Consider the following 144,179-nt stretch of genomic DNA (forward strand, 5'->3'; position numbering starts at 1 on the left):
AGCTATTAGATGGAATATCAAAAACCTTCTTGTCTATGGAGACTCACAATTGGTCATTAAACAAGTCACGGATGAATACCACACCAAGGATGAGAAATTTTTTCCCTACCGCAGAATAGTTGAGGATCTTAAGCAGCATTTTACAAAGATTGTTTTTCAGCAGCTTCCAAGGGCTAATAATAAAGCAACAAATGCCATGGCTACTATTGCCTCTATGATTTTCATGCCAAAATATAGTCCTAAATGTGAGTTTCTTGTTGAGAATATTTTTACTCCTACTTATGAGCAAACTAATTCAGAGTTAGTGTGTGAGATTGTTGGTCCTGAGTCTCCATGTACCTACAACACCCCAAGATGAACAAAGTGGTTCCTTTGAGTTTGAAAAACCTAACACAAGTACCTTTCATTCTTCAAACCCACAAATGAAACCTTCAAACATTTTACAAGCCACGACAAACATATATGATGACTCTACTAATGATGAGTTTGGAAAACTTATTGAACAAATGGACCAAGCATTTCAAGACAAATCTTCTTGAAAGAACATCAAACACATTATGGCTCAAGAAGTATTAAAATTTAATCCTACATTAGAAGAGCATAAGTCTAAGAATCAAGACAATCTAATCTTGGAAGAACTTCCACCTATGATCAACTTAGACTTAGACAAAGGGAAACAACTTTTGGACCCATCAAATACAAAGGTAACATCTAAAAGACCTCAAAAAGAATTAACCATTGAGGTTCCACCAAGAAATAACTTTGGACAAATCAATAACAATCCCCTTTTTGATGCACCTCCCACACTTCAAAAAGAAATTAATCTCAAAAATGTCCCACAAAGGTATCCTAGTAGAACATTAAAGGTTGACCTTAATCAAATGATTCATCAACAAGAGATACCTAAGAATACTTATACAACGGAAATTCCTAGCATACCTTTTGTAGATGCTTAAAATCATCCCTAAAGACAATACTAATTTATTAATATTTCCCATGACATTGTAATTAATTATTAATTAATTATATTGCTCACATTCTTCTACTTATTTGATTAAATCATTTTAATTAAATGAGTCCATTCTCCTAAGTATTTAAATTTAATTTAAATACTCCTAGCCTTAATCTGTTAAATTAATTTAACACATGATCCTCCATCATCTCCTTTTTAAATAAATTTTGTTTATTTAATCCTCACATCCTATTAATTTCTCTAAACCCATGATTAATTTAAATTTCATTTAATTTAATCTTAAGCCTAGTCTACACCCATCATTTTCATCCTCTTAAGCCTACTTCTTCTCTAATCCCACTTAATCATTCCTAATCCCCCTTATTAGCCTAAGTGTGTGCTCACACATGTGTGAGATGGCATGCCTACACACTCCCCTTTGCACTCTTGTCTACCACTCTTCTTCTCAAGTTTGCAAACTTTGAATTCTTGACTACTTGCATGGCTTGCATGTCACCTTATATGGCACCTACATGGATGCCACCTCATCAAGCCCTCCCTTAAGCCTATAAATAGAGGCCTTGTCTCAAGCATTTGCATCTATCATTATTGCATTGTTACCATGCCATTTTGAGTCTTGAGTTTTCATGCTAGAGTTTTCATTGTAGTTTGAGTTTTCATAGGGATTTCTAGGTGAATTCTAACCATTTGGTAGATGGTTTAGCTTTGCATTCGCATTATTGGTCTAGTTTACATTCCATTCCATTTACATCTTAGTTTAGCTTGCATATCTAGTTAGTTTCTTTGTTGAATTTCATATTTTCACCATTGAATGCTTTCAAGTATGGCTTTCTCCATAGCCATTTATTGAAGTATTCTTCATTTCATGTAGTTTAGGATCATATTGCATACTCACTCACATTTGCACATTCACTCAAGAGATTCATCATTTTGTTGTGTTTGGGAGAGCACACTAAACATACCCCCCATCTTAACACACCAACAAGGCCTCTCATGGGTGCCCTTGTTGAGTTGTAGAGGTGGTTGGAGGATTTGGTTTGTTGGCTACTTAGAGTTGCAAAACTCAAGCAAGCATTAGTTAGTTAATGTTCCTCATTTTGTTGTGTCTTTGATGCATATTTGAGCTTTTTTTAACTAATTTTTGTTTGTTGATTCATGCTCCCAATAGGTCACATTTTCTAGAACACACCTTTTTTGGAAGATATTCAACAAAATACACCTTTGCTTTTAATGTTACCAACTATGACAATGTCAACTAATATGGGGTTGACTATCAATGTATCCCATGTAACCACAACTATTGTTGCAAGTGCACATGTTGAATTGAAACAGAAGAGTCTCATTAACATTACACCAGTTCCACCAAAGAAATGCAACCTAAAAAGAATCAACAATTGAAACAAAACCAAGTGAATATGATGTCCCAAGGAAACACCTCAGAACCTCAAAAGTATAAGGTTCAAGATCTTAAGATGCTATTTGCACCTTCAAGACATAGTCCTCAATGAAAGCAACAAGAGAGAAAACAACACCAATATGTGAGTCAAGCATCTAATCCTCCAATTACACAACACAATAAAAACCCACATGACATACATGCCATGTACCAACAAAAAATGTGATAACAAAAAGAAATTCATGACCAACAATTGTGAACACACAATGAACAGTTACAAAGATACATGGCATGGCAACAACAATTAAAAAAGTAACAAGAATACCAACAATAGTTGCTATAACAACAACAATATGTGCCACAATAGTTCCAACAAATACCTCTAGAACAACAATATCATAGGTTTCCAGAGACCCAACAACAAGTGGAGGTACCTCAACAACATGTACAACAAATGACACAACCACAACAACAACCATTTCATATCCATGGTGCTAACATACCACCACCACCTAGTGATGCATCCCCATATGCTTCAAATTAAAATGCATCAAATCATAGCTGACATGACTCTCATCAAAGTAAAGGTCAACCCAAAAGAAAAAAGGGAAAACAACTACTTTTGATTCCATGCATAATGAAGAGATGGTCCAAAAGCTTAAACAATTGACTAAGCAAGTTGAGGCATTGGAATTTCAACATAAGAAAGTTTTATACACTAAACAAAATTTGTGTCCTAATCCATTTGATAAAAGTCTATACATGCCTCCTTTTCCAAAACACTTTGAGACACCAAGATTTGATAAATACCGAGGCAAGGGAAATCCACTTGACCACATTAGAGAGTTTTATGCCTCTTGTATGGAAATAGGTCAAGAAAAAACGTATCTTATGAGATTATTTCCTTGAAGCCTTGGTGGACCAGCACTCCAATGGTACTTTAAACTATCTAGCAACATCAAATCTTGGAATGAATTGGCAAAAAAATTTATATTCAATTTTTCATTTAACATAACAAATGAAGTGACATTATCTGATCTATGTGCAACAAAGAAAAATACTGGAGAACTATTTATGACATTCTTATTACGTTGGAGAAAACTTTCCAATCAAATCCCAATAGATATCCCAGAAGAACAACAAGTGAACTTATGCATTGAGAACCTAATTCCTAAGTTGATGTATGAACTTAAGATCAAGAGTCAATACACCATTGCCAAGTTAATGAAAAAAGGAGTTAGCATTGAAGATGCCCTTATTCACAAGGGAATCCTAAAGATCAATAAGGATACAAACAACATGAGCACATACACTGACAAACCAAAGTTCTTTTCTAAAAACAAGAATGTCACAAATGATGGTATTGTTGATGCTCAAATGATTAGCACTACACAACCCAAGTTCACTATCAAGGGTCCTAGTACAACAAACACACAAACTACATCTCATACAACACCTCAAACACAAACCTTTCATACCTCAACTCAAAATTGATTCAGACAACCTCCTAGAAATAAGGGTCAAAAATTTACACCCTTGGGGTTACCACTTGATGTTGTCTTACAATAATTGATCCAATATAACTTTCTACAACTAGCAACAGTTAAAGATGAACCAGAAGTAAAACCTTCTTGGTGGGATGACAAGAAATGTTGTGATTACCATCGAACAAAAGGACATAAGACAACTTCTTATTTTCAACTCAAACATGTCATTCAAGACTTGATAGACCAAGGATTGGTTGAGGTAGATCCATCACCATTATTATCCTCCAATATAGATCACACCATTTTCAAAAATCCTTTGGTGGACCATGATAAAGAAAAAGCCTCTAGTTCAAATTCAAATGCTAAATCCAGTGTTAACTACACTAGCATTGAATATGACTATACTATCAATTTATTTGAGGAGATTGAAACACATGTGTCCACATTTATCATCAAAAACCAAGATCCTTAATGTGTTATTACTACCCATCGTACAAAACTTACCTTACCAGGACCCCCTTCCAGACCTTTAGCTCCTCTTAGACCTACAACTTCATCTAGACCTCTAGCTACTTTTGATTATAACCTTTTTTACTAGCTTGGCACTACCCTTGCACAAATATCTATTCTTGATTTGCTACGCTCATCCCCTCAACACTAGAAAATCCTTGACCAAGCACTGAAAGAGTCTATAGTTCCCAAAAAGATTGATGTTGCCCAATTTCAGGCCATGATAGGGCACTTGTCAGCATCACAACATGTCACTTTTTCACCTTGCAATGTTCCCCAAAATGGACTTAACCACAATATTCGCCTTCATCTCAAAGTCTTTGTCCATAATGCTAAGGTCAGACGAGTCTTAATAGATAGTGGAGTAGGACTTAATATTTGTACCATACAAGTTATCAAATGTCTTGGTTACTCTGAAGATGACATTGATGCCTCTCATAGGATCACAATAAAGGAATATGATGATGGTGAACGTTTCTCTAAGGGGGTCATAATATTACCTATTAGAGTTGGTCATGTTATGGAGAATACATTATTCCAAGTTTTAGATATTGAAAGGAACTATAATATGATATTGGGATGCCCTTGGATCAATGCTATGAAAGTAGTTCCATCCACATATCACCAATGTCTCAAGTTTTCCTATAATGACATGGAAATTACTATCCCTAGTGATCTAGATCCTTTTCAATTTTGTGTTAATCTGAGAGATGCTACTAAATACCAAGTCCCAGCAAACAATGAAGCACAACCCACAGATTCCTCTAAGTATGTGGATGCTGATATACTCCTCAATAAGGTCAAGGAAATGTTGAATATTGAAGACAATGGTTGTGGAGAGTACTTTATGTCTCAAGTATTCCACATTAGGGAGTCACCATCTTCTCCCCAATATTATGGTAAATCACACCTATTACAAGAACAACATTCTCAGATCAGTACAGAAAATGCCACTTGTATCAATTTCATTGGTGGAAGTGGTCTACCTAAAGAACATGTTTATGAGAATACATCTATCTATATTGAGAAAGAAAAAGAAGAACAAGAACCCACTTTGATATCTCCTAGCAAGTATGGACCTGGGTTTATTATCATGCAGAAATAGGGCTATGATGGATGTAATGGTGTTGAATATCAGAAACAATGAATAATTGAACCTATCACTATGAAAGGATGACCTCCTAGCTTGGGGCTTGGATTGAAACCATTACGAATAGCTCCTCCTAGAACTACGATACCTACATGTAAGATAGTGGATGCTTTGAACGATGAAAAGGCATCTAAGGATACCCAACCTAAACCCAATAGTCCTCTAGCTTCTGAGCATGACCTCAATTATGCCATTAAATCAAATATCCATATGTATACCTTCAACCAAATCCCATTCAACACTGATGATGACATCCCCTTAAATTTTCCTGAGCTATTGGATTGGAACAAGCGTAGACCATTGATTTTTTATTGATTCAACAATGATGATGCTCTCACAATAGACTTTGAAATCTATGAAGGCATTAACACTGGTGATCATAAAGAGGCAATTTCTCCTAAAGTGAACACATTGGCATATTTTGGGGATCCAAATCCACCTTCTAGTTGTAAATCAAAAAGAGAAAAAACTGACAAATGTAGGCCTCTTGATGAAAATCGAAAGGTGCCATTAGACCATCAAAATTCAAAAGCTAAGTAGCTCCCAAGGATACAACATGAAAAAGATGATGCCATGAATATCATTGTTCCAGTGTTCAACATGCCATGAAGTCTTTTGGAGTGCTCTTGATCAACCTTCATGTTGGAAGATGTTGGTCTCAATCCTCCCAATCCTTCCTTATATATAGTTGCTTACCCCCAAATCCAACTACCTAACTTTTCCAACACCCACAATCATACCCCCATCTAATGAGCCTTTGAGTGCATCATCATCAATGATATCCCATACAACATATCCTTTGACCCAATTATCCTCAGATGCCCTGATTTGCAAGAAGCGGACACTATCTTACATACAGTATAGCATGATATATCTTGAGGCCTTTCCAATGGTTTGATTTTAGCTACAGACTCAAAACAAATCCTGCATAGTGATGGTCAATCATGGATCTAAAGATTATCAGCTAGCAACACTTACAACATATTTCTTCTTAGCATTTGTCAATGACATTCATGATTCTGTCTAAAAGTCCTGAAAATATATCAAAAAAATGGCAAAAAGTCCTTTAAAATATCCAAAAAAAATTAAAAAGTTTTTAAAAAAATGGTCTTGAAAAAATGAATGCCTTGATCAAAACCAAGCAAACAAGCATCTTGGCATGAAAATGTGAAAGAAGAGAAAAATTTTGTCCAAAAGTGAAAACCTGGAAAATGGGCACTTTGGGCAAGTACCATGGTGAAAACCTAGCAAATAGGCACCATGTGTAGCAATTCATTGCTCCTCCATATATTGGCATTCTATGTGGTCTTCCCCCTCATTCCCTAATCACATCTTTTACATTGTGAGATATTCTTAGCCCCCGATCGTGGCTTGTGAACTAGTTGATATCAAATGTTATTTTCTCATGCATCACTAGTCTATACATACCTTGTCCTTGGCCTCTGTATATAATTTTTCTTATAGGGGACATTTACCTATGAATCCCATGACTTTGAATTTGAACTGGGGAAAACTTCCTGACAATGGTTAGTCCAATGGACTCATCATTCTTATTATATTGGAGCTGACATCCTATACATACCTTAAAGACTTGAAAAAATCACATATGATCTTGAAAAAACATTAAAAAAACCAAATATGATCCTAAAAAAAATACACAAAAAAAATCATACATTGTCCTAAAAAACCAAAAAAAAAATCATAAAATGTCTTGAAAAAATCCCTAAAAATTATAAAATGTCCTAAAAAAACACTAAAAATTAAATATGAACGTGAAAAAAAAACTAAAAATTGCAACACAAAAAAACCCAATATTTTTAGAAATTTTTTTTTTTTTTTTAAATCCTAAAAATTTGCAATAAATCTCATACATAATCAATGTAAATAATTACTTCTTTTGGTAAAAACTTGCACATGCAGACTCTGACTTCAATTTTGCACTTCAATGAAATCATGCTTTGACAAGGTCTACACATAACTGCTAGAACTAATATTCAACAATCAACCTGTGAAACATCAATCTTTGAAATCCCAACCAACACTTAATAAAGCAAGTAATAACAAATCAGAATGCTTGTTGGCTCATGCTATTTAGTGAGTGTTTTTTTCTTTTCTTTTCTTTTCTTTTGATCATGTTCCTATGCCACTCGATGATATAAATTGATTTATGAGAGTGGCCAAGATGGTTCATGATCATTTTTTCTTTGTTTTTCAAATGTTCTTTGATAGTCTGGGGCGCGACTCTATGCCTTAGGATGGATAAGGTCATTTTTTGTCTGCATTGTGTTTGTTTATGCAAAAGGCTTGCACTTTCACTTTGGCTCTCTATGTCACGATGTGTTGCATTCTATTTGCTACAAAAAAAATTGAGCTCTTATGACATAAAGTGCACCTATGAAAGCAAGCTTCATCACTCTTCTTACTCTCATTTCCTTCTTCTACTCATGTTTCTTTCAGTAATCTCTTTCTCTCATCATCTTTTCATTTCAAAAAAAATTGTCCTCGAGTCAATTTCTTGCCCATTTTTTTTCAAGGGGGCACCCTACATCCTTCTTTTAATTTCACTAGGGCATTCATCTTTTTCATAATTATTCTTTGACACAATGCTCATAATCACATTGTATCAAACTGGACCAAAATGTAGATGATCAAAAATGGTTTGTGCCAACTTGTTTATCACCTTTGCATCATAACTTGTCTCATTTTATCATTTCACTAACTTTGATCTTTTGGCCAACTTGATCATCATTCAATCAAAATGCAAATCATCTCAGAATCAATTTAAAAACTGTTTCAATATCATCTCATCATCATCAATCCTTTACGCATTGTTGCATCCTTCAGTGCCTTGTCAACATTCATTAATATATGTCATGTGTCCTTGGGCATATCATCATTATTCATCAATTTGATCCTCGACATTGTTGAGTCCTTCAATGTCTAATCATTTCTTTATTCAATTAATTAGATAGCATTGATTGTGTATGATGATGTTATTGTGATTAATCCCTATCAATCAATTTCAATCAATCTTGTGGTGTTTACAATGTTCATTAAATGTCATATTTCATCAACCCTTGTCATGTGTCCTTGACAAGTCACCATTTCCTATCATTTGTCTAGCATCAGTCATTTCATTCGATCATTTTTTTTTATCATCACATTTGATTTGTATTTTCATCATGATCCTTCACTAGGATTATCTTGCATTTATTTCATCATCTTGGCCAATCAATTTGTTAATTTCTCCTATAGGATTAGATAACCCATAGTCTATTCCTATGTCTTGATCATTTAATTTCATCCCATCTTATTAATTATTCCTCTTTACTAACCATTATCAATTAATTAATCTTTATTAATTGATTGATGTGATTTTCATGAATTATGGGATTTCCTAATTTCCTAAATTCTAATTCTAATTTCTCATTTCTCATTTTCCATTTTCTATTTCTAATTCTATAATTTATAATTTCCACTTTAGAGGGAATTATGAGTTTTTAAAATTCAAAATTTTCCACTCTTACACATTCCTAATTTTTAGCTTATACATCTTACATCTTTCTATGCATTTTTCTTACACTTTCTTCTTCCATTTTGTCTTTCACATTTCTATGCATAATTCTTTCACATTGTCATAATTTATCATATTATGTCATAATTTTCCAATTTCACCTCTTTTTCATAGCAATTTCTAAAATTCACACACAATTATGACATCTTTCTCTTTTCCATTCTTTCTTTCCATTTCTTGCATTTGGATTCAAATCCCTATAAATTGAGCCATTATGCACTTGTTTTGGCTAACCACAATCCAAGTATTCTCACCATCATATCATCTTGCTATCATATCATTATCTTGCTTTCAATTGTAGTTGTATCTTGTCAATTGGAGCTACATCAACATCAACTCTATGGAGAAGAAAGGATAACATTGGAGCATCATGTGAAGGGAGTGTCTTTTATGAGTTTTTCATGTTTATTTATGCACTTTCATTTCAATGGCTTCAATGGTAGATTAGATTGGTTTGCATTTCTTTGAAATTTTGTGGTTGCTTTCATTATGCAAATTTACTTGTTTTAGTCTTACACATAAATACACACAAAATAGTAGAGTCACCAACTTTTCTTCAAGAAATATTCTATACTCCAGTAAAGTCTGGAAATATTCTAATTAGCTTTGAAAAGCATTGTTTGTCGGGTCTTCTAAATCCTCCCTCTAGCAAAATCACACTTCAAACAGGATGATTCTACCTCTTTGTTTCTGGTCTATGAAACTAAAAGCTCTAGGTAACTTCACAATATAAATTGTGAGCAACTCTCCGCGGTAGAGTCACTAATCTGTTGGTTGACTTCCTACGAGTTTGCCTATTTGATGTTGGGAAACTCAACATAATTTTGGTCAACGAAGAAGGCTGAAACCTTATTTGTTCAACCTCCACACTTCAAGCTCTGTAAGACCTAGGTGGTTGTACCTTTAACTAATGGTGGATAATGTGTAGACTTAAGAATGCTCTTGAGCTGGCAAAAATTCTCAAGGAGAAATTGATTATGATAACGAATGTTCATAAAGTATAAAAAGGGGTGATTTCAAAAAAAATGTGTAACTATGGAATACATCACATGAAAGTGGGTTGATATTGATTGTTTACTTTCAAAAAAGTTGTTCTCAAATTTTAAACTATAAGAGGACCAGTGCCTTCCAAATTGGAGAAGAGAGTCAACTTTAATAATTAGTTATTAGATCTTATATCTTGGAGACAGGTGAGCCACCATCAACTAATAAGTAGACAAACTGAGAGTCTCACAAACCCTAGATAATTGAATTTAACTTCGGGATAAATACCAATTATGCAAAACATACATAAGCATATGAGTTTTGTTTTCAAACACTTGCCCCAATTTCACTTTGTAAATAGTGTTAATCCAATAAAGACTTAAATCTAGTGAAATCAATGACCAATTCCCTATCTTTAGAGAAGAACAAAATATATTTTATTAATTCAAAAAATGGAGTACAACTGGGTTGTAACAAGTTGCAGTATCTAACACCACTATTTATGCATATGTCTGCAATATTTATTTTTGTGTCTTTTGTATCTATTTCTATCCTCCCTATACAAGGCCTTGGTACCCTTTCTTATAGAACACAAAACAGTGCAAGAAGCTTTAGGTCTTTTCATCCTAACTAACTAAAAAATAAGTGCAACTTATTACAAATTAATTATAATCAGAAAGAGAAAAAAAAAATCATAATTATTGCATCATGTCAAGAATTTCCTCCAAGTGCTCGACAAACTCTTCATCTAGCACTCCTATCAGCATGTTGAAGGCTTCTCATGTTTCTTCCTCCATCACAATTTCATGGAAATCACTCTAATACATTTTTTGCAAATCCCATGCGAGTGCATACATGTTGTTAATAATTTCAAATTGATCCTCATGGGCTAGTGTCAATCTCAGTTGCAAGACTGGGCATAGCACTTCATTTTCATCATGTGATTGTATTAGTAAACCCATAGCTTCTGTCCTACAAAACAAACATAGAAAATTGCACAAGAATATTTTTTGAAAATAGAAAACCCACCACATTTCCTTATATCCATGAGTGAGGCAGAGCACATTAAATGTGTTGCAAGGATGGAAAATTAATCACTAGGGCCAAGGGCACACCCAGCTATCCCAACCACCTTGTAGAGTAAATAGAAAGGAATCAATCCATAGAGAACAACACCATAGAGACACACACACACACACACAGAGAGAGAGAGAGAGAGAGAGAGAGAGAGAGAGAGAGAGAGAGAGAGAGAGAGAGAGAGAGAGAGAAATATTTTATTGATTCATCAAGTAATCAATATACATGCCCAGTTGTAAGGCCTTTTGGGTTATGGCTAGATACAAAATACAACTTTCAGATCCATGATCTAGCTTGAAATTTGCATTTCCAGGCACATATGCATTCTCCTTATAAAACCCTCTAAGTTTTTCCCCTTAACCTGAGCCTAAGCACTCTATTTATACTTGCCAAGAAGGCTTGAAACATAAGATTCTAGAATATTACATAACATAAAGGCCGACCTCAAAATGGTCAAAACTCATCCCTAAACAAGATCATATCATTAAATTCATGATCAAAATTAAATACGCAAGTCAGCTCCTTCTAAGAACTGAAACACAAACAACTTGGCTAAAGAAGGAACCTAGCGTCAACAAATAATAGGCTCACTTAGCACACTCACTAGATAAATTGGCACAGACTGGATAACTGGCACTTGAAAGCAACTAGAAACTGGCACTTGACAATAACTAGAAATTGGCACTTAGTAGTAACTAAAAACTGGCACTCAGAATAACTGAAACTTGGCAACAACTCACAAAATGAACCAAAGTGAAAGATTAAAAAGGAAACTCAAGATGCTCCTACATCAAACAACTAGGGTTAGAGAAATGATTCTCCTGAATCATGAAAGTGTCGCAACCTAAGCTAAATCCAACTCAGATTGAGAAATCCATGTAGCATCTTCAACTGGTATATTCTTCCACTTCACCAAATACTCATAGTAATCTGTTCCTCTCGTGCTCATACCAATTCTTTGATCCAATACTGTTTCAACTTATTCAATCTAGTTCTTAGGATAATCATCTAATACAACAACTCCATCATCTGAATCATGATACTTATATAAATCAGCAACATTGAATATAGGAGATATATACATGTCATCTAGTAACTCAACTTCATAAGCATTGCATTTTCAAACTTCTTCAAGATCTTACAAGGTCTAAACTTCTTCATCTTTAGCTTACTATATGTTCCAACAAAAAATCTTCCTTTCTTCAAATGAACCATTACCTCATCACCAACTTGAAAAATATGATGTCTTCTAGACTTATCAACATTCTCTTTATACTTCTGATTACTTTGTTCCAACATCAATTTATTTCCTTATGCAAAGACTCCATAAAATCAAAAAATTCTTCTCCTACAACACTTCTCTTCTCTTCACCAACAACATCCCTCAAATTTGATACTCCTCTAAGATGCATTCCTATAACAATATCAAAAGGTGTCTTTCTTGTACTCCAATTCATAGAATTATTATATGCAAACTCAACTTGTGCCAATATCACCTCCCAATTACTTGGCTTATCTCCAACTAGACATCTCAACAAATTACCCAAGCTTCCATTCACAACCTCTGTCTGTCCATCTGTATGTGGATGGAATGTAGAATTAAACTTCAACTCAATACCCATCTTCCACAAAGTCTTCCAAAAATAACCAACAAACTTATTGTCTCTGTCACAAATAATACATCTTGGTAATCCATGCACTTTTACAATTTCTTTGAAGAAAAGTTTAGCAACATGCTCAGCATCTGATGTCTTCTTACATGGTATGAAATGAGTCATTTTAGAAAATCTATCCACAACAACAAATATAGAATCATACCCTTTCACTATTTTAGATAATCCAAGAACAAAATCCATACACTCCAAAGTTTCTCAAGAACAGTAATAGGTGTATACAAACCAGTATTTTGACTCACTCCTTTTGCAACTTGACAAACTCCACAATTCTTCACAAATTCTAAACATCCTTATACATTTGTGGCCAATAATACTTATCCTTTAGCAAACTCAATGTCTTATCAATTTCAAAATGTCCAACCAATCCACCACTATGTTTTTCCTCAACCAAATTTACTCTCATAGAACTTCTAGGGATACACAACTAAATTCCTTTAAAGAACATACCTTCTTGAATGAAATATTCATCATACTTACTTATGTGATCTATTAGATTTGGTGCTCTACAATCTCTCCATGCCTCAGAAAAATCAAGGTCGGTATCATACAACTCTTTTATTTTATCAAAACCAAGAACTTCAACCTTCATCTTAGTCAACAAGGAACATCTTCTACTCAATGCATCAACAACTCTATTAGTAACTCCACTCTTATGTTTGATAAAAAATGTAAAATTTTGCAAGTACTCAACCCACTTCATATATCTCTAATTCAATTTATGTTGACTTCTCAAGTACTGTAAAGCTTTATGATTAGTATACAACACAAGCTCCTTAGGAATTAAACAATGTCTTCACTTCTTCAAGGCTTGAACAATAGCATAAAATTCTTGATCATACACAGAATACTTCCTTTTAGCATCATTCAACTTCTCACTAGAGAAAGAAATAGGTTTTCCTTCTTGACTCAATACAACTCCTATTGCACTACCACTAGCATCACACTCAACTTGAAATACCTTATTGAAATTAGGTAAAGCCAATATAGGCAACTCAGCAACATTTTTTTTGAAAGTCTCAAAACTATTATCAGCTCCATGTGTCCACTTGAATTCATTTTTATCTCCTCTCATTGTCTCAGTCATAGCATTACAAATAGAACTGAAATTCCTTATAAACTTCCTATAAAAACTAGCCAAACCATGAAATTATCTTACCTCACCCACATTCACAGGTGTACGCCACTCCAAAATTACTTTAACCTTCTAAAGATCCATCTTCAAACCATTAGCTAAAATCAAAAATCTCAAATATAAAATCTCTTCTTGCATAAAAGAACACTTTTTCAAATTAATCATCAACTTCTCCTCTTTCTATCTCTACAATACTTGTCTAACATGCTCAAGATGTTCTTCCTTAGTCTTACTAAATATCAAAATTTCATCTAAATAAATAATCACAAACTTACCCAGGAATCTTTTCAGAACTTCATTCATTAACCTCATGAAACTACTAGGTGCATTAGTCAGACCAAAAGGCATAACCAACCATTCATTCAAACAATCTTTTGTCTTGAAAGAAGTCTTTCATTCATCACCTTTTCTAATTTTGATCTAATGATAGCCACTCTTTAAATTAATCTTGGTAAAATACTTTGCTCCACTTAAACAATCCATTATGTCATCCATCCTCGACTTAGGAAACCTATATTTCACTGTGATCATGTTAATAGCTCTAGAATTAGTACACATTCTCCATTCTCCATTTTTCTTAGGTGTTAATGTGGTAGGTACAACACATGGACTCAAACTTTCTCTGATCAAACCTTCTGCAATAACTCATGCATTTGTCTATTAAGTTCTTAATTCTCTGTAGGTGTCAGTTTATATAGTTTTTTATTCAAAAAACTAGCTCTAGGAATTAGATCCATATAATGACTTATACTCCTTACTGGTGGTAAACCATCAATATCTTCTGCAACAATATCCTTGTATTCATTCAATAAAGTTTCAATTTCTGCTAGTACTCGGCTTCTACCAGCTTCTACTATCACTTGGTCATCACCACCAAAACTCGGTCTTCTAGGAATTATAGCAAAACAAACTTGGTTCCTTTTGATTTCTTTTTCAAAGTGTTTCTCATTGACCATGCAAATTTTCACAGCAATACAATTAACCTCATTTGGACTTTCAATCAAAGGCAGCAATATTTGCTTTTACCCATTCACCCAAAGAGTATATTGATTCAATTTTCCATCATGTATAGCATATCTATCATATTGCCAAGGTCCACTCAACAAAATATGACAACAATCCATAGGCATAATATCACATAGAACTTCATCAAAGTAATGCCCAATCTTGAACTTCACAATACATTGTTCACTTACCAATCTCTTATGCTCATTTTTTATCCATGAAACATGGCAGGGTTTAGGATGCTTTGGCCTCTACAACCACAACTTTCTAACTAGCTCTTCTAATGCCAAATTTGTAGAACTTCCACTATCAATGATTACCTTGCAACATTTTTTAGCCATCTTACATCTTGTTTTGAAAAGACTTCTCCTTAAGACAGGTTCCTTGTCACTTCCCTTATTACATAAGATTCTCCTCACCATCATATTTTCTCCAACCTTAGGCCTACTTGGTGAACCCTTTGTGTCTCCTTGATCACAACATTTTTGCTATCTTGCCTACTTTTCAAAAGATCTACATTCAAAGGATCTATGTCCTTTACCACATCTGAAACAATTACCACGAAATCCACCTCTAGAATAAGAATTAGCTCTTCCTCAATAAGAATCAGTACCTCCTCGATAAGAATCACCACCTTTCCACTCAGTCTTTCCTTTTTCATCATTCTTCCATTCAAATTTTCCCTTACCTTGCACATAATTGTCAGATCTACCACCTTGTCCATAAGATCTACCTCTGCCTCTTTGGAATCTACCACCTTTGCCTCTTTGTCTTCGTTCATGCTTCTTTGTCAAGATCTCCTCAGATTTCAAGGCATATTGGTATGCTTCTTCCACACTTTCCAATTTCACAAGACTTATTTCATCTTGAATTCCAAATCTCTATCCATTTATGTACCTTGCAATTTTCTCAACATCATCATCCACGTGTCTAGATCTGATATCCAATCTATAGAATTCCTCAATATACTCCTTCACATTCATGTCTCTTTGTCTCAAATTTTGCATCTTTCTCAACAAGATAAGTTTTTAATCAACAGGAAGGAATTCGTTCTTCACTTTGTTCACCATCTTCACCCAAGTTCTAATCTTCTCCTTTCCTCTCCTTTGTCTATCAGTTTGCAAATGTTCCCACCATAGTGAGGCAAGTCCTTTCAACCTAGTAATTGCAATCTTCACCTTCCTATTATTAGGAGTGTTTCCATACTCAAAGAACTTCTCCATTTCAAAGATCCAATCTAACATAGCATTGGTATCCAATTTTTCATCATAAGGAACAACTTCTACAGTAGGATTTGAATTAGCTCTAGACAATACTCTCAACAACCTTGCTTCATCTTGATTTTCTTCAAGTTCTAGATTAGGGTTTGGTGTTATTGCTTCATCATCACTCACATCATTGAGATGTGCTCCTCTCCTTTGGGTTGTCTCTACAGCATCTAATCTAGCTGCAATCTCAATGTATCTAATATTGCATTATCAACATTTCTTCTACCTTGAACCACCTTTACAAATTAGGTTCCTCCAAAATTGCAACCCTCTGCAAGTTGTAGGTCAAATCCTTAGATTTTCTACCCCACAACCAAATTCACTTAGGGTTATACACAATCCAATCTCCACAAGGATGAACCTTGAGCTTTGATACCACCCGATGCAAGGAGGGAAAAGTAATAACTAGGGCCAAGGGCACACCTAGTTATCCCACCTACCTTGTAGAGTAAAAAATATAGAAGCAATCCACAAAGAACAACACCAAAGAGAGAGAGAAAGAAAAATATTTTATTGATTCATCAAGTAATCAGTATACATGCCCAATCGTAAGGCCTTTTGGGTTATGGCTAGATACAAAATACAACTTCTAGATCCACGATCCAACTTTAAATTAGCATTTCCAGGCACATATGCATTCTCCTTATAAAACTCTCTAAGTTCTGCCCTTAACCTAATCCTAAGCACTCTATTTATACTTGCCAAAATGGCTTACATAAGATTCTAGAACATTACATAACAGAAAGGTTGACCTCAAAATGGTCAACACTCATCCCTAAACAAGTTCCTATCATTAAATTCATGATCAAAATTAAATACGCAAGTCAGCTCTCACTAAGAACCAAAACATAGACAACTCGACTAAAGAAGGAACCCAGTATCAGCAAATAACAGGCTCACTCGTCACACACACTGGATAACTCGGCACATACTGGATAACTAGCACTAGACAACAACTGGAAACTGGAACTCGACAGTAACTAAAAATTGACACTCAACAATAACTGAAACTTGGTGGCAACTAGAAACTAGCACTCGGTAGTAACTAAAAACTGGTACTCAACAATAACTAAAACTTGGCAGCAACTGGTAGAATGAACCAAAGTGTAGGATTATAAGGAAACCCAAAATGCTCCTGCATCAATATGATCATATTTTCCTCAAGTCCTTAGCACAAGCCATCCTAGATCAATGTCATATTGAATGAAACCTGGACGAATAGGAAAATTTCTTGACATGACCTCTTCTGTCGATCAATTAATGAAATCAATGCTTCTTTATGATTCTTGGAATTACAAATTTTCAGAGAAGTGGTAGCATCAAAATCACAAATTAGAGATGTCTCCCTTCCTAAAATCACAAAATCGGAATGCCATTGTGAACTCAATCCTAAAATCATGAAATTGGAAGCTAAGAATCTCTTATATCCAATAATTGCAAAATTGGAATGTTGCTTAAAACTGTGTTTCAAATTTCTGAAATTCAACAAAAAAACACTCAAATTTTGAGGTTCCATTAGGACAAAAGTGGATCATCTAGTAAAAATAGTGGAATGCTTAGATGATAGTGGAAACCTTGTGGTTATTCAAGGAATACCATAAGAAGTTAAAACTTGTCAAATATGAGCCATGCAACTTAAGAGATGTACAAGAAAAGGGTATGAGATTTATGGAGTAAAAATAGAAAATATACATGAGGTTCAAGAAAATATTTATCAAGATGATCACACTTTAGAGGATGGGGAAATCAGAGAGGGACGGAAGGAATCTTTTGCATAAAGGTATCATTACCTTAAGAACTATCAAGATTTGTTCCCAAAGGAGTTACTTGGATTACCTCCTCCTAGGGTATTTGATTTTACCATAGATTTGGTACATGGAGTAGAACCCATATTAGAATGACTACCATAGAATTGATTGAATTAAAAGTTCAATTGCAGGAGCTATTGGATAATAAATTCATCTGCCCTAGTGTCTCTCCTTGCAAGGGAGCACCAATATTATTTGTTAGAAAGAAGGATGGAACCATGAGGTTGTGTATAGATTATAGAATGTTTAACAAGTTCACTATTAAGAATAGATATCCACTTCCCTTGGTTTATTATCTATTTGATCAAATGAGAGGAGCATTGATATTTTCTAGGATTGGCCTTAGATCAGGTTATCACCAACTCTGGATTAAAGATGAAGATATTCATTAAAAAACTTTTAGAACCCATTATAGGTATTATGAATCCACAGTCCTGCCCTTCTAATTAACCAATGCCCTTGCGACATTTATAAATCTTATGAATAGTGTATTCTGGGATTGTTAAGGAAAATTTGTATTAGCTTTCATTGATGATATCATTATTTATTCTTGAAATGAGAAAGAGCATGAAGAGTATCTAGAAATAGTTCTTCAAAGGTTGCATGAGCATAAGTTGTTTGGGAAATTAGTGTAATGCTCATTCTATCAAAAGGGAATTTAGTATTTAGGGAATATTATCTCTGCGAAAGGAATTGCAATAGACTCTAATAAGATTAAAATAATCAAATGATGGCCTATGCCTAAAAATGTGTCAAAAGTTAGAAGTTTTATTGAACTAGCTAGGTTGTACAGGAAATTTGATTATGACTTCTCTCGGATAGCCCACCCCATAACTACCTTGCAACAAAAAGGAAAAAAAAATTGTTTGGTCAAAAAAATATCAATCAACATTTAGTATTTAAAGGAAAAGTTAACTACCACACCAATACTCAAAGTACCAAATTCTTCAGGGTCAGTTTATAGTTATCACCGATGCATCAAGGGAAGGATTGGGGGATGCATTGATGCAAGAAGGTCAGGTTATTGTCAAGGAATCCCAAAAAAAAAAAAAAAAATTGAGTAAAACTATGCACTAGATGATTTAGAATTGACATTCATTATTCTTGCTCTACATATGTGGAGACATTATTTGATAGGGAGTTCGAGCTAAGATCAAATCATGGATTAAAGTGTGATAATAGAACCACTCAGAGTAACTCATAAGGTGCATAAGCTAAGCTTACAAAATCAGGATATAACTCAAAGTAAGATCCAGTACGACCAATATGCTGAGGAAAATGCTACTTGGGAAGATTATGATGAAATCTTCTAAAAATAGTCCTCGTCTTTTATGAAAATATGAACTTTGAATGATACTATTATATTGTGTTCTAAATTGAGAATTCTCAGACATTATGGCAACTTTTATATGATTTGTTATGATTGTTATTTTTATATACTTTTTTGTAACTGTTCATTAAGGATGATGAAACACAAAGGGAGGGTATGTTACATCCCATATTCTAACTTAAAAATGTTTTGAATATAAATTATAGCAGATGAGATTTCATGTGAATTGGAAGTGGTTGATTAAAGTGGTTATTTGTTATGATTTCATGTGAATTAGAAATGGTTGGTTAAGTTGGTTATTTATTATGATTATATTAATTCCATTGGATTTTTTTGGGAATGTACTTTTAGTATGTTATTTTCTTTTGCAGGTGTACGACGAAGGGGGAAAGCATTGACAGAGGGAATAGAGCACAAACACCAATATACCATCGTGTTTGTCAGGTATTCGTCCAAACCACTTTGGCTAGGGAAAAACAAACTATGACATACTAAATAATATTGAGTTTCCACTCTGAGCTGACTAGGTCATCAATATATATATATATATATATATATATATATATATATATATATTATTAACTTTAAATTGGAATCTAGATGTTTTTGCATTATGTAATGTCAGATGTATTATATATATGCATATTTGTATGTATGAAAATAAAATAATATATATACACTTATATTTTTAATATAACGTGTGTGTGTGTGTAGAGAGAGAGAGAGAGAGAGAGAGAGAGAGAGAGAGAGAGAGAGAGAGAGAGAGAGAGAGAGAGAATAATTAGTAGAAGTATATGCAAATAGTATTAAGTATTATTTGTATAATAGTACAGGCAAAAAATTAATTCCCATCATTTTAACTCATGAAAAGTTAGTTGGCCTCTTATAAATCTTTTGTTATTAAGGTCTTTCATATTTCTTCCAACATTGCATGTTCCTTCGGCCAAGATTGTAACTTGTAGCTATATGCCTTTGCGACCCTTTTCTTTCATGCAAATTGTAACTCCAATTTTGCTTGTTTATTTCCATGTTGGCCGAACGAAAAGGGGGATCATTTCCTAAAGTCAAAAAACTTCCTTCCTTTGCAAGAGCATCCTTCTTTATTGCCAGTTATATATCAGCCAAAGCTATCTACCATAATAATTATCAGTTATAGTTGTTCATTGTCCAGACCATAGCTCACTCATATCAATTGTATTCACAATTGAGAATAGCAATATCTTGTTCAAATTTTATGTCATACTTAGTGAAAATGGAAGATTGTCCATGGCTAAAAAAAATTGGCCACATAGAAATCATAATTTTATGTCTTCCTTTTAGACTTATGGGTGTAGAAAGAAATTACTTTACATAATTGAATATTCTATAATGTCAGATGAAAAATCACACCAGAAATCATCAATGATAGCCAAGAATGGCTGAGAAGATGTAATGTCCTCGTTTTGGAGGAGTTAATTATTTATAAAGTTATCGATAAAAATATATATTACAAGGTAACTTTATATTTAATTAAGTGATATATCTTATAAAGTCATTAATTAAAATAATGTTCTAGAGGTTGTTGGAAGGAGCAAAGAAATAATTAAAAAAAGAGGCCGACCTATCGAGGAAAAAAGAATAAATAGGCATTGAGGGCTCATTGCCTATCATCGAGATTTATTATTGATATTTGCTGATGTGCGTTGTGGAGCCTAGGGTTTTTGCAAGTAGTCACAGTTGGCCATTGAGAACGAAAACTCTTAATTGGTATGCAATTTTGAGGATGTGAAAGATCACCTGAATTATTGCAGTTGTGGGAAGGATATTGCAGTCCTTTCACTTGTGTTTAATTGCTAGTTTGGAGTTTCAAGTGGAGTTGCACTTTCACCATATCATCTTCAGCAGTTAGTCTCCAATATCTGATCAATCCAAGTTCTTCATTTCAGTTTGTAGTTGTAACAAGTTCTCAATTGTATACAGCCAGTTAGGGTTTGTTTGTAATGTGTCATGTCATAATGTTTTGGTGTTAAAAATTGCCATATCATTTGTAAAAACATTTGGTTTTCATTGCATGAATACATTGGCACTATTATTTCCTTATTTCAGCAATATACTTTAGCAGTGTATTAAATTTAGGGTTTTGTTTAGTGGCCTATTGGAAAGGGTCATTATAGTGGTATCAAAGCAAGTTTCCTGCCAGCCTGATAGGGTTTATCTAACCAATTTACACAGGGAACTAGCATAACTAAGAATATGGCTAAGAGACGTTCTCAAGGCCCATCCAGAAGTGTGCGAGATGATGAGACTTTACAGCATCAGGAGAGGCTTCTACAGTCAATAGAGGCAAGTACACAGGCAATGATGGTTATGATGCAACATTTGATTGGGGAATACAGGGGAAATAATCATGATACTGACCAAGATGACAGGAGCATAGCAGGATCACAACATAGGACACAGTCTGGAACAACTGACAGACCCACACATCCTACATTCAGGGAAGAAACTCTAGCACGCACACCTGATGCTATGGTAACAGATATTGTAGATGAGCTTCAACAAGCAAGGAATGAGTGGGATTCGTTACCAACATATGTATAGGATGGGTGGACATTTGACAGGTACCTAAACTACAGAGCTGCCAGGCAGAAGCAGGCAGATAAACATAGTGAGTTGGAACAGGTCACCAACAAGTTGGTATTACCCACATTTGATGGCAGTGGAAAAATGGTTGCTCGTGCTTGGATTCATAAGGTGGATACTTTCCTATCTCTAAAGACTATGACAGAATTTGAAGCGCTCAAGTATGCCACTTTACACTTAGATGGGGCAGCACATGATTGGTGGACACATGGCATGATCACATTGCAACACAATCAGATAACCATTTATCAGGAATTCATGGATAGATTGATAGAAAATTTTGATAAAAAAAAATCCTTAAGTTTATTTCCGGGAGTTAGCCCAATTAAGACAGTTAGGAAGCTTAGAACAATTTATCAATGACTTCCAGAATCTTGCAGTGATGGTGCCTGACATTTCAGAATGGAGGCTAGTCATTTTATTCATAGAGGGATTAATTGAACCACTCAAGGGGTGGGTAAAGGCTTTTGATCCTTCTACATTACAGGAAGCCATGAAGAAAGCCCGCAGTATGGAACTTGCCGCTCCAACAAATTGGTTTAGTTTGAAGGGTTCTTCATCATTTAGAGATAACAAAAGGGAATTCAACAAGGGTAAAGAGAAGGTTAGTGACTCAAAGGGCAAGTCAGATGTACCCTTGGATAAGGAAACACTTAATGACCTACGTAGGAAGAAGTTATGCTTCTTATGCAAAGGTCCCCATGAGTTTGGTCATGATTTTCCTATGAGGCCTAAGGGGAAGGCTAATCGGGCGATGTGGGCTTATTACGAGGGTTCAGATTCAGACAACTCAGAGCACCATGATGAGGATCCTAATGGGGTAGAGGGTGAACAGGAGATAGATAGTGTTGAGAAAAAAGAGGCTCCAAAGCTACATTTACAGGAGGCACGTATGTCTAGTATTCAAAGAGAGGGATCTTTCAAACTCTAGGGAGTCTTGGTAGGGCAAAAGGTTATTACTCTATTAGATACAGGTGCCACACATAATTTCATTGATGCACAATTTGTGGAGACGCGTGGACTCATTACTGAGGAGTTCGAAGGATTAAGAGTCAAGGTAGCTGATGGATATACTCTTCGCTGTGACAGGATGGTGTGAGATCTACCTTTGTGCCTAAACAACTATGAGTTCAAGGCGAACTATCATGTGGTCAACATGGGTGACATAGACATAGTACTTGGGATGCAGTGGGTTCATTCTTTGAAGGAGGTTACTCTAAGACTAGAGGATATGGAGATACGGTTCGAGGTGGATGGCAGGACTCATGTGCTGAAAGCTATTCGTAATGGTGATGTTAGGACTATCTCACTTAGACGAATGGAAAGATTAGCCAGGCATAATAATATAGAGTGGGTGACAATATGTGCCTTGATGCCTACCCAGGAAGAGCAGCATAAGACTGAATATCATCCAAATATTCAGAAATTGAGAATCAAGTATGAGAAGGTTTTTAGCGAGATTCCACCAGGTAGGCCACCAGACAGAGGCATTGAGCACATTATCGAGCTGGAGGAAGGCACTAAGCCTGTCATCATCACACCATACCAACACCCAAAATGACTCAAAGATGAGATCGAGAGGACCATCAAGGAGTTGCTAGCAATGGGACACATCAGACCAAGTAAGTCACCTTTTGCATCTTTTGTTGTTTTGGTAAAAAAGAAGGATGGTACTCTACGAATGTGTATTGATTACAGGGTGTTGAATAAGAGAACTATAAAGAATAGGTATCCCATCCCACACATCAATGAGTTGATAGACGAATTGCATGGGGCTTGTTATTTCACAAAAAATGATTTGAGATCAAGCTATCACCAAATTAGAGTTTGAGAGCAGGATATTGAGAAAATTGCTTTCAGGTGTCATTGTGGGCACTTTGAGTTTGTAGTCGTGCCTTTTGGTTTGACTAATGCACCTGCCACTTTTCAGTCCACTATGAACAAGGTCTTCCACCATCAGTTGAGGAAATTTGTGTTGGTGTTCTTTGATGATATTTTGATCTATAGTAGGACATGGCAGGAACATTTAGAGCACTTGGAGACAGTATTGAGCATTTTACAGAGGGAGTCCTTGTATGCCAAGGAGTCCAAATGTGATTTGGGGATGACAAAATTGTTGTATCTTGGACAAATCATTAGTGCGGAAGGAGTGTGAATGGATCCTGAAAAGATCTGTGCTATTGTTGATTGGCCACCACCAGAGAACCTTACACAGTTAAGAGGGTTCCTTGGTCTATGTGGATTCTATCGCAGGTTTGTTAGGGGCTACTCACAACATGCAGTGCCCTTGACAGATTTTCTGAAGAAAGGGGTATTTGTGTGGACTCGGGAGGCATAGGAGTGTTTTATGCAGTTCAAGGAAATAATGACTACATGCCCAGTATTAGCATTGCCTAATTTCATGAAGCCATTTGAGCTTCAATGTGATGGTTCTGGAGAGGGAGTTGGTGTTGTACTCATGCATGACAAGCATCTTATAGCTTATGAGAGTAGGAAACTCAGAGGGCCTGAGAGATCATTCAACATATATGATAAGGAGATGTTGGCCATCATGCATGCCTTGCCAAATTCAGACAGTATCTTGTGGGCAGCAAATTTTGTATTAAAACTTATCATAATAGTTTGAGGCACTTTTTGGGACAGCGGGCCCTGAATGATCGTTAGCAGAAGTGGGTGAGTAAGTTACAGGCATATGATTTTGATATCACATATGTTAAGGGGACACAGAATATTGTTGCAAGTGTTTTATCCCATAGGCCACACCTCACTTCTATGATTTAGATATCAGAGGATTGGCGACACTTGATTGTAGCAGAATATACCAAAGACGCATGGACCTCTACTATAATGGAGGGAACAACAATCGACACCAGATACACTTATAGATAATTTGATCATTTACAAGAACAGGATTTACTTAGTCCCAGGATCGAAAGTGAAGCAGTTAATTTTGAGAGCATTCCATAATTCATCTACAACAGGCCATCCTAGGTATTTCAAGACTTACAGGTTAGTATGGGAACGGTTCACTTGGAATGGACTTAAGGCTGAGGTTTTGCAGTATGTGCATGAGTTTCATGTTTGCCAGCAGAACAAACAAGAGCACTCTTATCAAGCAGGGCTCCTACAGCTACTTCCTATTCCTGACAAGAAGTGGCAGTGCATCTCTATGGATTTTATTACAGGCTTGCCTAGGGCCTTGGGCCCAGGGGCGCGATTGTATCTATGTGGTGGTGGATAGGCTAAAAATATATGCTCACTTCTTCCCTATCACTACTACATACTCGGTAGCTCAGGTGGCAGAGCTCTTCATTAGGGAGGTTTTCAGATTACATGGTTTGCCTCAGAGCATTGTGAGTGACAGGGACAGTCGCTTCATGAGTCACTTTTGGCAGGAGGTATTTCGGTTGTGTGGTACTGAGCTTACACCTAGCACTAGTTATCACCCATAGACTGATGGTCAAATAGAGATTGTAAACAAATGTGTGGAAGGGTATTTGAGGAATTATGTGGCAGATCAACAGTGAGCTTGGGTCCGATGGATATATCTCTATGAGTATTGTTATAATACTACATACCATATGACTATACAAATGACACCCTTCGTGGCACTTTACAATTATGAGGTACCTAGTTTCTTAGATTTGTTGCTGGGAGACAGTCGGGTACCCCATGCAGGTGAACTATTACAAGAAAGTAAGGATATAGTTGCTACTCTCAGAGACAACATTGCTAGAGCTCAGAACCAGCAAAAGCAGTATGCAGACAAAAAGAGGACTGAGCGTAGCTTTGAGGTAAATGATATGGTTTACCTCATGTTGCAGCCATATAAGCAATCCACTCTCAAGAAGAGTGGTGTAGAGAAACTCAAGCCACGCTATTATGGGCCATTCAGGATCGTCAGGCAAGTTGGAGAGGTGGCTTATGAGTTGGAGCTTTCTGCAGATAGTAGAGTGCACAATGTGTTTCATGTATCACGCCTCAAAAAGGCGTTGGGTCAGAATGTGATGCCTTCTGCAGTATTACTCCCTTGGATGATGAGGGAAAATTGATCTTAGTGCCAAAATCCATTCTGGATAGTAGAGAGAAGCAACTTCGTAGGAGAGTAATCAGAGAGTATCTGATTAAGTGGAAAGATTTACCTGTTGAAGATGCTACTTGGGAGGGAGAAGTGATTTTGCAGCATCCAACATTAAGATTGCTTGAGGCCAAGCAATTTTAGGAGGGGCGGACTTGTAATGTCCCTATTTTGGAGGAGTTAATTATTTATAAAGTTGCCGATAAAAAAACACATTACAAGGTAACTTTATATTTAATTAAGTGATATATCTTATAAAGTCATTAAATAAAATAATGTTCTAGAGGTTGCTGAAAGGAGCAAAGAAATAATTTTAAAAAGAGGCCGACCTATCGAGGAAAAAAGAATAAATAGGCATTGAGGGCTCATTGCCTATCATCGAGATTTATTATTGATATTTGCTGATGTGCGTTGTGGAGCCTAAAGTTTCTGCAAGTAGTCACAATTGGCCATTGAGAACGAAAACTCTCAATTGGTACGCAATTTTGAGGGTGTGAAAGATCACCTAAATTATTGCAGCTGTAGGAAGGATATTTTAGTCCTTTCACTTGTGCTTAATTGTTGATTTGGAGTTTCAAGTGGAATTACACTTTCACCATATCATCTTTAGCAGTCAGTCTCCAATATCTGATCAATCCAAGTTCTTCATTTCAGTTTGTAGTTGTAACAAGTTCTCAATCGTATACAGCCAGTTAGGGTTTGTTTGTAATGTGCCATGTCATAATGTTTTGGTGCTGAAAATTGTCATATCATTTGTAAAAACATTTGGTTTTCATTGAATGAATACATTGGCACTATTATTTCCTTATTTCAACAATATACCTTAGCAATGCATTAAATTTAGGGTTTTGTTTAGTGGCCTATTGGAAAGGGTCATTACAGAAGAGTGGTGTAATCCATATGAATTGGACAGATTGATAAACTTGAAATATCATAGCTATGAAAATTTATATAAATGATTGGAAAATAATTAATCTAGTCAGCTAATTGTGGGAATTGGATATTAATTATGTCTGTCAAGTCAAGCAGTGGGTAATCGGGCATGTAGTGTCCTTTGGAATTCCCTGGCCAGGGTAGGTTTAGTGACGAGTAATGTTGCAATGATCACCAAAGGTCAGGATAACTCGTAGTCGGATGTATAGTTTGTTGGGAGGTACCCGCAATCTAGCTGGCTATGTAGTTGACAACTCTAACACCAAGTTGTTTAGGTGGCAAAACGAGATGTTGTAAACATGTCTTATCGTGTGCAAGGTAGGGTTATTCTCAATTGAGAATGAGAGGATTACAGTGGGTCCATGGTTGGAAGGTTGAGCCTTTGTCAATCCTTTTCCTCACCTCCAAATGCCTAGACTTGCACAAAACACACCATTTCCTACTTCTCTTGATGTGGTGCAATCTAAACCTTGTTAGTATTCCATTGCTTCTCCCAGTGGCTTCAATGTCAACTTTATTTTCTATGTAGTTACTTTTATGTTCATATGAAATGGTAGTTAAGATTTTGTAGTTAAATATTATTTTACATTTCATGTGTAATATAGATAGTTAGTCGATCGATTCTCTTGAAATCATTCTTTCTAGTTCATCAAAAAGATAGTTTATATCCTTTCATGAGAATGCACTTATGTTTTAACAGTTAATCAGTTATTTGTCATTATTTCCTTCTCATGTGAAAGGTAGTTTGTTTCCTTCTATTTGGTAATTTAATTTTTAAGTTGTTGCAATAAGATGCAGCGCTTTCTATTCTCAAGCATTTGACACAAAAGCTAAGTCAAATCTGAACCCAATGACGGTTGGAAAAATGTCGAAGGACAAACCTTCGCCTGAGTGCGAACTGGAAAAAATCCTAACACAACTTTTCCTCTTATAAATTGTCACAATTGTTAATAAAAACTAGGCGCAATTTTTGTTAAGAAACTCAAATTTCTCTAAAGTGGTGGCAAGATTCACAAACGAAAGGCTACATGAACTTTTCCAGAACATTGTACATGCAATATGCAGTTACAAACTTGAATTTCATGCAAAATCAGTTGTGATTTTCACAAATAATGAAACCCATAATTTGCTAAAAGAAAATCTGCAATTTCTCTTGTGGTTGCCAGACACAATGTTTGGAATAAAAAAATTGCACAAGTAAAAAATAGTATCCTGAATTTACCAAGAACCATCCTTTTTGCTGCAACTTGTAAATTAAGTTCTATTAGTCCAATTATAATACTAATAAAACATCTAGCAAACTAATCATATTCTTCTAAAAACTACACACAGTTTCAATAGGGATGAAAAGAAGTATCTTAAACACAGGTTTGCAGTTATTTAGAAAAAAAAAATATGAGCATTCAAACAGCAAAATCAAACAGTCTGTTCTATGGTGATGAGAGATTATTTGACCAGGCTCCCCAACAGGTGATTTTTTTCCTTCATATAATAAGTTCATAACCCATGACAAATTATGCTGGAATGGCTCTGTATCATTAATGTGAAATACAATTCTGCAGAATATGTTAGGCATATGAAAAACCCAGCAAAGCCAGGGCAGTAATTCAATGTTTCAAACCCAGTCATCTCTGAGTTTTGATATATTGTCTCAACCAATGGGAGGACTCATCCGATGGTTACACATTTTCCAGGATCGTCAGTACTAATATAAATTTCAATATAACAGTATCAACAGTCTTCAAAAAATGAAAAGCATAGAAATTATGCTATAAGGTCTATAAGAAATCATTTGTTCATATATCCATCAAAGGATTTTCACTCCTGTACCTGGACTAGAATAGGAATCATCTCTTTAGCAAGATACTCTGGAACATGGAAAATGGCAATCAAAACCAATGGAAGGTTATTGGTAACTTTTCAAAAGTGGTCACCTCATCTTATAACCTTTTAGCCCAAGAAAAAAAGGATTAAAATTGAACAAGCTATATTTCTATGATGCATTATACAAGAGGAAAAAAAAATACATGCAATTGTACTGGTCATCTGATTAAATGTTGTAGTCATGTTTCCTCGTATCAAGCTTGAAAACTATACTGAAAGCACAAGAATCAATATTTTCAAAGTCCACATTACAGACATGATACTAAATGTCATTGTCATACTTCTTTGAATCAAGCTCAAAAATGAGAATATGAACAATTCATGCTGTGGAAATCAGATAGTAACCCTACACAGGATAGTTTAGCATTATGTCCTATTAGAATTAAAAAAGAGACAGCAATACTACATTGTTAGCAACAAGGCTTGAAGATTAACCCACAAACCACTACCGTTTTTGCTATAGGTCCAAAAAATACAGATCATATGGTAATCCATATAGCATAATAAAAAGAACAATTCCCACTTCAGGAATCATCATTGCCATCTTCAACGCTCACCCAATTTATAAATGCAAAAAGGAATTCTTTGAGTGAAGCCGCTCCGTCCTTGTTCCAATCCATTTCTTCTGCAAGGATAAAGCATACATTGAGAAAACATATTCAATAATCATCCATATAAAAAGTTAGTGCTGTCCTCTCAGTAGCAACAAGATTTACAGCCATAAAGACAACAAATAGACATCAGCAGAGTAAGAAGTCATACCAAATCTTTTAAAGCCAGTGTCACTGCTAGAAGTCCTTTGTCCTGGACCAATGTCATTAATAGCCTGGTCTATCTCGTTTCTTGTCACATAGCCATCGCCATCCTTGTCAAAGAACATGAAAGTATCTAGTATAGTTTTGAAACTTGCCTCTAGCTCAGGCAAAAGATGTGATTTCTGAAAGTTATCTCGTTAAGAGAAACTATGGGAGAGAAGAAATTCTATGGAATTGTTTGAATTTAAGTCACCAGGTTCATGTCCACGTTTGGAAAGGATAAAAATCAGAAAAAGTTTGTCAACCAATAAAATTTGGGAAAAAATCATGCTTAAATTTTAATTAATTAATACAAATTCTAACATACATTTGAAAAATAAATAGAATTTGAATTGACAGACTTCATTTTATCAATATAATAAAAAGAATATTACTCTCCTTGATACTGAAAATGGCTACCAAAGTTTTTGACTGTGGCAACGTTGACACTAGGGCATCTTTCTGTCTTTTCAATGAAAGCAATGATTCCTGTATGACAAATTTTTGGAAGGCTGTTGACAGCACCAAACTGAGAATGAACAATGTGAATACATCTAAATGTTCCACAACGATTCTAGGACAATATGATATGGCAACATCTAAGAGGAGCTTGGCAATGGTAAGCTCCATGTCTTCTTCTGCTGCATGAAAAGATTCAGGCTGGCAGACTCTTTTGAATCCCTCAACAAATGCTGGTAGGATAACTCACATTCACCTTGGCTGCTCCATGCAAAAAGGGCTTTTCTCTTCTACACAGTGGGAAGATTTCAACAAGTGTCAGTCGGATTGTGCATGTGCATCCACGTGTGGCATGTTACAATGATGACTCTGCTCTATCAAAGGGCTCTAAATCCATGCCTGCCAAGGTCTCTTTGAATATTGAAGTGGATTTGACTATCTAAATTAGAGTCCTTTGTTAATCCTTTTGAAACAATTCCAACATTAGTGTTCAGGGAGGAAGTGGCTCAGCAAGCAGAATGCTTTACACAGATTATCTTAATCTGTAAATTTAAAATCTTCTGGTGAAGTCTAGTTGAACAGCTCAGATGGATTTCTCTCTATTGAAAAGCAGCCTGCAAAACTTAAGGTGAAGAGGAAGCTTCTTAAGGAAGGCCCATGGTTTTGGGATAAATCTCTACTGGGTTTGAGATACTGGACCCCTGATTATCTCCTGACACAATTCTTCTTGTCATCTTCAATTTCAATGAAGCTTCCAAACCTTTCTCTGAAGTTCTGGAGTGAGGATTGTCTATCCTTCCATTGCTAATTCTTTGGATCATCTTAAGATTTATTTATGTTCCTAATGTATGTTAGATGGTTATTCATTTTACTATACAAACATATTGGTCGAGCTGGATTTATCCAAGAATTTCCTAAAAGAAACGTGTTAGGAAGTTGGCAACTTGGTATACAAATGACTTAATTATCGAAGGATTTCCTTCAGATGTCATTTATGTTATAATGCTAGGCACTTGGCTTCAAGTTTTCCAAAGTACTCTCACTTATGCTTTCATCCAACTTCCTCAAGACAAGCTACATGTTGGAAGGGAGCTCAGTCATGGCATTTTGTTTTTGAATCCGTGAGTGAGGATGTTTCAAAAGTCTCTTTTGAGGGTGTCTGCCCTGCTATTCTTGATTTTATGCCAACTTTCGCTTCCATCACCATTGAGTCCCTGCTTGCAGAGATTGTAAATACTTCTGTGGCAGCTGGATCTTCTGTCAAAGTGCCTCACCTTTTCTGATTCTCTAAAGCATGAGCTTCACCTTCTTAATGACCACCCTAGGTCTTCTAATGCTTGGATCACAGTGAAAAACAAGAGAAAAGACACCCCATTCTAAGTTATCGAAGTCAATTGCAAAATGATGATGCAAGACAGAAAAAAACTCTCCCCAGCTACAAAAAAAAATTCTAACACAAACAAGCACAGAGACTCTATTTCTAAATTAATCTTAGATTGCAACTCTGAAACAATTTTATCCTCATAAAATTTGCAAAACCATTATTTGCATTGATGCTCTCTCTCTCTCTCTCTCTCTCTCTCTCTCTCTCTCTCTCTCTCTCTCTCTCCAAAAATCTAGACTACTCCATACTAAATTTCCTTGAACTAACTTCCTCTACCACTAGTGCTGGTGTTTGCCTGAATTAAATTTGCACCCTACCCTTTCTGCTCCAAAGACCTCTTTCTTTCACATCTGCAAACATATTAAACTCTGTTATCTTTTCTTCTTCTTGCCCTGACTTGGCAAGCCTTCTTGCTTCACTCTCCACACGCCCATATTATTTTGTATCACACCCCTTTATTGTTTCTCATTTTATAATTCAACTTTTGCAGCCTCATTATATCCATCCTACCTCCCTTGGGCAGATGCATCTTGCATTGCACCTGTCATTTAGATTTCAGATCCCTCCATGAGGATTCTCAGATAACTTTTCGAAAAATGAACTCCTATTTCCACCACTTCATTGTCTTTCCCTCTGTCCATGCATGTGCAGTTTCCTATTATACATTTGCTATTTTGCTTTTGTAGGAGTTTCATAGGAACCTTTCAACAGTAACAAGGGATTCAATTGAATGCATGTCCTATTACTGGCAATAGAAAAGTGTGATAGTCATGTATTAAGGGAATTATTACAGCACTGCACAATGCACCACTATTAAAGGGCAGATTCACAGAGGAGTGCAAAGTACCTATGACAAGTTAAAGAAATCAAATTTCCACAATCCATTGTATTGTATTGATATGTTTCTGGATTCGATTTGTTAAGATTTTACCATCAACGTTTCGAATCACACTACGTGATCCATCATCAGGATGAAGAGCACTTTGTTTTCCATCTCTTGCTCTTCATCCTGATGATGGATCATGTAGTGTGATTCGAAATGTTGATGGTAAAGATCTTAACACAATCGAATCCAGAAACATATCAATACCTATGACAAGTGTTGCACTATCAACACAGGCAGCCATCACCCCTCCACTTATTCCAACCACTAGGAAAACATGAACAAAAGACCCTCAAACAATGAAGCCATGTTGCTCAAACCTGTGGCAATTTTGAATTACATTTAGGGTTTTATAAAAGGTTTACCAGGTTCCAAAAATTTTGAATATAATTTGGCAAATCTGGTGACTTAAGAATTGAATTGTTATTGTTAAAAGGTGTGGATAACTATAATGCATTTTGAAACTTCGCAGATAAAAATAATTATACCCGAAATTTTCTTAAGTTAGCAAATAACAACCAAATTCACAGAAGTCAAAAACTGAATGGATACTGCAAAACTATCTTCCAAAAGATAAATCAATGCTAACAATACAATGAATTCTTTGAAATCAATTCCTTTGCTTTCATCCATATCACACTCCTGGTACAATTCTTTTATTTCTTGGTTCGTCAATGAAACACGCAGTTCCTGGAAGCCATGCTTCAATTCATCCAAATTGATTTTTCCATCACAATCTTTGTCTGCAAGATTACAAAAAACAAATAATACTAAGATCATATTGACAAAAAACTGCAAAAATAAGTTGTGAAATACTCAAAAATTATATAACATATTTATTTGGAAAGTTAGTTTATCATGAATGCTCAGACTTCTTCTGAAAGGATAATTGAGATGAAATTTCAAAAGTTGAGAATGAGCATTAAAACCCAGTTATACTAATGCACCCATTCCATCTAAATTAGTTGATCATGCTAATTCAGAATTATAAACTGGGAAGATGACACACAATCTTATGGTGTTCTTAAAATGCCATTTCATTCATTAGCCCATTAAGAAATATAAAACCCATAGGTTGGCATATATATTAAGCAAAAAATACTGTTTCATCCATTCATCATGCCCAACTGTGTATACCAGCACCATGCTGTGCATACAAAAGCTGCACAAATTGTACTTTGCATTGGTTAGAAAAGCCAAAGAATAAGAGTTGTCTTACAAATTCCAGAAAAAAATCAATAATAAACTTTTAAAAAAATAGATATAGTATATAGATTTTACAAAATAGAGTAGTAATTTATTTTCCATAAAAAAACCACTTCATTGACAACAGGAGAGATAAGATCAGGTAAAGTTAAATGCTAAATAATCAGTAGTACATTAAGAAAGAATGTGTATTTTAATAGCTTATAGCACAAAAGCTTAAAAATTTAAATATAAATATCTCTACAATAGATGAACCCTGTCTCAAACCTGTTTCTCAAGAATCAACTTTGATGCAATATCACCGAAGGAATTGTTCTTGCATAAAGTTGAATCTTATGTTACATAGAATACTCTAAGAAGCCCTTTAAGCAATGACTTTTTAATAAGGGTTCAAGGCATCCCCAAAAAATCGCACTTTCCACAAAGATTGCTATGATTGTGAAAACCTATATTCAACAAACTCATTAGGACACACAGCAACTTCTTCAATTCCCATACCTTGTGGAGGAAAAAGAGAGAGACGCACCTAGAAATAAAGACCAACCTCGAGTTCGAGCAAGATTGCAAGGAAGGGAGGATCCATATTTGAATCTAGATATCCATTAAACGCCATATGAGGTCCTGTCATAGACAATACACTAAAGTAGACACAAAATAATCCTTAAATTGTAGACAAATTAGGTGCATATACTTTTAGATGATGCATTTAGACCCCAATTTAGTGGGAGCATGAGACAATCTCATGCTCACGGTAAAGGAAGAAAGAGAGGAGGAAAGAGAGAGATACTACTGTTGGCAAATTGCAAAGAGGTAAGACATTACTAGGTTTGAGGATGCAAGCCCCCAATCAAAGGTTCTCAACTCAAACATCCATGCACAAGGGCGCAAAAACAAAACAAAACAAAATACAAAGACAAAAGACACAAAACACAGAGGGGATAGTACTAAAACAAAACTCCAAATCGACTAGTAGAAGAGTCCTCAATCAAAAACATCCCAACCACTAATATCATATGTGGAAAGCTACTGCAAGAGCATAATTGATTACATAGAAAGGGCAAGAGCATCACCAAAGACAATACAAAACTCAATGGTCTAACCAACTATCATAGATATGAGAGGATGGAAAGACCAGAGAAACCATGAATCAATTAGGCTAGCAAGTTGTTTTATGCTAGGTGATCCATGGGAGAAGAAGAGGAGAAGAAGAGTAGAAAGGCTAGCAAGTTGTGTTATGCTAGTTGCATTAATCCCAAAGAGAAAGGAAGGAGAGCTGAAGATCCAGCCAGCTGCCTTAAGCTAGTTCATTTGTAATGGCCCGAATTTATTTAAGTGCCAATTGATTCAATTAATTTTTATTAAGTTGACGAAAAATAAATGAAATATCTAAATGATGACTTAATATTAATTAATTTAAAGAAAAATTAATAAAATATTATTAGATGTCACTTTATAAATATTTCCCTCAAATTTCAATTTAGAATTAGAAGAGTGAAAATGTAAAGACGAATAAAGGGAATTTCAAGAGCTTTTAGGATCTTCAGCAAACGATTTTTAAAAGGTGTTTGGGCTCCATTTTGGGGATGCTTGGTCTAATTCAGTTTTTCTTGAAACTTTGGGAGCTATATGCTTTCATTTATACAAAATTCTCAGAATGGAAACCCTTGGAATTTCTTTGGGATTGGACAAAAACTAGGTTCTAGTTGGATGTACCATACATGTATCTCACTTGCATTACAGACTCTCAAAGACAAATTCTAAAAATTTAAAATATTTGCAGCATTGTGGTATTTTAGAGAAATGTTTATTTAAAATAGAAGTGTTCTTATATTCTGAACATTATAAGTTCAGTGAAAGACTGAATATAAATGGAGAATTGCATTGTGAGTATTTATATTTTTTGAGTTTTACTCAGCTGCTTCAGAAGGGAGGCCACATGTATGCCCCCCTGCTTATGATGGCAACAAAGGTGGCATCATAAGGAAAATAGAACAAGGATACCTACTTCCAACAAGGAGATATCCTTAAAACAACAATCTATGCCATAACCGCAGCAAAGAGTGAAAGACTCTTGTTAGGTGAGGAAATAGATAATTGTGAAAGGATATCCATGAGTGGAAAGAGACCCTTGAAAGGAAGAGATCGCAGTTGCAAGACATCTACCTTCAAGAGGAGTTTTTTGACCAAAGACAGCATCTTTGAGACAAAGAGGAGAAGAGAACAAGAATGCATCATTTTGGCCCCTATTGATAGGTGAAAAGGGGATTATTGATGAAGAATGACACACTTTAAGACCCAAAGTAAGGGTAATTGTTTAGGGTGAACATAGTTTACAAATAAAGAAGTTGTGATCAAGGATGCACACCTTTAGTATAAAAGAGAATCCCAAATCAAACAAAAAAATTGCTTACACGAAAGAATTTCACATGATAAACAAAACCAGCTATACTAAGGATAGTAGATCCTCATAATGAAAAAGGAAGAGGAAGTTGAGCACATGAAACCTTGCCCCCCAAGTGTGTCGGAAAGGGAAAATATAATACATTGTATATCCTAAATGATAGTTTTCGTATAATAGACACACTTTCAAACAAGAAGTATAAATCTGCTAAAAAAAAAGAAGGATTCTAAGGTAAAAAAACACATCGATGCAAGAAAGGACATCATACTATAAGATAAACAAGTCAACAAAGGAGAAGAAATAATAACAATAACACGCCCCTAAATGAGTGATTATTTTAGGATAGACATGCCCTTTGAGGCATGAACAAGATTGTTAAGCGAATATGTATGTATCTTACATGAAACATAGAATCTCATACCAAAAAGAATGTACCATTATGAAATAATACATAGCCATAAAAAGGCAATGAAATCAAAGAAGAAAGGATGCCACATTATGCAAACTTGGTAGATAAATCAATTATACCAAATATATACATTCACGCAAGGAAGAGATTGTAAAGAAGGATATCAAAGGAAAAATCTTAAACAAAAAAGTACATGCATGTAAGGACATCATAGTGTAACAGAAACAACCAACAAAGAAATAATGGATCCTTCACAAGTGAGAAATATGAGATAAAGATACCTTGCCTTCCAGATATGGAGTAACAAGGAAGACTTCCTACTATGATGCCCACAATGCACATTATGCAAAGAAAAGAGACCCCGATAATGTAATCTACTAAATTTACATAATGGAGAGCAACATAATAGGAGAAAATAGATGCTAAGATATGTTTTTATTATCAAGAAAAAGTGTAAGGTCTGTTGTTAAACAAAGAAGAGATTTGTCTACCAAATTTTGAACAAACAATCTAAATTCAATACAAACATCAAGAGAGTGCTTATTGCTATGATACAATTGACATAGAAATTTTCCATTGATAATTCTTTGATTCTTTGGAAAATTTTGATAAGGATGGTGAGTTCTAGGTTCATATTTAATTCTCTAAAAGATTCTTTTAGTTAAAGCCAATCAGTCATCAAAAGGAGATAGCACAATGAATGGTGGTGTATAAGAATGTGACCTAGAGGTTTAGGTTGAGATAAAGAAGGAAAAGTAGTATCTTGAGGCACAAAGCCTAGACTACACCTAGTGATTTCTGCAGAAGGCTCTATAGGAAGCTTAACACCTTGTTCATTAATGCCAAGCCCTAATCCATTGTAACCTTGTTGAGTTGTAATATCATATCCCACATTGTAATTGTCTTTTAATGTAGAGGGTAAAGGAGATTCATGTTGAGCTTTTTGGAAAACTATGGAATAAAGAGGAATAGGAGGAATATTCTCTTTAGGGATATTCTTATCACTATTCTTATATTCTGTTAATGATAGTAGCTTCGATCAGATGATTCCAATCAATGAAATCAAATGTTTGAATGGCCTATCGGCGTTAAACATTTGATATATGTCCTTCACTATTATTATCATGGAGCATTATTATTATTATTAATAAATTATTAAGTGTGTGTGTATATATATATATATGAGATATATTATACATATATTTTTTCTATAGATATATATGTATATTATATATATGAGATATACTTTACACGGACACATATATTTTCTATATATAAAATATTATCATATATCGTAATCGTGATAATACCTTGAGAAAATATCATTTGTTATAACCAATGTGAGTTATGATATTAACAAGAGATGTGTCTCTACGGGAGACATGGCTCTTAATATCATATACATATTCATTGAGAGAGTAGCTTGAAATAGACAGAAATCAATAAGTGAAAAGTAAAGTTACAGTAGCGAAATATAGCATATCTCAGCAACATTAAAATCTGAAAATATATAAATCTGCTCAATCTTAACATGGTATCAAAGCTAGGCTATTTGTTGGGAATAATTAGAATGCAACGCTTTTTTTTAGTGTTTGATAAATGTTACCTGCACAAAAGGGATAGTGATGTGGCTCAATGCTTAAGGCAGGTGTCAAAAATACATTCCAAAGATTATATTCCACAAGAAAAATGGGATTACAAAGTCATGCGATAACATTACGGAACATTGGCAATTAATGCTCAGGTTACAGACTATACAGTTAATGACATGACTATATATATATATATATATATATATATATCAGGCAACATTTATCCACATACTAAGTATCATAGAGACTACTAAATTATGTAAGTCCAATGGTATTGATTATAAGGCTCGTGATTGGAGGGATAAGAGATAAATCTGCACAAATATATCAATTACTATTTGTTGATATTCATTACAAACTGGGTGTTATTGAGAGGAATCATCCCTAGAGCTTCATATGTTCTAGTGCGTTGAATCTCAAGCCTATCTTGTTTTGGAGGCAAATCATGTGTTATAAAATTGTCGTGAGAAGTTCAGTTCTGACTCAGCTATATATAATTTATATTAAATCATCAACATTTACGAGACCACTAATTGTTGACAAAATACCTATATCATTGTGGACACAATATTTAAAAACGTCAGCATTTATCAAGAACTTTAGCAGGTTTGAGATCAAATGAATGGTTGTCAACATCATTGTCTATGACAAGACTTTACACAACAAATTATGACAAAGTCTATTGAGGTTGCAATAAATATGATCAAGATACTCCTTGAGGTGCAGTAGTATCGAATGAAGCCAAGAGTATCCAAGACAATCATTACTTTGAACCACCTATAGAATGGTAGGGCCAAAGAATGGCACTAATGCATTTTGTAGGTGCAAATATTCCATAGAACACCACCTATCCTTGGAAATTCAAAAATTTGTAATTCCTATTGGCATACAGTAATAGAAAAATCATGTGGCACATATCAAATATTCCCTCGGATAGAAGACTATAAGCAGTAATTTGGAAGTCATCAAGTCATTCAATCATTGGAAATATTAAATTCTCTGCATCGGGCTAAAGCCTAGGAGGCGGAAATAAATGAGTGGATCTGTTTCTACAATGAATACAGTTCCAAGGAGGCTTACTGATGACATTCCAATGCCAACAAACACTACCGTTGAGCCTCCAAAGTTATATAGTGTTAAAAGTTGTTTTGGCACAATCTTAATCTGGAGCAGATAGATAGAATGGGCCAGAAACAACACTAGTGATTTTATTTTCATATGAATAAAGTGTAGGCAAAAGACTATTAAAATGAAGAATGAACGATGATATTTCTTTGTGTGACATTCCTATGATGAATCACATAATCTCTTATGAACATCGGGACTTATCCATATGCAAGTCTCCCTCTATGGTAATGGTGTTATGATCGGGCCAATGAACATCGACGCAGTAACTACAAAATCATTCATGTATTTCTAGTAACAGACCCATTTGTTGAGCATAAACAAAAATATTTGAAGAACAATCAAGAGATGCAATATAATATTTCATGTTTGTTACTGGATTTTTTATGAAAATGGCATTTGTGATATAATCAAGTTCATTGTATTCTGGGTTCACTCCTGCTATCAGGAAGGTTCATGGGGATATGGCTATAGTTGAATGTATTCTGAAGTATATAATGAATTTGGATCTTTAGAGTGTTTGAATAAAGTGTCTTTAGATGTGGATTCTGTATATAATTCTTTGGAGAGGTTTAGGAGAAACCATGAAGTGTGTTGTGTGTTGTCCTTGCACACCAAGACATTATTGTTTCAAATTCTAACGATAAAAGTATTTGAGTGTGTTTGTCACCCAAATGAAGGCTATTATGGTTAGAAATGTCTTGTCCAATATGGCATGTAAGTATGAATGCAAAATAGCAGAATATGAATGCATATACAATAAACATGAGTTATCAACAAATTACCTCGATGAAATGTGTTCTCAGAAAACACCATGATATAATTGGGATTCTGCCATATAAGATGTCCTCTGTTAGATATGTGTACAAGATAGGAGGCATGTATATTGTATGTAGGTTGTTCGGCAAAGTGCATGATGCAAGATGGGGTATAGAGAAGACATCAAAAGGCATCTCTTGGTATGCTTGCAAAATGTGGAAACATGTAATGCAATGAATTATTTGACAGAAGACCTTAGGATATTTTAAGGAACAAAGTAAAATAATTTCAGAAAATGTGCTAAATGTGGAACAATATGAGCCTACTATTTATGAATTTCCTTAAAAAAAAGGGTTATAATGTAAGAAATGAGGAATCACTAGCAATACACATGGACTATGTAGATGCCATTGCAAGAATGCATGATATGAAGAAGATGTTAAGATAATGGATTGAGAAACATACTTAACTACATATGATTGAGATTAAAGAACATTAATGCTTGGTTGTTACTGAGATCAAAGAAATTCCTATTATCAAGACTCTTCTATTAAACTTTGCATATCAGGATGTTTTCCAAAGAAAAGAGTGATTCAAAATTAAATATATGCAAAATGTTGAGCAACAAAAAAGAAAATGCATGGATTGTACCTGTGAACCATTTGACAAAATGTTGTGATCTCATGGAATGTGATGGTTGTAAGAGAATGGGCTCTTGGAGAAGTTTAAATTTTTTTATGCTTTCCTTGATATTCTAATGTCTTCACATTCTTTTCAATATGTTTTTTTGCATAAGTGGGAATTTTACATTGTGGAGGGCAATAATAACCAATGTCCCATTCCCATTTTGTGCAAAGCAAATAAAAAAGAAATCAAAGAAGAGATGCCTCTCAAACAATCTAAGAGTGTGCTTACTTCACAAATAAAGTTTTTAAAAACCTTCATAATGACAGATGAGAGCACAGACAATGTGCTCAAATTGTTTGGCAAATATTTATATGGAGGTGTTTTTTTATTTGATGTATATGGACCTTCGTTGGAGCAACTTGTATCAAATTTCAAGGATATTGATCTGCAGTTACTCCATAATAATTAGATAAGTATTTATTATTTTTGGTATTACATTTATTTGCTCATTATAGTCTGTCTCTTATATGAATGAACAATAAGAGCTATTTGCCTTGATCTTTTTTTTTGTCTCTAGGGATGTTCTTGCAAGAAAATACAAATGGTACATTAGACGTGCCACCAAGATATTGTACAAGACTCAGTCTTATGACAGTAGCTCCAAAGTGGTCTGGAATCTAGCACCTTCAGCCACATATGAGTCATGTTGGACAATAAGACACTATTTTAGCAAGATATCTTTGATGATTGAGATTATGAGTATCCTTCTATAGCAAGAGGGATCCTAACATTTCATTAAAGGAAACCTTGGACAAAGAGGTCAGGAGGTCGATGCGTGTACTTCAAGCTTTAGAAGGGAAACACATTCTCTTAATATCTAGTGTTGCCAAGCCTAAGGATAAATCCACAATTCAGTACATCCACTTATGTTACTATGAATTAGGGTATGCTTTCATTACAGAGGGAGCAAATAGAGGATACGCTTCAATTGACTTTTGAGCATCTTGGTCATATTGATTTAGAGGGAGTAGACCATGTCGAGATGGATTCTCTAGTGATCAAGAAAATGTAGCAGTCAGAGGACTATGATTCATGAGATGAAGTTCCATATGTGTAGACTGAAAGGCCTTTATGTGAATGCCTAAACCATAGATGAATATCTGGAATGCTATTCATTCAGAGTACATTATCATTATAGATCTTACCACCGATATTTTCTCCAAAGCCTTCAGCCAAAGTGAAGTTTGTACATTATTGAAGACAAGCTTGGAGTTATGGATCAAAGCCCTTACTGAGAGGGAGACTCAATGTCAGTAATTTCCTGAGATGTACCTTAATGTATCCTTCATTGTGAGAGAAATTTGAGGTGAAAACCCTTGTTCCATCCCTTGGGAATATTCATGGTGGACCCAACCTTTGATATGGTGCATGGTGGATGTCATGCAATTCATTAAATGATCTTGTAAAAACTTCTTGAGAGGTGGCGATCTTTCAATAAAGTTTACTTGTGGTTACTAGTATAAGATGATGATCTTAAGAATAGTTTAACTTGCTATCATGATGGATGTCATATGTATGATGTCTATGGAGATCATGATAGTGCATATCACTTATATAACTAAGTAGTGTTCATACTACTATAAGTTATATTATTGAGATATGGCAGGTTAGATACTATGAGACGTAATATTAGTGGAGACACCATGAGCAAATATCTCCTCTAGTAGACATGATGAGACATGATGTTAGTGAACATACCAAGAAAATATATAAGTATGGTAAATCTCACATGGTTGATATTCTTGGGCATACCATACTCCTTATGTTACCATGAGGTAACACTTGTACATTGTGTCTTTTATTTGATATAAATCATCCTCCCTAACTAAGAGGTAGTGTTAATGATAGTAGCTTTGATCAAATAATTCCAATCAATGAAATCAAATGTTTGAACTGCCTATCAGCCTAAAACATTTGATATCTATCCTTTACTATTATTACCATGAAGCATTATTATTATTGATAATAAGTTATCAAGTATATATATATATATATATATAATTATCATATATTATAATCATGATAATACCTTGAGAAAATATCATTTGTGATAACTAATGTGAGTTAAGATATTAACAAGAGACATGTCTCTTCGGGAGACATGCCTCTTAATTTTATATACATATTCATTGAGAGGGTCACTTGATATACACAGAAATCAATAATTGAAAAGTAAATTTACAGCAATGAGATATAACATATCTCAGCAACTTTAAAATTTAAAAATACATAAATCTACTCAAACTTAACATTTCAATGTCTCCCTACCCTACCCTATAGTGAGTGGGCCTAGAATTTTATGGGGCCCCCTACCCTAAAATTTATAGGATAGGCTAGGCCCTATAAAATTGTGGGGGAATCTGCCTGCCCCCAATAATAGAATAATAGGGCAAACAGGCATACTTTACTTCCCTACCCAACCTACCTACCCAACCCGGGGCAGGTGGCTATAGTGGTGCATGCAGAAGTGCCCTAATATGGGAAACTCCATCTAAAAACTATCTGCCACTAGAATGAACCTACCTACCCAACCGCCACCTAGCCGCCTACTATTATACACAGGGCAAGTGGCTATAGTGGTGCATGCAGAAGTGCCCTAATACAGTTTCCTACAATGGAGAATGCGGAGATGCCCTACCCCCCCCCTTTAGAATAGTAGGGCTTATCATAGAAGGGGGTAAGGGGGCAGGGAATTGGTTCTATGGGCCCCTCATCAATATTGGGAACTACAAAGGGGTGGTGTGTCCCTCCCGTAGTTGTTGGGTGGGCCCCTAACCCCTATCCCCTACAATAATATAGAAGGGGTCTTTTCAAGATCCTAGGAGAGAAGTCATAAAGAAAATTCTTGACATCAGGATTACAAATAATGATATAGTAAAAAAAAAGATTGCTTAAGAACATCCAAGGAATTGTATAAACTAGCCTCCCTAAGAGAGTAGGTTAGGGAAGAGGAGAAATAGGTCTCACTAAGGATCATTAGGAGCTAAATCTCTATCATCATGATTATTAGGCATTGTCAGAGTAGGATTAGGAGGATTCACATTAGTGTCATCTTTAGGTTCATTGACAAAAGCCATTATATTATCAACATATACCATGCATTAAATTTTGTATGAGAAAGCACATGAAATATTGATAGAGGTTTTCAAATATGCTTTATAAGGAAGAAAGATATTTGTTACCCTCGTAATGCCATATGCAAGAATACCATGAAGGAATACGAACATCATAAAATGCAAGACATTTTAATTCACTCGATGTGATTGTTAAAGAGAAAAAAGGAGAAATGTAACAACATAACTTATCACACACCAATCTATTAGTAAAATCCATGTTCATGAAATTTAACAAGCACACAACGAGATCTAACACCAAAAATCAAAAGTGGAAATGTTATGGGTCAGGTTCATGTACTGTGGGAAAAGGAAAGCGACAGAAATACGGAAAATCACCTCCCTTTTTATGATTGCATGTTCGGAAGGAAGATGCACACAATAGGCTCAAGAGGAGATTGGGGCAGCAAATGGGAACAATGATCCTTCACTAAATGTAGTTGAATGTAGATAGAAAATTATAAATTAAAGGATGACCTAATGTAAAATGATTGATCAAATAAGCTATTGAGAAATTGGTGAAAAAGGTCTGTAACAGACAAAAGTGAGTGAAAATTCATAGAAACAGACATTAGAAGATAGAACCAACCTATGCCTGAAATCTAAGCTCAAAATAATAGGAACATAATGGCAATAACAATATATTCCTGAGACATGTCAATAGTGGCAACGTGTTCCTAGTATTTTTGTTTGAATTTTTCACAAATCATTTAACTGTTCCTAATATTGCCAAATCTGATCATACGGCTTTGTAGTCTGTACTTGCACACAAGAAATTGGGGGGAAGGTTGGCTAAAGGAAATGCCTTGGTCAAACCCTTGTTTAGGAATCAACCTTGAAATGAAATGAAATAAAGGAAAGTGTTTTGTCATGTAACATAGGCTAGATCTAGAAAATGAAGCATATCGTACCCTATAGATGCAAATACTTCATTAAATATGATCAAATATGTTGATGCAAAGCTTTGACTAAACATGAAAACCCAAAAGGAAATCGTGAATCACAAAACCTCATGGAATAGATGTTGTAATTCATCACAATGCTTGATTGAGGAGAAGAGGGAGAAGGCTTGAAATGGATATCCTTCCATTATAGAAAGTTCCTTTGTTAGGCCTCCAATGGGGTGAAGAAGCTAGGCCTTTGGAAGAAAACACCTTGATTTCTTAATAAAATTGAATTCTTGAACTTGATGGCTCTTAATTTATTAACTTTCCTCCTTGCACTTGATAGCTTGGTTGCGATAGCAGATGTATTTAACAATAGATCATGATTACAAAATGAAGAGAGGTAGAGGGTTTATATACATCTCACATCATTCAAGGGTTAAGAATTAAGCAGGTTGACAGTGGGACCATATCTCCCCCTACGACCCTGGCATGGGCCCTCAGGCCAAATTTGGGCCCTATGTTGTTGCCAGTACCTGGGAGAATGAGCCCGAATTTGATGATCTGGGTGCCAGCGACACAAGGTATGTGCATAATTTTTTATTAGGTTGGGATAGATCATGGAGGCCAAAAATTAAGTATATAGGACCTAAGTAGGAGATTAATTATTTGATTGGAGTAAAACGAGAGGAGCATACCTAGAAATAAGAGCAAACCTTGAGTCTAAGAAAGATTACAAGGGAGGACCCATATTTGAATTTAGATATCCATTAAGTGCCACATGAGGACCCATATTTAGTTTGTATTTGCATTCACACATTAAGAGGAGTTTAAAGAAGCATTTGGAGGAGGCCTCTACAAATTTGCAGAGGTAGTAGCAATGACAAAGGAGGAGGCTAAAGTGCAAGGATACCCATTGGAGGACCTTGAGACTAAGAGTGAAGATGATAAGGATGAGGATGAGGATGTCATTGAGGCTGACCCTCAAACACAAGAAGAGATCAAGGATGCAAAATCTTCGAGGACTTATCTTAGGTGTACACATAGGAAGGTTGTGGGGTCAACCGATAATTGATATAGACTACTCTAAGCCTTAGTCTTCTAGGCTCTTCCTTTTATTTTGATATATGTGTTTGTTGGTAGTGTAATTTAATATTCACCAATTACACTTTGCTTAAGCTTAGTTAGGATAGTGTATTGCATGGTAGTTTTTCATTGAGACACCTAGGACTTTGAACCTCTATTAAGCACATGGTGTAGGATAATTACACATTAGGCGGTGATAGTTATTATCTCATTCCACTTTAAGTGTGAGGTCCATCTTTACTACACATTTCAAATTATCATCCTCATCATATGGCACAAAATTCATTGCATAATGGACAGTGGTTCCACCTTCTATAGGTGATAGCTTATTCACTCCTCATCATTCTCTCTTATTGCCTTGCCTATATATGTAGGCCTATAAGGTACATTTGATGTCCACTAATGTCCATTATCAATAATATCATTCTTGCATCTTAATGCAATTGTCTTGCCATTCTCTTGGTGAAGTTATCTAGGTCTTTCATTTGATCTTGAGGGTGTTGTAGTGTTGCCTAGAACTCTAACGTGGTATTAGAACTCTCAACGTGTGAAGACTTCTTCTCAAGAATATCAATCTTAGCTTGATTCAATTGTGGGTGTAGAATTTGACAATTCGGACATCGACATTACATCGTCTATTTGGAGAAAATGTGGGGTTTTTTATTTTGTGGCTTTCTATTACAGGTCAAAATTGGAGCTCTCTAATGCAAATTAGAGGTTGTCATCATATTAAGGAGGTCCAAAAACTTACTGAATATTGTTTCATCCAAATCAGACATTTGAGGCCAAATCTAGAGCCATTTGAATTTTGAAGGTGCAACAACAAAGATTCGAAACAATAATTTTAATTTTCAAATAGCGATATCTAACTCATTCAAAATCTTTTTTTTGAGCATTTTTTTGTGTGGGGTATAATTTCGTGCTCTACACAACAATGCAAGTTGTTACATCTCAATCTTTGGCCCAATTTTATATGCTCCTTAATAATGTTCGTTAAAATTTCATATTCATCGAGGATGATGAAACACAAGGGGAAGGGTATGTTACATCCCAATTTTTGACTCAATTTTAAAATGTCCATGTAGCCATTGAGCTTTCATGTGAAGTCAGTTGACACGTAAAATTAGTTATGATCATGTGAAATGGGAAGTTGGTTCATCGTTATAATTTCATATGAGGATGACATGTTAGTTAATCGTTATTATTGTTATCTTGAAATCTTGGAAAGATGAAGTAATATGGTGGTTAGGCGTTATGATAATTTATGAATAATAATTTGTTATAGAAATTGTGATTATATTGAAAAATATGATACTCTCGTGGACAATTTCTTTTTTGCAAGAACACATTAAAGTGGAGAGGCATTGCCAGAAAGGAATCGGACATGGGGAGCACCACCATCATCGGGCAAATAGGTACGAGTCGTGAACCACTATGGCTAAAGGAAAATGGTTAGACAAGCAAGAGTGTACGTTGGACAACCATGAGCTAACTTGTTAGATTATATATATCATTTAATAGTAAAAGAAATCACTTAGCATGAATTGAAATTTGAGCAAGTTTGTACCTTTGTAATTGTGTTGGAGCCTCTGGTGCATAAACATGTCTTATCATATCGACATCATGATACCTAAATATCTATACATGTATATGTGTACATACATAAACCAATTTTATATATATAAGGACGTATATGCATACTTGATAGTGGGTGTATACATAAGAAATATATGGTTGGGATTTACACATGTACAAGTATATATATACATACATATATAGGTATCTATAGATACCATGGTGTTATATACTAAGACAATATTATTATTTCTTTCACCTTTGACTAGGGTCTTGATTATTACTTTTGCCATGAGCAGCCCTCTATATTTCTTTCTTCTTCCATCAGACTTTATTAATTTTGGAGGTGGCCTTTAAAATATGATAGCCATGTGAACCGATGGTTTTGTTGTAAACCCTTGCCACCTCAACTTTTCTTGTGTAACCGAACATGCATAGTTGTGAGCCTTTTATCTACACTCATGATGGGATTCTTATTTTACTCCCCCATCTCTAGCTTGCTGCTCTTCGACACTCTTGCTTGCAGTGAAGTTTCATATTTACAAAGCTACTGTTTCAATCCAAATCAAAATGTATTTCTCTGATGCATTGAGTGTGTACAATTTATTGCTCATACTACTAGCATCCATTCCCAAGACGAAGTTATTTTTCCATTGATGCACAAGATAACAAACTCCCATCTCCAACATTGATAGACCACGAGATTGAGCTTGAGTCGAGCTAGATACTCTCAGGTCATGTTTATATTTGATCTTCTTGTGCTACTCTGAATTCAAGCCATAGATTAAACAGTTTGGTTTGCTAAATGAAGGAAACAATATCAATACTAAGTCCAAGAAATGGAATGAATTACAGTCCCGTAGATTTCCTCCTTTACTTTTGTTTATTTGTGTAATATAAGAAAAACGCTAACTGCGAGTATGTGCAAGTATTCGTTGATCTCTATTTAAGAGAGCCGACTTGTACAGGGGTATCGTCAATATACCTCTGAGATAAGTACACCTTCCATGTGTTAATGAATCAAATTATAAAGAACCATAATTTCTCATCTATAATGCATTGACTGTGAATAAAGAATGTTTTCAGTACTCTTATGAAAGACAAGTAATATGAATCTTTTGTTGAAGCCATTGACCTAGGTTGGACAGCATGCATTGCTATGAATGTACATATACATAATGTTAAGGAAAACTTCCCAAGCATTCATCTAGGAAGACCAATATGGTCGAGATGAGGGTGTGTGTTTATACTCATTAAACCTCAAGTACATCCCTGCATAATAAGAGAAATAAAAACCAGTAATCAATAAGCAAGTAAATCAAAAGAGTTTAAACAGAGTCAACTCATGGTAGTCCAATGTTTAGTTCTTGATGCTTAATCGAGTGGTGGGTTGACACTCCAGTACCAGGATGCTCAACGGCTGGACAAGGTGTTCCATGTCTATTTCCAAGGAGGGAGGGCCTTTCTCGGATGAGATTGTGTGGGGATAATTAAGGGTCCACGGTTGGGAGGTTAAGCCCCTAACAATGCTTCCCCTCTCCACCAAATGCCAAGACATGCACAAGACAAAGATTTGTTATGCATTCAAACATCTGTTTGTAACAGGTATTTCACTTTTATGATATTTGAAATTACAAGTTGAAGATACGTTGATTGATTTATATCGTTGAATCAATTATTCCCTTCAATGAAATCCACTTTTCTCGTCAATGTAATGGGTAACCAATTAGATCAATTGATCCTCCAATTGAACATGAAATATATCTGTATACTTGAGATAGGCCTACTTGATGGATGTTATAATTGTTCTTCTTTTATGTGAATAATGAAAATGAACATATCTTTTAACTTTATGTTGTTGCCATAATTAGAAATAAGAAAGAAAAGGATGATACAATGGTATTTGATGCCCTAGATGGTATTTGTCATTATGATGCAGTGGTATTTGATGCCCTGAATGGTAATGGTCATTTCAATAGTGATATAACTATTTGTGCCCTAAGTGGTATATGTGGACTAACCTGGGTTTTGCAGAGGCTGCTTTAGGCTAGTTCCGATGTTGGAATTTAGAGTATGGAAAACTATAATCCTCTATTCAAATTATTTGATGATGCCTTCAATTGTTAGTTTTGAGATTTCAGTTAAACTGATTAAAAATGTTATTCTCTATCGCACAAACATATAACTGTTTTAACTACCTTCTTATGCTCATGAATATGGAAAAGTAATTGTGCTCATTGATATGATAGTTGTTAGCTAAGCCCTGGGAAAAGTGGTTGTTACACAAGTGGCTTTGGATCCATGTTCCTATTTTTCTAAAAATCACAAATCACATTTTTTACAACTTCCAAGGCCTCATTTGTACTCATACAAACTCTTTTTCAAGTGTAATTTTTTTTTTTTTGTAAGTACATAATTTTTTTTTGTATTTTCTAGATCTAGTGTCAATTTTTAGTGACTGTGATTGGAATTTGTACTTTCATATTTTGGCTTAATTTTGCAATTATAATGCATAGGCCTCAATTTGGTCTTTTGCATAGTGATCTAAGTCTATTATAGCCTAATTATGGGGTGTAATAATTTGTGATCTCAATTTGTAATATTACAAGTGTATCACTGATGTGATCATGAGTTATGAAACACATCTTGCAGTAATATTTTTGACTATGGATAATTATGATTCATGGGCAAAATGAATAATCACACATTGCATTTGGCCCATGAATCATAATTATCACCTTATTTGGAGATTGACATGCTTGATTCTTCTCCTTCACTTGGTATGTCACATTTCATGGTTCAATTTGATGATGTGATGAAATCTTTGTGTTTGGAGAGACCTATTTAGTCTTTAGAGATGCACACATGGAGACTTCCTTCCCATTCTTCCATTTTAACACAAATAGGCCTCTTCATCATTTGATGTATTTATTTCTTCCTAAGGGAAGACATGTTGCTTGTAGGCATTGTAATCTCTTTTTATTGCAGGTAAACTTTATCAACATTGAAATTTCTTCATTATGGGGGGGATATCATGTGTCCTGACTTCCTTTCTACGGTGGGATAATTGCTTGTATATACATGATGTATGAAGTTCTTGGGGGTTTTGAGTACTCTATCCATCCATGCAGCTTGTGTGTTTTCATCTCTCTTTTTGGAGGAGATTTTTCCCATGAGGCTTTACCTCTTTCTCCACTTTATGAGAGATTTCATTTCATGCAATGCATTGTATGTATTGTACATGGGCACCTAAAATGGCCTAGTAGCCGGGACCCATCTTGCATTGTGAGTTTAAGTGCATTCCCCTAAGTTGCACTTAAGCGGGGAGGATGTTAGTGTAATTAAATATTTACTAATTACACTTTACTTCAGCTTACTTAGGAAAATGCATTGCATAAAAGTTTCTCATTGAGACAATTAGAAGTTTTTACATCTATTAAGCACATGATGTAGGATATTTTCATATTAGGTGGTGGTAATTGTTATCTCATTGCACTTTATGTGTGAGATCCTCCTTTAGGGGACATATCACATTATCATCCTCATCATATGGCACGTAGTTATTGCATAATGGAGGATAATCCACCTTTAGTGGACATGTGATTCCACCTTGTGTAGGTGATAGCTTATTCACTCCTTATCATGTTTTTCTTATTTCCTTTCCTATATATATAGGCCTATTATGTACATTTGATATCCAATAATGTTCATTATCAATAATAGCAATCTTGCATCTTAATGCAATTGTCTTTCCATTCTCTTGTAGAAGTTATTGTGGTCTTTCATTGGATCCTAGGGGTGTTGCAGAGTTACCTAAAACTCTAAGAGTTTTAAACTTTTGATTGCATGGATTTCATATTCTATAAATATTGGAGACATTTGACAGTGACACCATTTATATTTCTAATGCATTATTTAGTTTAACTTATTTTCTTCAAAAATTCCCATTTATAATTATATAATCATTGTAAACTTGTGTATGTGTGCAAAGTAGCTTCTATTTATCTCAATTATTGTGTCTTTAATGTTTTTTTATAGATAATTGGTCAAAGCCTAGATTAATTATTATTATTTATTGAAACTAATTATTATTATTATGTGTTAAGCTCGAGTTGACTTGACCCCAAGATCTCCCACATGAGAATCCCAAAAGTTACCATTGTCTTGTAGGCTCTTGCTTGTCTTTAATGTTAATTTATTAAATGATGCATGAAACGAGTTTTAAATCCTTAAAATATTTTAATTTCTTAGGTTTTTCAAAATTCCAAGTCCTTGCCGAGTTGTTGCTGAGTCTAAGTCTTGAATCAAAAATTAGCTTGCCAAGTCTGAGCTGAGTTTGAATCTTGTAATACTAGGCATAATAGATGTTTCTATGTATGTTGATAGTATAGATGCTTTTCCCATAAAATATAATGAAAATAACTTGCATTGAGCATGATATTACATATGGTAAATGGACAAAATGTACATGAGATTCCTAACATATTGTTAATGTTAGTGTAGTTTCAGTTGAATAAAATGCACTGAAGATATTTGTATATATATTAAATACTTTGTATATATATATGAGATATATACTTAATTCATTTAATGTATACATATATTTGATATATACATGAAAGTTATTATCATACTCTTCATCATGACAATTCGATAACTAATGCGAGTTAAAGAGACATGCCTCTAACATAAAATCTACAAGTGCTAATACAAGTTACAGCATATCCAAAATCCTAGAATACTTAACATGGTAACAGAGCAGGTCATTTGCTGGGAATAATCAAAATACAAGTTGTGGTGCAAAAGATTCATGCAGATCTGTGTCTGGGCGTGCTGATAGCAAAGTAAAGGTCTGAGACTCCAAGATGTGTTGATGTGTTGATACCTTCGTAGGGCACAAGGATATAATTCACGCAGTTAAATTCCATGTCTTTTTAGTGCAAGTGATGATAAGGATCCGGATTAGTAAATTTAGAAATTATGCGTCTATCCTTTATGGTTGCATGCAGTAATTAGTTATCTGTCTCTTATCATGTTGAGGGTGATCAAAAAAAATAAAAAAATCAGAGAGATGGACGTTGAAGAACAACAATACTCTCAGGAGAATCGACCAGGTTAAGGAAAGTGCATTCTTTTTCATCTCATTCACAAATAACAGGCTTGTCTTATAATTCATTCTATGTCTGGGCAAGAGGGTCATGCCAAACTTTGGAAAGGGTGATAAACAATGGATAGAGAGGACACCTGACAGTGAGAATGAGAGTATGCAATGCTGGACTGCAATTTTCTTGATGCTCACATGACGGTTTGAATATCATGTAGCTTTCTGCAATCTCAAATGCTCGGATCTGACTCAGACCGAATCTTTCTTTGGATATTTGGCTTGATTCGGAGAATATTGTTTGGGGGTTTCCAGCTTGGCTCAATCTCAGATATGGGCTTAGCGTGAGAAATTCTCTGCAGTAAATTTGTAGTGATGATTAACACTCTAAAACAATTTATATTTTCGCATCTCCATCAACAATCCCAGATGACAGATTGAAATAATAATAGTGCTGAATTTGTCATCTGAAAATTACAATACCGGGAAGACATCACATGGAGAACTGACGAATCATTAAAAGGAGATCATCATTGGCATCAGTCGGAATCATAGAGAAATTGGTTGAATACTTACCTTGAAGGTTAATGGCGCAAGTATCACGATAGAGTTCAGCAAGATCATCCAAGCCTTATCATGTCTAGATACATTGAGCAAATTCACCTTGTTCAATGATGAGATTTGGTACTGTGTCACAACAGTTGCAGGGAATCACAAGGGACATTGCAAGGCCAAATATTATCTCAGTATATGAGTGGCAAATATGAATATAATGTCCAACATTAAACCCATACTACGTCAAGTATCTGTAACACATGGCAATGAAATCAGTAACAATGGTAATAGCATATACCGAACCCACGTAATCATGGGATTAGAAGAATTCATAAATGACATTTAGACTTACTTAGTCAATTATTGATTATATCGAGATATGTATTATTGTGGGAGCCTTCAGAGAATTAAGAAGATTGATTGTCATCATTCACTGAGATTTATTCACAGCTAGCTCCTCAATATTGTCAGAAAACAGAACTAGATTTAATGGAGTCAGTTCAGATTGTCAGACAATGGATAAACCGCAGTGACCAAGTCCTTGTATTCATCTCAGGAGAATCATCGAACAAGAGTTTGAGAGGTTCAAATTTCATCTGAATGTTGCCATCCTGAATGCATGTAAAGTGTACGTTTGATGCCTACAGATAGAATTGTCATTCATAATCAGGACAACAAGTTGAAACCACTGCAGAGTACATGGCCTTGACAGAAGACCTCAAGAGTCAAGACTACCTACTCTTTGGGGCATGATTGTATCTCAGAAGCAGTTGACAAGTGTTCTAAATGGGAAGTTGAGCTTTTCTTGTAGTTTTTGTGGGGATGTTATATATGTAAACATCTCTGTGAAGAGACAGGAGGAATCCATAATGTCACATTAGATGAGCAGTTTCCGACCTTGTTAATTGTTTTAGAGATGTAGAAGGGGTTATTTCTTGTCATAGAGAAGTGAAGATAGGTGGAGGTAATAGAAGTTCTAGATGCAAAGCATGGATTTGTGAATGTCCAAATGTGAAGATAGACATTTTGTGAAGACTGGGATCTCTTAATCAAGCATGGACTAAGATGTTTCCAAACATACAAAGGAAACTGTGTAAAGTTTCAAAGTATTATCTTTGCGGGAAACTATGAGATGGCTCACACACCATTGATAGTTGATTGATCCAAAATTATTCTCGAAAGAGGAGACCCAATATCATAATATTGGGAGATGATGGGTAGAGTGCTTTAGAGATATGCATTTCATCAAAAGATACTTCATTGCAAAGGCATTCAGAGTGTTATAATGGATTTAAGAAGCAACCCTTGTGGAATATCACGATAATGTAGGAGGTTCCAAGTTTGAGATGTCTTTCAAATTTGTCTATGTTCAAACTATAAAAGTGTGTTATATGTGAACCACCAAATGTTACATGTTATAAAAGGATAGAGTTCAAATTCCTCCCATTTATCAAGGGTTATGAGAGATTAGAAGTGTTTCATCCAATCTACAATAATGGTTTTGAAGGGCTTCAATGGATGGAGGGCTGCTCTCTATTACAAGAATTCAAACCAAGTTGGCCATTGAGGAAGCAGTAATGGATTCTACATGGAATTTATTGGACGATGGTTAGCAGTTGCTCCTAAATAATGGGATAAGATAATTCCTTGCAATGAAGGAAGAAAAAAATAGAACATACAGAAGTTTTACCACAATTGATGTGATGCAAAATTATTCAACGATATAAGACTGAGAATTTCCATTGTGGAGGGAATAATAACAATGTTCTATTCCCATTTAGACTATCCTTAGAGGGGATGTGCAGGGATGTTCTTGCAAGAAAAGAAGATTGGTACATTGGGCATGCTACCAAATATTGTGTAGGGCTCAATCTTATCACAATAGCTCGAAAGAAGTTTTGACCTAGGGTTCATTAGTCATTTGATGATCATGCCAGATAAAGTGCGGCTCTTGAAGCAAATATCTTGATGACTGAGATCGTGAGTATCCTTTTATATCAAGAGGGAGTCTTACATTTCATTAGAGGCAATCTTGGACAAAGAAAGGGAGTAGATAGAAGATATGCTTCAATCAAACTTTTGATGATCTTGGTTGTATTGATTCAGAGGGTGTAGACCGTGTCGAGATGGATTTTCCAGTGATCAAAAACTATAGCAGTCAAAGGACTATGATTCATGGGATAAAGCTCCATGGATGTAGGTTGGAAGGCCTTATGCTATCAAGATATATATTGAACTACGGAAGCACGACAGGACTTGCTGCTAGGAGGTTAGAAGGATGATAACAAATTCAAAGGGAGTCTGACACTTCATCGGAGACAACCTTGTACTAAGAGATCAGAAAAGTCAATATCAGACTTAGAGGGAGTTTTGACACTTTATTAGTAACCATGACAAGGAGGTCAAAAGGTTAGTGTTTCTTCATGAAGAAGAATGTCCAAGTGTAATCTCTTGTAATACACTCTTGTCTATAAGAGATAAGTCTACACCACATGACACTATCTGTGGTGACTTCATGTGAACTTTTGATGTCATGTGAGTATGGGCGTGCCCCCTGTGTACACCATGAGGAAGTGACGACTTCCAAATGATTATTGCTTGTATTTGCAGAAGTTATTGGAAGGTGACAATCTTACAATAACTTAAATCATGATATACATTTTATGTGAATGTTGAAATAGATCATGAAAGATTATATCTTGTAAATCAACCACTAAGTGTTAGATGTCATTCACTTGATGGTCTATGAGTTGTTTGTATAGATATATGATAGGTATTTGGTGAATATCATGTGTTGATATTCTTATAGGTCACTACCTTATTGAGAACTTGGTGAAAATCATATGTTGATATTTTGATAGGCCAATACTCATGATATCAAATGTGATACCAAAATGGTGGAAATCTTCTGATCAAAGATTTTCTTATGTGTCATTTCTAATATTACCAATGGTGTAATATTTACCCATATGTTTATCCTCCCTAACTAAGAGGGAGTGTTAATGTTAGTGTAGTTTTAGTCTGATAAAATGCACCGAAGATATTTTTATATATATTAAATACTTTGTACATATAAATGAGGTATAAACTTAGTTCACTTACTGTATATATATATATGTATATATATACATATGTATATGTATACATACATATACATATGTGTATGTATACATACACATATACATATGTGTATGTATACATACACATATACATATCTATATGTGTACGTACACACACACATATATATATATGTTATTATCATACTCTTAATCATGACAATTGGCAAATGTTATTAATAACTAATGCAAGTTATAGAGGACATGACTCTATAGAGACATGCCTCTGAAAACTATATACACATGCTTTGAAATACACATTAAATCATTGTAGCATATCCAAAATCCTGGAATATTTAACACATACGAAGAAGCAAAGAATAGAAATTTGAACTTCAATTAAAACTTTGGGTTGTATCAAAGGTTCAATGATAGTAAACAGATGGATTCTAGAGCGCACTCTTATTGGTTTACATAATGACAGACCAAATTACTAAATCATAGATAAGAGATACAACAAGGCATGGATTCAAGCAATGAATGTGGCTATTAAATTGAGCATATAAATTGGAAAAAATCCATATCAAGGGTAGATTGAAGCCTCAAATTTGGATGTCAAGAAAAAGACTAAGAGCACTGAAAGATAATTACAATAATAATACGCAAAATGTCTTCAAAAGTCAAAATCAAAAAGTGAAAAATCTGTACTATGAATTATGATTGAATTGAACAACAAATCAAATAAATTTCATGGGTAGGCAAGGAGTATTTATAATGTTTATGTATTGTTCATTAACTATATAAGAAGCAAGAAACACTGTCTAAAGTTCATGTGCTCTGTACTATTGCATTTTAAGATTGTAATATAATCTTTATAAAGTCAACAATTAACAAGAGACCCTGAGGCATTAGTAACCTTCAAAATGGTCACCACCTATAAGTTATTATTAGAACTACAGAGCATCCTATATGACTAGGAATCTAACAAGTATATCCCTCATCGGGTAAGGGGAAGTCATGAATTTTAAATACACAAGAACTAAGAAAATTCCCTAGGAAATCTCAATGGGATTTCTATATAGAAATCCATTCTTAATACAAATCGGGGCCATGAGAAATTTTCAAAGATGTTAAGAGAGATTCCAAACAATTTTGGGGACATCTAGCTATCTCTAGAATGGCAAGAGGGTGCTTTTGTGTTCCCCCAATATATCCAACTGACTAGATCTCAAACAAAAGCAAAAATCAGAAAAAAGGAATGGGGTTGAAAGGCCCATCAAGCTCCCTACCACTTTCCAGCCACCTATAGCCTAAAATAAGGCAGAAAAGAGGAGAGAAAAGAACTGTTAGAAGAGGCCATTCAGTATTGAATTTTGTTTTTTTTATTGAGCCCATTTCATGACTCATGGACTGAATTTGTAGGTGTATTGTATTGAGCACTCCAATCTCTCACTGAGGTTGAACATGCATTTTGGCATTTGTAATTTCATCATAACTGAATTTTATGGCAGATTTCTCAATTTTTTATTTTGTTTTGGATGTTCACTATGTGTTTGTTTTAATTTCACCTCATAAGTACATAATATTTTCAATTCATTCAGAATTTGTACTAATAGGCTCTCAGTTCTACAGAATACAATCATGTTGAATTTTGATAATTTAACCACTATAAACTTTCTATATCTTAAAAGCTTATATATCAAAAGTTTGTCATACTTCTTTCAACCCCAGAAATGCATCCTGCTCTCCCATCCATAGCTATATATATTATAATCCATTTTAAGTGTTACAAAATCCACAAGCGTACCCACCTAAAGATGAGACTTTCCAAATTTCTCGTTTTTAAAATAAATGGAGCTTTTGAAAATCAAGAAGTTGGAACAAACAGAAGTTCTTTCCAAGTGCATGCTTCTATGGACAGATTAGAACCACCTAGCATTGGTGGCATCAGTGCATAAGGCTAATGAAGTTATAAATACACAGGCTAGTGAAGTTATAAATACACATTTGAGAATATAAAGGAAAGATACATTGAGTTTGATACTAGAATAGTAGAGAATGATCAGAAGCTAAGGGAGATTAGAAAGGAAGTAGAGATCTGAAACTCCTCAGACATTCTTACTAAGAGTGTCTTTATGTTGGGTTTAATCCTGCAGGATTTGACCCAAACAGGTTACCATTTTCCATGGCTGGCGTGAAAATTTCTGTTATTCTGTAAAGGGGTGATGTGATTCACAGTGATGGTCCTAAAAATGTCATTCTTTTAACACTGAGCTGTTGGAATTGCTGATTGAAGAGCTATTTATGCCTTCTTGTCCTATCAGCTCCAAAAATTCCCTTAATTGTCTCCGCCCCGTTTAAGAAACCCTAATTGTAATGTCAACGATTAGCCAAATCTTCTTTTTGCTTCTTCATGAAATTGATAGTTCCTCTTTGATGACTTGTAGATTTGGTCTGGGAATCATTGTTGGCTTTAGTAGATCAGATCACTCTATCCTTTAAGTGTGTGAAGTGAAATACTACTGAGGCACCAAGCAGCAGTTGTGTGGGACGTCATAGGCTGGCAATGAAAATGGGTGGTGGAACACTCCATTCTAGTGTGCTGGATAAAGCAATAGAAGCTCTTGGAGATGAGATAGAGGGAGGGTAACAAACAAAATGAGATATAAGGTCAGCAGTATAAGGAATTCCAAAATTTATAACAAGATATCAATCACCTCAACAAGTACAGGCATGCAGTCAATCCAATTGAAGGACACCTAAGATGTGAGAACGGGCAAAAAAAGGAGTTGTAAATCTTGAAAATAAAATGCAAATTCAAACATGAACAAATAACATTCAGCTCACTTTAAAAGGCCTTAATGGAATACCACTAATGTGACATTCAGATTAACAAACTATTTAAGAGCAATTTTCTACCTTGTCATGTCTTCCACAAGATCGTATTCATAATTACCCACTATTTAAAACTTTAAAGAAAATCCCTAGAAAAAACATTTAATGTACCAAATCCTTGTTTGGCCCTTGGAATTTATGTAATGTCCCCTTTCTAGCATTCATAGCATGATGTTGTCATTAGCCTATTTCCCCACAGTCCCGTAGGCTAACTAGGACATTAAAGGGGCTTAGAGGCCATTTGGCCCAGACAGTTTCAGTTGCAGGTCTTTCTGAGGGGTTCTGAGGCAACTTTGGGCATACTTACTATTTATAGTAAGTCATCTTGGACATGGCCGGACATTCAGTCACAGTGGTATGTCGATGGTAATTGTTTGAAATCAACAAGAAGATTTATTTATCATTGATAAGATTTGTTATGCATTGATAAAGCCATTTTATAAAGTTAAATTTAAATATTTAACTTTATTAATGCATAGACTATAGTTTGTGGGAAATATTTAAATTAAAAGAGTTCCCTTTATTTTTATAACACATTGGAGACATAAGGTACATAAAGGGAGTTATGTTTTATCCTACATGGAGAAAACGAAGGATTGAGCTCTTGTGAGAACACTATAAAAGAAATGGAAGAGTTTTTTTTTTTGGTATGCTTGGATGAAGATTAATGTTATGTTGCTGGATATTTGATTATCGGGCTTGGAGGATGGAATCCCTCTTTGCTAGCATTCTCTTCGCTGTTGGAAGACACAGTCAGGAGGATCAAGGGTGTTTTCACTTCAGGAAACACACTGAGTTTCATTTGGGGCGTTTGCATAAAGAAATTTACAAGGGTTTGAGGTGCAGATCTGAAGTTAGTTTTTGCTACAGTCGGCATGAACAGTATTTTGCTACAGTACGGCGTGAATAGTGTTGGTATCAAGTTTACTTGTTTTTCTGGTTGATTAGAAGTTTGGAGGGCTGGCCGACTACATCTGCAAAATACTACGGCCACTAATTCCACGTTTCTTCTGTCAAATTTTGATATTTTGCATAATAATTGTTGAATACAAGTCTGAATAGTTGTTGCAGCCTTTAAGGCAGCTGTAAGTGCACATCTACATTTAAAAATCACCCTTTATTAGCAGATTGAAAGGGTTTCCAGATTTTTCATATACTATTGAATGTGTACCAAGTGTTTGTGAAAAAGTTATGATGTGTATTATGCATTTTAATGTCACTTCATAGTTGTTCGTAAATCTACTCATTGGAAAGCAATTTATTGAGGAAATCAGCTTTATGAGTTTGCATACAAAATGTTTGACAATATTCCTTAAATTAAATTTCTGCAAGTCAAAGTTCAAATCAGGGGAGGATATTACAGTGGTATCAGAGCTATAAGTCCTGCCATCCTGTGGAGGTCTTATAGGAAATTTGGAACTGGCGGATAGAGGGGAAAGTGTTTGATGAAATGTCAAAACACTAAAATCAGAGCATTTATGTTTGAGCATGCGACAGGGGCCTTCTAATTTCCGCAATACCAGAGCAAGACAAAGTAGGAGTTCAGACCTACAAAGCAAACAGTCTAGTTCATCCGTACATGGGGGGTATAGAATCCAGTCATACAGACACAGCGGAGGTATTCTTTGATCAAGACAGCAATATGGGTGACCGAGATGACAGGAATACAAGATTAGGTGGAGGCGGGAATGCCAGTCCAGAGCCTAGAGAGGAAAGATTCTTACAGTTATTAGAGACCTTGGTACAGGGTCAGCGAGTAGCAGAACAAAGGGCACAGGAACAGAATCAGAGATTGGATCTTATGATGCAGATGATGGCTCATCAAATGGGGTTGAATGCTAACATGGGTGGAGGAAATAATCAGAATGGTAACAATCAGAATGGAAATGATCAGGATGGGACACATAATGGAGATGAACAAGTTGGGAACAATTTCGGTCATGCACCCCAGCGAGCTAGGACAGTGAGTTCAAGGCCCATGATTCCTACATTTCCTCCTAGAGCTCCAGAGCAGCTCGTACCAGAGCCCCAGATTACTGATATACAGGACCAGTTGAGGAGAGATTGGGAAGCCGGAGGGCCAGATTTTATTGTTGCAATTTCCTTTAGGGAGTATATGGATGTGCGGATGAAACATATGCCACATGGACATGACAGGAACCAGAGATATGAGCTACGGAAGAAAGTAGGGAGACTTGAGTTACCATATTATGATGGCTCAGGAAAGTCTACAGCAAGAGCTTGGGTTCAAAAGCTTGACACATACTTTCAATTGAACCCTATGCCCGAGGAAGAAGCTATTAAGTACGCAGCAATTCATCTGGATGGGTTAGCACACGAGTGGTGGCATCATGGTATGGTCACTATGGGACATGCACACATTACCTCATATGTGGAGTTTACAGAGAGGCTGATTGAACGTTTTGATAGGAAGGATCCAGAACTCCATTTCAAGGAGTTAGCTCAGCTTAAACAGTGGGGTTCATTGGAAACATACATTTCAGAGTTTCAGAAACTTGCAGTGTTAGTAACAGATGTATCTGAACAGAGGATACTAGTTCTATTTATGGATGGGTTAGCTGATCCGTTGAGAGGGTGGATTAAAGCTCTCAACCCTCCCACTTTGCAGGAAGCCATTAAGAAAGCTCGTGACATGGATTCCTCTTCATCTTCAAAAAATAAATTCCAGGCAAAGAGTTTCCCTTCAAGGAAAGATAAGGACAAGAAACCTTTTCATAGAGAGGTTCAGCCAGCTAAGGAGGAAAGTAAGAGGTTGGACAATGAGACACTTAATGATCTCAGGAAGAAGAAGCTTTGTTTTCATTGCAGGGAGCCTTGGGATTTGTCACATAAGTGTCCATTGAAAGCAAAAGCTAAGCAGATGGAGTACTTTTCAGCCAAAGAGTCAGTAGATGGAGATTCAGAGCAGTCATCTGAATCAAATGGAGATGATGATAGTTCTTCACAGGAGGAAGCACGCGGTGATAGCACGATAGCTCAGTTGTCAAGTATACAGGAGGCCGTCACTTTCAGAGTTAGGGGAACCTTGGATGGACAGAGAGTTGTGGCACTCATTGATACAGGGGCGACACATAACTTCATTGATGAGAAGTTTGTGACACGCAGAGGGCTACATACAGAGGAGCATAGGGGATTTAAGGTGATGGTTGCCGATGGCTTCAAAATTGAATGTACCAAGAAAATCTCCAACTTGCAGCTTCGTTTGGGAGATTATGACATGACAGGAGATTTCTTTGTGGTCAACATTGGTGATCAGGATATGGTGCTTGGGATGAACTGGATGAAGTCTCTGGTAGAGTTTACATTTAACCTTGAGAAAATGGAAATGAGGTTTGAGGCAAATGGTAAGAAGATAGTGCTCAGAGGTTTGTCAAATGGGAGACTTCGAGTGGTGTCACTCAAGCGGATGCAGAGTTTCTTTAGACATGATCAGGTGCAGTGGGCAGCAGAGTTTAGAGTAATGCCTGAGATGACAGAGCAGCATAAACTAGAGTATCCACCTAATGTACAAAAAATAATAACCAAACATACTAAGGTGTTTGGTGAGATACCTCCAGGGAGACCCCCCGGATAGGGGAATCAAGCATGTTATTGAATTAAAGGAAGGGGCTAAGCCAGTTATCATCACACCTTACCGCCATCTGAAGAGATATAAGGATGAAATAGAAAAGGCAATTAAGGAGTTGATTGACATGGGGCACATACAGCCAAGCAAAAGTCCTTTCGCTTCTTCAGTAGTATTGGTGAAGAAGAAGGATGGTACAATGAGGATGTGCATTGATTATAGAGAGCTAAACAAGAAGACAATCCAGAACCGATACCCTATCCCGCGCATCGATGAGCTTATTGATGAATTGCATGGTGCATGCTACTTCTCCAAGATTGATTTGAGATCTGGCTACCATCAGATACGGGTTAGAGAGGTGGATGTGGAGAAGACAGCTTTTAGATGCCACTATGGACATTTTGAGTTCTTAGTCATGCCCTTTGGGTTGACAAATGCCCCTGCCACTTTCCAGTCCTGTATGAATAGAGTGTTCAGAGATCAGTTGAGGAAGTTTGTGTTGATATTTTTTGATGATATACTGATATACAGCCGTACTTGGGAGGAACATTTGAAGCATATTGATACAGTGCTCAGTATTCTAGAGAGGGAGTCATTATATGCCAAGATGAGTAAATGTGAGTTTGGGATGACAGAGTTGCTCTATCTAGGGCATATTATTAGTGCAGGAAGTGTTCGGGTTGACCCAGACAAGATCAGGGCCATTCTGGATTGGCCACCACCGAGGAACACTTCACAACTCAAGGGATTTCTCGGGCTTTGTGGGTTCTACCGCAGATTTGTGAAGGAATTTTCACAGATAGCAGCACCACTTACAGATTTGACACGGAAAGATAGTTTCAAGTGGTCAGAGAGGGCTCAGGATTGTTTTGACAGGTTTAAGGAGCTGATGAGTACATGTCCTGTTTTAGCCATTCCAGATTTCACCAGGCCCTTTGAGCTGTAGTGTGATGCCTCGGGAGAGGGCATAGGAGCTGTTCTCATGCAAGACAAACATCCCATCGCATATGAGAGTAGAAAATTACGAGGTGTGGAGAGAACCTACAGCATCTATGACAAAGAGATGCTAGCAATCATGCACGCGCTAGCTAAGTTCAGGCAGTACTTAGTGGGAAGCCGATTCACAGTAAAAATAGATCATAATAGCTTGAAACATTTCCTTGGACAGAAGGACCTTAATGATAGGCAACAGAAATGGGTGAGTAAATTACAGGCCTATGATTTTGACATAGCCTATGTCAAAGGGAAGAAAAATATTGTTGCAGATGCTTTATCTAGAAGGCCTCATTTGCTTGCTATTGGGATAGTCATGGATGATTGGAGAGAGATGATCTTGGCAGAATATGCTAAGGATAGTTGGGCATCTAGCATTATTGAGGGAGCTATTCAAGATAGTCGATACACTGTCGTAAATGATCTGATCATCTACAAGGAAAGGATTTATTTAGTACCCGGGTCTGCTATGAAGCAGAAGATTTTGAGGGCATTTCATGATTCACCAATGGCAGGACATCCCGGATTCTTTAAGACATATCGGTAGGTGAGAGAGCGCTTCACTTGGAAAGGACTCAAATCAAAGGTGCTTCAGTTTGTTAGGGAATGCCCTGTGTGTCAACAGAACAAACAGGAACATTCTTTTCCAGGTGGTTTACTACAGCCCCTACCCATACCAGAGAAGAAGTGGGATAGCATTTCCATGGATTTTATCACAGGCCTCCCCAAGGCACAGGGTCGGGATTGTATCTTTGTTGTGGTAGACAGATTGACGAAATTTGCACATTTCTTTGCAATTTCGTCTACATATTCAGCAGCACAAATAGCAGAACTATTTTTTCGAGAGGTATTCAGACTACATGGGATACCACGGAGCATAGTCAGTGACAGAGACAGCAGATTTATGAGCCACTTTTGGCAAGAGTTGTTCAGGTTATGTGGAACAGAGCTCACTCCGAGTACCAGCTACCACCCCCAAACTGATGGGCAGACAGAGATAGTGAACAAATGGGTTGAGGGGTACCTTCGAAACTACATTGCAGGAGAGCAAAAGGCTTGGGTGAAGTGGCTACATCTAGAGGAGTACTGCTATAATACCTCTTTCCATATGTCTATTCAAATGTCCCCTTTTATGGCACTGTACGGGTATGATGCTCCTAATTTTTTGGATTTGTTATTTGGGGACAGCAGGGTGCCTAAGGCCAAGGATACTTTGCAGGAGTGTCAGGACATTATGCGATCCTTGAAGGAAAATTTGCAAAAGGCACAAAATCAGCAGAAGCAATATGCTGATCAGCATAGGGTTGAGAGGTCTTTTGAGGTGGGAGATATGGTGTACCTCATGTTACAGCCGTATAGACAGTCCTCTCTCAAGAAGAGTGGAGTAGAGAAATTGAAACCACGCTACTATGGACCGTTCAAAGTAATCAGGAGAGTGGGCGAAGTAGCTTATGAGTTGGAGTTGCCTGCAGACAGTAAAGTGCATAATGTGTTCCATGTGTCACGCCTTAAGAAGGCATTGGGTCACAATGTGGTGCCTTCAGTAGTATTGCCACCTCTTGATGATGAGGGGAAGCTTATCTTGGTTCCTGAGGCCATACTTGACTCCAGGGAGAGGGTGCTTCGCAGGAGGATTATCAGGGAGTATCTAGTGAAGTGGAGGAACCTACCTGTTGAGGATGCTACTTGGGAAAATGAGCAGATATTGCAGCATCCAGAGCTGAAATTGCTTGAGGACAAGCAATTTTGGGAAAGGCGGACTGTAATGTCCCCTTTCTAGCATTCATAGCATGATGTTGTCATTAGCCTATTTCCCCACAGTCCCGTAGGCTAACTAGGACATTAAAGGGGCTTAGAGGCCATTTGGCCTAGACAGTTTCAGTTGCAGGTCTTTCTGAGGGGTTCTGAGGCAACTTTGGGCATACTTACTATTTATAGTAAGTCATCTTGGACATGGCCGGACATTCAGTCACAGTGGTATGTCGATGGTAATTGTTTAAAATCGACAAGAAGATTTATTTATCATTGATAAGATTTGTTATGCATTGATAAAGCCATTTTATAAAGTTAAATTTAAATATTTAACTTTATTAATGCATAGACTATAGTTTGTGGGAAATATTTAAATTAAAAGAGTTCCCTTTATTTTTATAACACATTGGAGACATAAGGTACATAAAGGGAGTTATGTTTTATCCCACATGGAGAAAACGAAGGATTGAGCTCTTGTGAGAACACTATAAAAGAAATGGAAGAATTTTTTTTTTTGGTATGCTTGGATGAAGATTAATGTTATGTTGCTGGATATTTGATTATCGGGCTTGGAGGACGGAATCCCTCTTTGCTAGCATTCTCTTCGCTATTGGAAGACACAGTCAGGAGGATCAAGGGTGTTTTCACTTCAGGAAACACACTGGATTTCATTTGGGGCGTTTGCATAAAGAAATTTACAAGGGTTTGAGGTGTAGATCTGAAGTTAGTTTTTGCTACAGTCGGCATGAACAGTATTTTGCTACAGTACGGCGTGAACAGTGTTGGTATCAAGTTTACTTATTTTTCCGGCTGATTAGAAGTTTGGAAGGCTGGCCGACTACATCTGCAAAATACTACGGCCACTAATTCCAGGTTTCTTCTGTCAAATTTTGATATTTTGCATAATAATTGTTGAATACAAGTCTGAATAGTTGTTGCAGCCTTTAAGGCAGCTGTAAGTGCACATCTACATTTAAAAATCACCCTTTATTAGCAAATTGAAAGAGTTTCCAGATTTTTCATATACTATTGAATGTGTACCAAGTGTTTGTGAAAAAGTTATGATGTGTATTATGCATTTTAATGTCACTTCATAGTTGTTCGTAAATCTACTCATTGGAAAGAAATTTATTGAGGAAATCGGCTTTATGAGTTTGCATACAAAGTGTTTGACAATATTCCTTAAGTTAAATTTCTGCAAGTCAAAGTTCAAATCAGGGGAGGATATTACAATTTACATGTTAAGGCAAACCAAAAGCTAACTAGTAAACTATCATTTATGGATATTACAAGTCAAAGTAACTATTTCAATACCTATTTATCAAGAAAATGCATAGAAAGGCATCAAATATTAAATGCTAGAAACCTCTTATTGAGAAATGGCATGGATCATGTGTTTTACTGAGAAAGGGAAAAATAGTATAATCAGATGTAAAATTAGAAACATAATAAACAGAAAGAAATAATAAAAAGGACAAGAAATGTACCAATTTTCTGAAAAAGACCTCGAAGCTTTTTAAAGCTTTCATCGATTTTGTTGAACTTCATAATGACGCTATTGAATGATTTCACACTGCATTCTCTAGAGCCTTTTCGTTTCTTCATAATGTCAACCATCTTAATTTCTATATTGGAGGGTTTACTCGGTTGCTTGAATATACCAGATCCCTGACCAAATTTGCTTTTAACAATCCCCATTTTAACGTGAAAAAGAACTCGCACAAGCTATCAGCACACAACCTGATTGATAATAGACACATTATTTAGAAAGTCTAAAGAATTTTTTTGCAATGGACCACTAGAAGAATTCTTTGAAGTGAAGATAGACAGGATAGTAAATGTAAAAATTTCACAGCACAAACAAGTATTGAGCATATCTGTGTAAGAAGATATTTAATATTTATATTCCTTCCTCGTCCAGAGTAAGAAGGGATATAGAAAAACGACACAGTGAACAATGCCAACATAGACCCTTTTCTTCTACATCAATTGCCCTAACTTTAATTTCATTCTTATAATGATCCATCTCTTAATGGACACATCAAGCAAGGTGTTCAGTTTTTAGAAATTAAAGCTATGAAGATGCCTGAGGATATCAAAATATTTTCTTATCAAATCAGTCACCATGTAGATATCAAAGAGAGGAATGCTAATCATGCCTTATAGAGAGATTATGAGCAAATGTATGCATCAAATGACAAAGAAGATAACTTTACCCTTTTTTCTTTTCCAAAAGCTACATAGTTATTTTCTGCATTAATATCAAAATTGCTCAAAGGTTCAATACATCAGAATATACCAAGCTGAGAATAATATCATGAAAGTTGAAAACCTTGGTAAGTTACTTAACCCTATAAACAATTAATATCCACATATCGAGAATGTTAATCGCAGCAAAAGAGGATTAGAAATTAACTTGTTCAAACCACCCAGCCCCACTATCATTCTTGAAAAGGATAACCTGCTTGCTACCTTTGAAAGTAATTTAACAATTGTAATTTTTTACAAAAATGGATAGATTGCTAAATAGTTTATTGTAAAGGTTGATTTTTTTCAAAATACAATACAAATGAAGTATTACCCTTTTCAAAGTGTCCTGAGTTGTTGAGGTACAAAACAGTCTAATTTCCCACGAAAACATGCCTTTGATGACAATATTGAGTTATGTTTACTGGATATTTTTTCACGTTTTTGAATACAACTATGCAGCACTGTTTTGAAACAACTGAGACAACTTAAGCGTAAAGCCAAGTCCCATGATTTATGGACTATATTTAGTCTGATGTGCTGAGAGAAACTCTGTAGTTGACTTTTCTTGAACTCATCTAAAGCAGCTCAATTTCAATACATACTGCATGAATTGTTAATTTCGCGATTGCACTTTGCGGCTATCAACTTGAATATCAAGTCAATTTTCAATAAAAAAGTCTCAAAGGAAGAAAGAGAGGAGAGAAAATTAAATGCTTCTTTTTAAAAAGCAAAACAGAGAACCATAGCTTTTGAGGGAGCAGTCAAGCTGAAACAATGTCACTAAAAGATAATATGCAATTAAAATAGGTTTTTAGTTATTGCCTATTTGTACTATTTTGTATGTGAAACTCCAATTTTGTTGACTTCTGGCTGGATGAAGTTCTAAGTATTTCCATGACAATCTTCAGTTTTCAGGAAGTAAAGGTTAGGGGCTTCAAGATTTTCCTGGCCAATGACTTTGGATAATTGTATGGGCAATATCCACTGTATATGAAGTGTAAATGTTTCCTTACAATTAAGAAAGAGAAAGGTCCCAAAACTGCACTTTTATTTTACCTATCACTGTGTGTGCGCGCATGTATTTCTATATGTATATGTTGTGTGTGTGTAAACAATATATGGCACTGCATACTCATGTATTGTATGAAATTAGACAGTTAGGCTATTTTAACCAGTCATGAGTATCACCTTTAATGCAAAATCTTATTATTAGCTGTGGTTAGTGAAGATTTCCGTCTTACAGTATTCCATGTGGAGGCATATGCTGACCCACCAATTTTTCTTTGCTTCTTCCTATTTGCACATGCCAAACTGAAGAGATTCTGTTCATGATTTTTCCCCGTTGTTGTGCATGGCAATGCTTATGGTGCTGTCTTGGATAGTGCCTTTTAATTTCCCAGAAAAGATATGACCTTTATTGTGTTTCACACATGCAGGATCGTGATCTCTGACTGAATTCCAAATAATAATATAAGTTGTAAGAAAATTAAAAAGACATTGGCAAACATTGTCCGTAGACTTTTTACAATAACAAAAATTGAATTCAATACTAAATGCAGCTCTTCCTGCCCTTCCAGCTGCAATGTCATTTGTCAGCATCTTGTTAAACTTTGCATCTTTCCTGGTGATTTCTGTTGAAATTATATTTGCAGGCATTTTTTAATATTCATTTTATTCAGAATGCTCCAAAGTTTATAATGGAAGACTAAAATGCGATTTAGCATACATAAGTAAAGATTTCCTCAAATTAATTGGCGTCGATACTGTCAAGGCCTAAGCTGCCATTTTAGTGCAGTTTTCTCTTTACAATTGCAGACCAATTACATCACTGGAGCACCAATTTAGGAATTTCAAGCCCATGCAGAATCCCTCTAGCCAAGAATGGAGAAGCGAGACTGTTAGGCTTTTACTATTTGCGGTCCTGAGGCAATTGTTTCTATAATTAATCACAATCCTGGGTTCACTAAGATTGACTAGCCGGAGACGATTGGTACCCTGTGGAGAGTTCATCATCCACCAAGTCATGCATCTCAGTAGACACTGGGAAGCATTTTTACCACTCAAATTTGATAAAAAAGAATCCATGGACATCAAAACAACGTCTTTACACTAACCCATTTTCTGCTATATCACGTGAAACACATTACATTATTAGGACCACAGATTTAGAGCGGCAGGCACCCAATGTAACCTTTCCTAATGGTTTAGAAGCTGCGATCTCAGGCACTAGACTTCAAAAACCAAGCTTTCATAGACACTAAAACAATTTCCATGGTATAAACCCTGATCTGCACACACCAGAAGGAAATCAAAGCTACATTATTGGGATCAAAGAAGTAGAGAGGCGGGTACTCAATTTAACCTCTCGGGAAACTGGTTCGCAAACCTGCATGTGCATAAGAGTAACCCCATTAACATCATAACCCCAAACCAATGCCTTAATCCGTTACAAGCACACACTAAAGGAGGGCCCGCATGAAGCCTCCATAAGTACCTTGAAAGGGCGCTGGGACACAATTAAACCCATGTTGCGATAGAAACCCGCAAAGGCGTTAACATTAACCTTCCATCATCCATGTTATAGAAGGGACAAATCCGAACACGCATAGTTCGATCAAATCATTTCATATAAACACAAGCCCGTCATAGCATAACGTATTAAGATATCTGAGGAAATGACAGCAGCATGAATAGGAAAGGGAAATTAGAGTAAGCCCAATACTGACCCAAATTAGAAGTCAACCATATGTTATTTTGAAGTAAATAGTACTTACCAAATATAGAAGAAGATGATGAGAGAAGGATGAAACTGTGAATACAAGGCAGAAAATGCAGATAGAACTACATGTTTAAAGAGAAGAAACTCCAATGGAGAAACGGAATCAGAATTTTACAATTGAGAAAAGCTCAGCAGATGCCATCCGGTTCCAACGAAAAAAATCCCATTGCTAACTTTCTCAATTTTCTAACGGCGAATATGTCGGACGGCATTAATTCCTTCGCTTGAGTGCGTCAACTTTGTAGTAAGAATTTTTCCTTGCTGTCATGCTTTTATATCTTGGAATGGTGCTTTTTTCATTTGGTATCTTGAAAAGTCATTTTATTTTATTTTTGTAAATTATTACAGGAAATTTGAATTTAGCATTATCTAGGTGTGTACGTTCTTCAATATTTGTTATATATTACAAATTAATAATTAGGAGATGTGTCACTACATATTGTAGTGTCAATTTTGTTCTAAGAGTATTTTGTTTAGTATCATGTTCATTTGGTTATTTTAAGGGTTATAATAAATACTAGCAGTTACGTGCAACGATTAGTCGATAGGAATGATTTGTGCAATTGAATGAAAGAAAACAAAGAACTATTATGGTTAGATTTAGAATTATAATTAGATTAGATTTTCAATTTAACATAATATTTAATTAGGGTTAGAGTTAAGTTTGAGGTTATGTTTCAAGTTGGACAAGATTAGAGTTAGGATTATGATTCAAATATATCCTAAATTTTTAATATCACTTAGAATTAAGGCTATGGTACACAAACATTTCCTAAAATTAATTACGTAGTGTAGGATTAGGGTTAACTTGTTTATGTTTTAAATAGATTATGATTCAATTTTGTTCTATGTAAGTATTAGAGTTAGGTTTATAGAGAAGATTTTGGAAAGTATCGAAAACTCATTTTTTTAGGTAAGGGTTCAATTTCTAAGTATGATTTAATAAATTTTAATGATAGGTAAATGGTTAATTTATTAAGATAAATGGATTTATATTTTTAGTAGGTGAATACAATTTTCAATCCATAGACAAAATTGAATTAAGTTGGAATTAACATTATGTTTAAGGTTTAAGCCATAGTTAAGGTCACATTGTAGGTACATGATTAAAGTTTGGATTAAGGTTTAACCTAGAGTTAAGGGTTTGGGAAAATGAATATGGTTAGAATTGAGATTATGATTATAGTTATGATTGAGATTATGGTTATAGTTAGGATTTACATAATGGATAGTTCTAAAAGTTGTGAGAATATAATGATCCTAGAATACATTATTAAAATATAGGTAAATAAATGCTTATATTATGTATTATGTTGGAATTAAAATAAATTTTTTTATTTTAAATGAATAAATAATTATGAAATTTTTTAAAATAAAAAGAAATATAAATTAATTTACATATATGACAAACATTTCTAATTTTTAAATCTTTTTATTTAAAAAGATTTTAATTATAAAATTAAACTATAATTATAAAACTAAAACCTAGATACAAATAAAATCTCTCTATTTATTAAAGGTATGTAAATAATATTTAATTGCATGCATTTCATTTTTATCTTAATACTTACTAAATTAAAAAAATAGAAATAATCTAAAAAAAAATAGAAATAAATTTGTATAGCATATATTTTAATTTTTCTTCTTGTTTATAAATCATTTCAAATTTTAAAACTATACAAAGTTCTATGTCTATTTTTCAAAATGAATCAACATAAATTGAAAATTAAAAAGATGAAATCTAAACTTAAATGTTAACTTTCTATATTTATTCAAAAAAATAAGAAGTATTCCTATTTTATTTTAAGTTTTTGCATACATATTATTTCAAATTATAATTGATATGAAGACAATTATTCTATATTTTTACTTTAAACAACATTTGTATTAGATTTTTTTTTAAATGGTACAAACTAATCTCTGTATATAACAAAGTTTTCTAAATTTGAAATCATTTTTATGTAAAAAATCAAATGATAACATTAAACTATAAATTTACTAAAATCTACTTACAAAGGAAATCTGTCTATATCTATTGAAGATATGTAATCTACATTTTTTTGTGCCTTTTTTTTTTATCTTAATAATTACTAACTAAATTCAAAAAATATAAATATAAATATATGTGTGTGTATGTGTGTGCGCGCGTGCTAGATATATATTTTAATTTTCCTTCTTACTTATATATTATTTAAAAATTTAAAATTATATTAAATTCTATTTTCAATTTTCTAAAATGAATCAACTTAAATTTAAAACCAAAAAACTAAAAATCTAGACTTAATGTGAACTTTCTATATTTTTCTTAAAATATAAGTATCTATATTCTATTTTATATTTTTGCAAGCATATAATTTCAAATTGTAATTAATATGAAAAAAATCTTTCTATATTTTTTCTATCATCAACTTTTCTAAAAATAAAATCTAGATACAAATGCAATCTTTTTATTTCGTTTTAATTTTTTTTGTATTCTATTGATTTTTTGCATTTAAAATTATAATTTAAGATAATTTAATTTTTTAATTCTGAAATTAAAATGTCTATATAAATTGACTATCATTATTATTTTTAAGATTTATAAAAAAACATGAATCATTGTCAACATATTTGATAATAAAAATAATAGAATTTCAATGTCTTTCATAAACAACACATATATATGAGTACATATGTTTGTAGAGAGATGGATAAATTTGCAAATCAAATTCAGGCTATCAAAAATGATTTGAACAATAAATCGAAACAAACTTATAGTTATAAAATTAAGAAATTTTTATAACTAATATGATTTAGCCCTAGTCATATTTTTTGTTGTCATGCATGTATTACCATTTCTATTTGTTTCCTCAACTTCTCTATAATCTATATGCATGCATTTTGTAACTACTCACTATGTATTTATTATTATATTAAACTCGTCAAACAATTCAAACCAATATATAAACTTGCTATAATCTATATGCATGCATTTTATAACTACTCACTATGTACTTATTATTATGTTAAACTTATCAAGCAATTCAAACCAGTATATAAACTTGTGGCATTATAATACCTGCATATATGAAAAAAAATGAACATGCAGAAGAAAAAAAATAACCAAAATTGTTGATAGGAAAATATCCAATAGAGCCTACACAATGTTAGAAATGGGAGAAAAACATAGGTTAATTGATAAACATATAAGTTAAATAATAAAAAAATAGAAACTTTCCTATAAAATTGACATTGATAAAGGAAATTTCAATTTTTTAAAATGAGTTTTTACATCAACGAAAAATCATAAAACCGAGAAGTCTTACAACATTTCCGTGCAAAAAAGGCAAATTGGGGAGCAAAGCTCCCACAATAAGCCTATCGGCTTAAAAATAATATTTATGAAAAAAATAATTATAATATTTTTTAATGTAAATACTTCTAATAAATAATTAATTTAAAATATGAATAGGAATGAATATATAATATTATTTTTAGTTTTTTAATAATATTTCATAATAAAAAATTATGCAATATAGTTTTAAAAATTATTCGTTATAAAAAAATTATCATTTCATCAAATACTACAAAATTTAATTATCATTTTATTATGATATAATCTGAATTCGATTGTGTATATAATTTTTAGCATCGACATCATCACGATAGAGAATGTAAGAATAGAATCGTAAAATGTGCAGACTAAGCCTCACTCATGAAGAATAAAGGAGGGATAAGGTAAGAACACAAACCAAGGAGGAGGAAGAAAAATTCAAAAAAGAGGGGGAATAAATAAATAAAGGAACATATTTTTGGAGTCACTTTCTGTGTTTGTTTTGTATCGGTGTCATCCCTTAAGTTCTGCCCAGGTCATTCTCTAATGGAGTCTACAGTGGTCGTCTTTCATGCTTTAGAGGTCAGGACTATGGCATTTAGGGGCAATGTCAAACTTGAGAGGTGGAATAGGCTACTGAATAATGTAGATGATTTGTCTCGGGTTGTAGTGAGCAGGATTTTGGGCAAGCATGCTTTTAACTATGATTTCACATGGCAAATGAATAGCTCCATCATTGGGGCATTTATCACTTGCCTAGCTAGGGCCAATCTAGGGCATACTAATATTATCAGCCTCTATCACAATATTTTCAACCCTAATTAGTTAATGGGACTAAAGGAAGTGGGTATTGTGTATCAAACAAGTGCAAAGGATACCTTTACTTGAGGTCTATATTCATCATCCTCCAGGGAGTTTGGCCTTAGCTAAGGTGTTCTGGCGTCCTATTCTAACTATTAGATACGACGTCATTTTCTTCCAAGCTTGGCCGAAGATGGAAGCCAACATCCAATTTCTGTTGTGGTGGCGAGGCATTGTCAAGAAAGAAAATGTGGATTGGCTTCAAAACTATTTAAATCTCTACTTGGCTTACATTGACCTAGAGGCTGATTTGAACACTTTAGAGAATGTAGAATTCATCCTCCCTAATCTGGTCAAATCAAGGAAAGATCAAACTACCTTTTTTCTTCCCCCTCGGTGCCTGATGACAAACAACAAAGATGCCTTGGAGATTATTATGTTTTGTATTAAGCAGAATGAGGTCTAGAATTAGGGGTTTGGCAAGTTTTTTGGTTTGGTTTGGGTTTCGCCTCTGGTCTATATCGATGCTAGTTGTGTAATTATGTTTTAGTTTCTTCCTTTGTTATGTCTTGGGTGTCTATTTCAGTCTTTATTGTCCCCCTGCTTTTTGTTCTCAGTCTGTTGCTAACCCCTTCTTTTGGGTCCTTTTGTCTATTCTTCCTCGTTTTGTTTGGACCCCTTTCCCTATGATCACATTGCATATGTATATAGATTGTGTTCTTGGTGGCCTATATGTAAATATTTCTTTCATCAATATAATCATAAGTTCTATATACATTCTAAATTATTTGGTGAAGATGGTTAGTGCTTATAAATATCTGGACAGATGAAATGGTTTACATTTCCTTCTCTGGACAAATGGAATGGTTTACATTTCCTTCTTCTTTGTCTTCAACTAGATAGTAGATGTAATCTTAGCATTATGATTAATCAATGTGGATTATCCTATTTTCTTTACTTAATTGATAAAGAAATCATTAATTTACAAAATTCCATGAATAGAATCAATGCAAGATCAAGTTTGGTATGGATCCTATTAACAGATAGAGGAAGAAAATTATGGCAGAAACCATGAGCAGTAATTAGCCATAAAGGATATCATACTATAAAATAGAAATTAATATAATGAAGAGATGGTATAGGTACAAAAATTAATACATTAATCCTAGAAATTGGATCAATAAAAATTATGATTAGAAGGAATCAATAAGAGATTGCATGGAACTAGCCCTATTAGAAATTTCTAAGACTAATAATAAACCTTTGTTGTAAAATTCATCTCAAAAAGGAAGGAAAACAAAAAGTATAAAGAATAAGCATATTAGATTAATGTTAAAAACATCAAATAAGTTTCATCAATTTACATTAAAGCAAGTACTATTCGTTACTTAGGCCTAATAATAGATAATACCAATTTATAATTTTAAATAATAACAAAAGTGTGGAGATAGGTAATTAGGATAATTTAGAATAAGAAGGAAAGAGAATCATTATTAAAGGGCTTTATGTGTAGATTTTCTTAACCTATTATCTAGTTTTTCTCACATATTATTAATTTCCCTCACATTTTTTGTATTTTGGGTTTCTAATCCCCGATTGGAAGTTTAGCTATATGTGTTTTGCAGATGTTGATCTGATCTATTCACCCTGGATGGTTTTCCTTTCCTTTGTGCATGCCTTCTTACCCATGCAGTGAATGTATTTATATTGTATAATAAATCATTAGTATTTGTATAAATTTGTAAGTAAGATTTATATTTACACTAGAGTGTGCCCCTTTTATAATGTACTATATAGGACTTTGGTCCCAGGCAAGACTCGAGGTTTTCTTACTCCGTTCTTTCCTACCAGTGCCCATTTGAACAGAGATTACTATAACAATTCCTTTTATTATTATTTAATATAATACAAGGCTTTGGCTATTTACTAATTAAAAAAATAAAAAAATAAAGGAACACAAAGAAACGATAACAAGAAACTAAGTTGAAAATTAGACAATGCCAACTAACCAAGCAAATATCTTTTCTGTGTAATATATATATATATATATATATATCTACTTATAAGTTTTATACTTTATTAAAAACTCATACACAAATATTTATGAGTCATTTGGTTTTGTTACTCTTCTCTTTATTACTTTGGTTAATTTTTAATTGTATCCTATTTGTTTGGTTAGTTCACATTGTCATTTTTTCAACCTTAGTTTCTTGTTGTCTTTTCTTTGTGTTCCTTTATATATTTATTCCCCCTCTTTTATGAATTTTTCTTCCTCCTCCTTAGTTTGTGTGCTTACCTTATCCCTCCTCATAAAGTGTGATCTAAAATGTCAATGCTAAAATTTATATACACAATCGAATCTAGAAATAGATTATGTACGTCAAAATGGATTGTCGAAACCTGATAAAATTCAAACACTAAATAATCTTTTTTTAAATTAAACTTTTAACATGAGCATTTATAGTATAGGAAGATATCTAAACTTGCAATGGAAAGTAAGCATGTTCTTAGTTCAAAAAAGATTATGTTAAATAATATCTACAAATATATCAATTAATATACAATCTATAGATATTTAAGTAGTTATTTTTGGATTTTATTGTGTCTTAATTTTTTGGTTAATGTTTTAGACCACATTTTTTCCATTAATATTATGGATCACACATGATTCATTACCAAAATGTTAGATCTTGTATAGTGATTACAAAACAAAACTTTTAATGTAAAATTTATAATTATATGTCAAAATATTAACAATTTAACCATAATATTTTTTTTAATAAATAACATATAATAATATGGATATCTAAAAATAATATTTTGTCAATTCATAACTTTTTTTGAGCAAAAGTAGTAAGTCGTTAATAAATTATATTAGTAATACATGGTTCAAAAGCTCGTGAAAAAAAGAACCAATGAAGAAAACTTTCAATCTTAGGTAATACAAGAAAATAATAACCCTAAAAGATACCCCTAAACTAAGTCCAAGTCAGAGACACTATATGACACCTAAAAAGAGCATTACAAAAGGTAGCCTTATAAAACTGGCCTTCCAAGATGCTCACATCCTAAGCCCACCCTACTAAATATAAATCCTAACCTCAAAATATGCATACAACCAAATAAGATGTTGAAATGATAGTAGCATTCAACAGCCACATAGAGGCCTCAAAACATCTACAAAATTACAAATTATATTGCTCTTTATTCATTCATTTGATCAAAACCAAACAAAGCTTTCCCAATTGGAATGTTAGTGTCACTATTGCCAAGGGAAAGATTATTAAATTCCTTAATACCATCACCCAAGAAAGAAACTACTTTTTTCCTCGTACTGTTGTGTGATAAGGAAGTGGAAGGAACATCTGCAACTACCAGAGCAAGTTCCATGTTTAGACTGATATCCACATGCAAAGTAATTCTTTCATGGTTATGCCCCAAAATTGCTAATAAGGCATGTACTTTGAAGAAAATCTTGCTTCTTAATTCTAGTTGCAGCCTCTTGCCCATAACTCTTGCCACCAATTGAAATGGCCTTATAATATTTTGTTGTAACAACGATCATGTAATACTATCAAGGATACCACCATATTCTTCATTTTCTTGCAAGAGTTGCCACATGAAAAGACCCCCAATTAGAGCCTAGTCATTCCAGAAATTGTATCCATTTATTAGTTTCATTAACCAATCCCCTCAAGATATTTTGAAATGATTGTTTTGCTAACAATATTTTGAACCTAGCTAAAGGACTATAGAAAATCTAGAATCTTTGACAAGAAGATGGAAACTAAATGAGAAGGATAGATGAATCTCTTCTCTCTAGGTGTCATGCCCAAAATTTCTACAAGGCAAAAACACAACTAATTTTATTTTTTAGTACGAAAGAGAAGACTAAAGATAAGTTACATGATTTATCCTTGACTTGGAGGTAACGAGGTGAGATGACGGAACGAAGCTTGTTTTACTCAAAATCTAGATTTTAAGCTTCATAGGAGGTGTCACCTGGCTACTAGTTACTGAATGCAAAACTATGTGGAGATGTTATGGTTATGAGCTTTTAATCATTTGTATCCAATATGAGGCACTCTGATGAGCAAGTAAAATTCAAATTGTGTCAATGTAGAGGTAAGAGGGCTAGGGATTGAAATGAGAAGGTGTTTTATTAATTAGTCATAATATCAGGACTATTTGATATTATTATTATTATTGTTATTATTTAATTATTATTTTAAAACATCCATACCTTCTATTCTTAATATACATTTTTATTTTAATTGTTAACATTATTATAATTTAATATTAGTCCAAACTGCTATTATTGCAAATAATATTCAATTAATAATCAGATTAATAATATCACCTAATATTATGCTATCTTACTATAACACATCTCTTCATCTACTATGGCTGATAATAAATACAAACAATAATCAGCTAACATAAACACATCTAAACTTAAATTTTCTACTACTTATCTTCCTATGCTACCCTTAATAAAAAAAAATTTAAAAATAACTTTAAGCAATAACATAACTCCTCCAAAATAATCCTCCTAAACTATTTCAGACTTAACATAATACTAAACAAACAAAAAAAACCCTTAACATGATAGCCTAATTCCACTTTAACAAAATATTCTAATCCCACTTTTAACAAAATATCCTATGTTTTCCCTACATCCCAATCAGTCCCATACTTCTTCCTAGCAAATTCCTAGGGAATTTTCCCCACCTACCTCAATTAAAATGGGTAATCATAAGTCCCATTATGGGTTTTCAAGGCAGCAACATTTAAATTGTTCCCAACTTGCTTGCAACTTTAACCAAAGCTCCCACTTGCTTCCTGGGCAATGAGGATGATTATAAGTTGTTTTTTTTTTTTATCATTAGCTCACCTCTCCCAAGACTAGGTGCCAAGGGAGGGTGTTGGTCTCAAGACTGACATACATGTCATGTCTTTTATTACTCTTTTCAAGGTCAACCTTCCATGGCCACCTAGTAACATCCACCATGATTTGCTATTTTTTTTTTTAATCTTATTATTTTCTTGCTTGAGGTGACCTTTTAATTAGGAAGTGATTTGGTATGTATAGGAGAGAAAAAAAAGTGTGTTGGAAAATAAAAATATATTTTCTCATTCATTAAGTTAGGTCAGTTCAGAATTATAACACATGTCTTTCTTTTCTTGATTTTTGTATGTATATATCTTTTGCATAGGGTCATATCATGAACAAGGACTAAGTTTGACATTTATTAAATAGGAATAATTTTGGAAATGATTTATTTCTACTTACCAAATCAAGATATTATTATTTTATTCAAGGTCTATTGTTTTATTTGACTATAATAGCAAGGGTCTTATTGGATTTTACCCATACATTTTCCAGAAAGAATATGCATCTACAAGTCTTTATTTGGGCTTAACTTATTTGTCTAGTTCTTTTCATGTATTTTCTAAGATTGTTTAGTTTTGAAATGATGATATTTTAACATTGCAACATGCATTATAATTTCCATTCTAAAGGCAAATCTAATGTAAAACAACTATCATATTACTAACAAATCTACTTGCAAGATACAGTAACATGGAACTTAAATGCTAACAATCAGGGCTTCCTTATGAAAGTGGACATTGCTAAGGCCTATGATAGAGTGGATTGGTCTTTCCTCTATAATATTTTGCTTACTTTTGGCTTTGATCATAAGGTTGTGGGCCTGATCCGCCAATTGGTTTCTACTGTCTCTATTGCGGTCTTGGTTAATGGTAGCTCATCTCCTTTCTTTTTTCCTTCTCGAGGGCTGAGACAAGGTAATCCTCTATCCCCCATCCTTTTTGTTATTATGGCTAATTGCTTGGGGATATTTATTGGGGACTTGGTTCAAAGAGGTTTGCTCAAGGTCTTACAACCTTCTTCCCAACCATTAATTTTTTGTCATGGACAATTTGTTGATGATACCATCTTCATGGGTAAGGCTGAAGTAAAGGAAGCCAAGATTTTCAAGCAGGCTATTAACTTATATTCTGTCGCTTCTGGACATGGGGTAAACTGGAGCAAAAGTGACGTGTTCTTCATTGACACCCCTATCCATAGACAATTTAAAATAGCTAAAATCTTAGGATGTTCTATAGGATCTCTCCCATTCTCTTACTTGGGCCTCCCCCTAGGCTTGAAGGTCCTTGATGTTTTCTGGGAAGACCTTATCAACAAATTTAGCAAAAAGTTGGCGGGATGGAAAGGAATTCTTTTAAGCCAAGCTGGTAAGTTAACTCTTCTTAAAGCCTGTCTCCAAAGCATTCCTACTTATACATTAAGTCTTTTCAGAATTTCTTTTAAATTTTTTGAGTCAATTGATAAAATTCAAAGAAACTTCTTATGGGTTGGCTCTGAGGATAAAAGGAGAATGTCTTTAATTGCTTGGGATCAAGTTTGTAAACCTCGTCATGAAGGGGGGTTAGGAATTCGAAAAATCAATAGTTTGAATAAAGCCCTTTTAGCCAAATAGGGGTGGAGAGTGTACCATGAAAACAAAGAATGGGGTACCATTTGGAAACATAAGTATCTCTAAACAATGCTTATTCCCTTCCAGAGTACCTCGAATCTGTTGATGTTATTCACTCATCCTCCATATGGGGAGCTGTTCAAGTGACCAAGAATTTTTTTTAAAAAGGATGTTCTTGGAAAGTTGGTAATGGACTTAAAGTGAAATTTTGGGGGGATACCTGGCTTATGGACCATCCTTTGATTGAAGATTTTAATGACAAGGCCTTAATTGATCGATGCAAGCAGAGATTTGGCCTTCTTGTTTGTCATTATTGGCAGAATGATTCTTGGGTGAACTTAACTGATGTTGGTCAAGGCTTTAGTAATATCCAACTTTCCCTAAATGTTGTTTCTCTTTACCCTTATCTAGAGGATGAGATTATCTGGTATGTTGATCCTAGTGGGAAATTTAAAGTCTCTTCTATCTTTGCTTGTAAGGATAAGAGTAATCAACCTGTCTGGTCTCAAGCTTGGATTAAGGGTCTCACTCCCAAAATTAACATTTTCTTTTGGACTCTTCTCCAAAACAAAATTATGACCCTTGACAACTTGCAAAAAAGAGGTATAAATTTGGTTAATAGGTGTTCTTTATGCAGAAAGGGACTTGAAGATAGAGATCACATGTTTTTGAGATGCTCTTATACCCAGGAAGTCTGGACTGAGATTTTGAATTTTTGGGGTATGGCTTGGGTCCATCAAAACAACGTGGATTTTTCTTTCAAGAGTTGGAGATGCCCCTCAAAGGATCTTGATGCTCAATTTCTTTGGAAACTAACCCTCCCCCACCTTTGGTGGGGCTTATGGAAAGAAAGAAATAATAGGATATTCAAAAATAAAGATCTTCCAGGATGGGTGCTTGGTCAGAATATCATCAGAGCCTTTAAGGAGAATTTTATGTCCCAGAGGGAGTCTGCTCAAACCTTCCAACTTGATTACCCTTTAAGATCTCAAGGATCTAAGTTGAAAATTGATAATCCTAGATCGATTATAAAGTGGCTTGTTTTGCCTAGTGGATGGATCAAAGGGAATTTTGATGGAGCAGCCAAGGGTAACCTGGGAAGAGCAAGATGTGGAGGTGTTCTTAGAGATCATATGGGAAATGTTATTGATGCTATTGTTGTCCCTATTGGTCACTCGAATAGCCATATTGCTGAAGCTAATGTTACCCTTTATACCACTATTTTAGCTATTGAATTGGGGTACTCCAATTTATGGTTGGAAGGTGATTCTCTGAATATTATAAATATTCTTAATAATAAAAATTCTATATCTTGGTCTATAGAGGCAACGGTTATGAAAATCAAAACCTTATTTCAAAATTTTGAAAAGGTGGTCATTTTCCATACTTATAGAGAAGCCAACAGGATCGCTAATTGGATAGCAAATCATACTATTCAAATGGGGCAAAAGATGAGGTGGCTCAATGATTTAAACAAACATGTGGATCTTAAAGCAATTATTAATTATTATGTTATTCATTCCAGAGTGGGAAAGATTTGCTTGGATTAGAAATTTAATTATTTGTAGGAATGGCCTTCTGATTGTCAGATTACCATCCTCGAGAAGGTACATTCATGTGAAGGCTATGTGTTCTCTGCACGTATCCTCAAAAAGGCATCCTCGATATCGTGTCACAAAAAATTGGTCTCACTTCTACCTCTCTGCTATCGATATTTGGGTGTCTCTAGTTTTTTTTTGCTTGGCAAAATGGGAGGTGGACCAAGGAAGTAGGAACCCAAAAAATGTGATGATTGGAAGGCTAGGCAGGATATTTGGAAGATTCTTCAGAAAGGGAAGGTGGTCAACTACCTAGAGCGGTTGCATGGATTCAAACCCCATGTCACTACTGCCTTCTTCAAAAACTAGGTGGACAAAAAAGTTACTTTACATGGAGTTTCTGTAAAGTTTACTGAGGAATTCATTGCTGAGGTCACTGGTCTCCCCATGAAAGGTATCAAGTTTTCGAAGCAGACCAATATTTCCAACATGGCCTATAAAAAATTCTCGAAGACGGATGAAGAGGAGATGCAATTGGAGAAGAATGGTGACTTCTTTGATGTGCAACAGATAAAAGATATTTGGTGTGATGTGCTTGGTTGTATTCGTGAGTATTTCATCCTTGATGGAAGAAATAAAAGGGTGCACAAATTCCACTTTGTCTTCCTTAACCATTTTAGGTACAAGGATAGAATTTCCTTCCCTTTCTATTTGCAGTTTTCTTTGCTCCAAAGTTTGAATGCCCATAAAAAGAAATAGTCTCGACCCATCTTAAATGAAGGTATGATTTTACTCATTGAGGGTTTTTGTAAAAATAAGTCCATTGCTTCGTCTCCGTCCACTAGCAGGAAAAAGAGCCCTAAACCCTTAAAAGGTAAAACTGATGAGAGTGTTAAAGAGAAAATTAAGGCTAAACCAAAACCCTCGAGCTCTCAAAGACAAATTGAGGAAGAGGATATGGAGGTGGAGAGCACTAAAGGCTCAGACAAGAATGTACCTGAGGAAGAGGAGGGGACAGATGCTGGGGAGTTTAGCTCTAACCTGGATGGTTACCTGGATTCAAAAGACAATAATGAGGAAGGGAGAGAGGAAGATACTACTGAGGAGAATTTGGAACAGAGTAAGTTTGATAATGAGGATACTCATATTGTGTCTGGGGGAGGTGATAAAGAGAAAGATAATTTAAATGATGATCTAGCCATTTTGAGTGAGGAGGAAAACATGGGGAAAGCTTCCACTCCTATTAAGGAGATTGAGGGACAAGATAAGGAGGGCCAGAGCTATCATATTCATGCGGAGTCTAGTGAGGAGGAGCCGTTGGATGGGGGGATTCATATTGATAAAGTTGGCCCCTTACCACACACCACTGTTGATGACACGGGTGAATCCCCGGCGAGGGAAACCAAACTTTCCTTCCTTCACTCTACTAAACAAAAATTTGACTCTTTCCTTCAGGTCGACTCCTGGTTATACAATGAAATTATGGGGCTGAAGAAGAAAGTGGATATCTTGCAACATAGCCAGGAGGCTAATTGGGTTATTATTCAACACATGGAGGTGCAAATGGGAGATATCCCAAAAAAACTGAAGGATTATGAACAGAATCTTAGGGCGCTCATCAAGGAAAGTGGAACAAAAATGGAGCAAGTTCCCTCAAGCATCTGTGTAGCTGCGACGACATTGGGAAAAAGAGCTAATGAAGGAACCATATCTTCGGAGGGCCCAAGCAAGAGGACTAGATAGAGTTCGAGGAAGAAAGCTTTGATTGCTGCTGCATCTTCGGCTGCTAACTCCATCCAAGACACAGAAAAGATTGGTAAGGAGGTAGTTAAGATGATTACGGAACTGCAATAGCTTCCTGGGTCTTCTTTTCTGGTCAGGTTCTTGTTCAGGTCCTGTTAGCTGGTTGTTACTTCTGGTTCCTGTGTTTGGTCCTGTTTTCTGGCTTTTAGTTTTTAATATGTACTAACAGTTCCAGGTCCTTGTAAAACCTGGGTACTTTATTTGGACTTTGTTAGTGGTTTCAGGTTCCTATAAAACCTTATTTTGGTTCTACTTTTTAGTAGGTTTATCCTATTGGATGGCTTGTTTTTTCCTTTTTTGTGGATGTGAAAGGGTTTTGGGGTCCCTTCAAAACCTATTTTTACCGTAATCTAAAACATGGAACTTAAATGAAATTAGCATCAATGATAGTTTTTAATTGAATGTTAAAATTATCATTGACATTCAATTTTATAATTAAACTACCTACAAATCCATTAGCTATCAATTGCATATTCTACTACTAATTCGACATCAATAATGAACACCAATGCAACCAATTTATTCTTATGAAACTTAAGGAGATAAGAATAACAAAATGATAATATCCCATTCATACTTCCAATGTATATCATAATACAAATTTCTTTTCTTCAATACATCCTAATTTCAAATAATGCTAAGGCATTCCTCTCAAGATTACATTCAACACAATATCAAGCAAACAATGGGGTGGTGAAATCATCATATCAAAATACACAATGGAAGGACCTTTACAAGTAAGATAATTTCACCATCACTCTATTAGCAAATGTATGAACTCAATAACATCATTCCTATGATAATAAATTCACATAACAAAATGGAGTTGTCCTCCATTTCAATACATATACAATAGTGTTCACTTCTTCTATGCAAGGTAAGACTTCTCATCTTCCAAATATCCAAAACTCCAAGCAAATACCTACAACACAAGTGACCAAATGTAGAACCACGGAGGCTCACCTCCCAACCTAGGCCTCAAGGAGTCCACCCACCAAGCTTAGGGAAACAAGGCACAAACAGTTGCATACTACACATTCTCCTATCATGCATGATCACAACAATATAACAAAACTCTACACAATACATTACAAGACAACCCAACCCAAGGCTTGCACAAAGATTCAACAATTGAATCAAATTATAGGGTGAAGGTGGCCTCTCTCCATGAGGAGGATTTCCAAACAATGATTCACAAATATGCACATATTATCATTATCAACATGCCCTTTCGAGGCTTACAATGACTTCCCTCTTCACACACCTCCTTATACCTCCCAAAAATGCAAGTAACTAAAAGTCGATATTTCATTGAACACATAAAAATCATATCCACACATGGGAGAGTTCCTCAACTACATGAGTGAGCCCAACTAACCCCTTCACCCAAGCATCTCTTCCCTCCCAAGGGTGAGTGATGCTTCACATCCATTACACAAAACACACACAACATGTAAACAACAAGATTCAAGGTAAAAAACACATAAAACTTCTCACATGCAACATTCAAACAAAAGATCTTTTCCCACAACTCACATTTTCAATACACCAAATTTATCATGGAATGAAGAACACCATATCAACTCTACATGCAAAGGAAGAACACCATGGATCGTGGTTACCAACCTCACTCCAAGCAATGGCAAATGAAAGTTGTAGTAGAGCTCCTTATCCTCTTCCTCCAAACCCTAGTTGTCTCTAAAGATAGAGAGTGGCCAAGTAAGTTTATAATTTGGTCAAGCCTTTATGTATCACTCTCATTTTCGTATTCAATGTAAGATTCATGCTTTTTGGGGTCTCCTAGGTCGTCTAGGCACCCTAGTGGTCATTATTCGCCCCCTAACTTAAAGTATTAACATGGGTAGGGCTTATTTTTGTCACAATTACACCTTATAACTACTTAATGGCCCTCACAATGCTAAGTAAGTTCAAATTTCAAATTTTTGATGGTGGTAACCTTGTTCTCTTCACTAATTTAAGGCAATAAATCAAATTTCTCAATTAAGGTATTTAACTCTAGATAAGGTGGCCACATGGTCCATCATCAAGAACATGTCATTTTCACATAAAGAGTACAAGTGTCAAGTGACACACAAAAAATTTACCATACATCACCCATGACACGTTCATAATCTACACATGAAATACATACCACACACACACATCTCACGTTTACAAAATAAACACATCACAATGAGGTTTACGAATCTTATAAAGATTCACCTTGGCAGTGTCATATTAACATGTGTTTATACCTTGTTTCCCCATAATGTTTCCATGGTTCCTTTTGTGCACACTAAACTCGAGCATCATTAGTCTAATGAAAAGCCACATATAAAATATATATGAAAGTAAAAATACATGATAACTTTGTTATTCTACCATTCACATACAACACATTCCATAATTAACTTCCTATTCTCCATCATTTACATATTAAGCATTTAATCATTAACCCTCAACAACAAATTGCATATTACTAACTTTCCTAACAAGATCAAATTAAGCACTAAATCACATCATAAATTCCATCTCTTTCATAATAGTGAAATACTAAGTAATATCCATTAATTCATCAACTAAGACAATTAAGTCCTAATGCATACCATAATGAAAGGTCACAAGGTAAACATCATCAGATAAGTAGCAAAATTTATTGAGTATCAAAATATATGTCGAGATATCCAATCCTAGGTAACAAAATGGAAATACAATATCTATGCTATGATGGGTCGGGGTGAGGCCTCACACCAGGGAACAAAACTTCCTTACCCAAAATATTTTTGACACTTCCAATGCAATGTGAGCAATGTGATTTGAATGCATAACCCAACTAATTATCAAAGATGTGGTCCTCCGACAACCTTTTTTTAAAGACTACCCCTACAAAACCAATGTCACATCAGCAATCTGCATAAAATGTGGAAATTCAAAGAGAGTCAAATTCATTTGAATGTTGACTAGTCAACAATAATTTTAATTATCATTCAATTTAAATAAATACATATATGTACAAGTATGAAGATAGGAGATAAAATCAAAGGTTTGAAAGAAACCATAAACCAGTTGCCTAAATACCATCACATTTTGAATCTATTGTCCATGGTGATAGAGGCTCTAGAACTTGTCAAAGAACACAAGCTCGGGTGGCAATATTGTGGGGGTGCTTTACCACCCTACCAAAAAGTTGTTAAGCTCCCTCAGAATCTTTCTTGACACAAAATATACCCAACCTGACATCGAGGAATTTTAACCAAGGAAAACTGACAGAAGAGTAATGGAATTGTGCTACATGATACATTCATATTAGGATATTGTTGTAACATTTTGTATACTTCAAAACATATAGTGTAAATCTAAGTCCATTTCATACATGTAGAAATATTATGCCAAGATTCTCTTTTAATGCATAACATGTCCCAATTCACATATGCATGAACTACACATATATAGGAATGGAGTTCAAAAGAGATGATAGAGTAGAAATTAAATAATTATACATGTGGTTTGTTTTCCCTATCAAGAACATAGAAATTTACAACTTAACATAAGCTCTTAACATATTCATATTCTTAGAGGAAGAATTCTTTAAGAGAATAAATGTGTATAAGGAACACTCATTATTTCTTGTGGCAACAATTGGTTACAAAATCACCATACAACTACTTCCAAATCTAGATATAAATATTATCAAACTAGACTAATCACTTGGCAAAAAGATGTTAATATCATTATAAAATGAATTAACAAGTCATGCTTTGATTTCTCTATAGCTGTGCACTTAACATCAATGCATTATATTAGGAAATTCATACTACTGAGTAATATCAACTGAACATCTTTACCATTGAATAATAATAATTTTAACTTCAGAATTTCACATAATATCAACTAAGCATTTCATCCACTAAATATTAATCATTTTGACATCAAGTGTGTTTGAGTCTTTACATTTTCATGCTACCGTGGTTATTCAATTCAATAGAAGAGTAATCATTTTGGCAATAATTTGACGATAATAATCCAATGGTTATTATGCATTCACCTATCCTGATGTTGGAGGAGCATACTGAATAAAAAATAAAAGGGAGGCATTTGCATTCTAAATAGACAATAGGAGAAAAATTCTCCCATCATGATATAAAGACAATGTTTTGTGCAATCACAATCAACAAGATGTGTGGGAAAAATAAGTTGGCATTCTAATTGCAGACAATAATTACACTTTTCTTCTACTATTTTTCTAGTCTTTCTACAACTATGGATGCACTACTAGCATATTTCTATGCTTCCCAATTCATCCTAAAGGAACATAGAGTGAATGGTCTCACATGAAAGTACTCTCATTCCTTATGCAGGTAGTCAGTGAATAGAATTCACCAAAATAGAAAGAAAGTGATGCAAGAGCATCTTGGGTGTAAGATCAATCTTGCATCACCCAAAAATATTACCTTTTTGTTTCTTGAATAAGGGTTGTCTCAGTGCAGAGTTATTGTCTATGAAAGCTTTCTACTTAGTAAGTTAGTTGTACAAGCTCAGAATGTCCATATTTTAGTGGTGGATGCTCATCTTGGATAGATCAACCTGCTAGTTGAGGCTTAATGTCCTATCATGAGTATTCATGAATTTATTGCAAAAATTTGGTGTAATTTTGGTATAAAAACTTCAAGCTCAGTTTTGAAGACCTTAGAGGCCCCAAATGGGCATTAAAATAAGCTTAACAAGAGTTTGTGTGAGTCAAGCCCTATAGATTAGAAGCTAAAGATTCTATAAAGGGGTTATAATAGCCAATTAAAAAAATAGATTGAAATTTTCAGTCTTCTGAAGTTGACCCGACCAAAGTTTCCAAAATAAGTATCAAAGGTGTATCAGGCCAACTCTATATGTAATTTTAGGGTTAGTTGGTCTCAAGGGTTAGGGTTTGATGTCTATAAACTTCTTGGGTGGTGCAAATATATTTATTTAAGGAATGCTCATACATTGTCTAGGACAACTCTGGGTGATAGTTCACAGCTCTGTGTTGCAAATTATTGTAAGGAAGATGCCCATGTGGGTTTGCATATTGTATTTCAAAATTTTGTAATTTTGAATTTGTGGCAATAATAAGAAGATATACTTTGTTCTTGCAAATTGATGTTATTTCTATATTTGTGGTATTAAAGGGAGCACCCTTCATCAAGTGGTACCAAAGTGAGAGGTCTTGAGTGTGTAAACAAATCACTAACTATGAGGTAGTTGCACCAGGACCATGGTTTGGGCTAAGTGTGTAGACAAACCATCAATTGTGAGGCAGTTTATATTTGGTGTTAGCAAAAGCGCAAAAATGCCTCCATGAAGAGAGTGAGGTGGAAGAGTCATAGGTGTTAAACCTAAGGGTTTTGGAGCCCTCTAGAGACAAACACAAGTATTGTAAGAACAAATGCACAGAGGAATAAATCTTCTCATAAAAGATGAAAGTGAGGATGAAGGAGAAGAAGAAAATGTTGAAGAAGAGGCAATTTAAAACCTAGAAGAAGAGAGGCTTTTTAGGGCCATCTCCAAGATTAGAAAAAGACCTAAGTTTGAGGTTCCCATATTTTTGGAAAATCTTAACCCAGAGGAGTTGATTGATTGGATCAATGAATTGGAGGAATACTTTGAGTATGAAAATATTGAGGATCCTCAGAGGGTCAAATTTGCAAAGGTTAAACTGAAGGGTCACACGAAGATCTAGTGGCAAGAGATTCAATTGGAGTGAAATAGAAGAGAAAAAGTTAAAATCACCATATGTGATAGGATGATAGCTAAATTGAAGTGATAATTCATTCTCATGGATTATGAGCTTGATTTGATAAAGAAAATGTAAGGGTTGAAGCAAGTGAGAAGAATTATTTAGGAGTATATCGAGGAGTTCTACCGAATTCTAATGATAAAGAGAAATTCTCCCATTATCTTAATGGGTTGAGGCCAAGCATTCAAGAGGAGCCAAGTCTAGTTAGAATGAACAATATTGAAGAGGCATACTAGTTTTTCCTAAGAGTGGGAGAAAAGATGGCCAAGAAGTTTGAGAGCAAGGATAGTGGAACACATCATAGTGACAGTCTTATGGAGGCCAAAATGATGATCAAAAGAACAAGGATGAGGCCGATAGTAGTAATTAGAACCAAAGGGGAAACAATTTGAACCATTTCCATGATTAGAACAATAGAGATCAAAGAGGAAGAGGCAACGGGCAAGGATCTGGAGTAGGAGGTTTCTATGGAAAATGCTTCCATTATGGAAAAGAAGGGCATAGAGCATTTGAATGTTCCCAATGCCAAGAAAGGATAGATAAGAGAATGGAAGGTTAGGCCAAAGTTGTACATGTTGATAAATATGTCAAATCATCACATTATGAAGATGTTGAAAGAGGAGAAGTCCCAGTTAATAGAAGAGTCTTGTTGAGTGGTGAGAATGAACCATATCAAAGGAGGAGTTTGTTTCACACAAGGTGAAAATGTGAAGATAAGTGTTGTGATGTGATCATTGATGGTGGAAGTATTGATAATCTAGTGTCAGAAAAGATGGTCACAAAGTTAAAACTAAAGAGGCAGAAACACTCGCATCTGTACTGTATTGCCTAAGTGCAGGATGACCACAAGGTCTTGGTAAATGAGCAATTCCTAGTGGAGTTCAACATTGGAAGCTACTACGATGAGGTGCTTTGTGATATCATACCTATGGATATATGTCATATGTTATTAGATAGACCATGGTTGTTTGACAAGCATATTGTACATGATGGGCATGAAAATACCTACACACTAACAAAGGATGGGTTAAAACATAAGCTAAAGCCATTGAAGGATACAAATGAAAAGCTATGTAGTGCTGCTAGAATATGTGATGTTGATGGAAAGAAATTTCTTGAGGGTGTGAGGCATGAGCATATGTATTTTTCTCTAATTTAGAAAGATGGCAAAGAAGAAGTAGAGGAAGTGCCTATAGAAGTTTCAAATTTATTAGAAGAGTTTCCAGATAGTATGTCAAATAATGTATTTGATGGATTACCACCAGTGCAAAAGATCACTTGCCAGATGGACTTGATTCCAAGAGCCAGTTTGCCAAATAGGGTAGCACACAAAATGACACTAGTAGAAAGTGAGGAGTTAAAACAAACATGTGCATGAATCATTGTAGAAGAGGTTGATTTGGGAGAGTCTAAGTCCATGTGTTGTAGCAGCACAATTGGCACCAAAGAAGAATGGAGAATGGAGGATGTGTACAGATTCTTGATCTATCAATAAGATCACAATCAAGTACATATTTCCATTGCCACGAATGGATGATATTATCGATTGTTTGAGTGGAGCTATGTATTTCAAAAAGATATATCTAAAGAGTGGGTACCATCAGATTCACACCAAAGAAGGAGATGAGTGGAAGATGGCCTTCAAGGCAAGAGAAGTATTGCACAAGTGGTTAGCCATACCTTTTGGGCTAACCAATGCACCAATCACTTTCATGAGGTTCATGAATGAGGTACTGAAGGATTTTATGGGCAAGTTTGTTACTATTTACATAGATGATATTATGATCTTTAGTAAGACATTGGAGGAGCATTTGATGTACATTCGTAAGGTGTTTGATAAGTTGAGGGAAGTAAAGTTGTGAATAAATTTGAAGTAGTGTAGTTTTGTGAAGAAGGAGTTGGTGTACCTAGGATTTGTAGTTTCAACAAAAGGTCTAAAAATAGACTCTAAGAAAGTGGCTATCCTTGAATGGCCTACTCCAAGGAGTGTGACTGAGATAAGATCTTTTCATCAACTAGCTATTTTTCCCAAAAATGTTATCATAGGTCTTAGCAGTATTTGTGAGCCTTTGATTAAAACAATGAGAGGGGTTAGGAAAGAATTTAAGTGGATTGTAGGAGTAGATAAGATTTTTAATGTGTTGAAACAAAAATTTATAGAGCAACATGTTTAAACACTATCATATTTTAACAAGGTGTTTCAAGTATACTGTGATGCTAGTGGTATTGCAATAGGAGTTGTTTTGAGCCAAGAAGGTAGACTTGTTGCTTATTTTGAAGTGAGAAATTGAATGGTTCCAAAATAAAGTATTAAGTTTATGATCAAAAATTTTATGCTATAGTTCAAGCATTGAAGAAGTGGAGATACTACCTTCTTCCTAAGGAGTTTATTTGTATATTGTCATCAAGATTTGCAATATTTGAATAGTCAAGGAAAATTGAACCAAAGACATTTGAAATGGGTTGAGTTTTTGTAGAGTTATACATTTGTTTGAAACAAAGGAGTGGGAAGACTAACAAAGTTGTAGATGCTCTTAGTAGGAAACGATTTTTTATGGCAGAGATGTAGATTGAGGTGGTTGGGTTCAAGAAACTCAAGAATTCATATCTAGAGGGTCTTGATTTTAGTGAAGCTTGGAAGGCTTGTATAGAATTTTTTATACTTGACATGATGAACTAGTTGGATTACATAATCCAAGATGGTATGTTTTTCAAAGGAAGCTAGTTGTGCATTCCCTAAAGTTCTACGAGAGAGAATCTCATCATGGAGAACTATTGTGGAGGATTGGTTGGACACTTTAGTAGAGATAAAACCATTTCTTTGGTTGCTAAGAATTATTATTGGCTATAGTTGCAAAAAAATGTGAAGAAATTTGTATAGAGTCATGGAGTATGTCAGATGACAAAAGGAGGGAAGAAGAATATGGGGTTGTATCAACCATTACCTATACCTGAGAAGTTTTGGGAGGATGTTAGCATGGATTTTGTTCTTGGTTTACCAAGGACACAACTAGGCCATGATTCAATATCTTTGGTGGTTGATAGATTTTCAAAAATGGCACATTTCATTCCCTGCAAGAAGACTAGTGATGTTGTTTATGTGGAATAGTTTTTTTTGGAGAAGTGTTGAGACTACATGGTCTTCAAAAGAGTATAGTTTTAGATCAAGATAGAAAGTTTGTTGGACATTTAATATGGTGCACATTATGGAAGAAGTTGAAGACAAATTCGAAGTTCAATTCGTCACATCATCCACAAATTGATGGACAAACAAAGATGGTGAATAAGAATTTAGGGAATTCATTGAGATGTTTGGTTGGAGATAAGCCAAAAGAGTGAGATATGATTTTATCACAAATATAATTTTCATATAAGAATTCTAATAAAATAAGTACTAGTAAATCACCATTTCAGATTGTATGTGGGAGAAATCCCAGAAATGCTTATGAATTGAGGCAGCTAGATAAAGGAGAAATAAGTAGTGTTGAAGCAAAAGATTTTGTTGAACATCCATGAGGAGGTGAGGAAATATGTTATTAAGATGAATACATAGTAATGAGAATTTTCCAATAGGTACATATAATAAGATGAAAATGAAGAAGTTTGGACCATGCAAGATAGCGAAAAGACATTAGTTTATAAATGTTGATGAAGTAAAGTTATATGTTGAACTGAATATTTCACCAATATTTAACATTTCAAATCTAACAAAATATCATGAAGGAGGTGATGGATATGAAGTTGTTGAAGCACAATAGTGTATTCTAGCAATTAGTTAGCTACAACGAAGATTGAGGAGATACTGGACAATTGTGTTGACAAAAGTACAAGGAACATAGCCTAGGAAGATTACTTGGTCAAAAGGGAAAGGAAGGCCAATAGAAGATTCATCATAGCTAGAAAAGGAGGAGGTTAATGTCTTGCTTTTCCTTTGAACACCTGAGACATGATAGGGTCACTTCTCAAATTACTCTAGGTGTTTGATGCATGAGCATCCTGTGTGTAAGATAAATCTTGTATCGCCCAAAAATATTTCTTTTTTGCTTCTTAAATAAGGGTTGTCCCATTTTCAAAGTTTTTGCCTATAAAGGCTTGCTACTAAGTAAGTTGTATCAGAAATGGAAAGGAGTAATTGAGATGGGAGGGGTGAATCAATTGCTATAAAAAAAAATCCAAGTTCCTTTTAAGATGTCAACACAATATAAAACCAAATCTTCTTGTAACTAGGTTAATACTGAATATTTTGTTGCAACTCAATTAACACTGATTATTATTGTCACTCAGTTAGCACAGAGATAATTAGATCTTAAGATATTAATGTGATTAGCCTTTATTAACTTAGTTGCAAAAACATAAAGGAAATAACATGAACACAAGAGACACAAAGATTTAACGTGAAAATCCAATTTGGGAAAACCACCAATTGCAACTAGTTATTATTTTTCACTCTTCTAAAGTGAGCCCTGTTAGGATCCAACCCTATGTTAGGTGTGACCCAATTAGAGGATTTAATTCACCCTGTTAGGAGTAGCTTTGTTATAGGTCTTCAAACACTTAAATCTAGAAATGCCACCTTGTTAGAGGATTTGTTGAATAGATGTTAGACTAACTCTGTTATGAGATTTGATTCACTTCTACAATTATTAGAGAGTAACAATGACTTGACATGATTTTTGATACGACTGTCTTTGTTGATTTAGATCACAGTTCTAGCTTGATTACTTGATCCTCCTTGATTAGAATGTTCTTTTTAACTTGGTCAACTCGGATACTCTATCCTTTGCAGATATCCTTCAAATTTGCTTCCTTAATTCATCTTCTTCAATTCCATACTTCAATCCTCAACTTGACCTTTCATATATATGATTCACCTTTTCAAGTCAGCTTGAATACTCTTTTAATCAAACAATTTTCATCCCTTAAGTTAGCTTGTATTAACCAATAAATTTATCAGACTAAATATGTTGATAGTTAACTAATACAAAATTGAGTACTTAGTCAACATAGAGGATCTCTTCATTAACCAAACCAACTCGGTTAGAATAGGAGTTCTAATGTTAATCGACCCAACTTAGTCAATACTAACTTATGCTGACTTTCCTTTGATAACCAACTGAACTCAGTCAATACAAACTTTGCTTCATTAACCAACTGAGCTTAGTTAATAATGTCTCTGAACTTGGTTATAACTAAACACTCAACATTTATAAGAAACTACCTTCAATCCTCAAGTGAGCTCAGCTATCACTGACTACTTAGTAAAGGCTTGACATTTTGTGTAATATCAAAGACAACATATGATTGAATAATTATTTTTAACAAGTCAGTCATACAAGCTTAGAATGTCCCGATTTCAATGGTGGATGTTCATCTTGGATATATCAGCTCGTTGTTTGAGGTTTAGTGTCATATTATCATGCATATTCATGAAGTTATTACAGACTTTTGGCATGCAATTTTGGTATAAAAACTTCAAGTTTAGTTTTGAAGACCTTGGAGGCCCCATATGGGCTCTGAAATGGGGTCGAGTGGAGCTTGCGTGAGTCAAGCCCTGTGGATTAGAAGTCAAGGATTTTGAAAAGGGGTTATAATAGCCAATCAAAGAAATGGTTTGAAAGTTATGGTCTTCTAAAGTTGGGCCAATTATTTTTTTCCAAAATAAGTGTCAAAGGTGTATCGATCCAACTCTATATGTAATTTTAGGTTAGTCAATCTCAAGGGTTAGGGTTTGATATCTAGAAACTTCCCACATGGTGTAAAAAATCATATTTAAGGAATGCTCATACATCTTCTAGGACAACTCTAGGTAATATTTTGTAGCTTTATGTTGCAAATTGTTGCAAGGAAGGCAATAATGTAGGTTTGCATATTGTATTTCAAAGTTCTCTAATTTTGCATTTGCAATGATAATAAGAAGCTCATATTTTGTTCTCGCAAATTGATGTTGTTTCTTCTTTTTTGTCATGTGTTTATTGTATTAAGGGGAGCACCCTTCATCATAAACATGAAGGAAAAATATTCATGTAAGGGTTCAATGCGTCAAGTTACTCTTATTCCAAACCACTCTTTAGTCCACTTAATACCAATAGAGATATCACCAAGAAAACTAATAACAAGAGACTGAAAACATACGAGAGACATAAATCTAAGTTGTATCATAACAATCACAATTTTAAATTGTAAGATTTAAGAAAGTGACATCCAAAAAAATTCGTATGATATAGCCCAAATAGGTCTACTATATATAACTTACATCCTTGAAATATTCAACCAAATAATCCCATTAAAAAAATCATACGTTACTTGTAGTGTTCATCAAACTTACCACGAAGCATTAATAATGTGGCTTCCTAGTGTATTATTCTACATCTTAGTGTCATGATGGATGGAATAATATAAGCATTCCATAAATTTCATAGCAATTTCTTTTCTTAAGACTTCAAGCCCCGTTAAAATTCCATATTGGATCTTCCAATTGTGCCCCAAAACTACATGAGCTTTTGCAACAAAATTTCCTATTTACTATAATGAAAGTTAGGAAATCCTAGTGATTTTGACTTTCTAAAAAAAATTTGTGGCTCAAATGATTGTGTATTTCAACATTAATAAGTCTACAACCAACCTAAAATGCATACATTATGAAATGAGAAAATATATTTCGTTGTGTATATTCCCTGGTAAACTAGGGAGATCAATTGGATCAATAAGTCAGCAACATTTCATAATTTTTAATGTTTATCATAAAAAAAACCATACATCAAGAAAGGGAAGGGAGAAAAATATGAGCAGATAGTCTATTACTCATAGATTTAAATATATTTAACAGTTAGAGTCATAAAATTAAAAATCATAGGAAGTTGTAAAATTTTATTGTGCACCAAGTTTAACCAAACAATAAAGCAAATTATCATATATTATTTCCTAGATTTTATTGTTATAGGAAAATTGGGCTTTTCTTTAGGTACATTTGGTTTATGTTGTCACTATAATTCAATATTTCAATTCCAATTTCTAATGTAATTCATATGCTAATTTTGATTGCTAAATAAACATTTTCCATTGTTAGATGCATGGCTGATTCACTTATTCTAGCATTGGAGCCTTACCAACTGAGAATGTTTCAAGAATAGATTCATTTCCAACTACATGGAGCTTATTTGAACCACAAGTTATAATGATTGAAAACTTATAGATTGGGACAAATTTTCAGTCCTAACCAAGCTAACAAACAATCTTTAAGAAGACAATTTCAATCTCACAACTATTTCTCATCTAGCTTCAAAACATCATACATAATGGTAAAGGATATCCTCAGTAATTAAAACGTGAACCTAATTAAGATGGAATCCCTCTGAAGAATGATTCCTCTTAGTTTCTATTGGAATTACTTTAGAATAATTGAGAGGGGGGTGAATCAGTTATCTATGGTCCAGATGTATTCAAAAAACTTTTCTCAGCTTAGTGAACCCATAAAATATTCATATACATGCATGCATCCATTATGTATTTTCTAAAACTTGTATGTCACTATCAAATCAATTTGTAGAAATGTAAAGCATGAACAGATTCATCAGCACACTTGACACAATGATTTACGTGGAAACCCAATTTGGTAAAAACCACCAGTAACATGCTACTTCTTTTCACTCTTTTGAAGTGATACCCTATGAAAGGCCAACCCTATTAAAGGTTACAATTCACACTGTTAAATGTAACCCAGTTAAGGAATTTCAATCACCCTATTAAAAGTGAGCCTTGTTAGAGGACTTTAAGCCATTCACTTGGAATACCACCCTATTAAAGGATTTTCTAATGACTGGTAGGTCAACCTTACTCCAAAGGATTTACCCTAGACTAATACAATTGTTAGAGAGTAATAGCAGAGCTTTGATCTAATACAACTTACAACTTCTCTTGCAGATTATAGATCTCTATTCAGTCCTCAATTATGCTTGGCTTTCATACTTTGTAGCTTTGACAACTTTTTCATCCTTCAAGAATTCATCTCCTTGAGCCTTCTTGCTTAACATGCCATTGCAGACTCTTATCATGGGTCACTTGAAGAAGCAAAACCCTTAATTCTTTCTCCTCCTTAGGTTCTCACACATGACACCAACCTCTTTTGCTTCATGACTAGACATTCCTATAATTAGGAAATTAGAATATTTTCCCATTCATTATCTATCATCCAAATTAGGGTTTTGGATGGATTAGGTAGGATACAATGTATCTACCCCATATATTATCTTTTCTAGAAACTTCTCCTAGAATCCCTTTTAATTCGCCTAAAAATAGTTTACATAAAATTCTATCCACTAGCTCATCAACCTTATCTTCCTTCTAGTTAACAAGTTTCAAGAAAACAAACTTGTTAGCTTAGATTTGGTGAATCTTCAATCTTTAACATAATGTAGCAGCTCGACATTATCAACCTTTTGATGCTCAACACATACTGTGTTGCTCGACATCAACTTTGAAATCACTCAGCATCAACTAAAGTTCACTAGTGCTCGACATCAAGTAAACTTTACTCGGCATCAACTATCTTACTCGACATCTAATATAATTTTCTTTTTCTCGGCTCCAACTGACTTTCTACTCAGCTTGCACTGACTTTGCTTGACACCTACTGTCCGCGCGCTCAAGCTTGGCAAACAAACTTTGTTTAACTTATTCTTCTAAACTTTCTAAGTGTAACCAACCATTTTATAACCTTAAGTAGATCATCAATACATCATGTCATCACCATCTTAACTGATCCTAGTACTTCATTACATAATCATAATTCAACCTTTTCTCTAGGTGCTATTGTTACCTCATTGATCAAATCCTCTTCATCGATCAACTAAATGATAGTACTTGAATCTTATAAGTAGTTGTCTTACCAACAAATAGCAAGTTTGACATCAGTGACAAAACAATGATTAAAACACAGAGTCTTCTTCAACAATCTCCCTCTTAGCAATTTCTCTTATCTATGATCTTTTAAATCAGCTTTCAACAATTTCTATATGATATCCTTTTAGATTCTTTTTTATTTTCTAGAATTGTGCAAGAAATACCTTTTTTCCCCCATTTTCTCCATATTTTCAAGAGAGTAGTATTATTTTGGCAATGTTGAAGGCAAGAATGATTTCCCATAAGGATGGGTTTTTCCCAATTTCAATACCCTTCCCACAATGCATGAGGAATGACCTTCCCCCCTTCTTGGGTAGTGGTATGCCCACCATATTCTTAAATTAAATTATTGTAACTGATAAAGATTTTTTTTTAAAAAATTTTTTTAAAATACCAATAGATTTCATTAGCACCTACGTGGCAATAAAATTGTTGATTCATTTGGGTTATGAGGAATGGTTCATGACATCCTTCCCTCCATAGAAAATGTATCATCATCAATGCTTGTTCAATATTTGATACACAGCCAAAGAGAAAAATTAGAATTTATTTGAAATTATTTATTTTCCAATTTCCATTATACAAAATTTAGGAAAATGCATTCTACAATATTTAAAACACATAATATTTTCAAAGAAAACAATAACACATATCAAAGTAACATAGTTAAAATAAGTAAACACACACTTGTAATAAACAATGCATCAATTAATTATTTCAAGGATATTTCCTATGTGATTGTGTGAATTTCATTACCATTCTATAGTTTGCAAGGTTAGATTTCCTCTCTCTACCAATATTCCCCCTTTCTTATGATGTGATGTTCCCTTTTTTGTATTACAAGAACAACACCAAAATATCAGTCCATCATATATTAGAAATCAAATCAAATATTTTCTTTTCTCAAAATTTCTCAAAACTAAATAACATACTACCTTAAAATCACATGATATCACACACATACATGTTCTTACTTATCATACCTTGGCATCACATGATTGAATTTTCTTGTAGATACTTCATATCCACTTCCTACCATACTTATACATATACACTCACAATACTCTTAGCTCATTCCCAATGTCAGTAGCTCAAGAAGATGAGTATTCAATTATAAAAATAAAGAGTCAATATTTTCCTTTAAACTCATCTTTAATCACACCTTAATCATAAGTAACAAAATAATCAACCATGCATACCATCTACATGTGGTGCTCACTAAGTGAGTAAGTGTCCACATCAATAGGTTAGTATCCATGTAACATAATCAGGTAATGCAATCACATTACATATATTTTATCATCATTTGATTCATTATGAAATATAACAACATCTGCATATATCATCATCAATGTACTCATTAATATTTAACCATTATTATGCATACAATGCGTGTAGAAGTTGACATCCACATGTATTTACCTCATAATGCATCATTTAGCTCATAATTAATGACACGTATCTAACCAATATGATAAGTAAAGTGGATGATAAAAATCCACACAATCAAATATATCGAGCAATATTGACCCAAAGTTCTACATTTAATTAGATAATAAAATTAAATTCTAAAGGTCTAAGTCGAATACATAATGGCCAAGTCTATGTCGAACAACATATCGGCTAGGAGTCTAAATCAAACAACTCAAGTCTGCCAAATCATCAATCAACATTCATCGACTAGATTTTGATACCATATGTAAAGACTACCAAATCATTTATCAATGTTCATCAACTAGGTTGACTAAGTCAAATGTGTCGATGAATTCCTATAAAATAAGAGTCGTACAAGGTGGATCAAGACATATACATAGCATTAATGAATTTTTTTTCTCAAAAATAGATAAAAGAAGGATCTATACATACCATTTTTCATACTCTTGCCACCTAGGCCAAAACCCATAAAGAGAAGAAATTTCAAGTCAAGTCAAAACTTGACTACATAGTTGAACCAACAAGTGAATAAAATATTTTCCAATAATTATGTAAGTTATACTAGATTTTGACCTAAATGTTGAAATGAAAGATACAATAATAATTACATTTCATAAGCCAATTATCTTCCAAACTATTGAAACAATATGCATCACATGACTATGCCATAAATGAATATACTACAGAAGTTGACCTACATGTTGAACTTCATTTCATCATATGTTTAGACCAAACACTTGAGTCTAAATTGTCATACATCAATGGAAATCGTAAGAAAAATGTCAACCTAGACGTCAGACATGGAATAATAAGTAAATCATATGCGTACAATACCATCTAGCATGTGATCCACACAAATTAAGTAAATTATCTAGATATTCTCGCCAAACACTTGGAAAGATTAGTAGACCCACTTTTTCCATTTATGTGACCTAGGCCCTTAATCCCATCTCATCACCACAATATTTCAAGGAATTTAAAGTCAACAAGTGTTACATCTTAACATTAATAAGAATTCATAGTTGCATCTATGCAAGTGTGGTTAACCAACATATAAGCACACTTTGTAATGTATGACCTTCTCACCATTCAATCATCACTAGTAGGAATTTACAAAATAGACATATGTTACAAACTAGGGTTTTTTTTGCACCAAAAGATCAACCTGTCAATGCTTGATACAACCACTAGACTTATAGAACATAGGAGACAATTAAGCCATGTCACAAATCCTGAAGGGGAACATTGGCAATTAGTCCAACAATCCACCCCTCAATGTTACCAAGAGAGATTCAAACCTATGACCAAGCTTTGATACCACTTTTTACAAACTAGGGTTATCGTTGCGCCAAAAGATCAACCTATCAATGCTCAATACAACCACTAGACTTATAGAACATAGGATGTGGTTAAGCCATGTCATGAATCCTGAAAGGGAACATTGGTGGTTAGTCCAACAAAATATGGTTGAGGTTATTTCCTATCCAATCATGAATCCCTACACTTCCTTGGGAGCCTACCTAACACGTATAATTCTCAACCTTGCAATGCCCATAAGTTTTAACACAATACAAAAAACACAAGGTATCTAGTGCAACCATGAAACATACTACTTTACACATATGTTTAAGTATCTCCAATCACAGATGTGGTAGGGAGATGGAACATGGGAAAGCATATCAAAACATATCCACATAGCTTTGGCCAAAGTATTTTAGTACTAGTTTTATACTGGCAAGTAGAGTGGAAAGGATGTTGAAGTTGATGAAAGATCAACCACATAGTTCCCAAAAATCACTTGCATGTAAATACCTATCACAGAAGAGAGAAGCAAAAAGCTATGGAGGTAGGAATTGTCATATCCATAGATGAGACATTCTTGATGAGCAAAAAGAAATATTGCTATTCAACAATGAATTGGTTCTCAATAATTGTTTACAATGAGAGATCGTCCTTATAAAGGAGACCAAAACCCTAAAAGGTCTAACATAGGTTGCCTCAAAATAATTAATAAGAGAGTTAATTATTAGATGTCTAAAATTTAGCTTAAGCAAACTAGAGTTAACTAGGAAATATCTAATTACTCTAACACCCCCCTTAAGATAAACTTAGGGAGTAGCTAAAAACCTAGAAACTACTACAAAAAGTAGATTTGGGTCCTGATAAACAAGGCTTGATGAGGTACCCAAGCACAACCAAATCTCTAAAAAGAGGAGAAATAGAGAAAACCACATGGGAAACTCTACTCCAAAAAGAGATGAAAAACATGTTGAAAGAAACTAGTAAAGGACTAAAGAAGCCTCCAAACTAGGGAATGTCCCAGAAGATAACAAAATATGATCATGAAGAACACCACTAAAGCATGTAGAAGTTGCAAAGCTCTATCAAAAGTAACTGCTGATTTGAAGAACCTCCACTGAAATAGAACCTAACTAGGTAGAGAAGTCTATAATCTACATCAAATTAGGAGGCACACAAAGGCAAACAACTAAAATCGAAGATATAGATGGCATGAAACACCAAAGCCTAAATAGATGATCAATCAAACCAAGAAAGCATGAGAAATAATATAATAACCCCCCTAATGCAGATGAGGGTGAGGTGACATGCAACTGGAAAAGTGGGCCAAAGGAACTGCATGTCAAGGAACCCCAATCAAGATGCACAAAAGAGTATATATGTGTGTATTGAGGTGATCAATCTTAGGCACATCATGAGACTAATGTTATGGAAGGGACACTCACTAAATAAAGGAAGATGGTAAACAAAGGAAAATCATCAAACCCCCATAACACTTCGATCATGGGTAGTGCATGTATAGTAAGGAACAAGATATGGTGAATCCCAAGAATACAATAATCTACATGAGTGCCCTCGGATGACACTTCTTGAATCAGAAGGCAAAACAAGGAAAATAGCTTAAATGAAAATATAGATGGAATATGGCACTTTATCTTAGTCTATTTGCAAGAATCCATACAAATGATGTCTAAATAGACCAAAAGAGACATAAGACTAATACAATAGATAGTATAAGTCGTGATGAATCATTTGAAACAATGAAATTGATCCCTAGACCTAAAACAACTAATATATCCACCAAAATGTGAAAATGCAAAAGACTAAATAAAATGTACCTAGAGAAGAATTTGGATAAACAACTAGCATCATTGGAAAGAACTGAGAAAGACCTTTCAACGATATAAATATTTTTCAAATCAGAGATCAGATGCTCAAGATATGTCTCCCGAAGTGCAAAACTATACCCCTAACTTTGATAGTAGAAAAAGCATCAAAACTAAAAATAACTTGTACCACTATGATGGCGTCATAACTAGATTTTTGATGATATCTCATTTGTGGAAAATGGAATCTATATGCTCGAGATATGAGCAAAAAAGTGAAGGGAGGTCCAAACAGAGCTTGACGAGGTGATAGGAATGCTGATGCAGTGTTGATGTGGTGCTAATGTCAGAAAGTGATGAGCCCAAATTTGACGGTCAAATGAACGTTGAGGCAAAAAAATTCTTGAAAAATGACTCATGATGTTAGAAAAAAATCCAATCTGCCAGAAAAAAAAAAAAGTTTCCCCAAAAAATAAAGGGTCGATGCCAGATTAAAAATTGGTGGCCAAAGTGCACAATCGTTATCCACCAATAATCAAAATATTGTCCACCAATCAAAAAATTATTTGTCGACCAAACACAATTGGCAGTGATCAATGCAAGACCACCAAATGTATCGAGAAGGTCGACTGATCATGTGGAAACACTCCAATGAAATATAAAAAAAATTGCCTTGGATTCATGTGTATGTTAAGAAACAAGATTGGCACACAAATTTCATAATCAAAGGACTTAAGAGTGCACTTGTTGATGAGGATCATTGACTGAGCATAGGACCCAAGATTAATGCACTCTCACACTTATCACCAAATATAGAGTTCAAGAAAGACGTGAGATCTGCTAATGGAAAGAGGACCAAGGTGCCCACATATCAACCCATCAAACTACCAAAAAAAAGAATGTAAAACCTACAATATCAAAAAATGGAAATCATAGGCATGGTGCAAACTAAGACAAATGCCTTTCTCATAGTCAAACTGCCAAACTATCGTGCGCACCAAAAACTGCCAAATCAACACAACCCACACATAAAAAAACCTTTCCCCCCACCTTTGCACATGATGTGGGATCAAATTTTATGTGAGTTGTGGCTTACAACATATCCTCCCTCAACATTGATTGGCAAGCCAAGGCAGGGCCTAAAATCATGGAAAAATAAACTACCAAAATAATAGTCACCATCAATCTGCCCACTAACTACCACCTAGTTGAATCTCAGACACATGGGATTGGGGTTGATGTTGGTTCTAGTTTCAAAGAACCAATGTTAGATACATCAAAAGGTGTAGAGGGTCTCTGAAACCACCAAGCATGCAAAAATTGCAGACTGTCTCTATTTCCAAGTCACCATGTGTAGATGATGCAGTGCAAGGTAGGAGAATCCCCAAAGGAGATATCCTAGGCCCCAACAAATAACCACACAATGAAAGATAAACAATAATGCAAGATCTTATAGCAAATCACAAGTCTTTATTCATAAAATAATTTATTACATGCAATGTTTCAAGTTGTAAGGTCATCCTGGTTATGACCAAATACAATAGCAAGTAATAGCTCTGCAAGATCCCTCAAGATCCAATCCAAATACTAGCTAGTTTAGATCCACACTATGGTAGAAACCTCCAAGGATGATCTAAAATTGTGCTCACAATCCCACCAAGCAACCTCCTTGTTTCTAAACTACAACCACTATCTCTTCTCTAACTTTATCCAAGATCCAAGTGTAAACTACCTCACTTTTGACGCTTTGTCCACACACTCTAGAAAATTTTGCTCCTTAGCTTCCTCCTTCTCTCCGAACTTCTAATAAGAAGAGATCACACCTTGAAATTTGAATAGAAATGCTCATATGCCTTGCTTAAATAGGCACTTACCACCAAAGATGTTACAAACACAACCAATCTGGGATAAAAGGTAAATGCAACTACCTTACAACAAATATTTAATTCCCACCCAAATACAACTAAGCACCACCATGTGGCCCAACAAATATTAAATGCATGATTTAAGGTAATTTGCACAAACTTCTAGAATTCCACTTACACACCTCAATAAATGGAATCACAATTGCTTTTATTTATTTTTCTATTTACACCACCCATGCACCTCGAAAATAGAAATTCCTCTTTTCTCCTTTTTTCAAATTTTTATTATTTTTCTTCTAATTTTCATCACTTTCTCTCTCCTCCATTTTTAAAAAAAAAAATTCTCTTTATTTTCTAATGCAAGATGCTCCTGCATCAATAGAGAGTTAATAGAGAGTCCAAGCTCAGTTCCGAAATCCGTGGACAAGGTCTCCAACCACAAATGGAAGCAGCCAAAGTAGACATGAACATTTGCAATCAAAAGGCAAGATTTCTCATAAGTGCTCCATGCTACCAAAAAAATCCAAGCGCACACCACCTCCTTGTTTGTGTTGATTGCCAACTTAACTGTTTAGTAAAAATGGAGGCACGGTAACAACCCAAAAAATGCAGCATCCAATGTGCAAGTACAAAAAAGGGTTGGAGTTGCCAAGAATGGCTAGGGTTTCATATAAACATGAGGTTTGTAGTGTCAACATTCTTGCCAAATGAGTCGCTCCACACGAAAAAATTCAACCACATGGATCAAAGGCAATGGGTCCCAAAATCAAGTAGCTTCACCAAGAAAATGGCATACTATGGGAGTCACACATGAGAAAGATTTGATTCCACTTGCACTTTCTCCCAAACAAAAATGGTAGGACCACGTGAAACATGCCCCATGAGCGACCTATGTTGGCAGGTACTGGTCCCCTTAAAAATTCTAGGCCACACTTTTAATAACAAAAGATGCCCTCAATATTATTTTTTTTGAAAAATAAAAAATAATAATCAACACCTCGATTTGTGTGCCCAGGTCAAAATGACCTAGGTGCAAAAATTTTTGCTTCAGATTTCAATAGCATCTGAATTAAACATATTTTACATGGAAATGTGTGGGTTTTTTAGCGCTTTGAGCTCAATGGTGATGTCTATTTTTGCTCAAAGTGCCTCAAAAATTAGTGACCCCCTAGATCCAATAAAAAACCACTGAGAGCTCATATCTAAAAATCGATGCCCAATCTCTCAAGAATAGAACAAGGGCATGAGAACCTGGCTGTGATACCATGTTGAAGTTGATGAAAGATCAACCCCATAGCTCCCAAAATCACCTACATGCAAACACCTATCATAGAAGAGAGAAGCAAAAAGCTATGGAGGCAGGAATTACCAGATACATAGATGAGACTTTTTTGATGAGCAAAAAGAAAGATTACTATTCAGCAATGCATTTATTCTCAATTACAATGAGAGATCATCCTTATAAAGGATATTGAAACCATAAAAAGGTCTAACCTAAGTTACATCAAAATAATTAATAAGAGAATTAGTTGTTAGATGCCTAAAGTTTAGCATAAGCAAACTAGAGTCAATTAGGAAAGCATTACTTCTACCCTCCCTATTTGTCCACATTCAACACCCACTCTAGAAGGTAAGATTTTTGTCATGCCCACATTTTCTTACCCAAAACACATAAATTCTTAATGGAGGCAACCAATATTTAGATGACTACTTTCTTAATATAATCTTACATAAGTCTACTTCAAATTTTAGATCTGCACTATATGGAAATCAATATTTGCTTAACTTTTCCTTACATAAATTTATTTCAATGCTAAAGAATGTCATATTTATGTTATCATTTTGAAGTCGTTGAAATACAAATCCTAATAAGACATATTATTATTATTATTTCTTTCTTGTATTCAAATAGGAAACCTTTCATACATAAGAAATGTAAGATCACAAACTTTTCTTTTCATAGAATCATACACACAAACTTGAATCAAATAACAAGACCTAACTTTTATAAGTTTCATCTATATTTCTTTTCAAGATACAATAATGGGTACCACAAATACTCATAACAATGCTTGTTTTCACCCTACTAATTGTAGGACCTAGAAAACAAGCTAATGCATGACATACTATGAGAAAATCACAAACCCAATCAACATATGCTAGCACCCACTAGTCTACCATGAAAGCCAAATTAATCAAAAGAATCAAACAATGTTAAAACTCCCTCTTTTCATTTGTAGCTCCCATGTCCTTCTTTCTTCTCCAAATGATTGTAGCTCCAAATTGCCTATAATGCACACAATTATGAAGCAAAAGTCTATGATAATGGTGATAATGCTATGAGAATACTTGAATTTGTGATTTTAGTGTGAAAGCAAGAGTGCAAAAGATGAGAAAACTAGGGGCCGAAGGACTCAAGAATTAGGGACCAGAAATGAGAGAAAGAATGCTCATTTTATAATCAACACATAAAGTGAGAGCATTGAATTTTTCACCTTGGATATGCGATGTAGCAAGAGATTCCTTTGAGAATCCATGATGCATATGACGCAAGATGCCAAGTATAAGATTCTATGACGCATGGAAGTCAAACTTGGCTAAATGTGGAAGAGAATCTATGATGCATCATAAGACACCTCAACCCACTTAAAGCCAAGAATCTATGGCAAAGAAGCCAAATATGGATGTGCGTAAGAGAATAAGAATATTGAATTATCACATCTCTTAGTGAAGTGTCAAAGGAGAATCTATGAGGTGTCATACCCAAGTGTCATGATGATGTCAATATTTTGTAGAATATTTGAATTAAAAATCCTTTATTCCACAAAATAGGAATTAGTAAAAAATGGAATTAATGGATGAAAATATGACTTAGGAAATTAAGAATTTCCATGGTTTGCAAATGATGAACCAATTAATTAATAAAATTAATTAATTGAGTATGATAATTAGGAAGAACAATTAGTAAGAATAATAGGATTAAAGTTTGGGTTATTTAATCCTATAGAGAAAATTAGTAAATGATTGGCCAAGATTGATTAAATAAGTGCAACAGTATCCTTTGATGAAGATGTGATAACGATACAGATTGAATACGATGATGATAGATAGACCAAAGCCATGGTAAAATTGATTGATTGATTGAAATTGATAACATGCCAAGGACACATGAAATGAATTGATTGATACATAACATTTAACTGACATTGTAAAATGCTACAAGATCTAGATTGATTGATAAGGTTGATCATAATAATATTAACAGACATTCTCAATATTATTAAAGTGGTTTGATGATGTCATGATCTGACATTGAAAGCCTCAACAACGTTAAAGATCAGATGACATGAATGATAGTTTGACCTAGCATTGAGAGCCATGACAGTACTAAGGTCAGATTGATAAGATTGATAGATTGATAAGTTTCCAAGGCACTGAAAGCCACAACAATGCCTAGTATTGGATATATGATGATTGACTTGAGATGTTTGATACATTTTGTGATGATTATGACTGATTCTAGATGGTTCTGAGTTGATTTGGGGTGATTTTGAGTTGATATGAAATGGTTTTGAGATGATATGAAGTTGATGTGAAAGAGGATAAAAATGATGAAATATGATCAATTTGGCTAAAATATTAGAGTTAGTGGAATGAGAAAATGGGATGAATTAGTATGAAGGAGTGGTGAAACTATAGATGCGAAAAAATTTTTAGCGTCTACACTAATTAATGACATCATTAGGCCTCTTGAACCCTAGCCATACCCCAAGCAAATGAACTATTTTCAATCAAAGATCTTGATTTCTATTTTAAGAGTTCTCTCTAAGATATTATGTAAAACTTCCTTTAAACTACATTTCTATCACATTAACAAGAATCCTGCTATGAAAATAAAGAGTGAAATAACTTATCTTTCTTGGGCTCTTAAAATAGATCTCCACCTTCAACTACAAGATCCCTTTCTCCTCTTCCTCCATCTCCCTGTCCATCTTCTCAATCCCTCTATTCAAGTTGCAAATTTTGGCTATCTCTTCTTGTCTCCAAGAATGAGAGTGAGTGAAAAAGAACAAAAGTCTTCCCACCTTCTTCCTAAAAACCCTAACTATATTTTTCTATCCCCATAATTTTAATGATGGCACAATGCTCTATGTCCTCCATTTTCTCCCATTGAATATATCACATCTCCTAAAAAGGGGAGAAGCCATGGAGTGTGTCTCCCACTTCTCAATTTTGTCACTCTTGGGAAGTGGCCCATTTGGGGAGTCATAATGATAATGGGGACCATGATTTGACTTAAAACTGACCCCTAACCCAAGGTACTATAACTAGGGTAGGTTAATTTTACCTTAGTTACAATCGAGGGTCTCATTTCCCCCTTAGAACCTCAATTTAAGAATTAAATTTGAATTTTTAAGTCTAACTCGAATCCCATTCTTACAATGCTTATATGCATAAGGTAGAGGTTAAGATTTGAGTAACCACATTCTGACTAATACATTTTCATTAAAGTGCCTTCCCTTATTGAATGCAACTTTAAGTGATCTCATTTGCAATATAATCACATGGCATTGAGTATTGTAGACCCAGTTGTCGTCTATAGGATTGTCCTACCTCTCTGAATGACTTCGATGAAAATTTTCCTGTACATTTCAATTCAAACACCACTAACCCACAAAATCATGTACATATATGATGTATGTAATTTGCATCAACTACCTAATCAACTTACTATTCCATAATATATGAATATGCAAATATGCATCATTCACATTAGGATCAAAATCACATAACCCAAGCTTGATTTCCATTTTCACAATCACCTTATGCAGAATTTATTCATCACAACATAATATCTATTCAATTCAATTGAACATAATTCAATTCCTAAAACTATCTAATTATCATCACGAGATAAAATGAAACAATTTAAGGTACTTATCCATAAGGTAAATCACATTAACTAATCAAGATATCAACATAAATTAAGCAATCCATCGTAGTGTGAATTAGATTTAATGTTTCCAATTTAACCTATAAACTATCGTGTCATCAATAGACAAGTCCAACTACTTCTATGTGTAATCAATATCAATTGTATGAACATAATCGCTAGTTGATCATAAGTTGAGTCAACCCTATTTAATTAGACAACAATACTAATCATAGTAAGTCACATAGGGATTCTCCCTAATCATAAGTCATATAATGTTCTCTAATGACAATATTGATATTTACAAATATGATCACTTCTATCAAATTATATTGTAGTCAAACTAATGGTCTTTAGAATCCTTAATGGAATGGAGCCTTACACTTTTTGAATCTCATACATAAATGATAAAAATTTGATGCAAGAGGAAGAATAACATGTTCTTCACAATCTATTCCCTAACACATCCTATCAATGTTCTACACCATTCTAAAATACACAAACCCTAGCCACCTCAAGATCAAAGAAATCTTGAAATTGAGATTCATAATTTTCAATTCAAAATCCAAAAAGGAGGCATAAACCCAATAAAATAAAAGTGAACAAGGGTAATAGTAGATAGATCGTAGAAGAAATTGGTGGCTAGGTGGTCAAATGGAACATATAACATATTCAAGTTGGTCCTTCATCATGTCAAAGTTTGTGAAAATTGAATGATAACATAATAAGATGAAAACTCATTCACATAAAACTTGGTGACTATATCTATTCACCAAGAGGGAGTAGATTTATCACAACACCTTGCATCCAAGGAGTGCTAAGAACATAACCAAACTTCAACATGCATCACATGTAATTCATATTGATAATTTTTAATGTTTAGCGTCAGAAGAAGCAAAACATGAATTTCTTGATACATTGAAGTTACTACTATTCTTTGTGAATCACAGAGATATAAGCACATGTATATGTATACATATATGTATGCCTACATCCCTGTTATGCCTCATGGATTGTCGGCAATGAAGAAATCATATTATTAACTAACTTCATAATGGTCGAGCTTCACATTATCGAAAGACTTCAGTATCATGCTTTGTATTGGGTCTTATTACATATCGTGCCATGTTCCTTTATCGGGTGATAATCTTATAGTGCCCTGATTTATTATTGGGTAATAACATATATTAGGTTGGTAGTTACGTAAACTAGCCTACCTTCGAAGAGGCATGTCCTTGCCTGGCTCTTGGGCCACATAGAGACATGACTCTTCGAAGTCATGTCTTTATGTTTTGTATATAGATATCAATAACCTGCTGCAGGGAAAGTATCAATTACTTGGCATTCGAAAACCTGCAGTTAGAATCAATATATTGAAAACATTACTTACTATTATCCACATCATTTCATTTGCTACAAGCAATCTAGTGCTACGACTACTGCTAAAGAAGGAAGACAATCAAATATATTAGTAAGGTCATAGCCAAAGATAAGTAAATATATTTTGCATAATTCAAATTATAAATTCTCTACAAGCATTCTTTTGTAATTATTTATCTTTCAGAGATCCACAATTTTAACATGGTATCAGAGCCAGGTTTCGATCCTTGGGATCAATTTTATTATCTTTTCTTTTGTAATCACACACATTTGCAAATGTAAAATGCAACATGCAATACTTTTAGAAACAAAATCCATGTTCTTTCTACATATCATACTAGGTTACTCAAACAACATCATGAATCTAGCATCAAAATTATTACACCACATATGCATCACATGTCATTTGCACAAAAAAAGACATGTTTTCATTGCTATCACAAGCCAAGTCTTGAATTTGTGGGAACTCATAGCCTAGTAGAAAAGTCAACCATCATTTGACTACTCAATAGATAATAGAAATTCACATCATTATTGCATCACAATTACAAAGGAATAAGAACTTCAAGTATAATACAAATAGTATGCATATTATACAATCACATAATTTTAGTCAAAAATATAATCATAACCATCTAAGGTATGCAGGTTGCGAATCATTTCAAGAAAATCTCCATTTTGACAATCTTTAAAAGAATGCAAGGTCAATGCAAAATAATGACATACATAAGGATCATCTTATCCTTTCATGTCAAAAGTAATCATAACTTAGAGAGACAACAATCAACTTAGCAACCAACACATTTACACATAGACTAAGCTTTGTTGACTTACAATTTTGTGTCATAGGGTTATGATTGAGCATAGTGAACTCAAGGCCCTAGTGTGGAACCAAGAGCTCTGATACCATGTGTAAAGACTTCCCCTAGAAAACTAATCTACATAAAAAGTGGAGAATTCAAAGAGAGTCAAAGTCATTTGAATTTTGACCAGTCAACAATAATAAGAGACCATAAATCAGTTGCCTTAATGCCATCGCGTTCTAAACCTTTCATCCATGCTAACAGAGGTTCTAGAACCTATCCAAGAACACAAGAGGGCGAGAATATTGTGAGATTTCTTTACCACCCTACTACAAAGTTGTTAAGCTTTCCTAGAATCTTTCTTGACATGAAAGATACCCAACCTAGCATTAAGTAAGTTTAACCAAGGAAAACTAATAGAAGAGTAATGGAATTGTGCTACATGATACTCTCATGTTCTAATATCATTATAACATATTGTAGACTTCAAAATATATCGTGTAAATCTAATTCCATTTAATACATATAGAAATATTTTGCCAAGATTCTCTTTTAATCCATAACATGTCCTAATTCACATATGTTGTCTACACATACATAGAAATGGAGTTCAAAAGAGATGATAGAGTAGAAATGACATAATTAAACATATGTTCTATTTTCCCTATGAAGAACATAGGATTTTACAACTTAGCACAAGCTCTTAAAATATTTAGAGTCTATGAAGAAGAATTCTTTAAGAGAATAAATGTGTGTAACACCTATTGTTTCAAATGACAAGAATTGGTTGCAAAATCATTGTAAAAATACTTCCAAATTTAGATATGAATAATATCAAACTAGACTAATCACTTGGCAAGAAGATGCTAATTTCATGGTAAAATGAATTGACAAGTCATGCTTTAATTCCTCTATACTTGTGTGCTTAACAGTGATACATTATATCAGGAAATTTATACTATTGAGTAATATCAATTGGACATCTTTACCATCAGATAATAATAATTTTAACATCACAATTTCACATACTATCAATTAAGTATTTCTACCACTGGATAATAATCATTTTGACACTAGGTGAGTTTGAGTCTTTATGCTTTCATGCCACTATGATTATTCAGCTCATTAGAAGAATAATCATTCTGGCAATAATTTGACAGTAGTAATACAATGGTTGTTATGCATTCACCTATCTTGATGTTAGAGGAGCATAATGAATATCAAATAAAGGGAGGCATTTGTATTCTAGATAATCAATAGGCTAAATTTTCTCCCATCATGATATAAAGACAATGTTTTGTGCATTCACAAGTAACAAGATGATTGGGAAAAGTAGGTAAACTGCCTTCTACTTGCGGACAATAGTTACACTTTTCTTCTAATAATTTTTTCATACTTCGATAGCTATGGATGCACTACTAAAATATTTATATGCTTCCCAATTCATCTTGAAGGAACATAGAGAGGATAGTCTCACATGGAAATACTGTCATTCCTTAGGCAGGCAGATGGCAAATTGATTTCACCAAAATAGAAAGAAACAAGAAGGAAAAATATTCATGTAAGGGCTCAAAGAATCAAATCACTCTTATTCCAAAATCACTCTTTATCCCACTCAAGACCCATAGATATTTCACCAAGGAAATTAATACCAAGAGACTAAAAACATAACAGACATAATTCCAAGATGTACCATAACAATCCCAATTTTTAATTTTAAGATTTATGAAAGTGACATCTAGAAAATTATGCACGATGTGGCACAAACAAGCCTACTATATATAACATACATCCTTGGAATATTCAACCAAATAATCCCATAAAAAAATGGATATGATATTTGTAGTGTTCATCAAACTTACCACAAAGCATTAATAATGTGGCTTCGTAACATCTTATTCTACATCATAATGTCATAATAGATGGAAGAATGAAAGCATTTAGTGAATTTCATGGAAATTTCCTTGTCTAAGACTTTAGGCCTTGCGAAAAGTGTTAAGATCAACCAATTACATGTAAATATAACCAATATTAGAAATAATAAATTGCATAGAAGAGAAATTAAGACACAAAGATTTAATGTGGTTCACCCAATCTCTGGGTTACGTCCACGAACAACAAGTCCAATATTATTATTATCTAGTGATTACAATTTGCAATCCCTTACAACTCAATACCACCACAAGAAGATACAATCTCATCATACATAATGAAATCCCTAACCCTAAGCCATTTTATACAAGCTTTTGCTACTTAAAAAATTAGGGTTAGAATAATTCATCCAATAGAAAAATAGTAGTCGATGCTTTTAGAATAGTAGAGTGATTTTTGGCTTCAAGGGAGCTTCCCCTAAAAACCTCCATAGGGGTATTGCCCCTCAACCCACCCTATACTACGACAGGGAGCATATTTGGTGTTCTTCCCCTTTACCCCTTCTTGGGTGCACTACCCCCAAACCCACATAGAAATAATCTAGGGGTAAACCACACTGAAAAAACCTCCAAGTCAAATTAGGATCCACATCACAACATTCTCCCACTTGGAGACTGATCAGACTCCACCATAATAACCTTCCACTTGGAGATTGATTATAGCATTGCTAAACCTATAACTCCCAAGGGAATAACAAACCATCATGGACTATGTTGTTCTTTTATTCTATTCAGTATAGAAGACCAACTAAAGCTAAAGAGGAGTTCAACTTCTCTCTTATTACTTCCTTGGTAAACATATCTGTTGGATTATCATCCATACGTATCTTCTCCATCTTTAACTGCCCATCATCCAAAATTGACCAAATGAAATGGTACAACTGTGTGTGTGTTTTCTTTGAATGTAGAGAAGAATTTTTGGCAAGATGAATGACACTTTGGCTATCTACAAACAAATAATTATCCCTCTATAAGTGTCCAAATTGTTCCATGAAGATCTAAAGCCATATCATCTCCTTGGATGCCTCTGTAGTAGGTCATACTCTACCTCTGTAGTGGATAAATCATTAACCTTCTGCAACCATGAAATCCAACTCACTCCTATCCCACCAATAGTAAATATATAACCTATAGTACTCTGCCTGGTATCAATATCCCCTACCAAATATGAGTCAACATAGCCCTGTAAATTAGTAGTAGAGCCCCCAAAATGCAAACACTTACTAGATGGTTCTCTCAAATATTTGAGAATCTATTTAACTACATTCCAATGCACAATCCCTAGATGACTCATATACCTACTAAAAACTCCTATTGCATGTGCAATATTTTGCCTAGTACATACCATGACATATATTAAGCTCCCCATAGATGAAGCATAAGGTACCTTGGACATTTTAGCCTCCTCTTCTGGTGTCTTTGGACACATCTCCTTGGTCAATTTCAAATGACCAAGTAAAGGTGTGTTGATAGCTTTAACATTCTCCATAGAGAAATCTTGCAACACCTTCTCAATATAATCAACCTAAGATAACATCAATTTTATGTTCTTTCTATCTTAGCAAATTTTCATACTAAGGATTTTTTTTGCTGTCCCAAAATCCTTCATAGAAAATGAATGTGTTAATTGTTGTTTTAACTCCTTAATGTGAGCCATGTTAGACCCAACTACAAGCATATCATAAAAATATAAAAATAAAATAATGCAGGTGTCATCATCTAACCTCTTAAAATAAACACAATGCTCAGAATGAAAAAAAGTATAACCATGCTCATTCATAAAACTATCAAATTTAAGATACCATTGTCTAAGTGCTTGCTTCAAGCCAAATAAAGTTTTCTTCAATCTACACACTAAGTGCTCCTTACCTTTGACCTCAAGTCCATGTGGTTGTACCATACATATCTCTTCATCCAAATCACCATGAAAAAAGGTTATTTTAACATCAATCTTCTCCAAATGCAAATTTTCAGTAGCCACAGTACTTGAAATAGTACAAATAGAATTCATTTTAACAACAAGAGAAAATATCTCATCAAAATCAATGCCCTTTTTCTATGCAAATTATTTTACCACTAACCTAGCTTGAAATATTTTCTTACCTCCATCCTCTTCTTTCAACTTTTAAACCCATTTGTTTTGCAAAGCTCATTTACCTACAAGCAACTTCCATAAGTCCCATGTCTTATTTTTCAGCAAGGAGTCTATTTCTTCTTTCATTGTATAATCAATTGAATCTTTGTATCCACTTTCACAACTTTGTCATAACATTTAGGTTCACCAACACCTATTAATAAAATTGAATACAAAGAGGGAGAAACTCTTTCTGGAGGTTAACTTAGTCTTGTTAATCATTTAACATAACTAAAGTGTGTGGTATTTGTTGTTACAATTGTTGTGGAGCATAAGGAACTATTGGAATGTCATCTTTTAGAGTATTATCCACCACTACATAATCATTTTCTTTCTTCTCATGTTGTTGCAACAAATCTTTGTACAAAACTTTCTCATTGAATATGACATCCTTACTTCTTACAATTTTATGATTTTTAAAATCTTAAAGTCTATAACAAAATTCATCAATGCCATATCCAACAAATATATATTTCTTTGACTTAGCTTCCAGCTTGGTTCTACTTTTAGAATCTATATGTGCAAAAGCTTTACAACAAAAGGTTTTGAGAAAATAATAACTCACCTTCTTACCAGTCTATGATTCCTTTGGAATACCACAACCCAAAGGAGTAGAGAGACCTCTATTAATCAAATATATAATAGTATTGATAGCCTTCACCCACATGCTTAAGCGCAGCCCAACATGCAACCTTATGCTCCTTGTACGCTCCATTATTTTCCTACTCGTGTGTCCAACCACTCCATTTTCCTACCGAGTCCTTGGAACGGTTTTAGGTCTATGAATACCATTAATACATAAATAATCTTCAAATTCATAACTACAATACTCATCACCAATATTAGATTTGATACATTTTAATCTTTTGCAAGTCTCATTTTCAACCAAGCATTTCCATTTCTTAAAAGTTTGAAATACATTTAATTTTTGTCTAAGAAAATAAACCCATACTTTTCTAGTTGTTTAATCAATTAATGTAACATAATGATGAGATCCACCAAGAAAGATACTTAAGCTGGTCCCCATACATCTGTATGCACAAGCTTTAATTTCTTATTTTTCTTTTCCTTCCTGCCCTTCACAAAAATCACTCTCTTTTGCTTTCCATACACGCAAGTTTCACATAAATCCATATCGACACATTTCAAACCTAGTAAAACTTTATTTGAATGACATATTTTCATACCTTTCTCACTCATGTACCCAAGTCTATTGTGTCATCACATTGTATCAAAATCTACATCAATTGTTTGTTCTCCTTGCTCATGTAGCAATTGTTCATGAACATTCATTTTTATCTAAAACGATTAAAGTAGAAGGAACAATATGACCTTTACAAAGATATAAGGTGCCTACTTTCACACCTTTTTTTACTATAAGAGAAGCTTTTGAAACCTTCCAAATTTTTTCATTAAAAGTAACTGTGCAACTCTCATCACCTAATTTCCTTATTGAAATTGAATTCCTACTCAGCCTTGGAACATGTCTTACCTAATGTAATAGCCAATCATTCTCATTTTGTAACTTAATCTTAACTTTTACCTTTCCAATAATTTGATAGGGTTCATTATCCCCCACATAAACAATCCCAAAATCCCCTTGGACATAATCAACCAGACAACCTCTATTGGGTGTAGCATGAAATGAAGCCCTAGAATCTAAAACCCAAGAATCATCAACACTTTCTAAAGAAAGAATCAAAGAATCATTTTAAAGATTTTTTTCTTACCTAATGTAGATCCACCCAAGTTTTTCCTACAAGTTTCCTCACTCATAATAACACTAATCGCATCATCAAATTTTAGGGTATTAGATCTAGAAACAAAATTACTCACAATCATTACCAAGCCATTCAAACTTTTAGGAAAAGAACACAAAATCAAAAGAGCCCTAAATTATTCATTAAAATCAACATTCACAGAAGAAAAATGACTAGTAGCCATATTAAACTCATTTAAATGATCTATAATAGATCCACCTTTTTCCATCTTCATATTAAATAAACACTTCATGAGAAATACCGTGTTTGAAGCAAAGGGCTTTTCATACAATTTTGCTAGGGTTTGCATCAACTCTTTCCTCATTTTTGCTTTTGTAATATTAAATGTCATTGATTGTGCTAGGTAGAATCGAATACTTCCAAATGTCTTTCTATGCAAAATTTCTTACTCATCTATCAAAGTTCCTTATTTCTTGGGTTTTTCTTCTAATGGTCACCATAAATCCTTTTGTTAAAGATAGTCCTCCATTTGTATTTTCTGTAACTAAAAGTTCTTCCCATTAAACTTCTCAACATTAAGCTTACCCTCATCTTCCATCACTCCCACTCAATCATGAGACTCTGAAACTGAGACCTATTCTAGGACCCTGAGGGAATCTTGGAGATTTTGGGACATGTTTAGCAAGGACACATTATGTCCCTACCAAGGACCTATCTTTAGGTCTCCTCCTCAGGCCTATATCAAGGTTGATCTAAGGTATTAATTAAAAATCCATTCAACCACTGGGGAAGTTTATTTTAAGCCCTTTATAAGCCTATCCATTTGCCCCATTTTGCTTTCATAGCATTCACAATCCATCTATCTCATATCATTTTCATTCTTATACAAGTCAGAATTCTCAAGAACTCAAGCATTTAAGCTCTCAAACATTAATCAAGAATTCAAGGCATTCACACAAGCTCTCTATTGAAGATCAAGGATGCCAGAATTCAAGTAATTGAAGGACTTTATATAAGATCTAGCATTTTCAACACTCAAGACCTCCCTTCATACAATCAAGATCCTTTGTGTCATCTTCTACATTTATCCTTTGATTCATTCCTAAGGAAAATTTTAAGCACTTGTATTCACAAATATTTTGGTTTACTTTGATTTCCTTTCCTTTGGTTTTTGAAGTTGAGTCAAGGCTATTGCATCAATATACTTTATTACATTCTAAATTTAAGAACATGTTCATAGATTTGCATTACTTTATGTTAGATCTACTTCTACTAATTTCTAACATTCTCTATTTTAATTTCAAGGTTAATTCCTAAATTTGGGTTTGACCAAAAAAACATCAGGAAAAACAAAAACCCCTTTTCTTATAGGCTATGGATCTCAAAAGACAGAATAGGGTGCAAATTTAGATTCCATTTTTAAAAAACTTTTGAGATTCAAAATTGTTTCACAATCGAACACTGCAAAGAAGGGACACATTGCATCCCTATCAAGTTGACCACATTTCCTTAGGCTGACCTTGCCATTTTGACCCTAATTCTCTAGTTTAACCCTTCCAAAAAGCTAAATTGTTCATGGTCTTTATAGATCTCACAATTTTAGGTCTAGATGGTGGGTTTCAATAGTTTTAGAGATCATTTGACAACCCATTTATAAGTTTGTATTTTGTAAGGTAAATCTTCTTTCCTTCTCTATTTCAATATACACTTATATTTATCTTTACATTGCACATCTATATTCATAAAACCATCTCTTTATAGATGTGAGGGAGAAGTAATTCTAAGAAAATTTCCCCTTTACATTAGGCTAAAAATTGACGTTTTTCCTTGTGTTAAACTGGGCCTACATTAGGAGGTGAATCTTGGTTTTTACCCTTGATTTTTTGTTAGGGTAGTAGACACATTTCCCTAGTACACATTTTAGTAAACTCAACTTGTGTATTTTTCGTATTGGAGTTAGATTATTTTCTTTGAGTGTTCACCACATTTGGTGAGCCCAACTCATTATACCTCTATCTTTCATCTTAGAGTTATGTCTTAGCTTTTTTAAATATCTCTTGTTAAATTTGGAGTTACATCCCTTAATCTCTCCTATATATATTAAGAGTTTGCCTCCTTTAAGTGAACTCGACAAGTCTCTTCTTCTTGATTTTGGAATTAGATTTCTTCATGATATATTTAGATGTATTTTGTATACTATTAGTGGTATTTAGACTTCCTTTTGCATTGTTTTCATATAGATTGCATCTCATATATTTTCATTGTGAAAATATAAAATAATGCATCTAGTTTCTTTCATAGTCATTGCATTTCATTTCAATGGGGTTGTTATCTTTCTTTTCCAATTTAATTCATGATTTTCAAGATTCTACCTTTCATGAATATGATGAGAATTTATTCTTTCATTGCATTGATCCTCAGTCCCCTACAAAGGGTAACCTTCTTTAGAGATGATGTTAATCAACCGTTAGTTATTCATGATGTTTGTACCCTTGATGAACCCTTAGACAAGGACCTAGATTACTCCCTACCTCATGAAGAAAATTTTATATAATGGAGTGATAGAATTATTTCTTCTAATGATCAACCACTATCTATTCATTTCATTGATATTCCTTCTATTCATAAGGCCTTTATGAGTTTTTTCCCCTTCTGTTAAGAGTACATTAGCCATAGAAAACACACACCTAATGCTACCTCATGTTCCTTTTAAGATACATCTCAAATTAATTTAGATCTAGTTGGAAAATATAATTCTTATGACCTCTATTTCATCAATTCAAACTTAGGTCATAAGGCTCCTAATCACATTGACCTTATAAGTGGCTTCTCAACTCTTCAAGATTGCAAAAATTTAGATTTTCGACCAACATCCTATAGAAAAGAATGCATTCTTTTATTTTTGAATCAAACACCTTTATTTGATGAATATGTGCATATTTAATGTTTCTCTTTAAATTCCAATCTAATTATATCTAAGAGATATTCTTTTTCCACTCCTTATCCTTATTTTCAATTCATTCATTTGTTATGTTTCATATGACTAGAGTAATGGTGAATTGTATCTTTTGTATGATCATCCTACTTGATAAATCTACATTCCTATTATGTTTCTCCTAACTTTTTTACATTGTTAGCCTATCCTTTAGGGGCTCATTTGTTCTACTTTATGAGAAACATAATAGTCATTTCCCTTGTCTCCTCACTCAGGGGGCAAGGGCCCTATTTCCTCTTTCTACCTATATCATAGGATATGTTATCTCCCTTTTCTCACTCATTTTCCTTCTATATGATGGCATATTTTCTTGCATTCAATTGTTACTTGTGGATTGACATCGCCAGTGCAATATTATATTTTCTTGAAATTGCATGTCTAGTGTAAATTGAAACCACTTAGCAAGGAATAATGTGTCCTTCCCTTGTTCAATGCATCCAATATCCTCTATGAATTTTCATTATTTTACAAATTGATGTTCTCTCTTTCATTCATTTATTGTATTACATAGGGATTAATATGTTGAGTGAAACCTTATGCCTGTGAGTGAATGTTTATTATAAAAAATATTTCATTTAGGTCATATATTGGGTTCTCTTTCTCTCTTCTCTCAACGATATGTCATCCATTTTTTGTTCCTTTCATGATAACTATGTAGGTATAACTTTTGGAAATTCGTTCAACACTCCCCTCTAGATTTGTGACAAGGGATTAACCATCTCCTATGTACAATAAGTTGAGTGGTTGTATCAAGCATTGATAGATCAGTATTTTGGTGCAATAGAAATTCCACTCTAACAAGTGGAATTAAAGCTTGGTCATAGGTTCAAATCCTTAGACCCTTGAGTAACGTTGAGGGGGAGATTGTTGGAAATTTCTCAACACTCCCCTCAGAATTCATGACAAGGGATTAATTTCCTTTTGTGTACTATAAGTTGAGTGATTGTATCAAGCATTGACAGATCAATATTTTGGTGCAATGGAAACCCCACTCTAACAAGAACATGTTATCCTTTCATCTCTTTATTTCATTTCTCTATATATTTGTATTATTTTATGGTGCATTCTTATCTATACCTATGTATAGATTTGTTATATTCAAGATCAAGTGCCACTTTCTAATAAATATCTTTTTATGACTTAGATTTTAATTCTTAACCATCTTTATTTTACTTCAAATTTGATATGTTTTTTAGAATCTCATGTTGTTTGTAATTGATTATCTTATGACGGTTATTGCTTTCATTTTCTCTATGGTATTGCATTATTCTATGATACTCCTTGTTGGATATCGAGTGTTTGTATTTTGTGCATGGCTATAGGTTGCTACTTACAACTCATATTTATATCTTCCAAGTTTTCTTTTATATAATCCACCATATAGTTCTATTTTGTTTCTTCATGCTTGGGAGACAAGGTTGTTTGTGCATTCTTTTCCTCTTATTTTCTAAGGATCTGCTTTCAATTTTTAGTGGCACTTATTTATTCTATCACATTGTTCTTCCTCATAAAGAATTGTGTCTTGATTAAAATTCTCTCTTTTTTCAAGAGGTGTATGTCCTACATAATCACCTATTATTTATCAAGGAAATATATCTCCATTATAAATACTTTCCCTTTCTTTGGGTTAAAGTTATCATCCCTCCTCAAGAATTCATATCTCCCTTGGAAACATGGGGCTAGATGGATAACTTTGTCTTCCCCTCTTCTTTTAGATGTTATCCTCAACAAGTGCTTCTCTTAGGTAGATGTCTTCTATTAAATATTTCTCCCATTTGAGTATCTTCTTACCATAAGTGATATATCCTTTTCAAATTGTCTATGTTCTTAGATTGTAAGGGTTAATGCCCTTTGTTATGAAAATAGTCTATATTGTTTCTTTAAGGATATCTCTTTGTTGTGTGAAATAGGTATCCTCTTACTCTTCATTATCATATATATTATATAGACATGATAACAAGGGGGGCATATATATGCCCTCCTTTTTATCATAGTTACACACTTTTACTTTTACAATATATGATAAATATCATATATGGGTAATGCATTTAAATATTCTATAATATCATCTATGGCTAACAAATTCAAAATATGTGATAAATCTCATATATGGAAATTGCATTCAAATTTTCTAAATCTCATATATGGGTAATGCATTCGAACACAACATGTTAAGTCCCATACATGGGTAATGCATTTTTATTGGGCTATGCTATAGTAATATGAGGAAGGTGATCTATGGATGGAACTTTGATGGATTGACTAGTGGGTTACCACCCTATTAGACTATTCAATGTCATTTTTTGCAAATATATATTCATGTGTTTCACAGTAGGGTGGCCACCTTACTGGGTGATGTAATCATCTCTCTCTCTCTCTCTCTCTCTCTCTCTCTCTCTCTCTCTCTCTCTCTCTCTCTCTCTCTCTCTCTCTCTCTCTCTCTCTCTCTCTCTCTCTAGTATGAATAGATCATGAAGTGGTGTTATTAATGATGTTGCTCAAGCATTTCTCATGTCATCACTTATGTTCTTGTAATAGCTTTACAAATATGATATTAGTGAGTGAGATGTTATTGGTAGAGGTCTCTTCATTAGTTGATTTGGATCAAGTAACCACATGAGAGAATACATAACATCCATTACCATAGGATACATACCCATTAATAACATCCACATAAAGAGGCTTCACACCTAACCATATGAGATAATACATGAAAGAGTATAAAATACAACTATATGAGATTAAAGAACATCAACCTATATATAGCATATTTTGATCCAAAAGACATACAAAAACATCGAGATAGTGATCCTCAAAAAATTTTAAACATTAAAAAGTAAAAAAATCCAAAAATATTAAAAAGTAGAAAATCAAAGCATTGAGAAAATTAGGAATGAAAACCCCCAAAAAGTGAAAATTAGTTCTTGAAGAAAGTATCAAAAATAGAAAAAAATTGATCCTTAAGGAAGAACTAAATACATCCAAGTATTGATCCTAGAAAATGGTATTATTGGTAAAAACTTGGCAAATAGGTGTCTTGATACACTATAAAAAGCATTAAAAGTCATGAAAATTTTGGTATCCTAGTGAAAACCTAGAAAACATGCACCTTGATGGCACCATAAATAAATATATTTAAAAAATAAAATAAAATGTGAATGTGTCTTCTTAAAATGGAAGCACTTGCTTTCTAAAACCTTTTAGCCCTCCCTTTAATGATCTCCTAGGTCCATGAATGTACTTTTTTTTTTTCTCTACACCTAGATTTTTTGCCCCTTTATTGTGGCTCCTTTTGCATCCCCAAGACCCCAGATGACATCCTAAGATTCAAAATCCTTGATGTTAGGGTTGAGGTCTTCCTTAACCCTTTGTTAAAGGAGAATCATGTCCCTAACCCCTTGGAAAAGTATCAAGTTTGTTGCCCCACTTTTCATCCTCTAACTGATTAGCAAAGTGAATACTTGTGTTTTAATGAGAAGAGTGAGTTTCTAGTTATGATTGAGTCTAGATCTAAGCCCTCTTAGGTAGAGTGAGTCTCCAATGGATTTCTCTTTTTCTCCTTCTAAACATTTCATAGCCGGGTGGTTCTCCATTTTTTTGAAGTGATCTTATGGGTAGGTTAGTGCCTAGTCAGATGGAGACTCATTTTACTAATTCAATGGTCAATTAAAAGTTTTATTCACTTTCAACCTATCACTTTTTAAAAGAAACAAAAGCTTGAAAAATTTTGAGAATCGTCTTCTCCTCGGCGGGTTTCCAACCCATGAAGATGATTTCCTGCAAAAGGCACTAAAATGACACACATGGATCAAAAAAATGAAAATAGTAAGATATCTTGTGGCGAATCAACAATCACTTTGTGATTATGACTTCAAAAAATGTTAAGATTCATCATAGCTCTCATAGTCATCTCCGATGGAAAAATTAGAATGAACTTCTCCTCGACGAGTTTCAACCAATGAAGTTGGTTTTCAAAAAGGTAGTTTAGAGTAAAAAGAAACTATAAGTGGGCTCCTACAACATCTTCACACCTCTCTTAGAATTTTTTTATCTCAAAAAAGATAGTGGTCTAAAGTTTAATTAAGAAAGGAAATGTTGGTGGAGAAACTGAAATTGTCTTCTCCTTAGCGGATTTTCAACCCATGAAGACAATTTCTCGAATTCCAAAGAAAATCAAATTAGTAATCAGGTTGGATCCACTATTTGTGCATAAAATTCCTCAAAATGATAATAGAAATAATCTAACCATTATGGAAAAGAGTTAATGATTAGAATTCAACCCAACGGATATTTTCTCATAGAGTACTCTATTGGTAACTTTCTAAAACTTAAAGGAAAGCAAGAAAGTAAGTTATGGGGAGAAAGAAAGTTACCACTGAGCCAACAGAAGAGTGAAAAGACCCTTAGTATCCATCAAACCCTCGCATTTACTATTTCAACAAATCTCTCCTTCAATTCATTCATGTGGCCTGAGTTCTAAAGTTTGACGGATGAGTCAAGGCTCCTATATATATGGGAACATAAATAGTTGAATAACTACTGATTTTTCTTTGAACTGTCATTCTATTAATGTGCATAACTTTTTCAAAAGACCAGTATATGTTGCATTAGTTATTCTTTTCTCTTTCTTAATTCAAATCGTGTTCTCAAAACAATGGCAACCAAATTTTTGGGTTTCAATGGGTTGAATGGAATCAAATCCCGATTGCAAAATTTTACAAATACCTCTCTTCATTTCTACGACATGGAGGATTTTCAAAAGAGAGTGAAGTCTAAGTAAATTCATCCCATCATCAAGAATCTCTGAGGATGTGGGTTGGTTGAGTTAGCTAGTTTTCTGGTTGCAGTTTAGGTTTCAGAGTTGATCTACAAATGTATACACCGTTACAATCCAGAGATAAAGAAGATTATACTACTAGATATCACAGTGTTGATTTCAATTGACAAGAAAACTGTGGTGAATTGCCTCAAGTATCAGAATGAGAGGAATTCTCAAACTTGACCTTTGGAGAGGCCATCTTCGAGTTCTCCACAAAGAAGATGATTTGGAGGAAAGAAATTTTGCAGACTGCATGGTTCCAAAAACCACAAAGTGCCAAGAGTAAGGTCCCTAAGACCTTGTTTGGAACCAACCTCAAACTAGAGATTATTGATATCTTGGTCCTTCTACATAGATTGAAAGGTGAGGTAGAATCTTTGAATTTCATTGAGCAATATTTCTTTTTAGTGCAAGTCATCTACTCTGACACCCAATATATTGATTGGGCTCATGAGGTAAGTAAAATTCTATCCAATGCTCTTCATGCCGCAAAGTTTTACAATACATTCTATATGTCCTCTTTCCTCATCTATATGTTGACCTCATTACAACTATGGCCAGGCCTCCCAAGAGTGGAAAATTTTCTTGATGATGTGAAATCTTATGAGTTTTATCCATGCTTAGAGTTGGAAAATAGCTAAACAAAATATGTAAAAGTTAATGATGCATTCACTATGAGGATTTGTAGGGAGCTATAGGGATGTCCAAAAAGGATATTCAGTCTTGAAGCCATGATAACCATTAGCCAATTTGGGCATTATTTCATCCAATTCTCATCCTTTTCTTATTCGTGTCTTGTAGCTTTCGATGGTTTCCCCTTGAAGCTACCAAGATATCCCAATGATATGATCGTGTTGATTGAGATCATGTGGAAAGCTATTCAAGTGAATGTGTTGAGTGGGAGCCTAAAAAAGAAAGGGTACAAATTCCCCATGAAGGTAGGGGCTTTCAGTTGTGACACTTGTTCAGATGCCAAGAACATGTTGAGGGTGTTTGAAATGAAATATAAATTAGAGATGTACGAAGTATTGAACGCTCGAACCGGATGGGTACACAAGGGATGTTTTGCAAATTGGAAGTATTATCAAGCACATTACCACCATTGAAGACTACTCGGCCAATTACAAGAATGAGTTCAAGAGCCATGATCGTATCTTTTGTAGACTGGCAGTCGATCAGGTGAAAATGTACAAAGTCAATATTGATGTGGAAGGAGTAGAAGATGATGCCAAGAACATGTACAATAATACTTACCTAACCAAGCTAAGAGGCACTCGAATAAGCTTGGAGCCTTATGAAGATTCTAAGGAGGAGATAGATATAATGATGGCTCCAATCTATAAAAGGACCAAGAAATGGGTTGAATGGACCACAACTAGAAGGAGTTGGAGCAAAAGCACAACCACTCAAGCTTCCCCAATGGTTGCATTGGCTTCCTTCTCCCAAGGTGGCACATTAGGTGCAACCTTGGCCATTACCCAAGGGCCAACACAACCATTAGATGGAGGTAATCAATATCCCTACAAAAGTATTACCTTAACTAAGACTTGTCAGGATGGCTCCCTTTCGGTGATCGAAACTCCATCATAGGTTGAGAAAAAGAAGGCAAAGGAATTAAAAGATGGTGTGGTCACTCTTGCCTTCTGACCTCATAGCAATCCAATCCCATCTGTAAGTGTTGCACTACTCCTTCTGAGTAGTCCTCAAGTGCAAGTAGTAGCTCTCAGAGATGGTGGGAGCAATTAGAGTGAGTTGACTAAATCTGATGAGGCAACAAAGAAGGCTTCAAAGGTAGAGAAGGGCCTAGATTCTTTAAAGCTTGTTTTACAAGCCCCAAAGAATCCTTTCTCTTCAACCATGAAAATACTCATCTCGGTCAAGAGAAATCCCCTTTGTATTTTCCTTCAAGTTAGTCTTTCAGTCTCTGTAGTTAGTTTCCTACTGATATCAATTTAGTTTTAGTTAGCATGCATTACTAAATCGTTAAGCCTTGTGGGTTCATAAGATGTGTGAATTCATATACTTAATCAATCTTAAAATACCAACTCTTGCCTAAGTTAGTTCTTGTTTAGGCCTAGCTTGGTTTGCTTCTCCTGTTCTTGGGTTAAGAACATACCCCATTTTAGATTTAGAACAAAACATAACATTGTAAATACAATACAATAGGGATCTATACCTAAGAAATCAAAGGGAAGTTAGTCAATTCAAACAACTTTTCAACTGTTGTAACTAGATTTTGTTCATAAATTTGGGCATTTAAAGAGTTATTTCAAAAGAACAATCTATTTACCAACAGGGTCATCCCTTACCTGAAGGATTCTTCTTGATCTTTGAGCCTAGTTTTGTGGTTTGCAATCATTTAGTTTCATGCCCAATAAAATTGGCCCTTTTGATTTTGATCCCAAAATTGGTATGAAAGGAAGATTACTCAGATTACTTAGGGACCCATGAGAAAAAAAACACATAAATACAAGTATTCCATGTGGCATCTACAAGCATTGATTATTGTCCTTTGAGCATCGATTTGAGAGTAAGATTCATCCAAGGCATCATACATTCAAGTAATATTTTAAGGAGCATGCAAGAGAATATCTTCATTCAAGGGTCTATGATTTTGTATTAGTGGATATAATTTTATTTTTGGAGTCCTACACATCATCTGCATAAAAGATTTGATACATATTTATAGATGGAATATCTGAATTTATCTATGGATCTTTATTAAGTGGGGTGAATATATACATTTGTCTTAATTTTTACATGATTTATCATTTTAAGGCTAATTCCTTAACTAGGGCTTGACCAAGAAAAGACCCTCCCCACAACAAAAGACCTTCTTCCCTTTCTCATAGGTACAAATTTATAGGTTTCAAAGCCATAGGACTCAGATCTAAGAATTAGGGTTTCATCTTGTAGATCTTCACTCTAAATATTAGAATCTTACATAGAGATGGTAAGGGATAAGCTCTTCACTTTCCTAGGTCATTCTTGACCTCTAGGTAATGAATGACCCTCTTTTCATCCCTAACATTTGGGTCATCCCTAACTTTCAAGTTGTCCCTATCCAGAGACCCCCAAATTTGTAAATCCAAAAATATTAGTTTGCAAGTCCTAGACCACAAATAATTTTAGATTTTGATAGTTTTTATAACAATTTTGCATATCTGAGTTTTCTTAAAAGGTGAGTTTTGTGCTCCATTTCATTATTTCATAACAATTATCACTTAGTTTTATATTTTATTATTGTTTGTTTCTAATTTCTATTCAATTATTTATTGCTTATATATCATTGGATCAATTCACTTGCTCTTAATAATCACCTAGTCAAATCAATCCATAACATTACAATTGAGGGAAATTACCTTGTTATAAAGTTATCCTTTGAGTCTAGATCTTAATAAGGGACTTAGATTTGGCATTGGCACCCCTTATATTTCCCTACGATTGTAACAATCTATTTTGAGCTCATTAGAAGGGTTATTATTGAAGGTTCATTCACTTTCCCTAATAGGGCACAAGAATTTTTTTTAAAATAACTCCTCCACATTAACTCACTCTAAATTTTTATGTTACATTTTGATGAACTTGAAATCTTATCCTCCATTTTGATCTTTGGGGTTAGCTTTCCTTTCTTAGCTAGATCTACTTTATTTCATTATTATTTTTTGTATTACATTTACATCATTTTATGCAATTGTTCACTTACAATTTGGTGAACCCACTTTGTTACACATTTTTTTATTTTTTTATTAGATCTTGCATTCATTGCTTATTTATTTGTACTTAGATTTTGCATTCATTTAAACTATAAAATAAAATAAAAATCATCCAGTAATTAGCTTCATCTTTATTCTTAACGTTAGCTTGAATTTTCATCATAAAAGAAAACATTGCATTTCATTGTAGAAGACCAAGAGTTAAAACTTAGAATCCACCTTTTACAATGGGAAAAATACAACCAATGGAAGACCAAAAGTCATAACCTAGAATTTCACAAAGATTTCCCTCTTGGGACTTGAACCACGGTCTCCACAATGAGAACTCATTTCTTCAACCAAGAAAGATAACCCCCTTGGACATATTCCATTTATTCTTTTCAAAAACTTGCTAATGCTTTTATTTGAAAATTTCAAAATAATAGTGGTCCTCAAATTTATTTAACTGACTTAATGCATTGTAAACAAGGAGTTAAAGAAATGATTAGTGACTTTATTGGTAGCTTCAAATGTTTGCATTCTCTAATTTCTTATAATTTTCCTAATGTAGATATAAAATGTATCTTTATTTTTAATTTTCAAAAGGAAATTAGAGATAAGATTGATCTCATTGAATTTACTTCTTTTTCACAATTATGTATAGTGTTTTACCATTATCAACTACAAGTGAGTTACTTTGAGAGAAACACTCCAATAAATAATGTCACCATTGACAAGAGTGATGTTTCATCTCATCCAAACAAGTTACAAAGGACAAAAAATTACATTAAAATCAACAAATCATCTAATGCAATAGATGATCAAGTGGCAGAATCATCTAAAGTTGCACCTCCCTTGTCCTTTATTCTTAGACCTAATCATACTTATGCTCCTTTATATGACTCTTTACATAATGTAATGACAATGTACCCAATGATAAAATTATTCATATTCCCATCATTATAAAATTGGACACTAGTAAACCCCTTCCTAAATTATCTTATGATACCATTACTTATTATCACTACCAATGTTAACCTAGTAATGGCACTGAAAGGTTCTATTCTTTGAAGAGTACTATTCAATATCTCATATTATAAGGCTATATATATTGATGCTATGGAAAAAAATTGTGGAACCTCCTAATTAGAATTTGAAAATTTACACTAATCATTTACCTTGTTACTCTACCAATACTATTGCCCAATCTTCTTAATCCACAAAAAACTTTAGTTATTATGATAAGGTTGAATAATCCAACCATGTTGAACATGTCCAACCCAAACCTACACCTCATCCTCTGCCTACATCTCAATCTCAACCCAAACTAGAACTTCATATTACCTTTGATTATGGCAAGAAAATAAGTTTACCTGAGGGTCTTTTTTCCATCACTATTAGGGTTTCTCACATCCCTTACCATGGTGTCTTAACTAGTTGGCCCTTCTTCTATGGTTAATTTTATTATAGAAGAATATCTTTTTAGAAAATAATCACATAAGGATTGTTATGATTCACCTAATATATGGACTCAAAATTTTATTGTTTTTCTTTATCATCCTCATGGTAATATATCTCTTCATGTCATACTTTTTTGTAAAGTTATGAATACTAATTTTATGGTTATTCAAAAATTTTATCAATTTTGAGATAAGCTTGGTATTCCCTTTTTTATGCAAGATATAAAATTTCCTATATATAAATGTCTTAAATATCCCCATAATGGAGAGATTAAAACTATTAACCATAGTCATTATTATCCTTGTATGCCTCAAGACTTTGTTGAACTTGATTTAATTTTTACTTCTATCAATAACACAATACTAATCCATCCTAGTAATCTTTTCCTCTCTTATCAAAATTGTAAGATCTAGAAGATTCATGAACTTAGTTTACCTAAGCTTGATCCTAGTAGTGGTTATTTGATACAATTGGTCCTTCTTTTTTAACCTCTCCACCACCCTCTCCTATTCCTACCCCTTAGCCTATTATTGTTCCTTCTTTTCTTCCATCAGAAGGAGATAGGAGTTCCATGATAGTTGATCTTACCCCGCCTCAAGTATCGTTCATAGTTAAGCATAAACAATATGCCCATGATCATCATCAGAAACACCAAACTAGAGATAAATCTCACAATCATGTTTCCAAAAATCATTCATTATCTCATATACCTCCTACTATGAATCTCCTTCACCATATTATTGCTAAAATTGTGCATAATAATGATGATAAAATTGGCATCTTAGATTCCATTATGATTAGTTTAAGTGAAGAAGGTGCACTTGATAACATGTTATTGATTATGATAATAATATGCATGCTAGTGATTATGATAATTTATATAAGATTTTTTATCTTGATCATGATTTACCATAGATTATTTCTCAATAATTACCAATCACTCTTAGTATTGAACACAATGACCTAATCTTCAAAGCACAATCCTTGTTTAGAAATAACTATTCCTTTTGTTGTGCTTTATTTTGTTGCTCTTGTAATTTTTCCACATTCCCTAAATATTATACCAAGATGGGGGGCATGTGATAGACTTGATTATATCTTCTTGCATTATGGTCTTTATATATTTTTCTAATGTGATTCCCTTGCGATGTATTGCTTGTTATAAGTTTTGTCTAGATTTATATTATAGAATCCTTTTTTCCTCTATTGCGGCAAGGTGATAAAGTAATCAAATATATTATTATCATTATTTTGTGTACCTATTTTCTTCTATATGTTGTTACATGTTATGTTGTACATGTGTCATTATTTGTAAATGTGCCTTTGTGTAGTCTACTTGGGATGTCGTGACATAGTAGCACTAAATTATTTTTGGTTTCCATGGTGTTAGCCCTAAAATACATTTATTAATAACTCTTACATGTCTTTCTTCCATTGTGTTATAGTTATACTTCCTTTTGGGAATGCTAACATCGTATATCTAACATAATATTTCATATATTATCATATGATCTTACTGACTTGGGGCTTTATAAATCCACCTTGTATTCTCATTTTTTAATGTGTCTATTTCCTTTGATGTGTCCTTTCTTGGGGGAATTTCACCATGGGAATGTCTCCAGTAGATGCATGTAGGACTTTGTTAAAGTCATTTCTCCTATAAAGGTATTAGAAATTTCTTTAACATGGGGGTATATACTCTTCTCACAATTTTCATACACATACTTTGATCTCTTGCATATTCAAATCCCTTATTAGAATACTAAGAGTCTATAAGGCTTGATCCTCATACATTTGGATCCCTTATTAGACTATTGATAGTCCATAAGGCCCAATCCTTGCATTTGGGTCCCTTATTGGATTATCATTAGTCATTGAGGTTTGATCCCTATATTTTTATTTTTGGGTTTGTTAAGGATACACAAATCATTATGCTTTGATCATATTTTGGATTTCCCTTTTGGTGACATGAGTCTCCTAGGGAACATCCTGATGGATTGACTAGCATGCCACACATGCTTTCTAGACTATTAATTCTACATTTTTTGTATTTTGTCTTTAGTATGATTCATAGTGAGATGTACAAACCTTACTGGGCTAGTTGATCACACTCATTTTGGCTTTTGTTTTGTAGCAATATTTCTCTTGGATCGATTATAGACTCAATAAAGGGTCAAGCCTATTGGGAGGCTTGATTATTTTTATGTCTCTTAGTCTTGATGATATTTTCCTTTTCTTTTTCTTTACTTTTCCATGAGTTTTATTTTGAATAATACTCGTGTTATAGTTAGGGCTAAATGTACCATGTTAAAATAGAATAACTTACTTTCTATGACCTTTTATCCCCCCTTCAATGATCCCCTAGGTTCATGAATACACTTATGTTTTGATTACTCTCATCCTCAAGTTTTTGGCCCTTTTTGGTGACCCTTTTTGAATCCCTGAGAACTTGAAAGACATCATGAGGTTTAAAATCATCAAGGTCAAGATAGCTTGGTCATTCCTAACACTCTAGTCAAATATGAGATCATCCCTAAACTCTTGGTAAGTGATGAGATCATCCCTTACCTAAGGAATTTTCCTTGATCTATGGGCTCAATTTTCCTTCCCATAATAGTTGACCCTTTTGATTTTGGTCCTCAAATTGGTATAGGAGGCTTACTCACTTCATTTAAGGATCCATGAAAGAAATTACATAAATGCAAGAATTCCATCTGGAATCTACTTATTACCATTAGAGTATCCATTTGAGAGCAATATTCATCCAACGCAACACACATAAAAGAAAACTTTCATGGAGCATTCAATAGAAAATATTCATTCAATGATGTATGAATTTGTATTAGTGGATCTACTTTCATTTGTGGAGACATCCAACGTTATCGTTTACATACAAGCACTGATAAATCTTTTTGGATTATAGATTTGAACCATTCATGGAGGTTTGACAAGCAAGGTAAACACTCATATTTGTCTTGATTTTTATGTGATTTATTATTTTAAGGCTGATTCCTCTACTGGGGCTTGATCGATGAAATCCCTTCCCCCTAAAAAAAATACCTTATTCCTTGCTTGTAGGTGCATATTTACAAGTTTTAGAGTTGCAAGACTCAAATCTAAGAAATGTGGTCTTAGTTTGCAAATTTGGCTCTGAATTTTTGAACCTTGTACATAGTAGTTAGGGGATAATCTCATCCCTTACCTAGGTCATCCCTATCCATAGATCCCGAGATTCCTAGAATTCATAAATATAAATCTTTGGATCCCAAATTCCAAACAATTTTTGATTTCAAAAAAAAATCACAATAATTTTTCATTTATGAGTTTTCTTACAAGGTGTGTTGTGTGCTCCATTTCATCATACTACATGTTTTCAGTTGTTATACAAGTTCATTTATTGCTTATATCTTATTTGGTCAATTCACCTACTCTTAATAATCACCTAATCAAATTAATCCATATTATTACAATTTAAAAAAAAAACCTTGTTAGAAGCTTAGTCTTCCAATATATATCTTGATAAGGGACTTAGATTTGGCATTGACACCCATAATATCTCCTTAGGGTTGTGCCTATCTAGTTTGAGATCCTTTGAAGGGTTTTTCTTGAAATTCATTTCACTTTCCCTAATGTGGCATTATTTTAGAAGAAAAATAACTCCCCCACAACAACATACCCTCAATTTTTGTATTACAAAGAAAAATAAAAAGAAAAGCAAAAAATATTGATTTTTTTTTTGAAAATTGGAAAATGTCAAAAAGCTCCTTGGTGAAATTGATAAATAGGCACCTTGACAACAAAAAAGAAAGTCAAGATAAAAAATGTAATTAACTAGAATGGTGGAAACCTAATAAACAAGTGTCTTTTTCCCTTAAGTTATACTAAGTCAAGTCAGGCCTAGTTGTATTTTCCATTTGTATTGTCATTTTCACTTTTTACCTTTTATTTTCACCCCTTGGGGCTTTGCCTTTCTAAAAACCTTTTGATATGGTGGATCTGATATGAGATTATAGATTTAATCATGAGTGTACATTTCAATGACTGATAGAATATGGACCTTTTGTGCGTCATCTAGAACTTCCTTATATGATTAATTTTTGATTGGTAGATATTTTTTGAGATTTTTAGGCATACTTAAATTCTAATTTTGAAAAATTTAGTGTTTTAGTACCTATTAGATTCATTTATTAATGTCAATAAAAAATCTATCATATTAAAAACTTTAACCAACTTATCAATAAATATCAACATTCACCACATGCATGCAATATAAACTTGTGAAGCTATAAGAAAGGTAGCTTCTAAAAATGTTTGCTTAACATAAAGAAACCAATATTTTTTATCTAGAAATCCTTGGTCAAATAAAAAAATCATGATTGGAATTAATACCCAAAAATATTTGCACCCTTCTAAAATACGCCTTTCTAAAGACTTAACCTAGTTAGGAGCTTACAATATGTTATGTTAGGAGTAGACCTTTTTAGAAGTCACCTGGTTAAGGGATATTCCTCGAGCCCTATTAGGGGCTTTAACCTACTAAGAGTAACCTCATAGGAGGATTTCTAACTCAAGCTAATGAGTCACCTAATTAAGAGAATGAATCCTCAGACCTGGTAGGGCCCTTCTCACCCTATTAAGACTAACTTGGTTAAGGGATTATTAGTTGAGAACCTATTGGGACTCACAAGGAAAAGTGATATGGGTATATAAATTCTCAATTACTTTTAAAAATCAAATTCATCTCAAGATCTAGTTTAGATTGTAGGAATTTAACTATAGACTTGATCACAAACACCATTCATGACCATCGGACTTTTTATTGCAACATTTTGTCATATAAATATATATTTCAATCTCTAAGGTGACCACTAACTTAACCGATATGTATTACACTTTAATTTTGTATCAAGCCTACCAAAACATATTACCAAATCCTAATCCATCCTTCACCAGATCTACACATCCCTAATTTGAACCACACATTGATTCAACAACAATAAAATGTAGCATTTTGCACTTTTTCCAATAAACATGCATGACTTCAAGAAATTTGATCACAAAAACCAATCTATGACCAATTCATCATTTAAACCATTTACGCTAAATTATTTCTACATCATCAATTAACTTTATGTTGCAAAATATCTATCGAATTTGGCCCAAGACTACCGAGTAAGAATCAAACATAGATTATTCTAAGTATTCTTGTATTTTCTCTTGAACATACTTCAAGTGATCCAAATCATGTCCTCTTATCAAGAAAATCATGCATGATTGGAAAACTAATCAAATTACTTAGTATAGATCATAAATCCTAAATTACAATATCTAGATTATCATAGATTTGATAGATCAATCAAATCATTCACTACTTGTCACTAGTGGTTCAACTTGGTTTCTTTATCATACTTAAATCCATCATAACTCTTGACTATCTTATTTTTGTCTTTTAGGATGATAGAAAATGCATCATGAGACATCCCTAAGTCATCTATAACTTTTTAAAGTAAAGCATTAATTTCATTTCATTTATTAAATTTTCTTTATTCCCTTCTTAAGGTTTCACTTTATGCACCTTTTGCATTTTTATTTAATAATTAAGAAATAGCATTTACCTTTTAGGTTACCCTTTGTACCTTTTAGGTTACCCTTTTCGGGTTTTGATCTCCTTCTATAAGGATAGATTGTTTGTAATTATCTTGCATCTTTTTCATTTCTAAGAATACAATTTGCATATTTTTAGAGAAAAACCCTTGCCTCCTCTCATCTTTTTCTTGTGTGACTAGTTTTTTACATGTAGGTATTCTTCAAGCTTTGTGGATTTGTATTTATCAAATAATTCATGATATCAGACCTAGATCTATTGTAGCTTGTTCGATATTTGGAGAAAAAGGAGAATGAGGGTTTGAAACATATTTAGAATTTTTTGGGTATTTTTTGTGAAAATAAGGGTGTCTCTAATTTTTGGAGCACTTTGAGGCCAAACAAACCTCACGGTTGGATTTGAAAGGCATCAAAACCCCCATTTTCATATAAAGTTTGTTGATTTATGACAATGTTGATCCGGGAGGTAAAAAAAATTGCCCAGTAGGGTTGTACGGCCTTTGAACCTATAATGATGCAATTTTATTTTATTTTAATTTTAAAATTGAAAATTTGGCCCATAGGCCCTTTCTTGGCACCATAAACCTCTTTTCTGGTATCGCTTCTAGCACAAGCTATTGAGTTTTAAAAAGTCACTCATCAAAAGATCTTCATCGCTACCAGAAGATTCTTGTCACTGTCGGACTCTATTGCATCACCAACAAGTTCCACCCCACCTCTGGCTCTGCTCCATGGCCACCGTGGCCCTACAATTAGTAGTGCTGTTAGTTTTATACTACCCAAATGCCGCTCACTGGTCGTGATTTTTCTAAAGTTTTATTATTATTTTTTATTTTTTTTAAAAAAAAATTGTATTGCTTTTGAGGGCCATGTTGCTTTTTTCGCGATATCTCAAGCATATGGGGGTATTGTTTCATTTTGAAAGAAGCGTCAAAAAGATAGTTCCAAGAAGGAGATGATGGATTGGGTATTTTTGGGATTTTTTTCTAGTATCTATTTTGGCACTTGAAGTCTATTAATGATTTCTATCTTCTGGGGGGCATAACTTGTTTGTTATAGCTCTATTTTCTATTCCAAAAAAAACATCAAAAATCTCTTCTCCGTCACTTTTTAGATTCTCTATCATTTCACCAATATTTTCTACTAGGTATTTTTTATTCATATCCAAAGCTATTTTGTTCTTTTCTCATTTACGCTTTCTTTCTATAAACTAGGGTTCAGTTATTTGCATTGTGGGGGGTGTTTTTATATTAATTTTTATTATTATATCAACATATCAAAAAACTTCAAAAACGCCTTCTAAAACAATGATCGAGACCTCTTCTAGTCTAGTATGTCTAAGCCCACATAACTATCATACATGGAAATCCCATATGTAGTGGCTTCTCTGTTCAAAGGGTTTGTGATCTTGTCTAGATACAATGCAACCAGATTTTCAGAGTCAATACTAGACTTTGCAACATAGGAATAAGATTGATAAAGCCATGGGTTTGATTTCTTTTAGTGTTTTAGATAGCTTATAGTTTCATCTTGAAGAGTGTTCCACTCCTCAAGAAATGTGGGACAAATCTAAAGACTTGTTTGGCATCATCAACGAGTTCAGAGCACTTCAAATTGAGGTAGAGCTTACTTCTCTTATACTTGATGATTTCCCCTCTATTAAGGACTTTCTTATGAGGTTCAAACAGTAGAGGAAACTTTTAGATTTTCTCTTCTACCTTCCATTCCACTATGGATGCCTTGGGTCCTAGATTTACCATGCATACTTTTGAGGTCTTTTGTGATTGATTGACTAGAGAGCAATCCAAGCTTATATAGTTAAATACTATCACTATTTTAAAGACTCAAGCATTGGTTGCTCAAACATCTACAGGGAAATAGAAGAAGAAACTAAAGCCCAAGACTGATTCAACAAGCAGTGAGAGTTCCTCCAAGCCTACTCCAGGCAGTGAGTCTTCCTCCAAGACTAAGAAGTTCATAGGTGATCCTTGTAGTTTTTGTGGCAAGGAAGGACATCTAATTTCTAGGTATTGGAAATGTCTTGAGGCTTTAGAGGAGGCCATGCATCAATACAGTATTGCTTCTCTGAAGTCACCACCTCCTTCCTAAGGGAAAGGACATGCTCTTTCTGCATGAGCATTTTCCTCTACAGCTACTTGGATTCTTGATTCTGAAGCTTCACATCATATGACACACTCACTTGATTTGGTTACCTTACTTGCTCAAATTTTTACTACACATATTGTAGTTGGTGATTCTTCTCATCTTTCAGTCACATGTTTAGGAACTATCTCTTTATAAGGTGGTTTACTACAAGATGTTCTCTTGGTTTTGGCCATTTCTATGAACCTTTTTTCTATCTTTTAGATTTTTCATTTAGGATCTGGAAAGATAGTTGAGCTATCAACACATGATGTTATTCGAGACCTCTATGATCCTGACTTGATTATTGCTACATGGAGTGTTGATCTTCAGTCTCACTTATATCAGTTTGATGGCTTTGAGAGCTCTGATTCTACAGGTGTTTCTCTCATTGTTCATGCAGACATAGTGAGCAAGCTTTGGCATGAGCATTTTGGCCATGTCAACTATAGATATCTACAATAGATGAGTGCACAAGAGCTAGTGATTGGATTATCTCAGATCTCTTGTACCGACAATGTGTCAAGATTGTACAATTAGAAAAAATGACAAAGATCCTTTTCCAACAGGTAGATTCACACATATGAAGGCACCATTGGAGTTGATACACAATGATCTTGTGTCATTTCCCACTCCATTTTTTTTAGGTTCTTGATATGTGCTCACCTTCATTGATGACGTCTCTAGATGTACATGGGTGTACTTCTTGAAGTACAAGTCTGATGTCTTTGATTCATTTGGAATCTTTAGTACATTTGTAGAGAAGTAGTCTGGTCTTTCTGTTAGCCATATACGCACTGATAATGGGGGGAATATGTGAATTAGTCTTTCAAAGATTTTTGTACTGAGCATGGTTTACAACATCAGTTCATAGTTCCCCACACCCAACAACATAATGAGGTTGCAGAGAGAAAGAACATGACATTAAGGGAGATGGCCAATTGTATGATATAGTCTTGAGCTATGAATTCTTCATTTTGGGTTGAGGCTATCAATTGTGCCAACTATGTTCAGAATTAGATGCCTCACAAGGTATTGTCACACTTGACTCCTAAGGAGGCTTGGACTCGTGTAAAGACCAATGTTTCTACTTTCCACATTTTTGGTAGTGAGGCTTGGGAATTTATTCCAAATTCTTAGCGAAAATCCATGGAGAAGAAGAGCCGACCACTCATTTTTGTTGGCTATTGTGAGGATGTGAAGGCATACATGTTATTTGATCTTGATTCTAGAGATGTCTTGTTTCAGTGAGATGTTCAGTTTGAGGAGTGTTATCCTCCATCTCCAACTTCTTCCTGACTACCCAATACTTCATCTACTCCTCCACTCGATTATGCATCCTTTGAGGAAGATCTTGATATTGGTCCCCCTTCACCACCTCCATCAGTTGATATGCTCCTATAGTGTATTCCACTCTATATAGACAACTTGTGGGTAGTTTGTTGTACCTGACACACACACATCTTGATATTTCCTTTATGGTTGGTCTTGTCTCTCAATTCTCCCATGATCTACATGAGAGTAATTGGCAAGCTTCCAAACATATCTTGATGTATATTAGAGGTACAACATGTTATGGCATTCACTACACATTAGGGGATCCTCACATTGTTGGTTTCACAAATTCAAATTGGGCTGGTGATATTGATGATCGCAAGTCTACTTCTAGTTTTATATTTTGTATTGGTTCTAGTCATATCACATGGTCTTGTAAGAAGAAAAATGCTCACACATTATCATCTACAAAGTTAGAATACATGGAAATTGTATTGGTTAGTCAGGAGGTTTTGTGGCTTCGACAATTGATGACAAAGTTTGGATTTTATTCTGATAGTCTCACCTTTCTTTGGTGTGACAATCATAGTGTTATACACATTTCATGTAACTCAGTTGAGCATCAATAGACCAAGCACATTGAGCTTTACATGCACTTCATCAGGCATCTCATTCAGGATGGTGCCTTGAGCTTGGAGTACATTCCTACTAGTGAGTAGGTTGCAGACATCTTCACTAAACCTTTTGGATCCCCATGGTATCTTCAGCTACGTTCTATGCTTGGGGTGAAGGAAGTTTTCCTTAAGGGGTCTTAGTGATTAGTCCTTCCTTCTTTATTTTTCATGCTATCTCTTTTTGGAGTAGAGTTTTTCCCACTGGGTTTTCTCTATTTCTTTGTTTCATAAAGATTTGGTTGTGATTGGGTACCTCATCAGGCCTTGTTACTGGGACCCAAGCTTTATTTAAGCATTGAATTGTAGTTTCCTTCCTCTTTCTACATTGTTTGTAGCTACATTCTCACTCATCTTAAGGTGGGATGTTAGAATAAAGTGTTAATTTCATTTCATTTATTAAATTCACTTTATTCCCTTCTTAAGATTTCATTTTATGCACCTTTTGCATTCTTATTTAATAATTAATTAGTAATTATTAAATGGCATTTTCCTTTTAGGTTACCCCTTTTGGGTTTCTATCTCCTTCTATAAGGATAGATCATTTGTATCTTGCATCTTTTTCATTTTTGAGAATACAATTTGCATATTTTCAGAGCAAAACCCTTGCCTCCTCTAGTCTTTTTCTTTTGTGATAGGTTTTTTACATGCAAGTATTCTTTAGGAATCCTTCATAACTACCACATACCTTAATTCTTACTGTAAAACCACTTTTGGGTTATTTTTGTTGGAGTTCTTTAGAATAATAGAGAGGAGGGTGAATCAGTTATCTCTCTATGCTCTGTTCTTATATCTCCCTCAGTACTTTCTCCCTCTTACTAGGTATATCTCAACAATCTTATATCTCCCTCTTTGACAACAATGCCAAAGACTTGTCATCTCTGTATGTCGATATAATCAATTTTAGATTCTCCCTCTGTCACCTTTCATGTGACTGTAAATCTTCTAATTCAGCTCCTTCATTACTTTAGGCAACTCCTAAAGTAATATCCACTACATCAAGTTGTAAGATACAACATTCAACTCAATTGATGTAGGGCACTACTTATGCTTCTTAAGTAGCTTTGGATAGAGGTATCACCCCTAGTTTACCTCTAAGAAACTCGTGACCATCCTTAGGTAAAGATTTTTTGAAGATATCAGCTATATGATCCTTTGTATTCACATATTCCATCCTCACTTCTTTGTCTTGAACTAACTCTCTCAAGTAATGATTTTTGATTGCAATGTTCTTAGTCTTTGTGTGCATCACATGGTTCTTTGATATATTTATAGCACTCATATTATCACAATAAAGTACCACAGTCTCAATGATTTCCTCCTTCATACCTTTGAGTAGCTATTTGATCCATACAATATTTGTACAATTTACTGCATCAACCACATATTCAACTTCAGCAATAAATTGAGATATCCAATTTTGTTTAGCACCTAATTACTTGAGGAATAAAAATTCAATCTAGTGATTACCTTAGGATGCTCATGTCTTATTACTAAGAATAACAGTGTGAATTTATGTTTATTTGTGAAACCCAATAAAGCTAATAGAAAACAATTGTGTTAGTCCAAATTGACTCATTGGATTAGTTTAGTGGTGTAAAATATTTCTCTAAAATTTATTATCAATTAGGATAACATAAATATGTGTTGAAGAATTTGACATTTATTGATTTTAGAATCTAGTATGGACACTATGAAGTTGCTGAAATTAATTTCGGTTTCTCTAATGTGTTAAGTGCTCAATGAATTAATGTGCACTTATTTTAAATCAACTATAGATGTCTTTGTAATCATTGGGTTTTATGAAATTTCAGATTTTTCAAAGATCACTAACGTCATGATAGTATTAGAAACCATAGGGAATCATGAGTAACTACAAATTAATCAAAATTGTGAATTCTTAAAATTAAAGTTTCATACCTTGGTTATATAGTTTTTTATTGAAGAATTTTTCCTAAATCTCCCATTATTAAACCAAACATTGACCAAAACCTAAAGCTACACATTATACTAGAATTGTCAAGTTTTATTGTTTATTTGTGAAAATTATTTTAATATTATTGGATCTTTAACTATCGTAATTAAGAAGGAATAACACCATAAATAAAATTTATGGTGTGATAAGAAATTAACATATTGTTGAAATGGAGACTAATTTGTGTAATTATGAATTTAAAGGACTTATTTTAATTTGTTATCTTGATTAGACAACTTGAAGTCAATCCTTCCACTTTATTAGCACATATCACATTAAAAAATTTAGCTACCATTAAAAGATCCTCATATGGAACTTTCATGGAGTGAATGATATCTTCTCTTCTCCTTTATCTATGAACCACCTTGATAAATCACCTCCAAATAATGATTCATGACCATTTCTCTAAGTTGTTCCTTCTTTCAGTGCATCCTCTCTTATATTCTTTGTTTTGGGGATCGCTAAGTGTTGTATACGTCTGTGCATGCTCCTTAAATGATACTCGCTTCACCTTTCTGAAATTGTATCACACATATTATCAAATCTCCAATCCGAAAAAAAAAAACACTTGTTTCTTTCTTGACTTCCTCTCTTTCATCTTTAGCATGCAACTCTATATATTTTGTAGAACCTTGTAAAGCGCAAAAGTAGTCATTAGGCCTCCCAAAAATCTTGCATACAAAAGGCATCATGATGTGAACTCCAGTATAAGTAGGGTTATAAGGACAAAATGTAATAGAATGTTTGGAGTCCACATTGCATCATTCAAAAAAAGCACAAATGTAGTGTCTCTTTACAAATAAGCTTACTTCCACAAGTGCTCAAATATTTGTGGACCCTAAGAGCACAAGAAACTCTATGTGTACCATCAATAACATTAAATTGTGCTAACCCAATAACTCATCCAAATTTGATAGAAAATATGATAAGATCTTTAAAAATGATATGGATTGAGTATGGTTGTTTTTTTTGATGGGTGGATATAGACTCACAACAAGCTCCTTGTTTATACACTCATTGATGCCTCTATACCTAACCATGGCTCCATCATTTTATAAAAGCTTACAACCACCTCCTCTACAAATTCTTGATCATCAATTGCATCTTCTAGTCCAACATCCTTTAATAAGACCATATAAATTGGTTCTTGTCCATCCTTCGAATCGGGCTCAACATCTATATTTAACAAACAGAAACTCACTTTCATGTTTCAAAACCTCTCATGGTTCCTCAATAAACCACTTGGCTATTATTTTATGATTAAAATTGAGTAGCCTGAAAAGGAGATTTCAAATAGTATTGGCACAAAGAGATAAAGAGATGATCTTCAATATTGAAGTTCGTCATCATTACATGAGAATGATTCATTTTCAATGCTCTAC

The 144,179-nt window shown here is 34.2% G+C and overlaps 1 protein-coding gene across 9 annotated transcripts; it reads right to left on the reverse strand.

Moving 5' to 3' along the window:
* Nucleotides 1-29,147: 29,147 nt before the first annotated feature.
* LOC149556618 (putative calcium-binding protein CML21) lies at nt 29,148-70,477 on the reverse strand. 9 transcript variants are annotated; one of them, XM_089831023.1, is made up of 7 exons: nt 70,207-70,340; nt 69,927-70,099; nt 69,795-69,818; nt 66,670-66,922; nt 32,960-33,150; nt 29,650-29,824; nt 29,148-29,512 (listed from the first exon to the last, which is right to left on the reverse strand). In XM_089831023.1, the coding sequence occupies exons 4-7, from the start codon at nt 66,878-66,880 to the stop codon at nt 29,412-29,414; spliced, it is 678 nt and encodes a 225-aa protein (XP_089687149.1). In that variant the 5' UTR covers nt 66,881-66,922; nt 69,795-69,818; nt 69,927-70,099; nt 70,207-70,340; the 3' UTR covers nt 29,148-29,411. The 9 variants fall into 9 exon arrangements, with proteins under 9 accessions (XP_089687149.1, XP_089687150.1, XP_089687152.1 ...); XM_089831024.1 differs by lacking the exon at nt 69,795-69,818; XM_089831026.1 differs by lacking the exons at nt 69,795-69,818; nt 69,927-70,099 and having other exon boundaries at nt 70,327-70,477.
* Nucleotides 70,478-144,179: the final 73,702 nt, after the last annotated feature.

Source organism: Cupressus sempervirens, chromosome 5, assembly GCF_028749045.1.
Source record: "Cupressus sempervirens isolate cs-2001-9-10 chromosome 5, ASM2874904v1, whole genome shotgun sequence".
In the NCBI taxonomy this organism is placed as follows: Eukaryota; Viridiplantae; Streptophyta; class Pinopsida; order Cupressales; family Cupressaceae; genus Cupressus; species Cupressus sempervirens.

Excerpts from the sequence above, each read along its gene's own strand:
- LOC149556618 (XM_089831026.1), bottom strand. The coding sequence starts at position 66,880 with ATGGGGATTGTTAAAAGCAAATTTGGTCAGGGATCTGGTATATTCAAG. Across the intron at positions 29,825-32,959 it reads TTTTGGAAGATAGTTTTGCA|AAATCACATCTTTTGCCTGA; the intron begins GTATCCATTCAG and ends GATAACTTTCAG. Across the intron at positions 29,513-29,649 it reads CACTGGCTTTAAAAGATTTG|AAGAAATGGATTGGAACAAG; the intron begins GTATGACTTCTT and ends TTATCCTTGCAG.